We start from the raw sequence: 144,179 nt of genomic DNA on the forward strand, positions 1-144,179 counted from the left end.
AACATTAAGAAGAATAATCACACATTGCCTCTCCATCTATGTGGAATCTGTCCGACTTCGGATGGATGAGAGAGGGTTGCAAAAAGGGACTCTGCAGACGCGCCAGTAACCATAAAGAATCCATCTCGTCTCCAGCATCTAGTTGAGAGAAAAAACTTCACTCCAGCATGAATTATATTGAGTTTGTTGGGGGTAATTTAGGTGGAAATTTATTTCATTACACGTGTAATAATTTACGATGTCAATTGCGGATACTAATCATAAATTTCAGTTTTATTGGCAGTGTGTCTTGGTCATTCTTTGGCGCTGAGGTGAATCCGGTGAAAAAACTCCGCCACTTCAATTTTCTGACGCGACTCACCGCCATGCAACATATCAGTGGACACTTTGGCCACTTCCACTATCTAAATGGAATCTCAGAATGCTGATTATTTATACTTCTCACGAATATGAAGGGCCTAATGAAGATATTAATAAACGGCGTGTTTCCCAAACTCTGCCCAATCGATCAATCTCCCTCTCTCAACTCTGTATAATATTATTAAAATCACATTGAGCTGAAGATTGTTGAAGTCTAACGGTAATAGGAGTTAAAGCGATCAGAATAGTAAAGCTTAAGGGAGTTGTGATTTTATTGGTGGCTCAAAGGTATAAACTGGGCTGCATGTGGAGATTTTTTTTCTCAATTGATGTGAATTTCTCACTTAAATCGCAGATTAAAATGTGATTTATTTTGTTGGCGATCGACTCGATAGAAAGAACTCTGATAAAAGTGAAATTCAAACAGCCAATATATGTTTTGTTGCAATATCTGTGAACTCTTGTATGAGAAACACATCTAAGATCCATCACATTAAGAATAAGAAATGAAGAGAATTTCATAGATATTTGTCCGATTTGTCCACACGAGCTCAAGCAAATCACCAAAATTCACACAAGGTAGGAGTCTCAACGGGCGCCTGCCATTAATTAACTAATTTAAAATGAAAATTTCGTATATTACTTGTGCAATCTCCCTCCCTGCTGGTGGACTTTCTTCGAGCACAGCACGAAGTTGAAGAATACTCGCCCATCGTCATTCCTTATCACCACAAGCCAGATGTATGGGATTGTGTGAATAAATTTCCGCCTGAAAACTATCAAATTCAACCCAATAATCGCCATCACTTTGTTAAAGTCACCCAACAATACGCGTCTGCTGAGGAACCCCTCGCTCTTCTGAACCCACACCACGTGCAATCCGAAGGCACTCTTGGAGGTTTATTTGCCTTCGCAACAAGATTACATTCTTTATTGTGTGTAGAGAAGTATAAAGAAAATCAATTCTCAAGTACTGTCGATTTCCAAGTATAAATCGTGTATATGTATACCTACAGATTACTGTATGACAACGGAGGCGAGATGGAGAGTGAAAAGGTTCAGTAAGAGTGGAAATTGAAGAAAGAGAGAAGGAGAGAGCCACTGAGGAAAAATGCTATGGAAAGCGACAGGAGATAGGAAGAAAAAATGCGGGGGAAATGTATAAAAAGGGAAAAGTGAAGTCGGGGTTTGTGTCTTTGCAGATTGAGATTAACGGGTGGAGATGCAGAAAAAATCCTCCGTCACAAATTATTTTAGCATTTCTTCTTGATTATGCATTTCAACTTTAAGCATTTGTGAAATGAGAGAAAACTTGATGGCCATCGCCTCGTATTTCACTTACTGGAAGAAATGGCGAATTCTTATGCTGACAGTGTCATATAACCTTGAACTCCGGTGTCATCGTGAGGGTTCCCACCCTCGCGTGAAGGGTGGTGAAATTTGTGCGGGTTCAGCACCCAACAAGTGTGTTCAATTTTCTGCAGCAGACGCGAGGAGGATGCCGAAAATGTCTGTGCATAAATCAATTCCTTTATCAGCTCAACAGTGAGTTGCGTCCCGTCGAAAATCCTTGTCGCCTCCATGAAAATGCTCCATCAATGAGGATGACACTATGAGAAAGTGTCTGGAATTTCGAATTTTATTGAGAGATTTAAGGCTCCTCCAGTCTTCATGGGTTTTTCTCTTTTTTCTTCGTGCAAGCTTAAACCTCCACTTTTTACGGTCTATCAAATTTTCCTGCAATTTCTACCGGCAAAATCACTTTTTTTTTCTTTTGAGGGGGAGGAAGAAGATATTTTACGACTTGGTTGGGAGCTTTTCGTCAGGGTGCAGGAGGCAAAAACATGGATATTTGTCTTACGCTCTTCCCTCGTGAAAATACACGAGACACAGAATGGCGACAGGATGAAACAGAGAAAGGGGAAAACAGAGAGACGTCTCAATCAAAATGAAATTACTGGGAAAACTTTAAGTAGGAAATTCATTTTGGACTAATTTGAAATTTCAATTACCGGAAAATTATCTCAAAGCTAACAGCTCGACTAACAAGCCACTGTCGTGACACTGATGGGGATGGGGCGAATGTGTACATAGGGAAAATAGCCGGCTTTTCCCTTTCGGCTTTTTCTTATTTGCACCACAAACATATAACAATGAGATCTATAGCGTGTATAGCCAACCGGCATCCGTATTGTTTCCATCCGAAAAATTTTCCCTCAAGATTCGTGCGCAGCATCCAGAGGAAGGTTCTCCCACGCGTCATCATCATCATTCTCGTTATCATCCCTCACGCCGCTCTCGTACTTGGCACACGAATTCGCCATAGAAAAAATCCTTCATAGCACGATAGCAATATGATAGAATAAATAACAGACGCACCATCTTTTCACGCCGAGAGAAAATGCTCATAAACTCTCTTCTCCGTCGAAAATTTTCCTCTTTTTTTGCATCCATTCGACAAACTGGGTGGAAATTGGTTGAGAAGGAAGAGATATTGCAAGTGTCAGACTCAGAAATATTTGCACAGTCGGCTCGAGTTAAATCCGATATCCGTTTCCTGCTCTTGAACTTTACCTTCGTCAAATCAAATCAATGACACTCTGGCCAGAGATGAAATCAGCCGCCAGCTGAAAAAGCATCTCGCAAATGGACAATAATTAAGTTCCATTGAGTATCACAAGACGATCGAGAGATAATTCTGCGAATTTGGGGATTTTGAAGTTTTCGCTCGTCACGCTGGAATTCCTAGCAATTTTCTGAATCACGTAATTAAAATTGCAGCAATTAATTTTCGTTGAAATATACCACGGGAAATTCAGAGTGACATGTCTCGCAGAATGTCAACTGTATAATTTTTAATGCTAATGCGATCGTAAACTTGAAGTGGGGCAGAAATTTAAATATTGCATTACAATATAATTCAATTTGCACAGATAGTAACTGTAAGAAAAATTGATTTTGCAGGTTATAAAATTAAGCACTGTGTGATTTTATATTGAAAAGCCAATTGAGAGATGATACTTGTCTTCCCACGAACTGGTCAAGTGAGATCAAGAAAGCAAGTGCAAGCAATCCATTGGATGGTGATAAAACGAGATTTCTCAAAAAGAGTCTAATAACCTCATAAAGTTAGTGAATTAAGGAAAAGTCAGTTTGTACCTGAATTCGCCACTGGCAGTGGAGTTTATTTGCCTGTATGTAAGAAGTTGTTGCTTTAAGGGGTTGCTCGATGTGAGGAGAGTAAATTGTGGATACATAAGTCGGCGCAGGATATAGACTCAAGGATAGACATGTGCTGAGAGTATTATGTACAAGATGCTGCCAAGAAATACCGTACATAATACGCCATGCGTCTCAGGAGTTTGAGGGAATCCTTGCGATTCGAACTCTATCCACTGAGAGCACTTTCACTGCCAAGTATGTCTATTGTTTTATAAGTGCAGAAATCGTTTATCTACGGGTGGAATATTGATTCTAGATTATTCTATTTGGAGATTTGGGGTTTTGTGGGTTGGAGAGCTTTGCTACATCCCGAGACGTCTGGATTTTCGAGTGTCTGCTCACGGTTTTCCGCGAGCGCAGGCAATTTAATGTGCAATGACACGGTAGCCACTTAATTCAATTACTCTCCGCCAAATTAATATCACATGGCTTATCTCCGGCTCCCGGAATTTTCACCGCGAGGTCCAAAAGTGGCTGCCAAAAATACCGAGACGAAGACGTGCGCATTATTGCTGATAATTAATATCATTTGATAGGGCGAGAATGTTGAACAAGATAAATGCTCCTGTCCGCGAACAATATGTGCGATCGCGAAATTGCGCGCGAGAGTGGTTGGAATTCGCTACCAAGAGTGGATGAAGAATATTCATCGACTTGGTGCGATTGTGTGAAGAAAAAGAAGATGCAGAGTCCATTCACCGGACAATCTGGACGGATCGCTGCACGCACACCGATCGCTAGGCGTTCGTCTTGATGAGAATGAAATTGGAGTGGACGTAAGTTTGATGATCTCGTGGAGTGTCTGCAATAATGTACCATTGCAAATGATCAGCATCGCGCGAGAGATGACGTTTTTTTTGCCTTTATTATTTTCATCTCCACCAAAGCGTATCGAAGGGAATATTTTTCTTCTTTCGCCGAATATGCTGCCCAACCCAGCTGACGAAGTGAATGTCTTTCAGCGAATTTATGGAAGTTGCTCGCAATGAGACGCTTTTTTAAATATGAAATTGTATGATTATTTCGAATAAGTTTCCACTCCACCCAAGTCATATCAGACAATGCTCTATTTCGCCGCATTTTTTTGTCCAGTTAGTGATTTTCCTCATTCTCTAATCAGGCTGGAGATAAATATTCTGATAACATCCATCTCAGTATCAATCCAAAAGTCGCTTTTACAGTGGACACAAGATTCTCCACTCGTTAGACATCGAGAATCACTTAGAAATTCAGTTTGGAGCCTATTGAGGTGAATTTATAGATTTCAGCAGTGAATTCCGCGAAAATTCAGGGCAATCGAAAACGGTTCCCCGGCAAAATCGCCACATAATAATTTAATTCTCATGTATTAAATTTTCATGAGCGCTCCCATGACAGTCAATATTGAATCGCGCTGGTCGGACAAGTCGGTTGCAAGGTGACGCTGCGTCAGGCGGGAAGTGTGAATTTTCATTTCGCGGCGACCCAGGGAATTCCTCAGTGTCAGCTCGGTGGAAATCGTCCAAGAAGTGGTATGGATTCTAATTGGTGGCGGTGAAGGCTGAAGGCGCGAAATGCCATTAGACCCTCTCATCCGATTCTTATCTCATGTCTCGTTGAAGGTGCAATTTCTGCAGCCACTCTCCCTGGAATGTGCAATTTTTGAGAGTCTATTTTTACACCCGAGCCGGAGGAAAACATTCCCGCCCGGTTGCTACTCCTCGGCCGCGCCAGCAACGAGTTCTTCACCCTCCCCTTGCCGATATTTATTTGAATTCCTTGCCCAATGCGTGCCAAGGTGCATAAGTTCAAGTCGCCGTGCGAAATTTATTGCCAAGTGCAGGTGAGACGATGCTGAGCATCTCCATCCCGGTGTGGCGGCCGGCGAGGAATGGGCCCCGAGTGGATAGACAACTTGGTCATTAGTCCCTTCTGGAGAGACTCCCCCATCGTGGGGACATTAGAGACAATTTATAGCCCCTGCGGAGCCTCCGTCCGCGCCCCGCGACCGGAGGGGAAGCTCGAGCGGCCGCAGCTCCGCATCCGAGCTGTTTTGCAGCCTCTGCAAAACAAGCGAGTTCGCAGCGCTGTTGGGTGTTTCTGCCACAATTTGCTCGCCGCTGCTGTCGATGATGATGATGATGCCAAATGACGATGATGACGACAAAGAAGAGTCTCCGGCCGGTGCGCACTTCGCGGGTCTCCCACCACAATTCCCCTGAGTCCCCACTCCTGCACACCAGACTCTGCCTCATCTGAGGTGCCCCTCGTACAGAGGCTATATAAATACGTGCAGAGATCAGAAATTTTCGAGTCTCTCGCACACACACTACACTTATTGTTAGGCCAGTGGCCCTTCTTCTCACATCCAGGAGTTGCTTCTTCCAGAACACATCTCAGCTCAATTGGCTGGCCCATCTCAATTGCCCGGATCACTTTTGCCATCCGATTTCTGCGCCACTAGCAGAGATTCGCGGGACCGCGAAGGCACCCTCGCGTGTCGCTATCCTTACAAAACGGACACTGTGCTCAAAATTGAACTATTGGACAAGACAAGTGATTTGTGGTGCTTTTGGCAATCTTTGCAAACGACCCCGCCGAAATATTGGTTGAACTGTGCTGAAACTGAGTTTGAATCTTGTTGAGAAGTGACTGATATACATTTTTGTGGTGAAGAGATTAGGTGAGTAAGACTGTTGCAATTTATCAACAATTTGTGCCCTCATGACTGTGTGCTCGCCAGGGATTATGGGATAAAATCCCGGGCGATTCTTGTGGTGAATCTCAGCAAAATTTGGCCAAGTCTCGCGATCAAATTCACACACGAATTCGCAGTGAAGAAGCATTCTTTTAAGGAATTAGTGCGCTCACGAAATGGAATCTCTCGCAAATTCTGATTAATCCCGCGATATAGTGCTTATTGGAAATTGAGGCATTCCAATTGATGATTTCGCATATAAATAATATAAATCGAGAATTTTATTCTCTCTTTCGGCTTATATAGTAGAGTTCCTCAACTTCTGCCCATTCTTACTTCTCTCTCTCGTTCTCTCGTGTTTTTCCACCTCAAACTATGTACAATTTATATTCGCTTATAATGCAATATACATACTTGGCCAGGGAGATTTGTAAGGTTCAGTGGTCATGGTGGTTAGTCTCGGAGCAAATCTCGCGGATTCTGAGAGATCGCCGACCTTGCCACAAAATCACAAATTGATGATTACATTAGGAAGATGACTATGGATTATTAACTCGGCAGTGATGGTCCATTGACTCGATCCAGAGTGGAACGAGAAGTGGATTTTAGTTCTCAACTCTATCGGAAGGGATGGCTCGTAAAAATAAACAAGATCTCGTGCCAAGGAAAGAACGTTGGGATGAAAGGGAGGAAAAATGAGGAAATCTTGGGTAGAATATGCGCTCAATTTACTCTCTAACTTTTATGTGTTGCGCCTCTGGAACGTGCCAGAGTTTCGGCTGTATGCAAAAGTCGCGCGATAAAACTTCTTACATAAAATACTTCTTTTACGAGAGTCAAATGCCATACCACCGAAAAACCTAGCATTGCGGGATGAGGTGTCCCCGTATGGCAATCAATGTCCTCATTTTTCTCCTCAAAACCTCTAAGCCGCTTGCTTATGGAAAGTGTTCACGAGCTGGAAGAAGAATACGACGCGAGTGGATGTCGAAATCCCATGGCTCATCAAATTTCATTTGGTAGGAAAAGAGAGACAGAGAGAGAGAAAGAGAAAAAATTACTTTTATGATCTGAATTAGCACTCATCTCCACCTTGATTCATTACATTCTGCGCGAAGCTCCAGATGTAGTCGAGGCTCAACGCCCAATGCTAACGAAGCCACAGCGGAGGATTTTCGCCACAATTGTACGGATCAATTGGAATCCTCACAGCACTTATAATTAAATTACATCATCTTAATTTCTTCAATAACTCCACTTTTTGTGACCGGTGATGGGCAAAAAGACGGCAGCGGAAAATTATAGTATACTAAGAGATGAGAAGGCTACAGTGTTTAGACATTCCCAACTGTGAATTTCACAGAGAAGAAATTTTTACCAAATTTTTTACCCACCGCCGCACGATGCCCACTCTTCCTGGACGGGCCGTGGTCGGCTTTCGGGAAAGAGCGAAGAAATGGAAACATATTGGATTGTCATATATGGTGGATTGGTTGATGGGGGATTTCGATTATTTACTCTGCGCCTCAGCTGTATAGGTGAGACAAGAGAGGTTCTCCAACACACAAGTCACTTCCCCAAAAGAAGTATCTTGAAGAAGTTCTTCCTTCCAACTATTCTATCCATACTAAATGTTTGTGCAAACACAAATGACTTTATCTCACTCACTCCCCATGCCCATCATGTTTGAAGATGTACGCCAATGTTGAGTACATCCGAGGGGGCGAGGAGACCTTTGTTGACAACCCCAAAAGAATCGTCTCAATGGATGTCGCCCCGGAGGGTGCACGATATCTTGCATGTCGGGGTTACTCAGTGCTAGCGAAAGGACGGAGACTCCTCGGGTCCTCGGCCGGAGGACAGGAGGATGGAGGAAGGTGGAGAAAGAACTGGATTCGAGAGTAAACATTTCAAATTCCATCATCACCATTTGCCGGTGTACTTCAACTTGTTTAAATACCAATAATCTCTGTACATAGTGTGAGAGGTAAAAAATATTTTATATTTACTCCCAAATGACGTGTGGACTTCAACACAGTTTCTTTTTCACTCCATCCAAGTCATCTACCTTGTGTGTGGGTGAAGATGGGCCATCATCATCTGTTCCCGTCTGCTAAATCACTTCGATTGCCTTTCAAGCCATCCACCCCACGCAGAGATTTCGCCTGTGAGGGGTGGATAGAGTCTGGGAAATCCCGACACTTAATAAACCCTCACATTTGAGAATTCACGGAAAAACCACCTCTTTGAGCCGAAGGGATGATTCCATAAATTTGCATATTTCAATTTGGTAACTGTCACGAGAATGCAAATTATCCATTTTAATAGGATCTGCCCCCAGACCTTCTATACCGCAAAATACTTTTATTATGCATTGCATTTGTCATAAGTTGGCAGAGAGTCAGATCCACGAAAATCCACTGGCTGATAGAGAAATCCATGTCGCCTGGATTATTTTCTGTGCATGTGCGTGAATTAGGGTCGACTATCATCTCCATATATATTTTTCTGGGTTCACGATGTACAGCGGAGAATTTCAATTTAAACTAGATTTGCACTTTGTAACAATATGATGACTTGGTTAAGAAGTTGCGGCGTAAGTTTCAATTTTCACGGCAACACCATTACCTACTTTTGGACAGATATTTTTTGGGTGCAGTGACCACGTAGGTTCAGACTGGTTCTTCGCACGTTTTTTTGTCTGCCGCCTCTGGCTTCTTCACTATCACCTCAATTTTTTTTTCTTTCCTATTCGCCCAGGCGATTGGGTGTTTTTTTCCTCTGGTTATCCGCCGAGAAAAGCTTGAGCATCGTCCCAACCACCCAGAATCTCCGATGGCCTCTTTGCCTGGGATGCTGGAGAGAAGATATCCAACACCATAGTCTTCTCATAGTAACGGTATTGTTGGATATTTATGGATGGTGCAAGTAGTTGGCGGTCAATGGTGAATTCTTGAAAGTGTATGATGCCTCTTCTCTCCTCTGCCCATCGTACATTGTACAGAGGAGACCCCCATCAGTACAAATAATATGTGAATGGGTCATATAGCTGTTTCGGGGAATCTTGCAACTTCAATTCCTAATGCATTTTTATGCATTTTTTACCATTCCCCCTTGCCGCCGTCCTCAAATAAAAATGCCAAAGGAATGTGTGTTCTGGTGGATGTCTCACAAGGGCCCCGCGCCCGCCTCTCCGCAAATACTGATGAAGATGCCATTTGATGTGGCCTGGGCGAGACGTCCCCCCGCATGTGGCATCTCCCACTTTGAGACTATGAATGGAGCTCACGCTCTATGGTATATGGTTGCACAAAAGTCATACGTGGTATTTCGCCGGAACCCCAATTTGTATTCTCACTGTGTCTGTATTCTGTACATATGATGCGAGATTTGTGCCTCTTTGCCATACTCCACCAGAGACAATTTAATGTACATAAAATAAAAGTGGGTTTATATTCCAATAATAAGACGTGCCGGGCCCACACGCGCAAGATTCTGCACTATATTCCATGGCTACTGTCGCTGCCAACCGACAGTATTTTCGTGGCTCTCGACCAAGACCACATTCTAGGTGCCACGCTCGCTGTGCTGTATTGTGTGCCTCCCAAAGTGGACAAATTCTCAAAATTCCATTCAACACTTGCAATTATGCACACTCTTCATTGTGCACGATCCCACTTCTTGCGCTAAAATTGCAATCTCGCGGTCGAGAACGCGTGTCAGGAGACAGGTGAAGTGTGTGGCTAAGATTTGAATCAAGAGCGCAAAGCGGAACCAAGGGGTAAGATTGTCCGCGCATCACAATGTAAGCTTAGATTAGGTCACAGCTCTGAAGTCACAAAACCATTTGAGATATACTATTAAAAGTCAAGCGGCTGATAAATATTTAAAAACACTCTTTAACCACACTTCAATTACTCAATTATTTTGCATAATTGAAAACTCTTGGCTTAAGTAATATCACCCGATTTGATGACTTCACTGTACATTACAATACTCGACCGAATCCCCGCGCCTTGACAAATTTCACCTTTCACGGTGTTTCGTAATCAGTGCTCACCCTTGAGTCGATGCAAGAAAAACCGCGGCTTTTTTTGCCAACTCACGGCTATTTTAGTGCATCTCGCGAGATGTAGGTATGTCAAATTTGAAGGTCAACAGTTCTAACTTTCACGCTGATCACAAGGTTCTGTGCTCACTCTCTTCTCGGGCTTCTGGCTTTGGCCAATTATTTAATAACGCTAAGTGGCCTCTTCCAAGAAGTCTCCTCTTCCGAGATATATTTTCTCAAGTGAACAATTACTGGAGATAATTTCTTTCCAAAGTCACATTCTGCAATTTGTGATTCTATTTTCAGTGCCGAGATAAGTTTGCCTCCTCTTGTCTGGCCGATGCCTTTTTATTGCGCCTCCCGATGGTGTTGTCTGCAATTGCTGGGAGAAAACGCGTTTTGTTAATTTGTGATACAGTGAGGTGGAAATTGCAGAAATATAACCCTCGCCGCATCGGAATTCTATCTTGGTGTTGTCTTGCAATAGAACCACTCTCCATGGGCAATTATGTCCGCGATGGAAAATATAGATTCACCCTTGCATCTATTATCACTGATGATGATTATTATGGTCGTCCGTGTTGCCATCCTCTTTGCCATTTTCAACACACGATCGCTGTCCACTTGGGCCTCTTTGTCTTCAACTTGGTCAATACCATCAGTTCCTTCTGTTTGCTCCCCCTCGGCCGCCTCGCCTGGGCGCGTTTTTGCCAACGCCGCGCCGCGCGCGGATAGGAAAACGGGATGAGCCATCTTCAGCACTCAATCATTATTTCGCTGTGCTCACCTTCGGCTCTTTTTTCCACTGTCCACCTCTTGCACCTCTTGGATGCCATGCCCTCGCCATCCATTTGGATTTGCCTCGCCAGGTGAGAGAGGAGTCTATTAATAGCCGTCAGAGATGTGAATATGTCGCGAATGTCTGCGGATACATCCTCCCCGGCGAGATGATTTTATAGGTGCGAGTTGAGTGGCTGCAAGAAGCTGAAAAATGCAAAGATAAATAGTGAAAAATGTGTATAAATGGACACCGCGAGAAAGGCAATCCCTCTCTCTCACAGCTTTATTTATTTCTCCCATCGCGGTAGACACTGTGAAATTTTTCACGCCCGCAGAAAGAATCTCTAGGCGAGATTGGACAATTTAGATGGATTAAACGATTGACCTTCTCCGCACAAATTGCGTTCGCGCGTCCACCCACACTGCCTGTCCCAAATGAGCGGAGGCATATGCTAGTGTACATGATATTCGGTGAATATCATGTCGAGTGCGGCAACTCTTCACGCTATATTGCAGCTGAGTGGCGCGAGAGTGGGATTATTAAGTAAGAAAGTTATGGCATCGATTTCGTGAGTGAAAGTCTTGCTGGATGATGGAAATGTGTGTGGTCGTGACTTACGTACAATCTTGTACAACTTTCAAAGTCAGTGTCACTCGCCAAGTTCGCGCATCATCGAGGCACACATTTTCCACGCCAAGCGATGGGTGAAGAGCACAACTCACTTAATTTATTGCATAATATTTCACATCTCCCATCTTGATACACTAATTTCACTGCCGGTGACATCGCAACTCTCGGGCTGCCAGGCGAAAAAGAAGCCACAAGCACCCCAGACTTGCGATCTCCTAAATCACTCGCAGACTTATCGTCGTACGATGAACCCTGAAAAATTCACGTACATGCTCTCTCGAGTCTGCTAATGTATCGCGGCCCAGAGAGCAGTTACAGCAGAGTTATAGCAGGAACCCGGTTTAATTTTTTCATTAATCTGTTGCAAAATGAGGAAGGCAGAAATTATGGACAGTCAATGAACGTTTAATTTTGAGTGTAACCGTCTTATTAAATCACAAAAATTCTATCGCGTGAACCATACACGAACTCATGTTTATTCACACAATAACTGACATAATCGCACGAGTAATAATAATAGCGGGTGAATATGGGTTAACATTACTCGGCTATTTGTATTCCGATTTATTCAGCCGAACAAATCAACTGTCCAGACTCCAAATAGCTCTTGCTCATAATAAGTTCTTGACACGATTTCAAATCACGGATGCTGCATGCATGTGTGTCTCTCTGAAGATGGTTTTGAAAGTCTTATTAGCAGTGCCCTAAGATCACTGATTATGTATTTCAAGGTTGGAGTCTATTGAGCAGCTTCTATCGATAATCTTGCTAATAGAGATGTTCGGAATTCAAAGAAATATCTTTGCTATCTGAAAGGACATTTTTCGAGTTACTGTACACTGTCATAAATCAGCCTGCGACCTTTAGCACACTGACTCCAGTGCAATTCTCTGCGGAGTTCACGCCCCTTGGCCGCTCAGCGAATCCTCCCAATAGATTCATACTGACGCGAAAAAATTTCGAAATGAATCATCTCTCCTCACCCATTGAGGTTGCTCTGATGCAAGAGCCAGAAAGTGCTTGGCGGAGAAAAAGTTGCAAATAATAACAATACATGCAACACATGGAAATGGATATATGTATATATATATATACATAGTTAAATACTTCTTGGGTAAGACAGGCAGGAGGAGATCTTTGGGAGACATCATGAAGGAAGATGCAGATGAATGAAATGCCTATGATGAAAGAGTGAGATTTCGCTGGGTGGGAAGTCGGCGTGCAGGCTTGCCGATGACGTCTCGAGTCATCCTCACTTGATGCCCTCGCGTGCAGAGATTCGCGAATCGCCATGCCTTTAATCTCCGCATCCCAGGTGGCAGTTTGAGGACATTGCACTTGAGACGAGTCGCTGTTGGGAAGTTTTCACGTCAAAAGTATACAAAGTATATGGTATTAGACATGCCCATTTCTACTTACAGCCCTATCCGTCAATTTCCCTTCAATTGCCCTCACCTTCCGATGCCATGATGAGACGCTGGCTGGCAATCAATGTCCATTTTTCCACGAAAACTATCCTCCGAGGCGGTTTCATTGAATTTTTCTGCATGTGTCTTATTCGCAGCGAACCATCCATCCGGCGATGTTGGGTGTGAAAGAACAAAAATAACTATATATATAACTAATTGAAATTTAATTGAGACACGCACTTCAATCGTCACTCTGAGTGTTGTATTGCTTTACATTAATTGAACAACAAATAATTTACCACAGGAATGTGTTCAATTAATTACTGTAAGTAATTCAGAATGGTATTTATTTCTAAATCTCTAACGGTGTCGTTCATTAGTGCGCTAGTTTTAACACTGAATAACATTGTAAGACTAGCAATAAATTTTCTGGTGTAGAAAATTCACCATCAGAATGGTAAATAAGTGTATCATGGTATAATTTTATCATTTTTTTCATCAAATCTGCAGACACTGATTAAATGGTTTATCTATTTGTTGTGAGTTTCATTAACATTTTTGAGATATTCAAATGTAGAGTGTAAACGCAGAAATTCCCTATCATTTAACAGCACTTCTCGGTGTTGAGGAGGAATTTTCATGATTCACTGATGACGTTTTAATATGGGTATTGCCAGAAAATTGTTGTGATTCGCAATAGCTTGGCGCGCGAGCAATGATTGAAACAGTGGAAATGCGTGGCATTACCCCATGACACAGAATCACAGTGCTTTTTTTACTCTCTATCAGCACATCCCGCAACAATTTGCGGAATAGCATTCCTCCAAAGCAATTACTGTGATCTAGAATAGATCATCACTGGCAGCGATAATCTTGCCACCTCATTTTGTAATTTCCTCATCCGATTTTATGAGGTGCTCTTCATCTCTTCGAGCCACACCACACAAACAATAACACGACAATTCTCCAGGCAGATGGTGGTGACCAAAAAGAAGCACCAAAGGCTCACCATATAATTAAAATGTGTACGTAACAGGAGAGTGCAACGCACTTGCCTCTCTCTGCCCCCTTTTGTGCCCCGTGGACGGTGAAAAAGGGGGGACGGGTGAGAATGGAAAAGCCACGGGGGAACAGGGGCGAAGAAAAGGCGCGAAGGGCAGAGTGAGAGAAGGTCTAGCGCAAGAAAAACCATATTCAGAACCTATTGGATTTCCAATGGCTATATGGTACATGGTGTTCTCGAGAAATTGGCACCGCTCAGCGATAACTCACACACCGCTGAGTTTCACTTGAATAGATCACAGAAGGTGATAATTGCTGCACGAATATTTAAATTTATACTTCCTGGAGAGTCCACATCGCGGCTCAATGGCCTGTAGGGATTTGATAGAAATGTGAAGAAGCAAAGAGGTCATCAAATACTATTTCGTCTTGCACCTTTATGAACAAATTTCTCAAGTAGAATCTTCAGCATCACAAAAGCGCGCTTTTTTTTGCAACACTCAGCAAAATAGGAGAAACATCCATCTCTAGGCAGTGTTGAGTTGAAAGGCACACACTAGCAATTTGGGTGACGAAAGTGGCTAGAAGAGAGAAGAATTTAATGCGATGGGATTGCCTCGTGGAATACATTCTAGCCAATTTATTTTAAAATTCATTTATGGTTCTGCGTGAAGACTGGTTTTTGCCAAAATACTCATAACATCACACTGTCGGAGATTCTTTCTCTAGCTTTCCAATAAGGCGACCGTGTGTTGTTGAGCACTGAGAAGTCAGCCCGGCTGACACAGTGACGAACTCAGGTCAGTAGTGGATTAATGGAACATGTCAGTGGTACAAATGGCTAAACGTCCAAAGAGAAACATCGTGCCTGACGTTAAACAATTTAATTATTGAAAGATAGCATATTTTTCATATTTTATGCAAATCGTGCACATGAAATAAGTGAAAGAAACATGCCAAATGAGTCATTAGGTGATTGTACAATGTTGCTTCCTTGCAATCGTGCGATGGGTGATAAATACTGATCAAATTGCTGACGATACCTCGGCATTTAGAATTTGTAAAATTCATTGCAAAAGTTGCGGAAGCAACCACTAGCCAGACAGCTGTCACAACACGATGTCCAGTGTGTCAGTTGAGAGAGTAGTCGCTGGGGAGTGTCGGCCGGGTTGTTGCCATTCAGATGTATTTTGCTTCTCCATTGAGATCCACACACAGCATCTCGTGAGAATAGAAGAGCAAAAATCTAAAATGTGTGGTTTGTCGGAATGTAGCTCAGTTTTTCTCTGCCACCATCGCACGACTCACAAAACACTGTTTTTGTTGCCCATCTCGCCAATGGCATAAAGAGAATTTGAAACTTTGTATAGCAACAAATTCAAAGACAAATTTGTTATTGCATTGTTTGGTGTGTTCTTTTTCTCTGCGTCTTCCAACCTTTCCCTTCTTTAACCATTTCTCACACAAACCTACCATGTGGTTCTCGCCTCATCAATTCCCCACGGAGAATATTGGGTGTTCGGGATGGAAAATGGTAATTTTATGTACCGCAGGAGAGCACAATTTCATCCACTTGCTGCCCCATTTCATTCCTGCAAGCAGCCCAGGTAAACTATAGTTAAAATGCATATTTAAATAATTACCACGCTGACGCATTTGTGAGTAACGGACTCGGGATTTAGTGCACTCTGCTTGATATTTTAGTATCCCAGCAATTCATTTTGACGCAGCCTAGATGCCAATAACGAGCGCCATGGAAATCTCCCTACAAATTGACCAGGAAGCCTGACCTCTCTCATGCTCACGGATCTCGGGATCGAAGTAAATTGAGTATTGACTCTGTCGGCCAATTAGGGCATCACTTTTAATTCTATATGCAAATTAAATTAGGAGATCCCCGCACTGGTCCAAAGAAATATCATTTCAAATTAATTAACACTGCCACACAAATTTCAATTGCCTTCACTGTCAGCAAATTCTTGACCATGTTTCGAGGATTCTCGCATAAGAAAAGTCGACTAGCGGGAATTTGGTGGTTTTGCTCAGTCAGTGGAAAGATTAGCAGATCATGACAGAGACTTCGGTCCCAGAGGAAGTGGCTCATGTCAGTTGAGTCCACAGAGTGATGGTGTGAATGGGGCATTTGTTGCGCGGGAGGGGAAGCTAATCTCTTCGTGAATGGAGACTCATCTTCCGGCTGTGGATAGATTACAGCTGAATTTCTCAAGATATGCTCGTTTTTTCGGTGAATTTCCCACAATTTGAGCGCCGCGCAGCGTGGCACTGAGATCAGAACGTTCTCAATTGCGCCACTAATCGCCTTGTAATCGCGATGATGATAAGACAGAAAAACAGGAATGCGTCGAGGCAAAAAGATCCGTAAACAGTGGATAATTTCAATAGTGAACAATTAACATTAAACTGCTAATTAATAATTATTTCTCTATGGCTCACGTTGCGCTTCATTAGAGGTGAAATTTTTTCCACCTTGCCGTGTCCACCCAATCTTGGCCGCGGTAATCTTGCGCGCAGTGCAGAATTGGAACAATCAACATTGAACTGCTCATGGGCTAAGTTTAAGGTCAAAATCGTAAAATGGCAATTACTCTTCAAGTACACACGGGCTGTTAAGACAAAGAAAGACGATTGAGGATCTATTTCAAACAGTCTGTGGAGAATTACACAGTATGATTGACCATCATTCTGCGCATATAATTTATAGCTACCTCTTCTGCATTTCACAGCGATGGAACCTATATTCACGAGACGGCTTCATTCACCATCAATCCTGATGCACGCTAAATGGTCATGTGCAAGACATCTCGCGGGGCGTATAAATCACAAAATGACAGCGTCTGGCATTTTCAATTCCCATGTTAAAGCGAATAATTTCGCCATTTTTCGCACTGAGGTGGAATAATTCATGGATCTCCGTCGAATATGCGAATAATTTCAGTTTATTCTAAATTTATTTGCATTATTATTCGCTGGATAAGTCCAATTCATGAATACATGAGAGGAGGAATTTAAGAACTCTATCATTGCATTAACTTTATAATGTTCCCATCGTACTATAAATTTGGAATAATATCGCGGTTGCATTTGAAGCAAATTCAGTTGAATTTTCAACGAACTACAAGAAGTGAGTTCAATCTCGAAGAGGGCGGTCGATGAGCTCATATTATTATTATTTATGGACAGAATTGACATATTCTCTTTGACTTTGCCTCCTCCGATGGCAGTTGTCCACCCCCTGAGATATCTCAGTCCCTCATATGCAAGAACATGGAGGAATAATTAAATACAGCTCGCAAGAATAATAATCGTGTAACAGCAGCAAAACAGCACTTGGTGAAAAATATGCCTCCTTCTGGTGTCGGCGATGGGTTCATTGAGCTTTCTTTTTATTTCCCAAGACATCTCATCATCACGAGACACCTTTTTCCGCCATAAATAGTCGACCACATAGTCTTTTTCATTGGTAAATATGAATGGCAAATGAATTCCCCGCAGAAAGTCAAACATTCCAAGTCTTGTGTCAATGGTCTGACCATCATCATCGGGGAAAAGCTATTGGTGTTGATTTTGGTGAAGAAGAAATTGCATTTACTCAATGGCATATCGCATATGGCTTTTTGCTTTCTTGTGCGGCGCCTCCGAGGAGGCCGAACTGATTCTGAATCCACTGATGGACGCGGCAAAAAAGAGTCCCACGCGCAGACGGAAGACAAACATTGCTTTCAGATCTTTCAGTCCCTCCGATTGACCTCGTGATTCAAAAGTCAGACGTTAATAACCCCTTTTTCGCCATCACGACATGGGTTTTTGTCCGTTTGCCTGAGATATCACTTTTCTTTCTAAGAAGTGACTTCTGGGATGTCGCAGCGAAACCACTTTTCGGCAATTACCCTTTACGCGCTTTTATGCGGAACATTAACTCGCCGTGGCTCTTTTTTGCTTCATCTGCACACAATTATTTTAATAACATTCTCCTATGGGGACATGGGGCTCCCGATGACACACAAGAGAGTCATTTGATGGGCGCGCGAGCAGCGAGATGGAGAATTGAGGAGACTTGCAAATCTGACAAAGATGAGAATTTCTGGGAATCTCACGCAACTGTAATTAACAAACGGTCATTCATTTTAAAGATACTCACTCTTGAGCATCTCCTTTTTCATCATCCACTCCCGCTGCCATCCACATCAGCTCAATCGTGCCACTCTGCGCCAATGAGAGCAACAGCGAGAGATCAGGCACAGAGTAAATTGTTAGAAATTAAAAAGACATGTTCTGCGTTGAATACTTCCTCTCGTGTACAACTCAATTGATCGTCTCCTTGGCGGACGATGGCAAGTGGAGTGCACCGGAGAAGATGATCGTTTAGCAAATTGTTTCATGATTTATTAATAATGCTGGCTGTGTCACAGAATTGGGTCAATCTCGTGCAGCTGAGAGGACAACTCACATGAGATTGCATGATCGGATGAGCTAAATGATCTAGTCGGAGATTCTTCCACCGAATATGGATCTCTGGGTCTCAGCGCAGAATTGGACATAAACAGCTCAATATACGAGCAATGAATGAAGTTCCCATCCATAGCAAATGAAATTCTTTCACTCATTTACTGTAAAACTCGATGCCATTAAGGGTGCAAGAACGGTTCTGTGTGGACTTATTTAGCCAGCAATTGGATGTGGCAATTGTGGGATATCATATCGCATGTCATAAAAATAGTCTATGCAAACTTATGAGATCGCAAGATGGAATGTATGTGTGTAGATGAAAGGCTGCAGATATTCCCAGAAGCTTATTTTCATCTCCTAACTTGGTGGATAATAATCGAACAAGTATTTTTCAATTATCTGGATGAGTGATTTCTCTATTTTATCGGATGTACGAGCGCGAGAAAGTACAACATTTCACGCTGTAATAACGCGTCTTTTAATAAAATCTTTATAGCCGTTTTGGGAGGAATTTCAATCAAGCGTCTGAGTGTCACACGGTGCTCGCCAATTAGTCCCCAAACTATGCTCCCAATTATACCGCAGTGCTCTTGCAGGCGAATGGAGGTGCACAAGAGTTGTGGACTTCCCCATGGTTGGCTGAGCGAGTGGCGGAGAATGAAACTGACCTCACATAAATTTGCCAGTGTGAGGAGATTTCGTGGAAAAATTCATGACTACATTAAGCGCACTCGAGATGCAATTGAAAGGGATTCCCGCGCAAATCAAGAGTCTCAATATTGGAGTGTCTGTGATACCGATATGGGACTGCTGGCGCGGCTCATAACTCCCTTGAATGGCCTGATGATTTATGTTTGAGAAGAGGGAAGGAGTTTCTCAGCAACACCCAACAGCTTATATCCCACAATTGTTGGAGTCGGGAAGATATTGATGTTCCCCTGGACTCCATCCTCGATATATAATTGAAATTCCTCTCACGGCGACCTGCACACAGTTCGGACTCTTTTTCTGGACATTCAGCTGCTCAGATGCTACGGAGCAGTTTGAGATTCAGAGATATTGATTTTTCCCTGTCTAAAAATATGACTTGAACTCTTAAACAACAGTTATAAAATCAAGTTCCATGTTTATCCATATTCCGTATGGAGGTTCTACCACGACATGACTAGGTATACATGTGAGAGATGAGAAGGAATGGCTGATTAAATCGCATCTGTTTGAAGGCTGCGCAAGAACATATAAAATACGCACGCTTTTTCCCCAACTACACATGCGGATGGCTCTCTCCCAATTTTTCGACCATCTCCTGCACCGCAGATACAGTCAGAGTGCCATAATTAATTGCCCACTGAGAGTCCTAACTCTTCACCTGTGCCCACACGGCCAGCCCTCCATGGTGTCGCTTTTTATCTCACCTTCCGACCATCGGTGACCATTTATCACGCCATTGAGATTAAGTCAGAATTGACTCAAAATATTTTTAGTGGATTATTATCACTATAATCACCACTAACTGCACGGTGTGACCATGTAATTATGACGGAGAGCCTCATCAACACTCTGGTAAACACGCATTCCCCCGTTGATGTCTTTCCCGTTATCACGCATTGATCTGTTCCGTGGTTTTCTTCTGCTTTACCAACTTCTCGACCACGCACAGATGACATGCCGAGTGGGGGAAACACAGAGGGTACGTGGAGATGCAGTTTCCGATTCCCCAACACCCACTTTCTCTCTGCCTCGCGAGGCGGGAAAACCCAGTGATCTCACGGGCAGATTAGATTTCCTCAAATTCCACGTGCATCAGAGAATCTAAGAATAACACGCCTAATCAATTCAGATATTTCTGTGAAAGCGCGTAAAGTCCAATCGATCAAGTTGGCGCCCAGCGATAGAGACATTGCCCTGAGGACGCCACCTTTCTCTTGTGGGAGCCCACTGAGTGCCACATAGTTTGGCGTAGCGAAGTAGATCAGCCGATAAAGTGAATATATTCGAAACTGTAAAGCAATTATGTAGGCGCCCGGCTATTTTTAGACCCGTCCCCCCGTCATTTTGATAAAACTGTAAAAGCCCGTTTATCTCATCAATTTCTTTGAGGCTGTCGGGTGTCATGAGCACCGCAAGGCCGTTGAAAATTGAAATTCTCTCCTCCTCGCGATGCCAAGTTCAATGGCTAGTGCGACTAAATTGGGTCAATCTAAACAATTTCAACACACTCGCATGTCGGCAATTAAGTCACTTTAAATACGCATAATTAACAAATCAACTCGACAGATCCACTTGTGACACCTCAGAAGTGGATCATTGATATTTTTCTGCGCTGATCTTCTATGAATGGACTCGCAAGGTGGGTTTTTTCTTGCGTCACAGAGTAACTAGTGATGCCGCTCGATCGGGTTCGTCGTCTGCTGATTGGAATCTTTCGTTCATTGAGAGCCTCTAAGCGACAACTAAGTAAGTCGAATGAGGCTCTGTGGTGTATATTTTTTGCTGAGAGAAGGATCAGATCACTTTAGGCAGTGATCTATTTTGAGACTTTTTCCTCGTCAGGGAGAACTTTTGGCCAGAAGAGAGATGATTTCTTAGTGCCGCGAGGCGAAGATCACTTGGGAAATACCGAAAATAGAGAGATTAAGAGCAAACATAACTCATCGAGATTCTCGCTGACCTAAATGAGACCAATGAGATGACTTGAAGAATTTGACACCTATTCGCACAGTGACTAATCTATGCCCTCTTCTTCTTCTGCTTTCAGGCGAGAGACGTCAACGATGAGGAGACCCCATTCGAGCCCTCTGGGGCTCGAATTGACCACCCTCCTAGTGATGATCACGCTCGTGGGAGTGTGCTTATCAGGTGAGTCGCCAAATGTGCCACGCTGTGGAATTTCACGCAACACCTCAAACCGATTAATCCCAAGAGAGTGCTGCAAATGACCTAAGCACATTTTCTTGTCCATTTAGATTGGGTGAGAGGAGGTCCAGTGTGGGGAAAAAAGTTATCCTAAATTTATTCACCGTTAATCTGTACTCCGCCTTATTTCTTTGGATGTTTGCTCACTCGGAACAAGAAGTGAAACACACTTAGAACAATTATGCATGAAGAAACTCAATGGATTCCAGCAGGTTCTTCATTTAACGTCACATCAGGCATTTCTCTTCGCCTCCTCACATGCGCACTTTTCGGACCCCAATATTTACGATTCACACACGCACGGCGGATGGAAAAAATGCACTTTGTGAATATATCCCATAACATACAATTAAATCACGGGGCGATTAAAAATTATATACCTCGTGCTCGCAGCACTTAAGTTGTGCGCTGCAGAAGTGAAATGAAAAGTTTTTACGGCAAGCTACCCAGGGAGTTCCCGCGGGAGAAATTTTATAGGCTTTTTGCCTCTTCCCGTTCTCTTTCTCTCTCTCTCGGTGCCGAAAATTTCTCGCACGTCGATGGGAAATGATGAAGAAATTACCGATGGAGGCCCGGGCAAAAAGCCCACTTGACTGGACGCACAGGCATAAGACGCGCAAGGTTGGAGGCATAGAGAAGGTTCCGTTCCTCCGTATATACTTAATAATCAAATTTCATCCGATTGAAGTTTATGTCCAAAAAATCAATTTATTCCCGCGGAGGGCATTGCTCTCGGTACGCTGTCGGCCAATCGCTCTGATGGCTCCAATTAGCATTTTTGGATTAAAGCAATTCCTCAAGAGAGCGAGTGAGAAGCGCGAATGCACAAACTCGGGCGATTGCGTGCAGGTGAGAATGTTCAACAAGTGTCTCTTCGTGACTCCACGAAATTGACCCTCTGTATCCTATTAATCTTATCTAAATGACCAAATTGCATTTGCATAAATTTGTCCCCTTCGTCGCCTTATCTCACTCAGATGTCCATCGCGATATATCAAAGGGGAATTGAAATGCCAAATTAATTATCCATACTTAAGAGGTCATCAAACACATTTCTCCTAATGGATGGAACATTATGAGCCACTACTGAAAGCTCTGAATGCAAATTTTATAATAGAAAAGAAATGTCTTGAGAATCGCGACAACCGAGTTGCTTGAAAAACTTCTTTTCACGAGACATTTAATTAAAGAAACAAGTACTAATGTTCTCCCCTAAATTTTACACAAAAGTAGCCCGGAAGCTTGCGATAGAAGCAATCTATTTCCAATCGTAGTGTCGCAGAGTTGGCAGAAAATCGCCTCAAGCCCACCAAAAGTGTTGTTCCTCAGGAATGTGAGACGAACGGAGCGTGATTAAAAGTTCGTTGTTTCAGGCAAAAATGGGGTTTTTGACACCCAAAACACCGCAATAATTATGTAATTTTGCTCAATTGTCGGATCATTTTTGCGCACGAGGCGTACAAAAAAGATGCCCGAAAATCTTTCTCCGCGTGCTTTTTTGCTCTCACCTGCCATGGCACCTTTGCGCGGGGCGGCAAAAGCAATAGCACATTCACTGTCAGCATCACAAGAATATGTGGTGGCCTTTCCAAGTTCATGGCTACGCCAGCGAGTCACATACGATGGAAATCGCACACAAGAAATTACCTCTCTCTCTCTCTCCGCCATGGCATTACTTCACATGCAAAGAAAATGATTTCACAGTGTGAGAATCGCGAGAGGAAGGTGAAAAAATGCGTGCAATTTATGGGAATTAGTGTCTGGTGTATTTGAAATCTCAATACATGACTATGTTGCCGTGCCATGTTCGCCTCTCGCGCCGATACATAAGTATAAAACATTCATAAGCTGCATTATATAAACACATTAAAATTTTCCCTCATATCTCCCTGAGAGTGCTCTCACTCTTATTATAGCTGCAATAGCTAGTGTTTGTTGGGTGGAACAATTTGTATTTGAAGTCACGAAAGCGAAATTCAATCGCGCGCGATTCCTCACCAGTTGCATTGGAGGCTTCTAAGAGTCAGGCTCCTCTGCGGTCGTGACTCGAGATTTAGTTAACAAATCCAAAAGACGACAGATGGTAATTGCTTTACTGTTTGGCTCACTCCTTGGCCACAGAATGCCGTACATATAATTTTATTCATTGAATTTGCACCATTGCCATCACCGTGGCCTCATGTTTGCCATACAAGCCCATCTGAGAGGCATCTTGGCCAGGACATGAGGAAGCCATGAAAGGGGTGGATAAGTCAGACTGGCGGTAGCTGCACGGTATCCACCCAGAGCTCACCTTCGCGGGGCAATTACACTTAAAATGTTAATAGGCGCAGTCCAGTTATGTTCATTGAAAGTTTTTCTTCTCTTTTCACTGAATTACACGTCTGCGAGCATGTACAAGTCATTCAATAGCATTCAAGTGTTTCTCAAGTGATGTTATGACACTGTGTTTATTTTTTAAAATCTTTGTTATGCCATAAACTCACAAGAGACTCATATGAATTAGTAATTTATTGTACTGTAATTTTGAAAGCGCATTCTGCAAAATCGTTACTTTTGAAAATTCAATTTTGCGCGCAGAATGGAAATATTCCTCAGTTTACAGCCCTCTAGCATAGAATATTCTATACTTGAGGAGGAATATTCCGCATATATTTTGTTGTTCTTTTGGAGCGACAACATCCTATTGACTTGTACGACTTTTCGCAAACAATGCGTAATGTTCCAATTTTGGAGTTGATTTTGATCGCCAAGCAGACAAGTGGGCAGTCCTGGGAGAGTTTATCTATCGTGAAAATGTTCAATCTCATGCCATATTATTGTTGCCCTTTTGTCATAATTCAAGTGCAGTGTAATTACCATTTTTCCGTCATTGTCGTCAGTTTTACGACATCATTGTCATTGTCATTATCATGTATTCTCATTGCTGGCCTTCCGTGGCTTCTGGTGAGATCCTCGGTGGCATCGCAATTGCGGATCAATGCTGGGCGGGCGGACGGAGATGGAAAATTGCACAAATTGAAATGCACATGGAAAATAATAAAATTTAATTATTTATTGAAGCTCCCTGTGTTTGTATTCTGCACTCGTGGCTGTATTACTATGAAGATTATGCAATTTGCCATGTCTCGTGAGGAAGTGGCGAGGCAAGAGAAGGGCAGCGGCTCAAATTGATCTGGGAAGAGCTGTCTCTGTGTTGGTGGTGGAGAAGAAAAGACAAATAGGGGGTCACTCAACTTGGCGCAGAGATCCCGCATCTCTGCGCTAAGATCGAGAATAAAAAATCCACCATATACAACAACACGAAATCCGATCGAAACAGGTTCATTTTTCTGCAAAATCACTATAATTCTCTCTTTCACTCCGCCAGCATAGCACCCATGCTCCTATGCTCAATATTGTTCTCCACATCAACTTCAATAATTCCCACGCTTCATGTGTTGCTGCTCTTATACAATAAATTCCCCCGGCAATGATCAAGTGATACAACTTTATTTTCAAAGTCAGTGTCAAAGGTGCCATTGGCACTCTTGGCACGTACCGAAAAAAGAACGATTAAAAATTGCTTTTTAATATATTTATTGCGCAATTCACTGACGTGCACAAAAACCCGCGACACCGACAGTTATACGAATAAATTTTATTTCATACCATTATGATCATTTATAGAGCAGTAAAGAGAACGACAAATTGCCCGTGCATTGATTGCTTATGCGGAGAGACTTTATTAATAGGTTTATTGGGCATAATTTTCTCAACGTACATTCAGAGAAATGAGCGTCTTCCTATTGAGATGTATGGTGAACTATAATAGTCGTCCGGATGGGTGAAAAAGATTGTCTATGCAACTAATATGAAACTCTATTATGGCAAAATTAATATGGACAGTTCCGATAAATTTTGCAGTCCCCGCGTTGAAATATACCAGCGCACACTCCATAAAAGAAGTCATCGTGTGTGAGAAGAATCACCTCGCCACATCTCATTAACATATCCGACACAGAACCGGGATAAAATGGCAATAAATATCCATTATTTGACACTTAACTAGTGCAGAAGTGACTCGCAGAAAATGCGCTCTATAATTTACTCAAGCATTTGCAGAAGAAATAATGAAAGATGTGTCGGCGTGTAAATCGTTGCGTGAAATTTTACGGGAGTCCTTGTAGTTTTTTTCTCCCTGTTCTGCAATGGACGCGCGCGCGAATCCGTGTGTGCAGTGTGTTTCTGTATGAAGGATGCTTCACGGTGATGCCTTCCGTAAATCACTCAGTCACACCGGTCGCCGATGATCATTGACCAGTGGAAGTGTGTGTACAACTCTGAAATAATCGTGAAATTGACACTGATTTTTATTTATGAATGGACAAGAGGGAATCACTTTACGATCAGTCGGCAAATGGAATAAATTATACGAAGGTGTGTCCACAGACGCTGTGAGCAATTTGTTAGTCCTAATAATAACTTTATAGCACTTATTCGCATATAATTACTCTTGTAAAAATACCGGCACGTCGCTCAGATCCTAATCAAAGTGGAAAAAATTCAGATGGGACTACCGTGAAACGTGGTTTAGCAGGTGGATTCAGCCCAAAGAGTGTATCAAATGGTGACACTCGGCATTAGCGACACTTTTATTAAAGTCGTTCTGCCTCAACTGTACCAGACACACATCGATTGCCTTTCCCCTTGAGCAATTCGCCTTTTTTCTCACTCAATATTGCCAAATATTTTGGCAGCAGATGTGACTTCAATTAAACGATAGTCTCTTCCATTCACAGCAGAGGCATATTAATATTTCTCGGGCCCTTTCTTTGCTCTCTGACATCCGTGGCTCTCGATTGAGGCCAGCCTCGCCATTGTCACGGGCACAGCCCAGTGATGAGGAAGAGAAGAGCGTTCAATTGAAAAATTGTGCATCATTTTGTCTACAAGGAGAGGGAAGCCATCAAGACACATTCTTGTTCGCTTTGTTGCTAATCTCATGGCAATGCGATAGATTTATCTAACTCGATGCAGCGTAGATTTTCGCCTCCGTGGTCACGGGCAAAGAGACTCGGGGAGATCCTCTGTGGGTTTTGCAGTTGATTTGCATACGTGATAAATTAGAAGAGGTCACAGTCTCAATTCATCAAGCAGCTGAGTTGCAAAACGCCACGCATTGGCCTTCCTTGTACGGCTTAGAACCATTAAATCCTCTGCTAGTCCCTCGTGATTAAAAGAGATGAAGAGTACCTTCGTGTCTAGACTTTCAATCGCTTACTTTTTACCCACTTACCCGTTGATTGATGAGAAATTGCATGAATGATTGAAGAAATGTCATATGTCACCCACGGATCATGCGTTTCAATTTATCGCTCTTTAATCAGCCTTTCGTGGTTGGAATCGTTCTTGCACAGTTGAGGTTTAAAAGCTGTATACTTTGTACGCGAGACACTTAAATTAATTGGACAATTCCCCTTTCTTTCGCTTCGTTCTCATGATCCAAATCATCATAGAATTCGCAATCAGAAAAAAAGTTGCAACTCATGAAAAACTACTCGTATGACTCACACTTCACTTGTCGATTATGATTGTTGTTGTTAGTTAATGCTGAGGAAACAGGTTGATGCTTATGACAAAAACCCGTTGATGTGTTCGCCCCATTGAAGATGAGCGATGGCTTGATAATCTCTCGGTGAGATTAATTAATCATTCCCATTCTAATCAGACAGCAAACTCTTCCTCAAATCTCATCACCTGCTGATTGTCTCATCATCCCATTGTTTAGCTGCGCCTTCCGATCGGGAAGCTTTTAGGTGATTCTTGAGTGTGTGCTTTCTTCTACTGAGAAACGTGCCAATAAAAATTTCCTCGGCATAAGCAATGACACAGAAAATGAATTAAGCAGAGTCATTTTGTGGATCTGAGAACTCTCAGAAATGCTTTCAAATTACCATTTTTCGCCGATGGACTCTGCATGTTCCCCAACGAGATAGTCTATTTAGGTATTGTGATGTCTTCCCAGTGATATCACATTCCAAAAATTCTCACTCCGGTCAACAAGAGAATCGTATTAAAATTGAATTTGAACGATGACACTAATTGCTCTGTCTAATTTCTCTCTGTCTTTTCAGCTCCCGTGCACGAGAACACGGAACTGGAGACGTATAGTGGTGAGTATGATATTATCCATTCTAACTCCAATATGATCACCGTGAACATGATTACATCGTCACTTGGATGAGCAAGAATGCCTCTCTTTTTTTCTCTCCCTCCGCCACAAATGGCAAAGAATGCAATGGCAAAGTCTCTGGGCAGGGTGGGAAAGAGAATCTTGAGGGATTCCTATTGTTGCATTGTGGCATAAGGTGTGTTTGTTTACTTCATCTATGAAAGTACAGAAATTATTAACGGTTTTCCCTTTTAACAATACACTTAATTATTCCTTCGCGTCTCCGAGACGACCATACCAGGTAATGGGCGATGAGGAATAAATTACTTTATAAATTAATTAAAACTATTTACCGCCAAATTGCTAAGATTCTCCCTTTTTATGTTCTCTCTTTAGTTATTCCACTCGTGAAACCATTCTTGTTTCTTGTCTGTGAAATTCTGAGAGCAAAAAGTACTGATAAGGCATGGGAACTTTACGGACAGTTGGGATTCGCTAGCACACACAAAATTGTTGTATACAATTGTGAATGTTTTTACAGGAAATCATTGACTATAAATTTTTCATATAGTGAATCTTGTTTTATATAATTAGAATATGTTTCAATTTTTCGATAATATCAAAAGTCACACAAGCTCATGCTGTTTGCTTGGTTGTTTGCAATATCTGTGACCACACGAAAAGGAGGCTCACCATTAAATCTCCACTAACAGTGATACATAGAAGAGAAGAATTTAGCTGCCTGATTGCGGAATGATAAAAAGAATGCTTCAACCTTCGGGCTAGTGGTGGCCAAAAAAGCGAGGATACAAAACCGAAAATTACATAATTACCATCGCAACTTACTCATCTCAGTTGATTGCGGAAATAAGTGTGGCGCTTGTGTGACTGTTGTCCAGACGCTGTCCGAGCCACATGTATCCGGGGCTGATGTAATCATTCTCTAATTAATCTGTGTGATCCTCTTTGATCAGCCAAGTGCGCCCGAGAGCCACTGAGTGAGATAAACTGTCTCAAATGGGGTAATAAAATCATCATTCACACTTTGAAGCTGCATCACCATCAAATGAAATGGAACTGATTTTGAGATGGGGCAATTTGTAACCAAGCACGAAGGCGAGAGATTGCCGGTACAAAAGAAAGCATTCACATCGTTTTCAGCTTCAGTATAATTGAGTGTCATTAGGAGCATGCAACAGTCTTCATTGTGGATGAATTAATGGCGAATTGTTTCAAGAATAGAGTATGTGAAAGAAGTCTCCTTACTGACTTCTTCTTCGCCTCCGCACGTCAAGAAGCTTTCTTCTCTTCCGCGCGATGAGCAATTTCACTTGAGAAATTCCCTCTGCAAACTGTACCCAATTCTATGCCATTTATGCTTAAGCATTTGCTCAAATGATGAGAAAGAATCTCCAGCTACTTTTGCTGCGCCTCGAGTCTCCCAATATATCCGAGGAAAATCGTGCAACTCGCCACAGCAATAAATTCCCGGAAATCGGTGCTAAGATGAATAATGTGCATCATGAAAATCACTTTACTCAACGATTTATGAATGCTGCCTTTTGCTGTGATCTTCTATGATTTCTCTGTACCACATACTTATCCCATATATTCTGGCATTGTCCCAATTCTTGCCACAGTTCCCCAGTAATCTGAGAAGAAATTGAGGAGAGATCTTCAATGCGATGATCCTAATTGTTCACGAAGTGATCATATCTCGTTGATTGACTTACTATCAGATAGTGTAATTAATTTATTGATTGATCATTGCAGAATCTGGCTGCTACTACAACTACCATCAGTACTCGGAGGGTGATAGGATAATGACGAACGAGCCATGTCTCAACTGTACTTGCCACAATAGGATGTTGATGTGCTACTTGCGTGTCTGTCCATTCACGAAGCCCATCGGTCAGGATTGCGTGGTGGAGAAACGTGAAGATCAGTGCTGTCCTGTCATTACGTGTCCCGAAGGTAAATCACTATTTCTCACCTGCGATTCATCTTCATCTAATGCTAACATCACCTTCTCTCTCACCCACAGTTCCTGTCGAGCTCGTTGATCATGCCACATCGAGTCCGTCAACAGATGTGGGAGGCCTCGATCGCTTTGGCTGTTCTATTGATAATAGGTTCTACCCAGAAGGTGCTCAAGTGCCATCGAATCCTCGCAAGCCGTGTGAACTTTGCTATTGCATTCGCAACATGACTGCGTGTGTTATGCAAGAATGTACGCTACACGTTGAGGGTTGTCGACCTATCTACAACAAAGGAGTCTGCTGTCCCGTTCGTTACGAATGCGGTAATTCTTTACCCTCAGTTAATGAGACGAATTCCTCAATTTTATTGATTTTTTTTCCGGCAGATCATGAAGCGGAAGATGATACTCTTATGCTGGAAGACAAAACGACAACAACTGAGCGCCCAACGCCAGGATTCATGCTCACTACGACCACACCACCTGGAGTTGAGGCGGATTGTGTTCACGATGGCGAAGTCTTTGCGGATGGGGCTCTCATTTTCACTGACCAGCCATGTGAGCACTGCTACTGTATGCGAGGCGATATTGTATGCGCCGTGCAAGAATGTGGAACACCGCTGGAGAATGAGGGCAAGAACTGTACAGCACGTCCACCGCGTGAGGGTCAATGTTGTCCGGATGTGTATGACTGTGAAGAATCCAAAACGGAGGAACCGGAGAGTGCTACTCGAAAGGAGGAGATGGAAGCTACAACCCTGGGAACAGGACTCGATACTCGTATTGATGAGGATGAAGAGTTTGATACACATGACCAGAAGACCCCCATGCCAGAGGAGAAGGAGCCAATGACCACAATGTCGTCTGACAAAGTGGATGATAAGTTTAATGAAATAATGCCGGAGGAGAAACCTGAAATCGAAGAGGCTCACACCGAGACGGCAACAACGCTGACTCATGAAGCCACAACTGAGCCCATCAAAGAGGCTGAAGAAGATTTGCAACAGCACATCATAGATGAAGATTTGCAATCTCATATTGACAAAGAAGAGGAGGAGGGTCCGGCCACAGTTAAAGAGACAATCTCCACTACAGAGAAACTGAAACCGACAACAATCATTACAGAGAGTGAGTCGTCAGAAAAACCAGAAGAGGGTCACGAAGAAGATGAGGTGATGGCCACTGAAGAACCGTTGAAAGCAACTGAATCACCAGAAGAGGCAAGCATTTCTCCAGAAATGCATGGCGAATTGACAACAATTGCCGGAGAGGGTGTTCCGACGACAGAGAAGGCTGGTGCTCTTGACACAAAATCTGGTGAAATTGAGGAGACTGAAGATGACAATACTGTTGAGCCAGATCAATTCACATCTACACATCACCCACCAGCAGAATATTTGCCGCCACAGAAGCCAGTAGAGCACGACGAAGAGGAATCTAGTGAATCATCTAGTGAATCCACTGAATTAACACCATCTGAAGAAGAGGGACAAGTGCCTATCCGCCCTGAGACGCCAGCCCCAGACCATGAGCCTAGTGAAGAGGAAACGTCTGAAGAGGTGACATCATCCGAGGAGGAGGCTGAGAAACCAAGTCCCGAAACGCCACTTGAAGAGCCATCCTCAACTACTCCTGGTCATGATGATCTTGAACTGCCGGAGAGAGAAATTGTTACAGAATCTCCAGATATGATCAAGATTCCCGAACCGGTGGAGCATGAGCAAGTTACTGAATACAGTATTGATTCTGGCTCTCATACGCTTGAAGAAGTCACTACAAAGGCAGGTCCTGAAGAGAAATTACCTGAAGAGGCCACCGAAAAAGCTACTGAGGCGCCTGAAGAGGAACCCAAACCTACTATCAAGATTGAAGAGGAGAAACCCGAAATTATGCAAGTCACAACAGAGCATAAGGAGCTGGAAGAGAAACCTGGAGTCACTTTCTTACCTGAGGATGAAGAGGAGGAAGAGAAACCACATCTTGAAGGGTCAGGAGAGTTCGACGAGCCCGAGAAAGAAGAGCCTGAAGTGCATACGGAAGGCCCGAAGACTCCCAAACCAGAAGAATCTGAGGAACCTGAACTGGAATCTACAGAACAACCTGAAGAAACTCCCATTGGTCTGCCCGAAGAAGAACACACTGAAGAACCCAAGACTCCAGGTCATGACGAATCCGAGGCACCTGCTACTGTTGCACCTGCTGTTGAGGCACCTTCCACTGAGGCGCCATCCACTGAGGCATCTGAAGAGTCTATTACTGATGAACCCAGCAAGGAAGAATCAGAAGAAGCTGAGAAACCAGAGGAGCCAGAACAACCCGAAAAACCCCTCGCTACCACCATCGCTCCTGAGAAAGAAGAAGAAGAAATCATCACACCAACATCACCCTCAATCAAGGAAAGTGAAGAAAAGGAGCCAGAAGAGGAATCTACTGAAGAAGAGCTGGCTACTCCGACACCAACCGCTGAACTGTTGCCTCCATCAATTCCCGGTGAAGGGAACTGTCTGGTGGATGGTATTAGTTATCCTAACAATGAAATTATTCCTGCCGTCAACAAATGTCAGCTCTTTTGTACCTGCGTCAACAGTGTGGTTCATTGCGAAACTGTGAAGTGTCCACCACCCCCAGAAAACTATGTCGAGTGCCAACCTTTCTATAGAAATTTCGATGAGTGCTGCCCCAACTACAAGTGTCCTCAGGACTTGGAGACATCATCTGAGGAATCTTCTGAAGAGCAACATACCAGGGCTCCTACAACAACTGAGCGTGCTGAAGAAGCTTCAGAGATTCCAGCAATTGTTGAGGAAATCAGTCCTGATGAGGTCCCAGCTGTTATTGAGGAATTCAAACCAGAAGTTACTACAGCAATGGAGGAGGCCGAGGTAACTGAGATTACACTGACACCCATTGAGAAGGAAGAAGAACCTAGTAAACCATCTGAAGAAGAAAAACCTGAGAGTGAAGAGGAGGAGGAGGAAGAAGTAGAAGCAACAACAAGGGCTGCTCCAGATGATGGTGAAGGCGAATTGATAAGTCCAGAAATTCTTCAATCCTACACCGATGAGTATGGACCCGAACCGACTACTCACAGACCTCAAGAAATTGAGCTTCCTAGTCATATTCCTGAGAAACCTGAAGGAGAAGAAACTGAAGCAGAAACGGGTGCACCTGGTACTGAAAGTCAACCTGAAGTTCCAGAGAAATCAAGTGAAGAGGAGGAAGAACGCCCTGAACTTATACATATTTCAACCCTTCAACCTGAAGATTACACAGAGAAGCCAGAAGAGGAAGAAATGAAACCTGAGGAAGAAGCCAAGCCTGAAGAAGAGCTTAAACCTGAAGCAGAAACATCACGCCCAGACACAGTTACTGAAGCTGAAGAGGAAGTCACTGAGAAGGAAGAATTGCCGTCTGAAGCACCAATTGCAATTACTGAAAAGCAAGAAAAGCCCACAGAACGTCCAGAAGAAATTCCTGAACAGAGCGAAGAGGAAGAAGAGCAAACTGAAGGAGGACATGTTGAAATTATAACTCCATCTGCTACAGAATTGCCAAAGGAAACACCAGAACCTTCAATGGAAGAGGAGAAAACAGGCCGCCCTGAAGAAACTGAAATGCCAGAAGGCCCAGCTCCGACTGAAGAATCAGACAAAGGAGAACAAACAACAGCTGCATCATCAACTGAAAAGGCTCCTGAAGAGGATATTGGCATCTTGTTCCCAGAAGAAGAAGAGAAACCCGAGACTGTAACTTTAGATGTTCGCGGAGGAGAAGATGAAGAGACTACAGCAAAGGCTCCGGAAGAAGAAAAGGCTCCGGAAGAAGAAAAGGCTCCAGAAGAAGAAAAGGCTCCTGAGGGCGTCCCTGCTAGCACGCCACATGAGAAGGAAACCGAAGATAAGACAGAATCCCTTCCACCAGTGCCCACAATTCATACCGAAATTGAGGGTGAAATTACCAAGAAACCTGAAGTTGAAGAACAAACCAGTGCTCCCGAAGTTGAAGCAGAGAGCCCAACGGAATCATCACTTGAAAAAGAAACTGCTAAGCCTCATTTGCCAGAAGATGAAGTAATTTATGCCACAGACAAACTGGAAGTAGCAGAGCAAGTGACAGAAAAAGAGCAACCTACTCCAGCTCCCACTCCATCTGAAACTGCTAAACCTGATGCTGCTATTACAGAAAAGGAGGACCTGCCTGAAGAAGAACCCACCAAGCCTTCTATTGTAGCGCAGCCTTCAGATGAAAAGGAAGAAGAAGAGGAATCTAAGCCTCAAACTATGCCGGAAGCAATTCCCACTAAAGAATCTGAGGAGGAATCAGAAGAGGAATCCGAGGAGGAACACACGCCGCGACCTTCCGATGTTACCACGAGTAGGCCTATTGAAGAACAGCCATCTGAACTTCCAGGCGTTAAGGTTGAACATCCCGAGGAGGAAGAGGAGGAGGAAGAAACCCCTGAAATACCTCTAGTAACAACTCCTAGTGAATTGGCCACCAAGGCGCCCGAAGAAGAAGTTTCAACTCCAGCATCGGAACTAGAACCTCCTAAGACATCTGCTCCTGAACAAACAGATGTAGAAGCAACTGGCGCTCCTGCTGTGACAGAAAAAATCACTCATGAGGATGAACAACCACTGAAGCCTGCAGAAGAACCTACCACAGCACACGAGGAATTAGAGCCAAGCAAGGAAGATGAGGCTACTAAACCAGCTGTGACAGAAGAGGCCACTAAACCAAGCGAAGAAGAAGAAATAACGCACGAACCAGAAGAACATAAACCTGAGGCAGAAGATGAAGTTAAGCCGACTCCACAAACTGAAGAAGTATCTGAAGAAGAAGAGGATGAAGTTAAACCTACCCCAGACTCTGAAGAATCATATGAGTCATCAGAATCTCCAGAGAAACCTGAAGAAGAGGATGTCAAGCCAACGCCAGAAAGTGAAGAATCTTCTGAAAAGCCTGAGAAAGAAGAGGAAATCAAGCCTACTCCTGAATCTGTTGAATCTACTGAGTCATCTGAAGAGCCTGAAGAAGAGGAAGCTTCTCAGAAACCTGAGGAGACAGAAGAAGCGAAACCAACTCCTGAAGCTGCTGAGCCATCTGAGAAACCCGAAGAAGCCGAACTTCCAGCCACTGTACAACCCATTGAACATGAGGATGAAATTTCACCGACTACAAAGGAACCAGAATCATTGCCAGCTGAGCCTGAGAGACCAACAGAAGAACTTAAACCTGAAGAAGACGATACAGTCTCACCCACTGCTCTTCCCGAGGAGCAAACTGAATCAGAAGTTGCTGAACCCACTAAACCCAGTGAATTGGAAACTCCAGCTCCGAGTGGAGAGACAGAAGAGGAGAAAGAAGAAGAAGAAGCGCCAACGCCAAGTGGAGAAGAAGCAACGAAACCTAGTATTCTGGAAGAAAAGCCTACCACAGCAGCTGAAGAAGAGGATGGTGGTAAACCTGAAAAACCAGCTGAAGAGGAAGAAGAGGAGGAGGAAGAAGAAGAGGAAGAACCTGGAAAACCCACACCAGCTATTGAAACAACAGAGCAGGAAGAGGAGGCTACTGAATCAATTGAGAAGAAGCCAATTCTTCCTGAGGAGTCACTGCCAACTGAACCGTCCAAGAAAGAGGAACCCGCCACAGAAGAAGAAGAGAAAATTGAAGAAGCCACACCAATTAGTGAAGAACTCCCAACTTCTACAGAAACTCATCCCACATTGAAGCCTCTGGGAGAGAAGGAACCAGAAACCACTGCAGATCTTGATGATGCTATTGATCACACAACGTCTAGTGGTGAAGAAAAGGAAGAAGAGACGCCAAAGCCACTGAGCGAAGAGAAGCCAAGCGAAGAAATGCCAAGTGAAGAGATGCCGACACCCACAGAGAGAGAACCCGAAGCGTCAACTTCGGGTGCAGATGAAGTCACTCCTAGCAAACCTGCAGAAGAAAGTGCCGAAGGCGAAGCTGTTACAGAGACCCCGATGAAACCTGAAGAAGAAAGTGCCGAAGGCGAGGCTGTCACAGAGACCCCAATGAAACCTGCAGAAGAGATGGTGGCTGAAGTTGTCACTGAACCCAGACCAACGTCTGAAACCGAAGAAGATGATGAAGAACCCGCGGAACATAAACCGACAGAAAGGGTACCTGAGAAGGAAGAAGAGCCTGCGACTGAAAGTATTGAACCAGTGACAGAGAAGAAGGAGGAAGAAGCTACAAAACCTGCTGAAGAATTGTCTCAAGCCACAGAAGAGCCACTGAAGGAAGTTGAACCGACAAAACCATCTGAGGAAGAGCAACCTACGCCTGAAACTGAAACAAAACCAACCGAAGACAGTGAAAAGGAGGAAGACATGGAAACACCAAGCAAACCTTCTGAGGATGAGGAGAAGGAAGCAACACCAAGCCCAGTTGAGGGTGAAGTTTCAACACCCGGCAAGGAAGAAGAAGAAGAGACCTCTAAGCCTGAGATTGTAGCACCCGATTCCCAGATTGTTGAGCACGAATATGAGCCAACGAAGCCCAGTGAAGAAGAAGAAGAGCAGAAACCGTCTGATACGACGGAAGAGGGTGTAAAGGAAGGCGAACCTACTGAGAGGCCGGTGACTGAGAGAGCAACAGAAATCCCAGAAGAAGCTGAACCGACAAAGGCTAGTGAGAAGGAGCCCGAACTGGAAGTTTCAACCGTAGCTGCAGAGGTTACTGCTGCCCCGCCAGCCGAAGGCATGCCAGAGGAAGAGGAGAAACCAGAGAAGCCAGAGGAGTCAGAGAAGCCAGAGGAGCCAGAAAGTGTTCAGGAAGTCACAAGTCTGAAACCGCCTCATGGTGAGGAGGGAGAGGAGGAGCATAAGACTGAAGCGAGTGCTACCGAACCTAGCGACAGAACAACGGTGCCTCCAAGTGAGGGTGGTCTCGATGACAGGATAAAGGAGGATGAAGATGAAGAGTCACAGAAGCCCCTGCATCCGGATGATGATCAGAGTCAAGTGCCAATCTCCTTCGAACCCGAAGAAGAGGAAGAGATCATCGAAGAAGAGCCTCATGTGCCAAGTGACGAGAAACCCTCCACTGTTCAAACAATGACCCCTGATCTCAGTCACTACTCGACAAGTGCGCCGCACTACGATACCGGCTATGGCCAGGTTCCTGCTGGACACTATCCAGGACCATCATACCAAGAGGAAGATTATGGTGACGAAGAGGATGCGTCTTCGTTTGGACCCGGAACATGCAGATATGGTGGAAAACTCTACGTGTCCGCCCAACAGATCCCACGAGATGATCCTTGTGACTTCTGCTTCTGCTTCCGAAGCGATATTATCTGTCTGCAGCAGTCCTGCCCACCACCAATTACTGGTTGTCACGAGGAGCCTATCCATGGCTTCTGCTGTCCACGCTACGAGTGCCCCGTGTCGATGGCCACTGTGATGAACGTGACGACCAGCACGACGACAACAACTACAACGCTACCACCGCACTTCCTGCATCACGCCTACAAGGGCCATGCCACCCTGCAAGGGTGCCAGATTGATGGTAAAGCCTACAAAGTGGGCGACATTGTACGTCAATCGAGTGGGCCATGTATGAGTTGCATGTAAGTTTTGTCCTCTTGTATTCTTATCAAAAGACAATTGCTATTAATTCGCAGACATAATATTAAATGCTACTTTATTCTTTGCCTTGCAGATGTGGCGGCGATGGACAAATGAAATGTGATCCTAAGAAATGTTCACCAGAACCTCTTCTTCGACAAATGATTGCGGTGGCAGCCTCGAGAAAGAGATGAACTTCCAGAAATGACCAGTGAACGAACTAAAATGGTTTCTTAACCAGAGATTCAATCAACATGGATAATGCTGAAAAAACAAATTCTTTCTAATATCACGAAGGGTGCCAAACTTTTATTAATAATTAATTAATTTAAAAAGAAAAAAAAATGAGTAAATAATTTAAGAATTCAACGATACGTACTCTTAATAATATTGCATTTTTCTAGAAAACGAGAGATTCAGTCAAATTGAATAATCCAGTGTCGACGCTAAAGAAATTTTCCATCAAATTTATTTTCTTTTCCCATCTTTTTGGATGCTAGAATATTCAATATAGATTTTGAAAACTGTGGTCGACCCTAAAATAAAAGCAAGAAGACGAAGATGAAGTATTAAAACTGAACAGATTTAAAGAAAGAATACAACTTAATGCAGAAAAATCAATTAAATTGAGACAACTTTTTGCGCCCAATTTCACTTCTAGTCTCCCATTTATTTAATCAAAAAAACGTTGATTTTGAGAAAAAAAAAGTTATTGTAATTTTATTAAATTAAAAGGTTCGCGAAAATGGCCGATGTCTTGTCGACTGAATGACTTTATGTGGAAAATATGAGAATTTTCGAAAACGATTTGAGATTGAAAATTTGATAAATCATAAGATTTATCTAGATTTTTTGACATAGACATTATATGTAATTTTAAAAGAATTAACTGCAACGTGACCATTTGTCTCAGATACAAATTTTACACAAACTTGCAGCAAGTTTTGTCACACTTTTGTCGTAAACTATGTAGAGAAAGCAAATCCATCAGTTTTTTTTTCTTATTTCAATTTACGAAATGAAAATAGAAAAGGGATGCTGAGGAGCACGAGCAATACATGCGCACAAACTAGATTCTTATTGATAAATGTTTTAAAATACATAAACGATAATTATTGGGACCTCAAAACCTACCAATTAAATAAAACAATAAAAATAGACTAACACCACACTTTACATGTAACGTAACAACTTAGTAATGCAATAGAATTGAAGAAGTGTTTAGTTATGATAGGTATTCTTAGAGAATGGCCAGTGTCCAGTTGTTTGATTGACTGAAAGTGACATATTCTATGCTAACATAACATCGAGTGATTCTTCGACACGTCAACTAACAAGCACAGAAGTAATTTATTTAAGGCAGCCTAGGTCTTTCTCCTACCTGTAAGATGAGATGACGATATAGATAAAGGGTAAGATCGTTTTCAGTCACTTGAACATCTGGACGTGAGGAAGCATAGAACATATTCGAATTTTGATATGGAAGAAATCGTCATAGTGGAAGAAATTAAAGACAATTGAGATGAAACATTGCCATAAAAGGTTTGGTTACATAAAAGAATATTCCATTTTATATCATTATTATTGTAATAAAGATTTATAGAGAAGGAACAAAACAACTCATGAGAAGAGAACTAGCGAGCAAAAAAATGATAAGAAGCAATTATCAATAAATATATAAATTACATTTAAGAATTCTACATTATGCATTAGTGACAGTTCTTTATAAATAGGAGAAAAAAAATACAAGGCATAATTTTATATCATTTTAAGAATAATTTTATGATTTTTTTGAACATTTTCTCGAACCAGTGTGACCATGTGTTATGAAATATTCATCGATCAATTTTGTCAATGTATCAAAATGTTTCATTGAAGAGCAACTCCCGGAAACTGGTTACTTTTAATTGTGAAGAAAAATATTGCATTTAAGGCGAAGAGACTCTGTAACTTAAAAAATAATTACGAAATACTGTCCATGTGTCCGAATATGAAGTATTAGTTCAAGTTGATCGATGAACATTGTACTACCTTGCACAGGCCCGAGAGAAAAGCCCAGGATATATGTAAGTGTCCTTTTATACGAATAAATTTTTATGTAAAGTAAACCGTGTGTGTTTGATATCTCCTCATCACCATTCTGGATTACAACAATTACGTACAATCACGTGTGTTATCACTGCACATAATGGATTAAAACTGCGAAACACTCTCTTGTAAGTAGACAATCTCAAGGCATTTTTATTAGATAACGTGTACATTGATAACAGCAATAAACACAATTAAATGTTGACGAAGTTATCGGATAATTTATATCATTATCAAGGTTTTCTCAAGTGTTCCAGATAAAAGTTCAATATGTCTAAAAGCGCTTCGCAAATATTTTGCATGAAAAAACTTTAAAATAATTAATTCGTTGATCTTTTCAAACTGAGAAGCCTTTCAACATCAGAATGGAGAACATAGATTTGCCAGAAAGCAGGCAAATTGAATTTCTCAGCTCATTGCAGATGAAATATAAATAATAACGTGCAAAGAAGAGAACTTTTTCGCTACTAATTTTAGTAATCTTTACAAAAAGTGCGATTATCTCTCCACTTCATTCTCATATCTGGAAAGGTTGATGTAGCATTCGTTTGTTTTATGAATAGCTCGTGATACTATTGTATCAAGATATGACGAGTTGAGACACAAGAAATCACAATAATTCATTCATCCAGAGGTTTTGAATCAAGTTTTAATCAGTTTCACTCATTTGTGCGACAATTATGAGCAATTAGTCAATTTTCTGCCAGCTTAAGCGAAGTATTCCGGCGGGAAATCGCAGACAAATTGTGCGAAGGTGTGAGGTGTGGAGTTAAAGCCACGAGATTGGGAGATAACACCTCAGTTGCGTCTCGTCCGTCAATGAGAGCGGTTGGTCAGTGTCTCAACAGGCAATTTCGTGGGATGCTTTAGAAAAGTGGTTCGATAGTGACAAAAATCTCGGCAAACTTTTCAAATAGTGAGTGAATTTGTGCAGACAAATCGAAACATGTCTGAACTACCGCCTTTAAAGGAATTTCCGCGCAAAGGGCGTCGCGGAAGGAGAGCCTCGGCGGCCGCTGTTTTAAATCACACTTCCTCAACGGATCCTTGGTCACCCGATACTGTGCGCAATCTGAGGATTGATGGGACATCCGGGAGGAGATTCTCCATTGCGAAGATCCCTGAGCTGCCGCATGAAGAGCACAAGAGCAGCCTCGAGGAGCTTCACTTGCTGCCTGAGAAGAAGATGGACTACAGCCTCTACCCAGCAATGCCGACTGAGGAGGATGAGGAGGAGGTGCCGAAGAAGCCGAAGAAGAGCAGCTTTTCCGAGGGCGGTGAAGGCCCAAAACTCGGAAAGCGAATGAGTTTGGTGGCCGCTCTAATGAGCAGCACCTTTAGCAATAAAGATACCAAAAATAGCCCAATGGTGGCCCCCATTCGCAGTCACACGGATACTCCCTGCAGTCATCTCGTGAGCATCCACGAGGAAGATGATGAGGAGCAGAATCACCCGGAACCGCCGTCAGCTTCAGAGATCTGGCAGCACATGCGACAATACATCCCGTGGATTTTGGCTGTGACGAGTGTCCTCCAGGTAATTATCACCATAGATAGAGTCTCTGTATCGCCCCAAAATAGCCCCCCAATTGAGATAATTCACAGCGAAATAGACTGATCTATTTCCAAAATGTCGTGACATTCTTATTTCACACTGCGAGCACACGCGTTTTCCTCCGCGGAATTTTCCAGTCATGCACAATAGAAGATATTCTTCTAATGCCAACCATCAATGAAATTAATTTCAACCCCCCATGTTGAGTGCGAAAATATTTTAAATGAGACGTTATAAATAGAACTCCACACTCCGCATGGTCCGCATGTGTTTCCGCAACATTAACTGAGAAAAAATCAATAATTACCTCTTCACGCCGCCAGATTTGTTGCCTTTATCACGCATCTCACCTCTCGTTTTCGCAGATTTGGCTCTTCATTATGGACAGAGATGAATTTTTCCGCCTCCTAGTTTTCTCTCCGCAGCGCATTGAGGAAATCTGGAGGCTCTTCTCCTACGCACTCCTTCATCAGAATGCAGTCCATCTGGGACTCAACGTGGTGATTCAGGTAAACAGATAACTTCTTAATTGATTTTCCGCGGAAGACGGTTCCAAATTATCAACAAAGCGCAGATAATGATAGAAGGTTGTAAATGATTCGGTTGATGAAGAGAAAAATGGGTTGAAGGCTTCAGCATAAATAGTGTATGTAAAATTTTGAGGCCTTTAAAATATAATATGTTTATGACATGAAGCAACAGCATTAAAATTGATGTTTTCAATCAATGAGCTGAAATATTCTTTCCCGACAGCAAAGAATCTTTGTTATTATGGTTATTTTATATTTATTGACTGTCGAAACGACTTAAAACTATAATTTTGCCATTTTATCTTCCAATATGTATCATATCTATGTATTTAAATAATTGCCAAATTTGGAATGAACTCTAGCTCTAGCATAAAAAATCAAACTCTGTCCATTTGATTAATTTTGCTATTAAACTATCTCAGTTACTTTCTTTCATCCCACATGGACTTTTTATCTATGGCTCATATGAAAGTCGAAAGTCAGATTTATTTCGTTATTTATCGTTTTTCAGACCTTGCAAATTTCCCAATCGCGCGCGGTAGAAAAAGAATCATCAATGACCAAAAACGTCGTATTCAAATTAGTATGGGAGAACAAACAACTTTACATGTTTGACGTGATACCTCATCGTAATACATATTTCAGATCGAATGTCTTCTATAAAGTCTATAAATAAATTCTTTGTGTGACAGAATTCCTTTGCGGTGAAATTAGAGCAATTTGCGATATTTTCAAAATCAGTTTGTTATTCGAGAAGACCAAAGAAAAGTCCATTTGCGTCAACTCATTGGCAAAATAGAGTGATAAGTGATTTATTCTCACCAGATTTTCCTGGGAATTCCTTTGGAGTATGAACAAGGCCACTGGAGAGTCTTCCTCGTGTACTTTGGCGGAGCCATTGCGGGTGCTCTTGGGACGTCCGTCTTCGAGCCAAACATCCTGCTTATCGGCGCATCGGCGGGAATTTACAGTGTCCTCATGAGCCACATTCCGCACACCGTTATAAACTTCAAGAGCCTGTCCTACAGAGTGTATCGTATCATCTCTGTGATTATTCTCTGCACCAGTGATATCATCTACACCCTCATACACGTGGCTTACGGCGATCTGCCCAAGATTGGCATTTCTGCCCATTTTCTGGGCGCAATTTCCGGTCTCGTCCTCGGCACAGCTCTCTTCCGGTCAGCCACTGATAGAGGACACAACTTCAAACGACTCAGATACGCCGCCGGTGCCTGTTATCTCATCTGGATAGTCAGCAGTTTCATCGATAGTCTCGTGATGTCGCACGCGAGTCGCGTGTGATTACAAAGAAGCCGACGCAATCCATTGAAATACTGAGAGATATTTTGACTGCCATCGCAGCAGATTTATTACAATTCTAAGTTTATGTTTAAGGAAAATAATCTGAAGTCTTACAATAAAATTATGTACTGTTAGAAGAAGAGTTATAGTTCCGATACCACGAATTTTCTCCTGCATTCAACAATCTTCAGATCCCGCTCTTGAGGAGGAGTGGTTTGTAAAAAAAATTTGATCATAATTTTTAATCCGCGACACAAAATGAATTAATGTTTCATACATTTTCTTTTTTTTCATCAATTCTTTTCAATTGAAGTTTATCTGTCGCGGATTAGGCTTGTTTTTGAAGTTTTCTTATCGGGCGTACAGCTTATAGTGTGCAGACGACATACAAGCTTAATTGCTCATGTCGGGAAATCCTATCATCCTATCATCCTTGAAAAGTGATGAAACATTCCCAGATATTTGCTCTCTCCCCAATTTGAGCTTTATTTAGAACAGCCTGCACGAGACATTTGATCCTGAAACCCAATTTCAATCTGCCGATGGAATTATTTTCAAATCAGTGCTTCTCACATCATCAAAAGTTATCTTCTGTTGTGACGGTTTTGACCTCCAAAATGTAGGTCAGTCTCTTGATAACGCGATAAGAGATGCCGTTAATCGACTCACGTGAAATTCGGCAGAGCAATAAACTGCCTTGTAGAATTTAGATCAAATTTCCTAGAAACCACCCGAGGTGTTAGTTGGGAAGTTCTTAAAGCTTAAAGGGAACCCTTAGCAATCAAGTGGGGTGCAATGAACGCCGACTTCTGTGCACTTACACTCCAAGCACGGCGACGACAGCTCCGAAATTATTCTCCCCACGCGATACATCCGTCCGTAGATGTTGCAGCCGGCGAGCTTTAGGATTCCCGCGGGATCCTGGGAGCTGCTGATGATGGGCTTCGTGAAGATCTGAGTGTCTGTTTGATGCTGATCCAGCTGTGCCTCATCCACGGGATTTACCACGTAGGACTCCGTGTTGGATATGCTGGAATCCTCGGGAAGGATTTGGTAACTGTCTGGGTTGTTGTTCAGTTGTGGCAGGTCCAAGTCTGATCGAATGGGATTGAAGATCGGGGGCGTCAAGTAGGGCACACTGAGGCGATTGTGTGTCTTTGTGGGAACTGGAGAAGTCGTTGGAATCCTCTCAGTTTTATTGAACGCAACAGCATCATCGAGAAGATCAATAAGAATGTCTCGAATGACTGTAACATTTTCATTCTGAGGCTTTTCTTTAACTTCAGTGGTGGTGTTGTTCAGTAGAATTGATGGGATTTCCATTTCTTTTGAGAGATTCTTAAATTCTGGCACCTTCATGGAGTCAAAGTCGATTTCTGGCAGTTGGAAGTGACTTGTACTTTTGGGTGTTGTCACATCCTCTACCTCGGGTGGGTCATCTTTGAAGAGGAAGCCAAAGATTCCATCGAAAAATCCACCGGGCGCGGCTGTTGTAGACATTTTAACACTTCCTTCCGTCACATTTTCCAGCGTCTTCTCCTCAACAATCTTCTCTGTAACATTTCTCTTCTCATCTGCTGCATCGTCATCCGTTACAGCATCGGTGGTAATTGAGATAATTTCCCGGTCAAAGTCATTCTGAACTGTGCCATTGATAATAACTCGGTTGAGCAGCAGCTTCTCTTTGTCCTCAATCAGGGAATGCAAATCTGGTGGCGGTTCTGTTCTGATGACATTCTTAAATGGATCCGGAGGCAGAATGTTGTTGGGCTTTGGCGGGGGAACTTCCGTTGTAAGATCCACCACAAAATTAGTCGTTCGGAAACCGTCATAGTAGAAATTTTCCTTACTAGGTTCCTTCGGGAGGAAACCACCTGCGAAAAGGGAGAGAGATTTGGGTGAATATCGATGGTGTGATAAGATTAGTTTAAATTCGACTTACCCTCAGTCTCCTTTGGGGGAGAGAATCCCTTTATCTGCTCATAATTGAAGACTGGAGTTTCTGCTTCAAACTCTCCAGCGGCTGAGTTCTTGTATACAGGAACAACTCCTGCATAATTCCCATAGCCGACTATTGAGTGTTTCTCTCCATCGGAATAGTCATAATTGATCCCTTCGTATGATTCAGTGATGGAGGGATAAGCTGTTGGATCATAGTTGAAGTTTTCCTGCGTAAACGTGGGCGCATAGTCGATTCTCTTCTCCCCAACAGCAATGGGCGGATAGAGAGTGGGATCGTGTTTTGGGAAGTACTCATAGGCTGGGACAACTTTCTTCCTGTTATTCTTCACAGCGTCCGCCGGTAGGAACGGAATTATTTTGAGATTTGGAAGACTCGGAGGCAAAGTGGGCTCGCTGTAGTCATAATGATAGTCCGTCTCCAAGATGGAAGGATTGGAGTCAATCATCACTGGTGGCGAATCAGGCTTGGGAGTCAGTGAAGGCGGCGTGGGTGTTGTGGATGAGTTGTCTATCGAGGCCACAGTTGTGAAATTTGCAGTGGTTTTCGTCTTATTGGCGTCTTTGTCGAGGATGCTCGCCAGGCCATTGATGAAAGCCGATAGAATATTCTCAGTGGTGGTTGATGGGGATGAAGTGGTGTCTGGCAGCAGAGATTCGTCGTCATTTTTCAGATCAGCCTTTTCCAGTTCCACGGTAGAAGTGATTTCGGAATCAGTGGTCGTCTCACCATCTCCACTCTCTGTACTCAATTCTGAAGCTATCGTGGATGTTTCTGTAATTCCATCAATTCTCTCAGTGGCGTCCGTGACCTGCGGAGGTCCATTAGTGGTGGAATTGATACCCACTTGAGAATCTTCCACACTAATAGTAGTCGTGATGATTTGCTCAAGTTCTGTGGTTTGCACCTCAATATCTGTCGTATCAGATATCATCGTACTTGTGGGAGATTCAATATCTCCCATCGTGCTGGATTCCTCACTAATCGTCGACGTTTCTCTACTCTCAGCTAAATCACTAACAGTCGTCGAAACCACTCTGCTAATCTCACTTTTATTATCAACAGTCGTCGTTGCAACTGTTGTGGTTTCACTCGGTCGTGCAGTGCTGGACGAGCTGCTATTTTTCACACTCACCTCCTCATCCACTTCATAGTCATAGTAAGTATCGGATTCCGGATGAATATCCAGCATCTCAAACACGGGATTTGTGCCATTTACCTTACTCTTGGTCTGATTGGTGTTCAATAGAACACTGACTTTCTCCTCATGCGCATCCACAAAATCGAGTCCTTCGCGCAGAACGTCAAAGAAGCTCTTCTCACTCGTGGATGCTCCAATTCCTGGCATTTCTGTAGTCACAATGACTTCACCAGCTGCCACTTCAGTCGCATTCACATCATCCTCACCGAAGAGGATTGAGAAGAGGTCAAATTGCCTTCCCTTCTCTCCGGGTCTGTCGCAATTGAAACTTGATGGACAGCACTGGCCCTTCGGGATCATCGGAATGCAGTTCCTGATCTCAGGAGTACACTTTTGAGGAGTGCATTTCCGCTTGCCACGAATACAGTAGCACACTTCACAGGGACTCTCGGGGTCTTTGGGCAGCCGATGACCTTCAGTGTAAAGAATTCCATTTACGAAACATCCTGACCCTCTGGCCATCATTGTCACGTTTCGCATGTAGTGCTTGTTGGTGATCTTCTTCATAGGCGGCTGTTCTGTCTTCAGGGATTTCCTCTCGGAGCAGTCGTAGCGCACTGGGCAGCAGTTGGACTCGATGTACACAGGCGTGCAGTCGGCGAGGGCTGGAAGAAGGCACTTGGGCTTCACGCATCTCTGCTTCCCTCCAATGCAGTAGCAGTAGGAGCAGAGACTGGAGGACGTCATGGCGGAGCCTGACATGTAAATTGTCCCATTCTGGATACAAACTGGAAGTGAGAGCATTGAACTTTTAATTAAATGCCCGAGAGCATTCCAATGCATACATAAAAATTCGAGTTATGCTCTGTTTGAGGATAGAAAAAAAGGCATGCATTGCTTCTCTTCTGATTACTTTCTCCCAAATTTACAGTTCCTTCAGCATGAATGTTACACACAATGTTACTCTCAACGTCACTCTCACTATCGCAATCATTTCTATGCCACAAGATTAATGATCAAAATTGTGGTAGCATACATATTAGGGAATATTGGGTATGGCTTCTGTTATATAAGACAAGGTAAACCAACAACACGCTCATATGCAAAGCAACATAAAGCATTGAACTCACTATTATCATTCTCATCTTCTGTGCTTTCCGATCGCCTCAAGGCGTTGGAGTTTCCGTCTGGGATGTCTCCGTACTTCTCCAGGATGATCTTCTGCTCGCTCTCGTAATCGTTGAGGAAGTTGATCACTCGCCTGTCACTCTCCGTGAGGGGCTTGCTGTTCAGCCTGCGACAGGACATGTGGGGACAGCAGCTCTTCTTCGGCTGCACCAGGACGCATCCTCTGGGCGGCGGAATGGGCTGCTCGGGGCAGACCTTGAGAGCGCAGGTGAGAATGCGGTTGGAGCACTTGCAGCTGAGGCAGGGTTCCAGTGTGGGCACCATCGAGCCCTCTCCGTATCGCGTGCCATTGTGATAGCAGCCTGGCACTGGAAGGCAGAGGTGAAAGAGCCCGTTATTGCGATGGCCAAACGAGGAAGCGCACCGGGTGAGCGAAGAGATCGCCCACGGGGGCAGAAGAGTGACACAAATAGAGGTAAATAGCACATGCACGGCGGTAAATCTCGGCTGTGCAAACGCCTCCGAGTGTATAATCTAAAATTGGCGCGCGCGTTATTAAAAGAATTCTCAATGAAATTCCCATGGCGAATGGACATGAAACGAGTTTCTCTGATATCTCTTACACTTCTTTTTCATCGCTCCCGCAATGGTGTTGAAATTGAAATAAGACAACCAAATATTTGAGATTCCCCGCCTATTATAAACAGAGAAGCCATATCCATTGTGCCCCTTTCCCATCACCTCATGTCAGACCTTCTTGGACGACATGTGAATTGCGTAAATAGCACGGCTCGAGATTATTCTATCAGGGACGAGGGAACATGATCAGAATATGATTAAGAAGGGTACTGATGAAGGAATTCTCTTTAACAGTTAAACGAGACTGTGATAAATGGAAGAAAGTGTCGGATGAGTCTTCATATTTGTATAGACAGAGTACGTCTTCACGAAGCGTTTGTTATTCCTCAACACTCAGCAAAATTCACCAAGAAGAGTAAACAGTTTTTTTCTCCACTTGTTTGAATAAATAATCCGAATTAAGTATTCCGTGTATCCAAGCAGTGATAATTGATATTGATAATAAAAGCTCTTTGCAGTTAATAACTATTAAGAGAGTAGAGAAGTCATATAAATTATCGTTAACAGAAATGTGATCTTTCTTATGAGAGAATTCTTAGAGTGAAGGAAGATGAAAATCCTCTACAAATTGCCTTTCATAAGTAAATGTTTTGCGATTCTACGCAGTTTTTCTTAATTTAAAATGAACAATAAAGGTAACCACAGTGAAATATGAATGAAAACAACTTCTTTAACTTGCGAGTGAAGCAAAGAAGAGGAGAAATACAGGGTGTGGTGTATAACGGAGATAATTATTAATTGCAAAAAGATGTCAATATTCATTCCATAAGAGATTTGACCTCAGGTACTTTGAAATAGGAAACAGGAAAACAAATAGACGATAATTCAAGAATGCCCTGTATTTCCTTCGCTTATAAAAGTAGTTATTTTCAAGTAAATTTGCTAGTGTGTTTCGTGAGAATTAATCTCTCCCGTTGGACTTCTAATCACTTCTCTAAATGTATGTATTTTATACTCTCGGAAATACAGTGAAGATTCTTAAAATTTCTCTCTCCTACTTTGAAATTCTATTTGCCAAATTATTTGATAGATCAATTAATGTGTGAACAACTCTTTCAAGATAATTGCAGGAATTATCTCAAGCTCGCGAGGTGTTATTAATCTCTGGTTGTGCTTCTTTCCCAATTCCCAAATTCGTCTTGCCCAATTTCATTGCCATCAAGAACCACGAAATTGTTTTTGCGCATCGAATAAAAAAAAATTCACGTGATAAATGAATCCAATCTGGAAAATATTCGTGTTTTGATGCTCATTCGCCATTGTTTGAATTTTCTTTGAGATTCTTGACGGTTCTTCTGAAATTGTTTAATTCTCGCCGGTGAGAAAAATGGATGTATTCTACCCGGTCACACCATATCTCCATTCATTCTTTTCCAGCTTTGGCGAAGACGAGAAATTACCGTGATACATTGCAATCTGGAGGAGGTCTTCTCACGTCATCTGGAATGAATTTTATTTCGGGAGAGAGAGAAATCATACAATTCAAACGCGAAACGGGTCTTTGTGGGCTCCGCACTTGCTGTTTTTGTGTGCAAATTGAGCAATTAATGCGGATGATTTTGGTCCTTTCTGCAGTCTTTCTCTAATCCTATTATCTCGCGATCGCGCGCTTGAGAAGTTTCTCAGAACTGAACGCAGAAGATCGTGGCGAACATGGCACAATCTCAGGTGAATTATCAGTTGGGTAAGTATAACTGTAAAATCACGACAATACCATCCATTATATTTTGCAGAGGAGAATGAGCAATTTATGCGGAGGGTAAATTAGCGAGTTCATTGATCAGTTTGCTGGCTTAATGAATTAGTTTGAGGCAATTACTCGTTGTGCTTTTTTTCTTCTATACTCACATGATTCCCGACTCAGAACTCTGTAGCCGTGTATGGGTGTGACGACGAGGAAGGCAATTAAGATGAGGAAGAGCTGCAGAGGAAACGACGAATGTGAAGACAGTGTTTTTGCCATCTTCACCATCATCTTTTGCCACCAATTTTGCGTCTTGTCACCGCTCTCGTTGCACAAGCACATATTGTCGAAATGATCGCGACCACTTTTCGACTCCCTTCTTTGCACACTCAACTGATGGGGAAGTAAAATTTGACGATATGTGATATCCAAAAGAGATCACTCGCAAGACAACATCATCACTTCTTGCAGACAAGATCACCGATCACATTCGCCAAAGATATGAATATCATTGAGTTGCTGCTCTTCCGATTGTACATCAATATAAACAGCATTAAAGTAACGGTGAACACACTTTTATTCTTTCGCAGCTTTGAATACAACACGATGCGCGAGGCACAATCATTGATTAAACTGTGAGTTCTTCACCTTTATCCAACTTCTCTCGCTCTCTCTCTCTCTTTCTTCCGAACTTCGGGCCACGGCACAGAATCGAGAACTTTGTGCCAAAGATCGCGATCGATTTAGAAGTCACACACAATTCTGCATTTCATCACAATCCCGCAGATCATTTTCAGCAGTGGCTGTTGATTCTTCCACTTAGAAGAGCAGAAAATTCCACAGGTCAGTATGTGGCATTTTTCACAAAGTCGAAGACACGATAGCACTTATCCATGATTTACTCTCTTAGCACAATATCGAAGGGACTCGTTTTCTGCACCCCTCACGCAATTCTTACACAATGTACTGTTAAAGACTTTCAGCCTGGGAATGGAACGCCCAGAAAAAATGTCTGCCACTGCGTAAACAAACCGCTGCGAGAAGAGGAGACAATGTGAGTCGACGAGTCTTCTGCAAGAACTGAATTGGTATCCAAAGATGGGCGAGCTTTTAAAGAAAGTTATATAATGTGCATGCTCGTGCGCGAGTGTGTGCGTGGAAGAGAAGAATAAGGAATATCCGATGTACATAACGTGAAATTGTACGGAGTGCCATGCTGAGAGGCACTGCAATCGCACATAATGTGTACTGTTGCTGTTAGAAGAGCAGCAAGACTCTATGGCTCATGATTTTTGGACTTAAAATAGCCACTCTGGGTGTGAATGTGTTTTTTCGTAACTCTTCAGGAGTCCATCGCAACTATTTATTCAATAGATCGTGGGTGTTGATATTTTATACAATATCATCTCTTTTGGCAAGATTAGACACACGATTTGCTGTCGATATATTAGCATATTTAGTGCCTCAATTGGCGCAATGATCACCCCTCAGAGATTAAACATTAGAGTCTTTTGCTGTACATAAAACATCATGAGTTTGTCGTCTGGGGCACTTCATATTCCGTCGACGCAACTTGAGTGCGCACGGAAAGATCCTCAGGGAACAAAGTAGGAATTGAGTTTATTGGTTCAATATGTTGATGATGAGTAATTCCAACTTGCTATAAATGATTTTCTCATTGAACCGTCGGTGATCGCCTTAATTACACACCACGGCACTGTGCCATCGCGAAGGGAGGAAAAGCATCTCGCGACTGATTGTTGACCTGCACTCCGCAAGATTCACCGCAACGATGAAGGCGCTGAGACTGCGTGGCTCGCTGACCGCGGAGGGCAATTGTGTATGCTCTGGCCGTGAAGGAATGAACTTGGCCCGTGGAAGCCGCATACATTGTTGCGTAAGAGAGCAAATGCAAACCTAGTCCGCCGATCCAATGGGCAATTCAGTGCCGCGCGGAGATGGAGAGAGTAATACCATCATGAACTTGATCTTCTTTGATCTGGTGTGCAACGAACCGATGCAATCATCGCATCTTTCTCATTCCCTTTTACACTTTTCCTCCTATGCCTCTCGTTCAATAATTCATGGATGTGGATGTGCATTGAATAGGAGAATCATGTCCAAAAAATTCCCCTCCGGAGCAGCACTCTTTCTCCCTTTGACCATTCCCATCGTGAGATCAACCATAAAAGTAATTTAGGTGGACAATAATCTCATCTTTCTATCGCAAAGAGCTTTTTCCTTACCTCACCACTGCGACGCGATGCGGAGGTCTCTGACTCCATAATTTTGCATGCTTCACTCTTTGTCATCGTCCGCGCAGACCATTGTAAATGACGCCACAAATTGGCAAAGACTTTTTCCCAAATTAGACGAAAGGCCATTCTTCTCTTGCCTCCGTGGAGATGTGCATTAAATCCAGCGACTATGAAAGTCTAGAGTGGAAATTATCAAGTTTCACAACAAAACTTCTGTTCAGTCCAATGTGATCAAGATTCGAGCTGGAATTTCTTCATCCACCTCTGGATGTTCTCAACTCTTTCCACTTGAGAATAATAAGGAAATTTATGTGACTCAAGATGAAATTGTGCAAATCACGGTAGAAGTTAATGTGAGAATTTCGAGAAGGTGTCTTCGCAGTGGAATTGCCTCATGTTCTAACCCATAGTCTTGTGTGGATGAAATGGGAATTTCGTGGTAATCATCCAGCATTTGCCATCTCTCCTGCAAAATGTGAATACTCATGCATGAGTGCCACCTAATTGAGCGTGGAAAACATATCAATTGATACTGGACACGATGGCAACATGCCATTTTCACGCATCATCGTTCACGCTTAATTAACATGTTTACGTTGACAGGGATATGCCTGATAATCCATCGATAAATCACTCCATTCCAGCCATGGATAGTCAATTAAAGTGCAAATGCAAAGGTGGAGGCAGCAGGAATGCAAGAACTTCGTGTGATGGACTTCGTGACGAAACTAACCGTTGCAATGAAAAGATGACTTTACTTTTCCACCTACAGTTTATTCATTTTTTTTTTAGAATTTTCACAATGGTTTTTTAACTTTTTTTGTATTTTTCAGCGGGATCCATGGCATTAGCAAGTGGTCTCATCACTAAATGTTAGCAATAAGCCACATAAATCAATCAATCAATAATTTAACAAATAAAAAAAATCTCCAATGCCTGAGAAAGCATAACATTCGTGATGTTTATGCATTCTGGAACAATTGGAGAACTTCTTTACGTGCTAAAATGGCACGTTTAAATAAATATAAACATAAAAAATACTAATAACCACAATACAGAGAGGATTCACAAGATCAAAGATACTACATATCGAAATTACTGTTCAAATTGTCCACAATCAAGATTAATTCGTCAATGCAGTTATCCAGTCACTACTTTTATTTCTTTTTTACTGCCATAAAACCTACACTCGTTTGTTTTTTTCCTTCTAATATAGAGCATACAAAAAGAAATACATTTAGCCACTGAATTCAGTGACAGGATGAGGCCACTCTTGTCAATCACACAATAGATCGGTGTGTTTTCGCTCTGGCTCTTTCCCACAAATAAAATCCTTCGCGAAAACACAACACAAAACCATGTGCTGATGGAAAAATTAGCAATTAAACTTCTGCACAACTTCTCTCTCTCTCTCTTCCTCACAGTTTTTCATTGGCGATAAAGTGAAAATTGGTGGAATTTTTACCAAATCGCAAACTGTTGCGGAAACTGAGCGAGGAATTGCAAGGATTGAACTTTCAATTTGTATTAAAAAATCGTTATTCATTCCATCAGTGACACAGGGAATTGCAGCAGGCTGTGATCAATGAGATGATAGTTGAGATCACACTTGATATTTCCTACTGTGACCTATCATGCGATCTAGCATCATGTTTAGGATCCCGAACACTTATTAATTCCATTAGTTACAATAGAAGTACAATATTCTGTAATAGTTTTCTCTCTTCCTTCTTCCTAATGCATTAATTTTTTTCTTGTATCTGTAGTTATGATTCTGTATCTGCTGAAAGAAACTAGCAACAGGTTTTATCTTGGATAAAAATTCCGTTTTTAAAACATCCTTTTCTACATTAAAAATCATTAAAATATGAATTTAAACATTTCTCAATAAAACTCTTCCTTTGCTCTCACTATACATAAGTTAGTACTTAAAACGAAGACGGAGAGTGAATGAGGCTAAAAAATTATTACCATATTTTCTACTTTTGCTGTTCTTTCTTTTAGAAGTGTGGCGAAATAAAATATTGAGACAAGTAATCATTCTACTCAATTGAAGAATCTAGTCAATAAAAACTAACCGCAACTTTCCTTCCTAACCTCAAACATTTTGATAAAACACAGTGTATAAAAAAACCTTTGACTAAAATAAAAGGTGTCTAAAACGTTACATATCAAAAGTGATATTGAAAAATATAGATAAAAAATGTGTTTCAAAGGGTGCACTTAACGTAACTTAAATCTTTTGGGCTCCGACCCGAAATCCTCGAGCAATCAGTTGATCTTCAGCTCCTTAGCCTGTTCCCATGGGAATCCATCACGGCCAAAGTGTCCATAGCAGCTTGTCTTCTGATAGATTGGGTTTCGGAGATTGAGGTCACTGTGACAAAGAAGATATAATTATTGTGGCGCCTCAGCATTGCACAAACAATATCTTAAGATTTTGTCACTTAAGCAAAAAATATCGAGTAATTTAACTTTGCTGAATAAGGAAATAATTGCTTGTCTTGAAAAAAACAAAGTGGAGTTTTCAAATCAACAAACATTTCATCACACTTATCATTTGAGCATAAATACTCACGTGACAATCTTGCCGGGCCTCAAGTCAAAGTTCTTATTCACGATGTCAACGAGCTCATCTTGGGACCACTTGGACGTGCCATAGTCAAAGACGGTGATTGAGAGAGGCTCAGCCACGCCAATGGCATAAGACACCTGCACGAGGCATCTCTTGCAGATGCCGGCCTTCACCAAGGACTTGGCCACCCATCTGGCGGCATACGCTGCCGAGCGATCCACCTTGGTGAAGTCCTTGCCGGAGAAGGCGCCACCGCCGTGAGCGCCCCAGCCGCCATACGTGTCCACAATGATCTTTCGGCCCGTGAGTCCAGCATCGCCCATCGGTCCGCCAATGTTGAACACGCCGCAGGAATTGATGTGCACCACAGTGTTGGCGTCAAAGTACTTCTCGGGAATCACATTCTTGATCACCTTGTTCATCACCTCCTCGCGCAGCTCACTCAGTTCAATCTTCTCCGAGTGCTGCACAGACACAACCACCGTGTGAACACGCTGCGGAATCGCCGATCCCTCATTGAACACATATTCGCATGTGACCTGCAATGACAGATATTTCAGTTATCACCATTCACGGGGTCAAACATTCAGCGCTCTTATCTAACCTGTGTCTTTGAATCAGGGCGAGCCCACCAGAATTGTCCCGATCGTCGCAGTTCGGCAATTTTCTGGTTCAGACGATGAGCCAAAACCACCGTCAACGGCATGCATTCCTCAGTCTCATCCGTGGCGTAACCAAACATAAGACCCTGGATATTGCAAATAAAGTTCAACAATGAGAAAACAACATCATCTGAAACTGACTGATAACAACTTTGTCATTCTCTCCACCAAAAGCATTTCCGCAATCTCTCTCTCTATAACATTCCAAATCCACATTATTGATCAGAGGACTTGCATTTCAATTAATGTTTCTCTCATCTTCACATATCAAATGAGATATAGAAGGAATGAAATGGGTGTTTATGTTGAGAAATAGTATGATAATGCAGTTTCTCAGAAGAAACACTATAATCCACACATTGTGATAAACTTCGCGGGCGGCTTAACATCAAACAACTTCTGGCTATTTAAATCACATTTCTCCAATACAGTGAAATACATAAATATATAATTTCAAGAGCGCAAATATAAGCAATTGTGTGGTAATATTTCTTCCTGAGTCACTGCGTCTACTGTGAGCACCAAAATGAGTTTTCTGACCTGATCACCAGCTCCGACTTCTTCATCTGGCCGATTTTCATGCACCCCAGCCGCAATATTTGGTGACTGTTGATCCAATGCAAGCAGGACGTTGCACAATTTATAATCGAACCCTTCAAAAATATGCAATCATGAATTCAAGTGCACATCACAGTGGGTTAATAAAGGGAAGGACAGTAAGAAAGGTTGGGTAAGTTCTGTATGTGTATGTCTGGTTTGTATCCTCTAGATTTACAATCCTCATCCTGCAGAACATTTTCTACATATTTACCCATATCTCTCTTTGAACTAAAGCATGTATAAAATGTTTTGGCAATGCCGGACGATTACTCATCATAAACATTTAGTAAATGCAAGTTTGTCTTCTATAATTATCATGCAGATTTTAAGAGAACATTCACAAGTCTTCCCATCATCATATTTCTCGCTCGCACGATTATTAATTCCCCGCCTCAACTTGCACAGTAGTTCTGATTTGATTGTTTGATGAGTATCTACCTGATCACCAGCACCAACGTCATCTTCCATTCGATTAACATGGACACCGCCGGCAATATCCGCAGATTGTTCTTCAATTGCCACTAACAGATTCAGGGTATTCCAATCGAATCCTAATCATTTTACATTACAATCATTAGCCTTCGAAAACAACCAAAAACGCTTCTTTTGCATCCTTTCTTCTAAACTCGCAAAGACGCGCTGTACAAATTTAGTCTTTTAGGAGTACAATTTATTATGCAGTGAATAAATTCAAATACCTTTTGAGCTATCGTCATAGCCTATATGTTTCACTGTATCGCGCACAACTCTCTGATAATCAACAACGGCTGTCGATGAAATTTCGCCGCACAGTAAAATCATGCCAGTCTTGGCGACAGTTTCTGGAAGAGATAACAAACACACAATTAATCTACAAATCGACTCTCTAGCTCTCTCTCTCTCTCTAGCATGTTTTGATTTATATAATGCCGAAGAAACTGCGCAAAGACGAAATTGTACTGTTTAATTTTACTCATTCTCTTTCTCTCATCTCCTTCTTCTCTGATTATCTTAATAACCGTGTTCAACAATACGAGGCGTCATGGCAACTTAATATTATTCTTGCTAACACAATCAACAAAAGCCACTCGAGTATTCTTCTTTCTCTCTCTCATTTACTGCATTATGCCACGTGCTGAGGCTTCAGTTTTCTGTAATATAACCCCAGATGTTGATAACAAGGCGCGGGTTCACGTCATTTGTCTAGCATTGCACCACCAACACGAGATACCCCGCGATTCGACACAGCAAAAGTGCAGACTAAGGTCTGTGTGTGCCATCAATAGAATATCTAATAACGCAAAAGCGTCACAAATATATCACTTGACCACCTCTTCACCCCTTTACATTGTGACACAGCGCAAACATTACAAATTCAAATATCGCGTGAAATACACGCCACGGGCATCTTTTCATGTTACAGGAAATTCATCACGCGTCCCAGATGATCTTTCGGCAAATGAGGTCAGAGATCTCTCCCTTAGTGACAGAAATAGATCAAACATACTGCACGATTTTTGCTTACGACCCGAAAAAATTCAATTGCCAACCACAATCTCAGGCCTAATTCGTAAACACCCAACCCAAAAAGCGCGTAGTACGGACTCTCAGTCCCTCTGATAGGCGCAATCAGTGCGCAAAAAAGTATAAAATGCAGTGTCATCACTTCAATTGAACCATTAATCTTTTATCTTCCTTCCATTTCCCCTCAAACTGACTGAGTTGCTCAAGAATACCGAGTGTGTAATCAAAGACTGTGATTTATTCTGTGAATTATGTGATCTCCGCATGAAAGCCACATTTCTCCGCCACCTTGAGCGAAAGTTTAATTGATAATAGCCTTATCAGCTTTAAATGAGTGAAGATAGTGACAAGAATTCTGACAAAGTGCCATAATAAAGGCAAAATTATAATCTAATATTCTCTACTTTCCCCTCACGAATCGAAACGCGACACCGATAATAATCACATTTTTTCTCAAAATGCGTAATTTAATTATCAATTTAACCCTTCAGTCCGTAATCTTGAAGTGAATAAACTCCAGAATCATCATAATTAGTTCAAAAAATTCAGCGAACGCAAATGGCTTTAAAACAGAACGATTTTCAACCGAATTATTTTTAATGAATTAAGCTGCAATTTATTTTTATGTCCGTTCATATCATAATAAAATGAACAAAATAGCCTGATTAACACAAAGGAAATAAAAAAAACCCCAATTATCAATTTCACCCACGAAAAAACGCCGTAATTTCCTTGATAATTATTCACATCTAAGAACCAAGAAAAATCTTATCATCTGCTTTTTCTATAATTACGACATAAAGTTCTTCTTTCGCCTGTCTTACGCAATTTCTCGTCACTTTCCGTAATTCTCCATCGGGTTTTCCCCTTTTGCAGTTTCCTCTTTTTTTTGCCTTTTTTCACCAGAATCACACTTACCGCAGGCCACCTTGGCATTGGGATCCTGAGACAAGTGAGCATCGAGGATGGCGTCACTAATTTGATCGCACATTTTGTCTGGAAGGAGAAAAAGAAACGCATGAGGCCTTGTGCTTGGCGACTGAAAAACAAAAACATATGCTCAGCAAACCACGTGGTACCCGAGCGTCAATGCGGAGGGGAAATTTGAGCACCCGAAACCCAAAACCACTACACGCTCATGTGTTTTTTTGCCCCTCGTGGGCGCCGCAAAGGCCCCGCCGGGGGCCATTAGTGGGCCCCTCGAGGCCCCCTCTGTCGCCGTGCCGAGCCGGAGAGCCGAGCCGAGGATTCTGCACGAGGAAAAGGGTTCGCAGGTGAATGAAACTTTGACAGAAGAGTGCGTGAAGGGGATTTTGGCCGACACGCGGGACCGCCATCTTGGCGCACTTCAATAGCAAATTTTCCGAGAAACTATTTCTCACTATTGCCCAATGCCTTGACTCACAAATTGCATCCCATATCAGTGGTTACATCACGACTTTCCGGCAGGGCAGGAGGAAAAGCTTAAAACTCGCGCCACTCACGGACTTTGCCCCCCACACAAGCCAACTGCGTCTCTGTCAGACGGGCAGTTCTTCCCTGGAAATCACCGCCAAACCCGTGCAAACACTCACCAGGATGGCCCTCGCCGACGGACTCCGAGGAGAAGAGGAATCTCTGTCCGTCCTGCATGTCGTGCACGGAGTGCCCGTTGGTGTATCCATTGGCGACGCTCATTTGGGGCATTTTGAATGATTTTCTTAACTTTTTACTTCGCGCACTGTGAATGAAGCTATGAATTATGTTGTGAAATTCACTTTATTTAACACCTTATTTTTCAGACACTCGCCGCCTTCGTTTCTACACCTTCTCCTGACAACTCTCTATGTGGAAAAGAGACCGAGTATTGCACTGCGCCGCCTTTTATAGATTCGGCCGACAATGTGTAATTCCCGTCCCAGCCACGCAGCTGCTGTTGCCGCCAAAGGGGTAAATCCTCTTCAGCAACAGCAGCGCCTAGCTGTGAGTAGAGAAACAAGAATTATGGCGGAAAATATGAAATGAGGAAGCAACCGAATTAGTGCCCAACAGAGTGAAATCCCATGAAAAACCATGCAAAAATACATAAAATTTGTGTAAAATAGAGGCAGAAGAGTCTCTGAAAAGTGTGCTGAAATATCTGAAAAGTAAATGAATTAGACAACGAAGAATTACAATCAATTTATTTCACTCTAAGAATTCTCCGTTCTAAGAACTTGGAAAGTAACTGGTTGGAAAGCACTTGAGAGTCACGTCTGCACTGCTAGGAGTTCCTTGGCCGAATGATTCAATCTCGTGCGCGGAGAAATAAGAAATCCGCTGAAAATGCGCGAAAAGTCCGTTTATCAACAGAAGTGGTGAGATGAGCAGAGGAATAATATAAAAAATGCTGATAGTAAAATGACTTGACAAAATTGAGATGTGAATAGAGAGAAAGGAAATCATGTGTTAAATGACTGAATATGTGTAATAAATAAAAACATGGGTCGAATGTGAAGAAAAAATTTATCAGTGCTGTAAATTCGTCTAAATATTGATGCTTTCGAGCCCATTTAGCATCGAAACAGCTGAAGAGAAGGTTAGAGGTTGGGTGAAAATACACTAATAGATTGTGTCGTAGTGAATTCATGGGTAAATAGAATCTCGTGATAACCCCAATGACGATTTTTCACAAAAACACCCAACTAGTGCAATTATGGCACAGTTCAAACGTTTTCTCCGTTCAAACTGCATTCTTAAGGTCATTCAGCGCTGCGGCAACATATGAAACTACAATAGACGTCAAATCATTGATGGCGTTTCTGCGCAAGTGAAGTGTTGTGAGCGGAAAAGTGTGATGAAATTCCGCAATTTTGTGTGATTCAGTGTGGAAAGGAATGATTTTTGTACGTCAAGAGTAGCTCAATCCCTTTCTCAATCTCTCCCTGTTGTCTATAAGTGTGAAGAGTGCGTTTTTTCACCATGAAAGTGTCCAAGGCCACTTGTTTTGTAATTTGCCTTATCGTGGGAGCTGCAATTGCCAGCGAGAATGTCTCCTCGTCGACTGCAGCACCATCGTCTACTGTGCGCGCCAACGCAACATCAGCGGAGATCGTGGATCCACCAGAGGAGGCGAACATCACGAACGCGGACAGTGAGCATGCCGGGGCCGTGAGTCCTGCGAGTCCTGTGCCGAACAACAGCACGGATTCACATGACTTGCCCGACACTGGAGCCGTCGAGAGGGAGCACAACAGCTCCCTGAACATGTAAATACTTTGGCAGGACATTTCCTCAGACTGTTATTCTTATTTGTATTCTATTTGCGTGCGCAGATTCTTCGTGCTGTGCGTGATCGCTTTGGGAATCCTGTTGATTCACATGATGCTGCACACTGGCTTCCAGTACCTGCCAGAAAGTATCGTCGTGGTGTTCCTGGGCGCGCTCATTGGACTGCTGATAAATGCTCTGTCGGAAGGCAACATTGCCAACTGGAAGCGCGAAGAGGTGTTCTCGCCAACAGCCTTCTTCCTCGTCCTCCTGCCGCCCATCATCTTCGAGTCTGGCTACAATTTGCACAAGGGAAACTTCTTCCAAAACATCGGCTCCATCCTGGTTTTCGCCATCATTGGGACCACGATCTCAGCTCTGGTTATCGGTGCTGGAGTGTACATTCTGGGCCTGGCAGATGTGGCTTATCACCTTAACTTCGTGGAGTCCTTCGCCTTCGGTTCGCTCATCTCGGCTGTGGATCCTGTGGCCACTGTTGCCATCTTCCACGCCTTGGACGTGGATCCAGTGCTCAACATGTTGGTCTTTGGAGAGAGCATTCTCAACGATGCCATCTCCATCGTCCTGACAACGACTGTCATGGAATCCGCCAAGTCATCGGTCGGCGAGGCCGCCGTGAGCACTGGCGAGGGACTCCTCTCGGCCTTCTACACCTTCTGCATGATGTTCTTTGCCTCCGCGGGCATCGGAGTGGTCTTCGCCCTCATCAGTGCCCTCCTGCTGAAGCACATCGACCTGAGAAAGCACCCCTCGCTGGAGTTTGGCATGATGCTGGTCTTCACGTACGCTCCGTACGTCCTGGCAGAGGGCATCCACTTGTCCGGCATCATGGCGATCCTCTTCACGGGCGTCGTCATGTCGCACTATACGCACTTCAATCTCTCAACCGTCACGCAAATCACCATGCAGCAGACGATGCGGACGCTCTCCTTCATCGCCGAGACGTGCGTGTTTGCCTACTTGGGACTGGCCATCTTCTCCTTTCAGCACCGCTTCGAGGTGGCTTTGGTGATCTGGTCGTTGATCCTGTGTCTGCTCGGCAGGGCGTGCAACATCTTTCCGCTGGCGTGGCTGGTGAACAAGTTCCGGGAACATAAAATCACCAGCTCAATGCAATTCATCATGTGGTTCTCTGGTCTCCGCGGAGCGATTTCCTACGCCCTTTCACTGCATCTGGACTTATCGAGTGACGATTCTCGGCATGTGATCATCACCACCACGCTCATCATTGTCCTGTTTACCACGCTGGTGTTTGGCGGATCGACAATGCCTCTGCTGAAGTATCTGCGCGCTGGAAAAAAGCCGAAATCCACGAGATCTCTGCGCAGGAACAGTCGTCGACGCCGAGATGTGCCCATTTCGCTCTCCAAGACACGTGAATGGGGTCAGGCGATCGATTCTGAGCACCTTTCTGAACTCACTGAGGAGGAGGAGGTGGCCTTCTCGAAGACACGTCTGGGTGGCTTCGCCCGTATGGACAGGAAGTACTTAACGCCATTCTTCACGCGACGCTTCACGACGCAGGAACTGCACGACTGCAAGAGTCAGATGGCTGATCTCACCAACAAGTGGTATCAGGCCATTAGAGTCTCTCCCGAGCACACGGACGATGAGGAGGACATGATCTCGCGCCAAACGGATCTCGGATCATCTCAGTCAACCCTTCCAGTGGGAACGCCAAGTAAGATTTAAAGTAGGTTATCCGGGGATTTCGCTGGGGATCGCAGGAATCTGTGCAGTTTGCACGCTATTCTCATCCAACTAGTCTTGATGTGCGGTTTCCAAAGACAAATTTTGGACGTTATTCAGCCATCATGCTTGCAAAATTTGTTCTATGGGAATTCGCTTTGTTTTGACTCGATTCCAAATTCAATATATGAGATATGTGGCGTTCAATTTACCTAATGCGTACTTGAGTGCGAAAAATTAGCATTTTCAATTAATTTCCCACAATTATACTAACAAATGAGAGTGAAACTAGGAAAGAACATAACTCTTGCTATGTCTGTGCTGACATTCCTAGGAATTCCGCGTGCTCGCGGGTCACTGATAACAATAAATAGTTCAATCTATAAAATAAACGCCACTTACCGTTATACATTACAATCATTAAGTCACTTTTCCATTGAAGAATTCTGTGCCACGAAGAGGAGTGGTGCGAATGGCGGGCAATGCGCTGTGCGATCCCTTTTGCGAATCTCACTCTGTTGGTATTCCTTTTTGACTATTTAGAAAGATTTTTGAAATGGCTTTAAATGACGAGAAAAAGTGGAACTTTTTTGTGATACGAATGAATTTGTTGGAAGAGCTTTTATTTAAGTGCTTTCTAAAGTTTATTTGAAGTTATATACTTTAGTTATGTATTTCAAGTCAGTGAAGAAAACCACCATAATTTAATTGTACTACAAGTCAACAGTATGAATAAAGCAAGAAAGTATAATTATAATGTGTTTGTTCATCACTTTTGGGCTGACGTTTTGTTGTGGTTTTGGTATGGAGAGAAGGAAAGAGATGATTTTACTGTAGGAATTTAATTTATTTCCAATTTCTTACCTAAAAGCTTATATCAACAATATTTCCGCTAACGTCTGATGGTTTGTTTACACAGAAGTGGGTAATTTCCATTTGCTTTTCACTTTTATTCACTTTATATATTTGTTTTCTCCAAAAGAAAAGAACTCTACATAACCATGTAAATAGTTTTTCACAGCGTCTACAGCTTTGTATGAGTTTAATTTGAATTAATTTAATTTGAAAAGAATCTACCACTCAATCAAGTGTCTACTAAACACGATGAAAGGACAATGTTAGTCCTAAATCACTAAAATAATTACTAATCTTGCTAGGTTTTGTAACAAATAAAATATTTACAGGGGAGATACTCGCAAAAAATGTAACAATTTTTAATCTTTGTCTCTCTTAACACGCCTACAAACTAGGAAATGCACTTTTGATTTATTTGTACGACATTGCCTCAAATTTTCTCAATTGATGACGATCACAATATGTTTTGCAGATCATCACACTTAGCAATTTGATAACAAAGGGGGAGTTTTTTTTCTTGCTAAAGAGTAAATAAGGTATTTTTTTACAATTTCTTTCTGTTCCATAGATTCCTTCGTGCTCTTGTTTTTTCTTCATCTTATTCACAGCTTGTTTTCTCTTAACACAAAAATATATTTATATATATGTACTCCAAATTCCTTTTGGAAAGAAAAAGTAAAAGTAAACTGAAAGAAATAATCTAATACACACCTGAATACACACTAAAAAAGATGTAATAAATAGTTAAATGGTACCGTAAAGCAATTGTGAAAAATAATTGCTTATCTTATATTGGAAGTGTTGTATTTTTAGGAAGCTTTCGACAATGATTTGCTATAGTAACGAAGTCACTCTTTTTGGCAATTTCTATCAAGTGGGAAGGAGATAGTGTGGGTTCTTGATTTTGGGGTCTTATCAATCGACCACGAGTGCCCATGGATGATCGAGCTTGCCATACTGGATATCTGTCATTGTGGTCCTGAGTTGATCAAACACGGGCTTCTCCTGCTCAAGGGTGGGTATCAGGAGCTCCTCACCAAGGTAGCTAATACTCTGGACGGGACACACAACGCAGGCCGTTCCGGCTCCGAACATCTCCAAGAGCTGTGGAGAAAGCAACCACGGTTAGACATTGAATTTGCTGCTTGCGGTGCAGAAAACACTCACCCTCTCCTCTTTGATCAGCTGCTGCACCCACTTCATGGTGATCTTCCCCTCGCGCACCTGATACTGACCCCAGGATCTGCTCAACTCCAGAATGGAGTCCCGCGTGACTCCGGGCAGAATTAATCCATTCAACGGCGGCGTTATCAGTTCTTTCTCTGCAATGAACACCATTCAAGTTATCGGGAGCTCATGATTGTGCAAAGTCTCGGGTGTTTTATGGGCGGCTTGATAAGCTGCGCCTTACCTCCATTGTCGTTGATGTACACCATAAAGACATTCATCACTCCCACTTCGGTCAACTGGTGATCTTCGCCGTACAGCCACAGGACCTGCTGGAGGCCCTGCTTGGCCGCCGCTTGCTGGACGTAGATTGTGGGCGCGTAGTTGGAGCCGAGCTTCCGATCGCCGGCCCCTCCGGGCCAGGCGCGCACGTATTGCGGATCGGCGAGGAGGGACACGCCGCCGGTGGACTTGGGCCCGAAGTAGCTGCCCACGGGACTGAGGATGGTGTAGAGGAGGGCCGAGTCTGAGGAGGCGACGCCGAGTGTGGGCTCGATCCCGATCAGCGTGGGCCGAATGTACAGGCTGGCGCACTCCGTGTGCGGCACCCACTCTTGGTCGATCGAGACGAGGCGCGCCAGGCACTTGACCAGCTCCAGGCCCTCGAAGGTGGGCAGACCGCAGCGACGGGCTGTCAGGTTCATCCGCTTCATGTTCATGTCCGGACGAAACAGGCGGATCTTGCCGTCGACGCCACGGTAAGCCTTCATGCCCTCGAAGAGCTGCAAGAGAAGATTGAAAGTCTCGCTTGAATTCGTCCACTAAACTTTGTTGCCAAGATGAGGAATGACTATTTCAGTAGCTGGTAATAAAACCTTTATCTACTATCAACATGTTTACAGAGGCTGCGAAAAAATAACTATTCTTGGCTATTCATGAAATGTTTACAAAGCCAAGATCTTATCACTATCATTCGTGTGAGTACAAAGGAACATGTGAGCTTGGAATCAGATTCTAGGCTACCTAATCAGGAGTCGCCTGGAGCCTGCAATCTCAAGTAGCCGCTGAGCTTTTTGCCAAAAACCATATCTTGGCAATTACCAATGGAAAGGCGACACTGTGAGACCCTGAAGGGGAGGTGCTCTAGCGGTCATGTGGAGTCGAACATGGTGTCATGCGATAGCAGAGAATGAATGTCCCCCAGTAATCTCTGCAAAGTGTGTGTTTTTGCCCAAAAGTGGCGGGCAAAAGGAGCAGCAAAAAATCCGCCTGATAACCTATTTGGCCTTACCGATTTGCGCGCATCGGGAGGGGGGACAAAAAAATTTGTAGGAAAAATTCTCGATTAAATTTACAATTTTATCAGTGGTGATTAGTGTTGCTGACTATTGTGCGATACATTCTCCCCACGGTTATCAGTCAAGCGATTTTTTCTTTGCTGTCGCTCGCAAATCTTGCTGAGGAACATAGCGAAAGAGCGCTTTTTGCGAAAGCCATTGTGATTAGGCACAAGTTTCTTCTGTTATCACGTGCGGAATCAGAGTGTGGCAACCGTACTTGGTTTTCCCTCCTCGGCCACACCTCCGATTAATCAATGAAACACCCCCAAGCTAGTGTGGATTGACCAAAGGTATCAACAACTATAAAATGTGTGCTTGTGCTCTTGAAAATTTATTCATTCACACTCCGCACTGGCGAGTCTTATCACTGCGGGATTTCCTGGCCACCAAATTAGGCTTTCCTTTGTGTCTTTTTCGTGAAATATTTGAGAAGGGAATAAATGGGCAAATGTCTCACCTCAACAGCATAGTGGAAGACTTTAGCAGCAGGATGCATCACGAGGTTCTCAAGAGGCGTAATCTCGGGCTTCTGCCAGCCGCCCAGGCTCTGGTGGTGGAAGATCTTCAGCATGTGATCCGTGAAGATCTTCCCAAAGCCCATATCGTCCACGTCAGGCTTTGTTTGGAGTTCATGTGGAGCCGCTAATCGCACGCTCATGTCTGAATACTGCAAATAAATGGCAAAGGATACGCTCAAGAAAGATCTATCTCAAGAGTTGACAAGTCAATGGAAGATTTTTGCAATTTTTTTTATTTGCAAAAATAGCACAGACAAATATCCGAAGAATTTCACCAACGTAAACAATTTTTTTTTTCATACATAAGTAAAACCATGAAATTGTAATTAGACTGACATTTTTCTCTCAACATCTAAACAAAAAAAAATTAAAGGATCTCGGATGACTGATGACCTGAGATCGTATAAAAAAAAATCGCTGTTAATCTGCCTTGAACTACATTCCAATTTACATTGAGTTCTAATTCCTAATAGCAATGTTTTGGTGTTTATAAAGTTTTATAAATAGAAGAAAAAGTGCTATCTTCGAAGGAGGAAGAAAGCTTTGCCAAAATCTCATCACTCTTTTGGCTTTTGCATCAGGAAATTCGACAACAACAAAATTATGTTTACCACGAAAGCAAATTTTTCAGGCGATAAAATCAACACGACAACTGTAAAAATTCCGTATTGCTTGAATTTTTCACCGAGTGCAATTGAAATTTCCTGCAAACTCACTTGAAATTGCTGTCCGACATTCGGGGCGTGCTCGATGGGCTCCAGAAGCGACGTGGCTGTGGATTTGAAGTGCTTCGTGATCTTGATGTTGGACTCTTCATCCTGATTGGCAAAGGCCGCAGCGGGTCGTGCGGCATTTGAGGAACAGAGTCGCAACTGTTGTTGCAGAAATTGGCACAATTTGTGTTGATTCTCAAGTACCCGGCGACACAAGTGCTGTGAATAGATCATTAGCGAATAGTTAATGGGCGAGACCTAACACCAAGAAATGCACGCGCGGCAGCTGATCGGAGACAACCAATTTGTTTATATGCCCGCAAATAGTTTTGTTTATCGCCTTTATGCACAGGGGAGGCGACACTATCACGTCAATTGCTGTGTGGAGCAGGAAAGTGCTACTGTTGTATCACTGAAAGGAGTTTGCATCAGAGCGCGCGCAAGGTTATAGGAAAAAATCAATTTGAGCGAATAACAAGAGTGGCTGCAGCAAGACAGATGCGAGGCATGTGCAATTGCCTGATAATCACGTCAACTATTTATCACAGATCGCACTTGTTGACGACCTTCAATACCTATCATAACATGTTACTCGGCGACTAAGGGATTTTTTTCTTCCTTTGACGCACTTGGAAGATTGACGAATTCCGTTGGTTTTTTTTATTGCTGCAAAATGATCTTGCTGGAGAATATTCTCGATCACTCTCGCGAAGTTTCTAGCTCTTGAGGTCTTTTACTGACAATTTTCTGATGAAACGTCCAGAGAACTTTACATTTGTGGAGTTTGACTGAAAATCAGTGATCTTAGACCATTTCAGATAGTCTTCGTGGGTAAAAGAAATGGCTGGTCAATGGCGATCGAAAGGAAAATGAGGGGAAATGGGCCATGATCTTGAAAAGGTCTCACCAAGAAGCCACAAATAGTCCATGTAGGTATATTTTGAGACCGAGTGTCTCCGTCCAAATAAAGTTGTTGCCATTTCTTTGCCAACAATGTGCGTACATTACATGTAAGTCACGAGAGTGTGTAAAAATAGTCTCGGGTGGTTGTAATGCGATTGAAAATAGGTGCGCAAAAATTGATTGTGTCGCACTTTGAGGGTACAGGAAAATCGCGAAATAATTGATTGGGTCGTATTTGAAATGGTGATTTCTGAACGTAGTCTAGCAGCTCATTAAGAATTCCCTACTTGTTCAATTAAATGGCATATTTGCATGTCTTGACGCGCTCGATATTAGTATTTTCTCCAGAAGTTAATTTCGCACTTTTGCCGCGTGGCCATTGACTGATCGCACGTGGAATGTTATGCAAGTATTTGGGCAATATCTCACCTTGCTTCTAATGACCATCTTTAGAGGCGTTTTCTGGTATATACTTTGCACTAAAATTGTTGTCTTGAGAGACACAGATTATCACAGAACTTGGTTTTTGGGCTTAGATATGAAATCACAGTCTCTGTTCTGAATCTACTCAACTTCTTCGTGTTTCTTCGTGAATAAGATCTCTCTCTCTCTCAAATATATTGCCTAGAGTCTCTCACTCTCCACACTCTGAGGCACTAGCGGTAACTGGGGAGAAGTGTGCTTTTCCTGTCTCTTCTGCCACAGTTTTATTTAATGTCTTGCGCGCAGAAATGTCTCTGTGTCACGATGTGTGATAAATTGAAGAGTTTTCAGAATTGATATATTCTCTCCTGTAGCTTGATCAGAAATAACTTTTCGCGTTTAGGAGATCCTACTCGGAGCACAAACTTCTGCAGACTGAAATGTAGGAGCGACTGCGAGTGATTTTAACTCAGAGTCAGTGGCTGACCACACTTTGAGCCTCAACACGTTAATATGTGGGCACTTCATTCGACACTTTGCCTGTCGTTACGCCGGGCTTGTGTCTGTATTTTGCAATTTATTGCTATCTCAAGCGACGAGGCGAATTCAAATGATAGGCGATAGTGCTAATGGTCGGACAAATACACGGAAACATCACACGAAAATTCCTCCACAGACATCATCTGGGAATTGATGCAGATGAGGGTGTGAGACACACCGAAAAAAGAAGGAAAGAGAGCCAAGTCTCGCCCAGAGGATGATCAAGAGAATGAAAAAGAGTTCAATCTGTACAGCCCAGTCCGTTAATAAATCCTTCTATTATGCTCAATTGTATTGGAATTTTTCCATTTAGTCATATTGCGAGAAGTATGCAGATTAGATGGTTCCGAAAATAAAATCTCTTTCGTTCGCACATGACCTTGTCCGTTTGCTTTTTTGGATTTCACATGGAAGATTTTTTTGCTCTCATCGCGACCCAAGAGAGCATATTTATAGATAGTGAGAGCTTTTACCCGGCGCCTCCATCGCGCACGAGATCGCGAATCTCGCGAGTCATCAAGAGGCAATTAACTAAGTTTAGCGAGTGAAGAAGTCCATCTTCTCTAAAAACTTCTTCATCGCTCTTGCCACTGAAGGCGGGAAAAGTCTTATTGGAAAATCACAGAATATCTTGACTGGAATCTCTAAAGAAATCAGTTGACTGAGAGAAGCATTTAAATATGAGACACACAACGCAGCAAAGTGCACATAGGATGTAATGAGACTGAAGAAGTGGTCATTCAGAGGTTTACAATGTGCGTGGGATTGAGTCTATCAGGTGTTTCTCCGAAAAGCTGCTCCAGGCTCAATTATTAACAAGATTCCTAACATATTGCTCTACATATTATTCAGACAATACTAATCTTGAAACTTTTTACGCTGAACTCAGCAATTTGAAACTGTACAAACAACGACAATTGCAGTCTTTAATGATTTTCTGTCTATTTTGCAGAAAATTGACCCAAAAGATTTGAATTGCTGCTGAACTTCAGCCGACAAAAAAACAATTCTTTGCAATCTACATTTGCATAAACATGAAAATTTAAAATCTATTCCTGAAGTAGTAAAAAAAATCCCCATTTTATCAAAAAAACTTTCAGTGCTTTCGCATTTCACAATTGTCTAACAGAGCGATAAGACTGTTTTGCACTGCAGTAGTGCTGTGCCCCCCCTTTGAGGCGCTATGAATTTCCTGCGCGTCATAGGAAAGATTGAAAATATCTAGCGTGAAAGACTTAGTGATCTCACATGACTTGAAAAGTGTGATTTTAATCCTTTCATAATTACCTCCATTTATCTCCCTGATAGTACCCATGAGGAATTCTTTGTTCTCACTCACTTTTGGCTTCGCGAGTGTCGAAGAAATCAATGACACGTTTTCCGTCTCTTTTCCGTTGTGAGTACAACGATGCGATCGGTATGCGCGTCTTCGCATTTCCCTCATTAGTCGAATCGCGCAGAAATTTCTCATCAAGGGTCACATGTCGTCACAATTGGATGTTTGCTGCTCGAGGCGATTCTGGCGAAAAATAAAATACGAGGATGAACGTGGCAGAATCGTACGATTTTGTTGATATGATAGTGGCTAAATCGCAGCGCAGTGAAAAGAACGTAAATAAAACACTTAAACTCTCTCACTCTCGCGAGCAGATTTAGTCCAAGTATAGTAAATGCGTACATGTTGGAGGAAAAATGTGATCAATATTTTTTCGCCATGTACTTGAGGCTGAACCTTGGCGGGGGCTCTTGCAGATATTTGGCCAAACAACGTCACAGCGGGAGTGATATGAAATTCAGAGGCTCGTCAATTGGGATAAGAACGCACGCGTTTCCGCTCAACGCAGCTTTTGTGCGAAGGTTGAGCTGAAATTTTCCTAGTCACCCAATTGAATTAATATTTGAGCTTGTGGAGATCTCATTTCTCTGATGCCTTGTCTCTCACTCTCACCCAAACACCGGCACGGCAAATTGAATTAGCGTTCTGGTAGATGATGAATTGTGCCTTCGCGACGAGCCCAAAATTCTCCACCAATCGCCATGTGAGGCTGAAGCTGCTCTTGTGAAAAACAAAACAATCAGCACAGATAATTATACGTTGGGAGACGCAGTTGGATAAAAATAAATATGCCAACACTGCAGGATCGACGCACTACAACTATCGTTGATAGTGAGTCAATGGTGCTGAAGGTTTAGGCGAATTGAACGAATTATTTCAAGTAGAGATTCTAGAGAAGCAACGCGAAAGTCAATAAAAGTATTAAGAGATGAAGCCCAACAGGAAGATTAAGTCACGTTTTGTAAGTTAAAACCAGCGGAAAATTTCACTCAACTTGATTATGTCAATCAAGAAACGCATAGTTTTTTCAGGGACGTTTTTGCTTTCTAGACTTTTATCAATTTGAGAATAATATTTTCAATACTTTTGTGATCACTACTTTCAATCGGAGTGCCTTGAATGAATATTTGTTCATTTAATGGGGAATCAGTGTCGATCTTACGTAAGATCAATTCATTAGCGACCGGCCTGGGTGATGATCTTGTTATTTCCGATCTTTCAGTTTAGAGTTTGACGAAAATGCACTAAAAGGAATAAAATAACCAGAAGCTGCGCCATGCCAAAGGTCAGAAGTACACGTTCTTCCAGAAATCTGCAATCCAGCATTTTCGCCAGCAGATAAGCGAGTGTTAACATTTCTTTTTCATCTAATCTTGCATTTGACTAATCTATTGATAAAAAATCCATATTGCGACTTTCTTTGTATTCTCCACCATACAGACAAAATTGAGCAGACTCTTTGAGACAAATTCCTGGCCAAGAATCAGAAAGAAAGAACTTTGTTTTGTTGTCAATTACGTGAGGAGTGACCGAAAATATACTTTCTCAACATTTTTAGGGGGTAAAAAACATATTTACTGCTCTAATTTCTCTATCTAACGGCGATGGATCGCCAGTCATATCTCAAAATAGGAATTCCAACGCTACGCTTTCGTGAAAAATGTCACACGTAAAGCACGTAAATATTTTTTGACCGACAATTGACGTCAATTGGGAAGTCTTGTAGGAGGATGGCCAGAAAAGAACGATCAGCAAATAATCAATTTGCGCTTCACAATTGCCAATGCAGAAAATATCGCTTGAATTTGATTGTTTTTCTATGCATTCATTCACTCAATTACATGCCAGACGATGATGCAATGATATAATTAGATTTCCGATTAATTGACACTGCGTCTGTGATGGAGGTTTTTCCCAGTTTGGGTGGAAAATGTCTGAGGACGTCGAGCTGTGATTTGTGCGATAAAACGCAATACTATCTCCTTACGCAATTTCATGTAGGAGTTGCAGATTCAGTGTTTGCCCTACAAATTGTCTAATCAACCAAAATGTACACGAAGTGCGAGCATGATACAAGATCATTAACTCATTATTTGGTTTGCATATCATCGAAGTAATGTTGATATTGAGGCAGGAATCAATAAATGATGGGAATGGCCTTTAGATTACCTTCGATGTATTTTGGCAAGAGTCCCAAAAGATAATAAACACTGCGGTGTTAATTTGATAACTTTTGCTTTACTATAATGCATCCAATGATTCTGTAGACACTGAAATTACAATTTTTTTTACACGATTTTTCTTCACTTTCTCTCTGTAAAATGTCCTGTTAAAATGTCCGAAGAGTGGGGAAAACTTAAATGTGATACATGATGTTCATTACGACTATCTACAAACTAAAAAAGAATGACATAAATGTAAACTTTAAATAGCGTACGAGTTATCCTCAATAAATTGTGTCATTAGAGCTTTCCTTCATTCTTTCAGTACATTAGTCCGAAAAAGAGTGCTTCTCTTCACTTCTAAAAAAGTTAATAATTTATACTTTCTCTTTTAAATTCAATCACATTTGAAATTTTTCACTTCGCCACCGCTAATCGCCTGAAATCCTTCCAACGCGCCACAATCGCACTCTATGGCACTGAGACAGAGTCCAGCTTTACAGCTTCTTCTCCCACACGACGATGTGAGCATCGCTGGAATTGGGCACACGCGGGATGGAGTTGATGGACCCGGACCTCTGCTGCTTCTCGCTGGTGTTGTACCACACATGCCGCCAGTTGATGTAGCCGCGACCGCCGGTCAGCGTGATGATCGTGCGCTTCCCAGCGATCTCCGGAAGCTGCTGAGTCTGCTTCCCGTTCTTCTTGGGTCTCTGCATAGTGGCGGGGATTGCGGGGTGGATTTGGTTGTTTGTCTGAGCTTCCACAGGAGCGACAATTGTGTGAGTTGGCTGATGAATCTCATGATGATCGTGATTCTCCACCGGAATCGGAGTCTCCGTGGCATTTATCTTGCGACTGGCGTTGCTGCTGTTGCGTGAGACACTCTGCAGGCGAACTCCCATGCTCTCCTCACTACCCGATGAGGTGTACATGCTGGAGGAACGAGAGTCCACAGACCAGTTCGAGAGATCCAGTGATCGTGGCCGAGAGACTTTCATGCGCATCCGACGATCGAGGGTGCTGACTTTGATTGGAATTAGCTCAGGATCACTCCTACGCAAGCATTCATAGGATGGATCCATCAGATTTCCCTGACCTTCCTCAGCCTCATAGTCTTCCTTGACGAAAATCAAGCCGCCATACAGTCCGTAAACATCGCAACATCCATGCTCTGATCCATGCAGTGAAGATACATTCGAGTGGGAAGATTGGGAAAAGAATCCGCCTGATCCAAGACCTCTGGGCAGAGTTTGAGACATTCTCATGGACTCACTGGCTTCCTTGAAGCGCTGACGCCTCAACACCACCGGACTATTGGTCAGATGGGCCTTCAATTTGGCTGGGATGACAGAAACTGGAGACTCCGTGGAGAGTTGCTTCTCGATCTTCCGACGTGCCAGCATCACTGGTTGGTGATCAGAATTGTTAGAAGGTGACTCTCGAGATCCACTCTCATTCTCCTGACCCTTGGAAGAGCCACCTTTTCCTGGAGTTCCTTTCAAAGCACTGCCTTTTGGAGCCGGAGGAGTCATCTTCGGAATAAGCGGCAGCAGGAAGGTAATGGGTCCAAAGTGAGCGTGATAAGATATACTGACGCCACCACTGATGATGGGAACACCTTCCAGTCGAGGCAGAGGAATCGTCAGAGCGATCCCCACATTGGTTCCCACCCACAGAAGTCCCTTTGTGGCCATCAGCGCTGTCACAAAGACAGAAGACGAGCTTGATGGCGACTCCTTCTGTGACGAAGTGAGTTTCAGCACATTCGAGGCAATGTTGAGGTCCTGAAGATGCTTGAATGATTCCGTGTGATAGAGACAAATTATGCTAGAATGCTTCAGTGAGATCCACAGTCCAATTCCGCTATGAGCCATAAGATTGACTGATAAACTCCCAGGATGTTGACTATTCTTCACCTCGAAAGTTTTAGTGATTTCTCCCGAATCACTGGATAAGACCCACACTTTCTTTCCACACGCCGCGTAAATGCTCGCATTGATGGGGAGGACACTGGTCACAGGTTCAGACGAGGCCAGAGACACCACTTGAGGTTCAGCCAAATTCCATGATCCTCCGGGGCGTTTCCTGAATATGAGAACGCAGCCACTACTCAATGATACTGCCACGTAGTCTGAATGATGGAGGATCTGGGAAACATTCCCTGGCACTGGACAAGTGGCCACTTGTTCCTCCTGCTCGGGATTGCAGGCGGCGTACACGAGGATCTTCTTGTTATCCGTGCCAATCCACACTGAATCTCCATCCACGATTCCATCACACGACGCGTCCATTTCTCCAGCTCCCAAAGTTCCACGGACAAACTCCATCGCCGTGGCCACAGTGTCCGGGAGATCAAATGCACTCACATCCTTAAGGAGACCCGTCTGCTGAGGATGCTGCACGAGGATGGCAATTCTACTACTCGTGCCGTCTGTCGTGCAGATCCACAGGTAGTTTTGCACCCTGGTTTTCCGCCGTGCCGTCAAGCGAGAGCTCGTGATCGAATAGTAGCATCCGCAGCGCACCTAAAAGGCAAGACAAGTGATAATTAGAATGTGGGAGTATTTTTTTTATTCAGTTCAAGACCACCCCAGCTTTAACCTTTTCGTGTGTGGTTCTGTTTGAATTAGTGGATTGATTTTCGCTGACCCCATTTCGGTTTCCCCTTTTTTGAAGCTTCTTTACGTAACAATTTCGCATGTCATGTTGATTGATCGTAATGATATAATCATAAAATTCATTCGAAAACACTTTTGCAATCATCATGATCTCTTTAGGATCAAGTGGGATCACACGAGATGATCATTTTGGTAAACAATTTAAATATAGACCATGCGGCACTCACTTCGGTTTGATGCTGCGTCTTGTTTATCGACTGAGCCTTGACGAACAGGGGCATTTTCGTTAGGGGTCTCCTCTCGTGGTCAGGCACTTCCCACGAGGGTGAATTGTTGGGATCAAGAGCCAGCTGAGCTAGTCGAAGTTCAGTGATCCACTCTTTCTTCACGGATGGATTCTCCGTCTGGAATGTGAAGGTTTCTTCCTTGCCGGACTTGGATTTCGCCACCAATTGCAGACAACATGAATCCATCCAGGCCATTTCTTCGTCCTTCTTCTGCAAAATCACCAAACAGATGAGAAATGATCAAAAGTGAGGAGTTAATCCCACTTACCTGAATGGATCCCTGGATGTTCTGCATGATCTTTCGTGTGATGTCTGTGCTGATTTCAGAGTAGGAACCTTTGAGAGAGCCAACGAGATCATTGATCCTCGACACAATTTCATAGTCATGCATGAGATTGCTCATTTCGTTGCACAAATTATCTGCGCCATTCGTCGCGGCAGAGCCATCAGGGCCACTCGATTGGCTGGCATTGGATTTGAGACTCCCACCGCGATTCAATCCCGCCGTGAGGATTCTCGACAATGTGGCCGATGTGCTGTTGTCCACGATCTCCACGTCCGCCACAGGAAACATCCACTTGAAGGAGAGCTTCTCAGTGGCCCCAAAGTCCGAACTCTGCTTCGGCGCCACGGATACACAGATCACTTTGTCGTTCAGCAGAAGGAGACGCCTCTGTTTGCTCTTCACGATGAAGCCACACTGGTTGAACTCCAGCTGGGTCACGTTGTCCTCACGCAAGAGACATCGATTCCGGCTGTTGCCATCCGTGGAGAGAGATCGCGTATTGAATGTGCCACTGATGTGGCCCAGCATCTCCTTGAAGGCCTGATATTGCTCCGCCTCGCGCTTCCTTTCATTCAACATCTCAGCCAAGGATTCGAGTTGTGTGAGCGCCAATTGAAGTGCCATTCGGTCTTGATGTCCTTGTGGAGTGTACTTCAACAAGTCCTGAAAGAGAATTCAGTACTTCAGATCTTCCAATGCCATTGAAATCCAAATAAAGCTAGCAATATCTATGAAATGAATGAGTGGAATATTAACACCTCTCTTCATTAAAATAAAACATCTCACGTTGTTTATGCGAGTTCACCTTTGTCAGACCGGCTGTATATAGAACTTGTGGAAAACACAAAGAATATACCTTTGCACCGTGTTCTCGTGGTCTTTTTGCGCTGTTCGCAGACAATTTAGAGAAGCCAAGAAGTGGTCTTTTTGCACTCATAGTGAATTTCCTTATAAGCAAATGGTCGAATGCGGTGATTTGGAAAATTTTTAATACGTCTTACTTGCAGACAAAGAAATCAAAACACCGAAATCTATTAATAGAAACTAGGCGATCAATATAATCGACTTGTTTTGGTGGGTGGAAACTTCAATATGACTCTCAAGTGATGACTTTATACAATAAAAGTTATTGCGATCGCCCAAGGTGATATTTACCTGAAGAAAAAGGATAAATTGGGGAAATCTCTGCACTGGCTTCACCATCAGACCGAAAAAGGATAGTCTGTCGTGAGCGCTGATCTGCTTGACTTTGAAGAAGTCCGCCAGGGCGGACTTCCTCTTCGCCTCCATCTTGGCCAACTCCATGGCGGCCGAGAAGTTGTTGATGAAGCCACTGTAGATGTCCAGAACGATGGGCTTGCTGAAGGCAGCAATGAAGACGTCGCCAATTTTCTCGTCACGATCCCAGTTTCTCACACACTCGGCCATGGCGATCCGGAAAAGGGTATGGCATTGAAGAATTTCAGGTAAACGATAGAAGAGCGTCGATATCTTTGAGCTGCTGAGAATTGGTGGCGAACTCTCATCCAATGGCTTCTTATAATCCTGCAAAGACGCCCCAGAATAAGCTCATTAGACCGTCGGATCTCTGCTCACGCAAGCACAGGTGATTCACAACATCTCTTGCCATATGGTTAAATGGTAAGTTTCTTACATTATCACCAGGTTAATTGGATTAGTAATGCGAATGCAGGGTGGGGTGAGAAATGTTATGCTGATGCTTATGACAGTGAAGGGGAGGTGTTAAATGTGATGCTGCCAGTGAGAGAGAGAGAGAGCAAAATGACTTCAAATTAACAAAATGATAAAGTAAAGGCATATTCACGTCACATCTACAGTGTGCAATAATAAAAGAAAATAAATTAAAATCTCACATTGACTAGACGTTGAAGTGTTCCGATATAAGAATTCTCACTGTGACAGATTGAGGCGACAATTAGTCGCCGTTTAAGTTGTTCCTGAGACAAACCTGCGGGCGCTGGGGGTAAAGTTGGTGGCAACTGCCTGCCCACAATCCCACTACGAGTGGTGAGGGAGAGGAGGGAGCCGTTGCTCCGGCTGCCCATTAAGTTGCTCAAGCCGAAAGGCGAGTCTTCCTCACTCTGCAAAGAAGCGCAAATTTAATTTCAGTATCTCAATTGTGTGAGACATTTTTCAGATTGCAAGGAATGCTTAGTCTGTAAATTGATTTTGCACAATAATTGGGTTATCCAAAGAGAAATCCTTTTAACCCAAATTGAAATCGATTCACAAGTAATGCAATCAATTAAGGTCAAATTCATGCGCTTATTACAGACAAAATGGAAACCAACTTCGGACAATTGGGGCATCTTCCCAGTGGTCGAGGGCGTGCGACTGGCACTGGATTGGGTGGGTGTTTGCTGGGCAGAGTTATCGGTCGAGTCACCGCCGGAATCCTTCCCGCTGATGTCGTACTGATGTGATGATCCGCGCCGGATGGAGAACCAGCGCGACAAGCGTCCTCCGGGACTCTCGCCGGGGGTCGTGGACTCGGGCTGCGGCGCTGTGGGCATGGAGGCGCTGCTGCTGGAGCGCCATTTGTCGAAGGACAGATGGTGGCGCGCCTTGTTGAACGTGGACCTCAGCTGACTGTTGCGAGGAGTGACGCTGGACGTGGCACTCCGATCACTCTCGTCCTCGTCATCCGAGGAGAGACATCGCTCTGATCCCGCTCCCTCGGAGCACCAGCTCTCCTCACTGGACACTGTCCGCGCTGATGGGGTGTGCGAGAGATTCCTCTGGTCGTGGGCGGGAGCAAGGGTCGCACCTGGAGGCGATGCCACGCTTCCGCTGTGTCGTGCTGTGGCCATGGCAGCCTTGTTGGCCACGGACAAGGGCAGGGTGTCCTCCCAAGATCCTGAGTTCAGGTTGGGTTCATCTGCAAGAGGAAGAAAACAGGAAAACCATTAGCAATCAATCAATATCACAAGGAATAGAAGGAAATCAATATCAGAGTCTGCAATCAATCTAAAGCATTTTTGTTCCTCCATCGCTCTTGTCGCACAAATTCTAGGGTAAAGTGGAAAATAATGACGAGACCCATTTAAAATGTCATGCCCATTAAAAAGGAATCGAGGGTGGATCGATTAATTGGGGAAAATCAATTAAATTGCCATCTCCATGCGTCTTCGGTAAATAAAATATCACCGTGAAGAAAATACACCTCATTCCTCGAAATTGATCCCATTATATAAACATCCTCCAAAAATTCAATTAATTTCCTACACGCAATTTCTTCTCCCGAAACTCTTTCTCCATCATCAGAAAAAATAATCATGGCAGCATCCGTAGAGAGACTATTTTTACTCCGCACTTTGATTGTGGAAAATTCGCTGAATGCCCCCGAACTCGGCACAAGAGGAAAATAGTCTCTGTGGGGCATTTCTGCAGTAAATCATCCCAACATTACTCCACCCAGTCATATTCTGAGAGATTTCCTTCACTGTGAAATGCATTAAAATATATATATGATGGGAAATGCAATGGATCAAGTGGAGGCGCCTAGTGAGGGATATTTTGCGCTGCAGCATGAAAATTGTTGAATTAATTCACATGAGAAACGCAAATGAATGGCATATATAGGGTTGTAAATTTAATTGTTTTATGGTTTTAAATTATATTTCCTCTATTAAATATTTCCTCACGAATTTACGGCTTTCCAGACATTGCCATCATTTTATAGGGTTTCAATTTTAGACCGCATATGTTGTGAAGCAATTAAGCGTTGTAAGAAGTAAAATATAATATGTAAGCCTGAAAATTTTGGAAAAAACAAACTTTGTAAAGGTCAACTTGGGTTCTCAAACTCCTAAATTGTGAGATATCTAAAGTAGAGGATTGTGCTCATAAAATACCCACAGAATATTCATCAATGTCTAATGTTTTCCTCATATTCACAGTAATGTTTTATGGCGCGATAACTGGTCTTGCACGCGCCTGTTAAAGGCATTACACTAAATTTTAAAAGCTCCCATGAAAAAAGTGCATGGTAATCTGGATGAACCAATTATAGGCAAAGTGCCTGTAAAATTCAAAAAGGAAAATTTATGTATATATCGAAAAGGTCACCCAAAATGCGGGATATTTATAGAAAAACAGACACAGAAAGAAAGGGAAGATGATTTCCTGCCTGAAAAAACCTCTCCCTAATTTCAAAATTTATGTCTCAGACCACTTCACAAAACCCAGTTCCGGATCGCTTAACTCAGAGAAATTATCACTTTCCTCCAAATCTTCTCTTTATCTCCGGCGATCGCACCTCTTCGACTGTCAGACACTGGCAGTCGAAGAATAAAATATCGGATACTCAAGGTCAATCACATTTCAACACTTGTATTTATGGCTTGTGGGCAAAAATCAATGCGCGATGTCGGAAGGTGTGGATGGAGAGACTGGCGAGCATATATACAAGTGAAATTCTGCCGATCGCGAGCTTCTTCGCGCGTTGTGTTGTTGCTTTCGTTGAGAACAGTGCGCGCGGATTTGTTGGGTGGCAAAGAAAGAGAATTCCACACGGTGTGTGTACCGAAGGAATTATGACTAATGCATTTCGCGAGTCGCCATGCAGTGCAGTTGAAACTGGCTCTGGCCATGTGTGGTGTTACCTCAAAGATATTGAGGGCGTCTCACGAATAAACAGGTTTTTCACATCCAAAATGAAAATAAAGCATGAGGAATATTTTTAGTTCAAGTTCTCACTCCTTCGCCTCACCCATCTTGTCTTGTCTTGTTGAACATGGAAGTGTTGTCAGCTGTTGGTATCATCTTCCCTCAAGATCATACTATACATCCACTACACCCATCACAGACCTTGTACATCGCTCACAATCTATCGGCATTCGAGGGAATACACACTCTCGCTTCATGAATACAAATGATCTTTCTTCTCGACTCCTCTCTCTATCCACACTTTGGCGACTCTGCGGGCTTCTCTTCCCGTCATCTTCCTTCTCCTCTTGCTTTTCGGGATGCACACACACACACACAGTCAGTCGAGGGGCCCATTTCATTGGGCTTTTTTGTCACGATAAGAAGCTGCAGCGCCGAGACAAAGAACACACAATTCCGACTTCTCAGACCAATTTCCTGTCTCGCATTTGTACACACAAAATGCAAATGACAGAGCGATAATTTCCCATTAGCCAGACAATGGTCATCCGTGAATTTGTGGGTGAACTCCGTGGCTCACAAAGTTTATCTTATGGCCCCGCCGATCAAATAAATATTCATCAACTGATCCCTTGTCTTATCCCTCTCTCTTCTTTCTCACTAATTGTGGCGACCAGATGGAGAGGGAATTGAAGTGAATCAAATCTAAATTAGTGTCAATTGCTCAACACTCTGGTGGCCAGAGAAGGGCGTTCACCAGCCAGTTGTTCTCCCCGGGTAGAATTCCACTCTGACTCTGTCACTGTACCTGATATCAGTGGTCGACCAAAAATCTTGGTCCGCACCGTGAGCACAATATCCGTGAAAGAAGTCGTCGCGACGGGTCACTGTTCAATGACGACGAACCAGGAAAGCCACCACTTGGCACACAGTCAAGCACACCTCGAGAAAAGTGGGCAAGAATTTCAAAATCACTCCACGAGACACTTTTCCGTCCACCCAGAAGAAGAAGTAAAATAAAAACTAACACAGAACGATCCCACGAGAAACACCCAGTCGAATTACAGGAGAGCCAGAGCCAGTGTGGCATGTGAATGGTAGCTGGTTCACTGAGCGACTAAGAGGAGTGCTTGTGAATGAAAATAATTGTACACAGTATATCGTTTACGCACTGCAAACCCAACTGACTGTAAAATAATATCCCCAACGCAGATTTGGTGAGCGACAGCACGAGATGGCTATACTGCCATCTGCGCACATCTCACTCCCACCAATGCTAAGTGCCTGCCCACGAGTATTATTAAAGCTGGAGGACACCATGGCTGTTTTCTCGTCTGTCGCAAATTGAATTCTAATTATTCCTCACGAGCTCTGCCAACAGTGCAAATTGATGGAGGGACTTTTTATCTTTGGCCAAATGAATTTTAGTGTGCATACAAACCATCGCAATTTCGCAACGACGAGCAAAAAGGTGTACCGAAAGTTAAACAGATGCCACGCGGTGCCATGTTTGCATTTTGAATTACACTCCAATAAAATCCACTTAACTGACCATTTAATGACCACGATCGCTGGCTAATTGCAGCGAAAACAAGAGAATCATCTTGAGAATATTTCCATCGCGAGATAATAAAGATAGTGCTGATTTAGCGAAATGAGAAGGAGAATTGCAAATGAAGAAATATATCCGTGGGATGACTCCAAATGCCAAGGGGTTAGTCGCGTGCTGAGTCACACAGAAGCAATGCACTGATGAATTGCTAATGTCAAATCGCTCAAGAAATACAATATCAATAAAACATGACAGGCTTGATGTCTCTCTGCATTATATTAGAAAAATGCCTGCGATGGCATTGTGTTTACTCATTGAGCATTAAGAGGAAAGGAATGCATTGAAAATATTCATATTGAAACCTCAAAAGGACATTGATGAGTTAGTATTTCGATATTCTAATTCCACAGCTTAAAGCTTGAAGCTCAGTATTCTCTTTCCTCTGGATTGGAATTGGCCGCAAAAGAGTTGTTGACCCCTCGGATGCATGTGTCCAGTGGTTTGAGCACAGAAACGTAACATGTCTTCTGCAATAAAAGAAACTGTCCACGAAAGTGAGTGCGGATATTGAGAAACTTTTCACTTCGATTCACGCGTGAAAAAACCGGAGCTTCAAATCTGATCTATGGCAGATTTTCTGCCAATATGTATATCAAACAGAAAGTCCAACGCAAAAGGGGAGAAGAGATGTGCGGAGTGGACATTGAGTTGCGGAAAAGTTGCCCACGAGTCACTTGAGAGGTTTCTCGAGTTTAATTTTCATGAAAAGCTATTTTATTACATGGCGTCTTACTTTCAAATCCTGTCCATATTGCATGTAATGCAAGGCAACATTAAAGGGGAAATTGATCATATATGCAAGAAAACATTCAAATTCAATCATCTTGCATTAATCGTCAGTGCGATGTTTGAACAAATTGGCGGTATTTCGTTGTGAATAAATCTATTTAGTTTTATTGATTCAACATGGGAAATATATGGAGAAATTGCCTTTTTGTCTGGCACTGAATCTGTTTTCTTGAATTAATTGAAAGCTACGCCATCGAGTGTGGCAACCACACAGAAGGAATTCACACATTTTATGGTGAATTTTGCCACAATTCATCTCACTATGTGGCCTCATACTCTCTGTCTCCATGTGCCATGTTACGTTGAATTTATAAATATCATTTTTCTTCCCAGTTGCCGCGGTGACTGGAAGAAGGGCAGTGTCCTATTAATTGTTTATACACATCATTTTTTCAAGTCATAAAAGGCGCACACACATGATCAAAACCAGAACCGCGCTTCTCTCGTTGGGAGCCGAGAGAGCACCACCAACTTAGGTGCAGAGAGTACATCAATGAAGAATAAACGTGGTTTATGTAAGAGATATGCGCTCATGTTTTCGGAGATAAACTGCCTATACGAGTCGCTCAGATACACTCGAGGGCATTATTATTGATGCAAGAAGTATCGCCAAGTCGCGTGAGATTCACTTTTCAGCACGTTGGAAGTCGCATGAAACCCACTTTCCTTTCCTACCGCGATTCTGTATAATTTGCCGCGCTGTTCCTGTTGGATGACTTTTTCCTTTTTCACTGCCGTATTCCTATAGGAAGAGATCGGATTAGAAGACTTCAGATCGTGCAGTCATCGCGCTTGACTCATTCAATCTTCTGCTTGAATTCTACATCATTAAGTTTCGATCTGCCAGACTTAATTCTTCTTACGTGAGTCATAACTTCCGTAACCGACAATTTATCAAATTTGCCAAGAGTTCTTGTGGTCTGCCGAGCCTCTATCGGGATTTTCCAGAATAATTGCGTCTGTAACTCTCCATTTAAGCAGAATGCTGAGATATAAGCGAATGACTTTCATCGCTTCGTGAGCTAAATTGATAATTTGTCATTTTACAAAAATTTCACCAACTCTTTTTCATCTCTCAGGCCAAAAAATATTTATTTGGCAAACTTTCGCAAAATTCACTGAACGTGCAAAGTATGTGAAAACTTCCTCGAAAATGAAGTTGTAATGTTGAGACTTCATTAAGAACACAAAAGCCACATAATCAGCCACAACAATAACAATTTACAGAAGTGGGCCTCAAATTGTTTCCTGCACTGTACACTATGCAATAAATTTCTCCTCCCCACTCACGATATGGTGATTCTGTGACGCGGCATTTTCTCGTGTGAGTGTTCTTCCAGTGCACTTTGGGGCCAGAATGGGCGAGAAATTAGAAACATCCTAATCTTTATTGACTCTCCAGAGAGCATGAAGAATGGGCGACGGCTGAAAGAATGGGCCGGCTGTCTTCAGGCCTCTTTTCGGTCCTGATTCTCAAAATTGATTGGAAGCAGATGCATTTGAGTGGACCTGCGCCAGCTGTTGTGGTCCATGGGCCTCTTTTTTTCCTCTACATTATACACACTGGAGAGCATGTCTGCTCAGTGGAACTTCCGTGGCCAAACACAACGCAAATTTCACCATCATTTCGCCTCTAAGCATACTTCCATCACAAAAGGTGAACAACACAGGGAAAAATGTCTTGGTGGAGGAATAAAAGGTGGAAGAGAAGCAGAGAATGAAATGGAAAAAAATAAAAATGCAATTTAGAGCCGACCTAAACCTGTTTTCCTCACCATTCTCTCCTTTGAGGGTTTCACTCCTCTTAAGGCACCTTTTCATTTCAAACTCACGATCTAACCACTCTCCTAAGAATAGTTCTTCTCCATCATGATGGCGAAGCAGCCGTTTTTGTACCCTCACTCTCTCTCTCTCTCTCTCTATCTCTCTCGCCAGCAACACATCGACAAGCGGCGATGCCTTTTCCGGTGGGGTTTGGGCCTTATATCGAGAAAACAACCTCCAAATTAATTCAGACACCCAGCTGTTAATGGACGCTACGAACTTAAGCGAAACATTTAACTGATGGACGAGGAGGAACATTTGCGAAATTAATATTGTTCAATCTGAATAGGTTCATGGGAATTTTCTCAAGTTATACTTTTCGCGGTCTTTCAGTACAACTCGCTGTTTACACCATATCTCAGTTGGTCACTTCATGGAACTCTTCTGTTCGTGGTGTATTTTTAGGGATAGAGGCCGAATGGGACTGAAAGACATTTAAGTGATTTTTATTTCAAAATCACCCGTCAAGCATAATCAACACCCGTATGTACATAATTGATATGCTTTATTGACTCTACACTGAAGCAATAATATACAACATTCAATGCCTGTGCATTTTCACTATATCTCATAGATAGAATACATCCTTGAGCATAACATCGCGTACACACAATTCTTTGTTTGTTTTCCAATAAATGGAAAATAACGAGAGCAACTGGCAGAAATTTGTAGACGCACAAAAATTCCTCTCGAAATCATACAATCTTGATCCAGTGCAGATTAATAAAAACAGTGCGACTTCCTCAATGAAATATCCTACCCAGAAATACCACGAAACCAGAAACACACGCGGTTAATTTATTAACCCCAATTTTTGTGCGTGAAAAAGTTCCTCAATATGTTGAGTAAAAATTGGGGACAATGAGTTATTTGGGAAATGATCTGCTGTCCATGTGCTTTCATCTTTTGGCTTTTCACAAAAATTCATATACAACACCAAACTCTCCAGATATGAATTTCCAGTCATATACAAATACATATTTATGAACGCGACAGTGGGAAAAGAGGCGAGTCTCGCGAAGACAACTTTTATTGGAGAGAGAGTGAGTCTTGTAAAATTTCACATGTTCTACAACCTTGATTCGCCTGATTGTCAATATGGTTGCATCATTACACCTACGGTGTGTTTATGACTAAAAAAAATTTGAATGTGATTCATTGCCCCTCAGTGGCACAAGAACTCACCAAAAAGCCAGTCTTCCAATACTATTTATAAATTCAAACAAACTCTTTTCGCATTCAGATGATCTTAAGCGTATTGCTTACTCAATTCATCGATGATTCATTTCAGCGCTTCAACGTGCTTCATATGATAGTTAAAGGGTAAAATTGTCGATCATACACATCAGCCAATGTTAACTGATGTGTCTGCATTGTGGTGTTAACAACTGCGTACTGATGAAAATGAGTGTGTTTAGTCAGTGCAACATGTGTACAAATTGTCTTAAAAATCACATTAATAGACGAGCAATTACAAGTCATATAATTCAATTGCTGAACACACTGATTGATTTTTTCCCACATGTATAAACTCTCTGCGGAATTTTGCAGTGCAAACAGATTAATTTTGTACTATAGCGAGGCATTTTCATGAGACCTCGCATTTTAGAGATAATAAACACAGTAATTGTACATAGTCTCTGGCTTTTGAGGTAGTGAACCATATGCTGTGAAATAACTGGGCAATGGCCAAAATTTCCATTTGCAATATTGACCGATGATGTGTGAAAAAAGCCCAGAGAATGTTTCGAAATGTTTACACCAACTGGGATTCCAAAGAGGACAAACTACATATAAGCATTTCACCGAGGAAATTCTAATTAACCTGCGAACTGACTCAAACCTAAGCCCGATTAACAAGATTATCTCCTTATCACATTGATTAAATCTCAGTGCACAAAAACTGTGCGAAAATCCCATTGTCTGTGAGCTCTTGGCGGGATTTGCAGAATGTTGTGCCGTCTAAAAGAAGACTCTTGTACACAAATAATGCTTACAGATGATTTTCGCTTTAAGATCAGCTCAGTGCTCATGTTCAATTTCTTCTTCCATTCATACCACAATCACAAATACAAATTTCATCAGGGAAACACTTGAGCATCATTTGTGCTTCATTGGCACACGATCAACAATTTTCTTATTTTCTCTAGCCATACATGTTAACCCACCGAGTTCACCGTATGGCTTCTCTTTATACTGATTTCTTTCCCTATTTCATACGCTGCGTCTTCGACCGTCAGAGAAATCAATTTCGAGAGATGTTGAAAAAAAGAGTGAGTAATTAATCTGAGAAAGTTACGCTAAATTCCTTCTGCGGCTCCACATCGATATTTAGTGCTCATTCTGCGTCCAATTGATCATATTTCACCCATTTGGGCACAATGAACTCCGCGGATTAAGTCTTTGGGGTATAAAATTGCACTCGATAGTATTTCTGGAACGCTTGTCGTAAATCATTGCAAACACGTTAAGTGCGCAAAAAATGGTAATTTCGAAAAGTAAATATTTGCAGCAAATATGATGGGAAGTTTGCTAATATGAGTCTCTATTTGATTTGTCTTGTGAAAGAAATTATGACCCTGCCTTTCTCACCACTTCCTTCAAAAACATTTTTTGTTTTGATCAATGAGGCAACAATTTATTAATCACACATGTAGATTTATCAATGAAGTGGGGAATGTTTCATTCATTTGCAGCATGAACATCATCTCTGAGAAACTTCACACACAAGCGCTGAGGTATTCTCAGAATTTATTACATCTCATTAAGCTAGGCTTCTTTCAGGCATTCATTTGGGAAATTGGGCTAAAAAATGAGCATCTCCGTTGAGGAATGAAATGAGACATTAAGCATAATGAGTTCACAACAGTGCGCTGCTCAGTAGATCAACAGTAGCCAAATATAGTGTTAATATTTGTTGAAATTAACTTGCAACCTACGGCACGATTTTAATTAAAGGCCCCATGAACTAGCTTAATCGATGGAATAATTGATTTCTAAATTCTCGCTGCCAAATTGGAAAGGTCACTTTGTCTGACAGTTGCTAAAGGAGCAGAGCTTTGTGTGCAAACGGTAAAAAAGTATTATCGATTTTTTCCCCGTGACATTATCAGTTTTTCAGAATCAAAAAATTCGCCAAAAGTGATTTAATAAACCACAATTAACCGATAAAATTTATCTGTTATATTTCCAAGTGCGCCTCTCCGGCAATACCTCTTGCATTTATTAAAGTATAAACACATCAATTACACGGAGAGCACATTCCACCGTGCACATAAAATTAGCCACAATAAATTCATTTATATACATTTACCCAAAAATTTTCAGAGTATAAATATTTTACTTGGCAATTCGGACAATGCAGAGGGACGGACTGGGCAGGAAGTGGGAGCTGATGCTCTCTAGAACGCCAGCTGGTCTGTTATGTTGAGCTGGACAAAACAATGATGATATCAAGCATTTTGATGCATATTTATTAGACGCGCTCAATATTCCGCTGCTCACTGTGGACAGTTCAGAAGTTTTTCTTTATTTGCTCGTCAAACTCAAAATCAACTAACAGCGTGTTTGCACAGCTCAAGAGAGTCATGAATTGATATAATGAAATAATCATCTTTTTTTATCGTGCACTACGTCCTGTGGAATTAAAAATGACTGTGACATGAGACTAATTTGCTGCCTTCACGACTGTCTTTAGACTTTGAGAAGTACGTTCAGGTATTCTGTGAGCTGATCTTCAGCGCTGGAAAGGATCGCCTTTGGGAGTTTGCGCGCAGGTAAGACTGCGTTGTGGAGTGGAGCGTGCGTGAACTTACATTTAACGAGTATCACCCCATTCGGGGAGCCATCCATTGATGATTTCATCATAGTTAACTATCCAACTTTGCATATTCACGAGCAAACTGAGAGTTTTCACAGGCACTTCTCTTGCTGAGACGAAAGGCACATTGTTGGTGAATTCACAATGAAATGAGCGTTTTGTCGACTAAATGCACACCACATTCACACACATTTATATCAAAAATTCCACTAATTCCTCCCAGAAAGGCTGTTTCTCAGAAATAGTCACTGATCGATAGCGCACACTTCTCAAGGGCTTCGCCGCAGCTCTCTTTGTTCACTTCTTGGGAAATGCAACTCCTGTCGGTGGCTCCGGAGGCGCAAGAGTGCCAGCCGAGGGGCGAGGAAGTGGTCGAGAAAATTGGACAGAACACTGAGAAAATTTTGATGGATGAATCCGTGGTTGGATAAAAAATAAAACGCGCCACTCTTTGGGATGTGTGCAGCCGGAAAGAGGTATTGTGAAACTTGTGATTTGTGAGCGCTTCGATCGAGCTCGACGTCGTTGGAGTCACACTGAGCGAGAGCCGCAATCGGGGCCAGACAGTGTGAAGGAGTGAGATGGACTTACCACGAACCAACACGACCCACACACCATGTTGGACGGCAGCCGAGAGAGAGGATTCCCATGTACTTTTGCTCAACTGAGCACTAGTTTCCAAGTTCTTTTTCTATGCTTTTCACCACACACACTTCACACAGTTCACACTGTCGTGTGATTTTGGGAGAAGGAGTCAGGGCGCGCTATCTCGCTCGCTCGCATGGCGGCCGCAAGTGGTTGCATCGGTGTGAGTGTGTGGGATCGGCAGCGCCACACATTCGCACACTATCTGCACTCTGCGATGTTATTCGACGTTACACTCCCATTTCTAGCAGTGCAACTACAGCTGATTAGCAGTGTGGATTGAGACTTAGCTAGAATAGGAATTTCTCCTACAATATTCGACGACTGTTCGATGTTTTATCCCACGAATGGGTATCCTCGCTAAAATGAAAATATGAGCCAAAGCGACACCTACACCAGGAGAGATGAATCGGAAATTTCATGCATAAACGGTATAAGTTTATGAATTAAATACTAGTTTTCTGAATTCTGGAAGAAATTGTGACTTCAGCATATAATAATATTCCAAAAAATGACATAGAAATTGTATATAAATCGTAAAGTATTGACATTCTCTATAATTAAATTACGCAACTTAAAACTGAAACAACTATGGAAAACTACTTTGCTCATGCTGACAATTCTAATTCTGCTCTCTGAATTAAAAGTTATGACAATAGCATGGATTTTGCATTAGAATTTATAGTTGAACATCATAGAAAATTATTTGACTCTACTGTGAAAGCTTATTTTGCGGGTAAATGGGAGAATGTGTTTATCGAGTATATTTTCATCCAATTTAGATCTTTATAGGCGAAAATCTTGAATTTTCCACTCAACAGTGGCGCTTAAGTGACTTTCGCATTATGTGTAATTTATTCGCAAATAGCAGCGAGGGAAATGCGAAATGCACCCCAAACGAGAGCCACTGAAACTATACGATCCCCGTCACTTGAATGGATACGCCACCCTCGGTCTCTCCCTCTGTTGAGGGATCGATTTTCAATTTACCACTTAGCTGCGAACGGGAAGGAAGGCTCCCACCCGATGGAGAGGAACCCCGTGGGTGGCGTCAGTCAAGCTACATGCGAATATGCAGTATTGTACGAATCATTAAATTTGTGACAAATTAATTTCCACATCCCACCAGCATCTTTTCACAGGAGCGAAGGCGCCCTGCACTCGCCTCGAGCATATGAATAACCAGAGAGACTGTTTGGAGCACAAAAGGCTCCGGATTCACGTGAAGTGTCGTGTGGGTGGAAAAGGGTGGGCTTTGACTCTAGAAAATGCTTCGCTTGAACCCAATAATTTTCGACTTTTCCTCTCGTAATAAGCAAACGGTAAAAATTTTATGTCGTGAAACCAAATGAAACAACATATGTTCTCAGATTTTTGCCATAATTTTATTACGATTTCTCTTCAATGTTATATATAAATTTCATTATACGTTTTCCTTTCTTTCACACTCAGTTTTACATCCTTTGCAATGGTGTATTCAAGATTTCGAATAAGTTAATCAAATCTCTAATCAACTTCGTCACTTTAAGTTAAATAAACTATTTCTCATTAAAATACTATATCAATCAAGTGTATATAATTTTGAAATGAATGTACATAATGCAATTTACACTTTTTTTTTATACATAAGTTCATTCTTTTCTCAAAATTTTCCTCGTCTCCAATTTCTCTTGTCTAATTCTTTGTCTGAATCATATACGTGTAAATTCTTTCAAGATTGTGATTCAATTATCAAGTCTCGCACTTCCTTCAACTTCTCAACCCGGCGTCAACGTGGAGAGCTTGATGCCAGAGTGCGGAGGAAATGGGTACAATAAATTGATGTATCGCTGAAAGGTGCTCTCTACATTGAATTCGAATTGTATGCAAGTGGTATGTCTCTCTCATTTTCTCCAACTCGAAAATCACACGTACAGAAAGATGCAAATTAGCTTATTACTCCTTATGCGGTACGGTATGTATGTAACTATGAGATAAAAATGCCACATTGTTGCACATTTTGCCATTGGGGCTGGAGGTGAACGGACGTAGAAATTGATTTTGCAATGGTGCCTCGTGTGTGATGCCGATGTGGGTTGATTTGAGCTTTAAGCACGCCGTCTTATCGGGCCACCCAGGGACACTATCACCCATCCAAATCCTTCAACATCCGCACACCACACCGTCTGCAATCACCATTTTCTTCGGAGGAGTGTCTGTGTGTGTTGTGGAGGTACAATGGAGCACAGAATGATTAGAATTCAGGGGGTTCGGAAGGGTGCGAAGGTGCCCTCCTCATCTACGACGATGGATGGCGGCCAAAACAAAGCGCTAGAATGTCAAAAAATAAAGATTTTATCAATTCCTCTTGCTCTCTTTGTGTGTCAAAATCTTATCAAGGATGGCAAGGAAAAAAAAACAGATTTTGTTGTTGTTGTTAATTGCAGGAATAAATGGTGTGGTGTGCGTGCGAAAGAGGAAGATTGGACGTATTTACAAAAAAGTGCTGTGCATTTCTTTTCACCTCTGTTTTTTTCACGGTAATTATGTGATAAACACGCTTTGCCCAAAGAAACTTGAAGTTACACTTCCTTAGAAAGTGTGAAGCTGAAGAGTGTTAAGAAAATGTGTTTTTTTTTGCTTTCCTTCTATGGCAATACCAAAAACCAGTCAAGAACTTTAAAGAGTTTTCGTTGCAAGTCTTTTTTGTTAATAAAAATTTGAAATACTGCCTTGGGTTAGTTTGGTATTAAACGATTACAACTTAATATTAGGCCTATCTATCGTACCATAATTTTCATACATATTTAAGCCTTGCTGATAACATCTGAGCCCTCGTATAGTTATGAGATTTTCATTGGAGCTCACACAGGCGAGGTGAGGGTAATTTGAATTAAAGCACACTTGTGGGTGCCAAAAATGAGTCTAAAATCAGGAAGAGGTGCAATGTATGTAAATGAGCATGATTGAAAGTCCTGTTTACCACTAAAACCGGGGCCAAAATTCAATATCTTCATATGAATACCGCTTTTATGACTCACACCAGCTGGCTATGAAAGAAGCTTAAAGCCATGTCGATAGAGAGAATATGTTGAGCATTAAATTTCCCGCCATGGTGAAATAATTTATTGATTTTGTTTATCTTGTCCAACATGATAGTTGGGCATAGCATTGAACTTGAAACAAGGGACTGTCGGCAAAATCGGGTGCCTGACTCCCCGGCAGCATCATCAATTATTGAGTAGAGAATAAATTTCATTTTCATCCAACACACACGAAGCAATACACTGCGCCACGATCCTTTTAATTAAATTCCCAACTCCACGTCTCGGTAATTCCACATGGCGTCATCTTCACTAGCTGGTGGGAGTTGTGGGGGTGGCAACATCCCTTTTTAAGGGCGCACACACTTTATGTGCTTTCTTTTCTCCACCCCGGAGCGGGTCAATCTACGTTTTATGTGGCTCAAGACAAATTCCCAACCCTGCACTCCCCATTGATGACTGATCACTGATTGAGAGTCTGATAAAATTATCATTCATCCTTTTATCGGGCATTTCCCTCCGCCAAATCTCTCCAATTATACCCCAGAAACAGAAGAAATTGCTCTCAGAGAAACTTTGGGATTTTGCCACATCTTCATTTGTACAGCACAAGATTCCAACGGCATCGATAAGACGTCCCATAAGACGAGAGAAATTTCAAAGTGAACTCCCGAGAAAGATACTCTGACGGCCAGTGAGACTGAGGATTCACTATGGGGGAGATCAACTAACGAAAACCCGCCCTCATTTAATATTTAGCAAACCTTCTGGTAAGCTAAATCAGCTCAGCACAAATAGGAGCCAATCTAATTTCGGGATTTGTTTGTTAAAAGTACATTCCCCATTTCCACTGGAACCCTGTTACGCGATTTATCAGCCCCTGTAGGGACAGAGGACTATATTGACCGACAAATAAAACGTCGTCGGTTGAGTATCAAGTTGTGCGCTCCACCTTACAAAGGAACCGAAGCAAAATGGTCAACTTGTAGCATTGATACTGATCTCGAAGTTGTACAATTTCAATTCATTCTTTCGCCTTATCAATATTTTGCGATGGCAATTCATTTAAAACTTCTCATCCGACTGGCAGTGCGGATGATTTCGGCGAAAGGTGCAGATACAGAGGATGCGAAGTGAAAAATCGTTTTCCAATTCTCATTTCATCAAAACCTACCATGTAATTCTCACTTCCTTAAGGAATTTTCTGCATGTGTGTGTTTTGGAATTTATTGGAAATCAATTGTATTGGGAAAGAGGAAGTGGGAGGACATTTCACTTGAAAATTCAATCATCTGTGTTTAGTTTAATTCCTCCCGGACAAGAGAGGAACTTTCCGATTGGGAGTGAATACCGGAATGACAAAAGTGTATAGTGAAAGTAGAATGAATGTCTTCATAATTCACCTGCTCTTTTTCCTCTCCCGCTGGATTCTCTCCTCCCGAAAAACCGACATCAATTAGAATGAATCTGTGAAAAGGGAATTTCTGTGAATCTCATTGAAAATTCAGGGGAAAATTCAACAATGGGGAGAACGAGCGTCGGGCTATTCATGAGTTCCTTCATTCTAACCGTCCCCCCATCCACCTTTTCGCCCCCTTTACATAACGATGTGTCTCCATTTTCATGTCAATCATTCCTGAAATTTTTCCTTTGCCTCTCCGACAGCATCCGCAAGATCATCACTTTGCCTCCCCCGAGCCACATTTGAAATGTTAAGTTTCACACACTGTTTAGAATCACTCACGACATAAAAGAATTGAATGACAACGTGTGTATGACAACAAAAGTTTAATTCTATAAATCATTCCACGGATAGAGCCAGAAGATACCACTTCATCTTCCGTGGGGACCAGATTGAGCTTTTGTATAGGTGAGTTTTTATTAAGTGAGGAAAAGAATCACGAATTTCTTCATAACTCATGTATTACAATGTCTGTCAATTGTTCGTGGAACAACACCGATTCTCGATGGGTGTATTTTATAGAGTTTTACAATTTTTATATAATGAATTTCATTCTGATCTCTGGATGCCTTATAGTTTTACTCCGGGATTATTTTTCAGGCCAACAAGCTCTTTATGAGAGATTCCTATCTCTAATATTTACCATCTAATAGCCGCATTGAATTATGCCAGGATTATTCTGTGCTCAATGTGGTGAAAAGTCTGGAAAATTGCCAAGAAAATCGTGGTATTTGCACCCCTAAGTTGCTTGCGTCGTAACTCAAGAATCGAGACGAGCGAACATTGTATTTTTTTCTACCCATAAATGTTTCATTGTGTACTTTTGGGTGAATTTTTCATCGGAATCGAAAGTGAATGATGAAGTATGACTGGTGGGTTGGGCTCTGTGTGAAATGATATGGAAGCAATCCATTCGCGATGGAGCCGAGCGGATGTCCCATGGCAGATGGAGTGGCCAATGTTTGTGCGATGAATTTGCATAAGGAGGCGAAAGGCGCAGTGTCATTTCCGAGCTGAACGCGATCCTGCAAGAGGCCACCAATTCAGCAGCACAATGCCATTACGGCATGTAATGAACCATTTAATTGTGAAATTCATGACCATTGTCCGTGCAGCGACAACTATCATCATGTTGGTGTTCGGCACAGAGAATTGCCGGACAGTCGCCGCCACCGCGGAAAGTGCACTTCATGCATTTCATACATACATACATTATTGTGGATCTCTGCCGTTCTCTCACGTGTGATACACTTGATTGGTTAAATACATAGCCACATACTTTGTCGAGGGCGAAACTGCAGAGAAATGAGGACTCTCAGCAGAGGTTATTCAGGAAATTTAATCATGAACTGCGGCCAACAAATCATAGCAAAAACCAAAATGCAAAAAAATGTCACATCAAAACTTGCTAACTGAATTTATTTATGATTTGTGGAAAGAGAGTTGCCATTTTTCCGGGTTTCCATCACACACATTTGAACTGGAATGATGGCATGGATGGGAATTGATTAATTTTCACACATACCTACATATATTGCGACCTAGAGCAATTTTTCAATTTCACTTTATACATGTTGTTTATGTAAACATATTATTTTTCAATAAAGTGAATTGCGTTTGCACTTCCTGGTGGTGCAATGGTGTGGATATTTTTAATAAACTTCATTAAATAGACGTTCTTACGACTGCATTATTAGTCGGATTGAAATTTGATCTGCAGATTCTATACAGAATGACAACGTTCTCAGTGTGGATTTATTATTATTGCTGCCACTGTATACGAATTTCGCATTATATTGCGGGGACGAAAGGGCGGCGAGGTGGATACGAGAGTGAGGCATAATATGATCCTGAGTTGTTGTGGATTTGTGTGCATCCATCGAAAGTGAAAGATTTACGATTGTTTGTTTCAAATACAAAATCCCGCAACGACATCACGCGAACTGAATGCGAAATTAAATTCCAATCCATCGATTAAATCGAAATAAATTGAATAAAAGGCAGAAGAAGAAGCGACAGAGGGAATATCATGGGTCGAGGAGAACGAGTTGTGATTGCCAGGGAAATACCACATGAGAGTTCATGATATAAAACTCGCCCTAGTCGCTCATGATCGATCTGTCTTCACTCGGACCAGGATGCTGATGGATGGATGGTGAAGAGTCTTGCCTGACTTTTTTCTCCCCTCCTCTCTCACGGACCTCAACTGCTTCACATGTATGAGCGCACTTCACTTGTAGAGGGAGAAAAAGACAACTGTCCGAGATAAAAATGACTCCAATTGCAGAAGATTTTCACCCTAATTAGGCTGAGATTTTGTCCCCCTCTGCGCGAGTGTCCACATTCGGTGGAGAGCCAAAAATATTATTGGAATATTCATTAGCGGACTCTCAGACCTTTAATATCGATTTAATGTAAGGAATTGCTGAGCATTTTGCTCCGTCTCGCTGTCCGGCAATCCAGTCTCCAATGAGGTTGAGCCGAAGAGCAAAAGAAGGCAATTTTATCGCAAAGTGGATCACCACATGCACTAAATATCGCTTGAGAATGTTTTAAACTCTCTTTCTATATTTTATACGTTAAGCTGTATATGAAATATAAAAACAGGCAGATGATATCGCGGAATGATTGAAGCTGAATTTTTACCTTTTTCTTGCCCATAATATATGTTCTTGCAGGCATCTTTTCCTTTTATATATTTCTTTCATTACACCCCTCTCCTGTGCATGGTGCTTTAGATATGAAAACACATTCACTTCGAATGGAGTTTCGAGAAAAAGGATTAAAAACCCGACTGTCGTGGGGAAATAGAGAGGATAAAAACAGCTCATTCCTTTGTCATTCACCTACAGTCTTGTGTGCGGCATGCTGGCGCAGTGGTTCACATGTGATTCCTCTTCGATAGCAAGCTCGTGTTCCATCCTTTTGGCCGCATCAGCATTTTTGATATTGCACTGTTGCGCTTCTCCTCGATGGTGGATTAAACAACATTTCCACAGCACGACGATAATTTCTGAGACATGATTGAAAATTTTTACCACGAGACATCCCCATCAAGTAAATCGAGCTTCTGACAGTTTCTCCCACAGAGTGAGTGGCAAAAGACATGAGATTTTTGTCATGTTTCACTAATTGCAAACGAGCAAAAAGGTGTAATTCTCTAATGATGCCTCAGCGATAGGAAGCGCCACGTGAGAAATGTTTCAATGTCTCATAAATAAACTCATCTCAGGAAGACTCTGTGCAATTGTACATGGGATTGGTGAAGAGGAAAACTGATGGTATTTGCCAGCGTAGAATCATCCATGGAGTTGAGAGAAAAGGGACACTGGAAATGGGATATTTGTATGGGTAATAAATATCAATTGTATTGGAAATTGAAAGCAAATAAATACGTCGAGGAGATTACCACTGAAAATCCATTAAAGTTGAACCCTGAAGAATATACAATCGTGTAGGAAATGTCTGTAGTTATTAAAATAATTGGATTTTTCTATCCCATCCTGGCGCCCTTCGTACCTCCCTCTCCTCTTTTTTTCGCCCCCTTTCCAACCCAAACCTCCCGTGATATTGCGAAGGTGTACACTGGAAAAGTACCGAAGAGCTTCAATTTCTCAGAAAATGTTTAGCTATAAATTGGATTGGCAGTTCACAGGAGAGAAATATCGCCGATATTGGAGTGATATGGGAAAGTTTTATTCACTGCCTTTATCCGCACCGAATGAATTAAATGAAGCTGAAGAGGAGAACACTTTCTACTAAATAATGCTAATTGATTTATTGAGTTGATGGAGAAACTTTTCACATTTTTTCCCCGGGCTTCATGGGAATCCTCAGTGAATAATTTTCTGACTTCCGCTTAGGATTAAATGCACATCACACACTCAAGTCTCAGCCTGTGACATATTAGGAGAACCATTCGCGCAACCAGTCAAGCAAATTCACCAGCATTTGCGAAGGGGTTATCAATTATTTATATCACTGCACTTTACTTAATTAATTGAATTGGGTATGTCGAATTTTTAGGGTGGTTAAAGAAGCGAAAATGTCCTCGGCATAAATTGTTGCCCTTTTCTGCGGATTGAGCATTGAATAATTGCTCATTTTCCGGGAAGTGACGTGGAAAACGTGAGGGGAAAGCGGAGCAATTTCGAATTTCCCGCTCTTCTCTTTGATGAGAAGCAGCTGAAGGACATGGAAATGGAGAGAAACTATTCCTTTTCCACCAACAGGAGAAAATTCATAATTATATAAATGGCAAAGGGCGCGCAATGGAAGTAAATAAGGCATGAATGTGGATTCATTATTTCAGCAAATAAAAATTTCACCCCCGGCAGTGGCCCATCATCCGGCACAAGTGTTTTTCCTGAAATTTCCATACACACATTCTCAAGTTGAGTGAAGCCGGTGGAACTACTCACATGGGGCATACACTCTGCTTACATATTTGATACGCTTGAGGACTTTCTGACACCCACCCCGAGGCTCTCGCCACATCCACTTGAGGCATCCACCCCAGCCAATCCAATAAAAGTGGCATACATATTAACAATTGGCAGTGCTACATATTTCCACACCCACACCCATCTCGGACGATGAGGGCGAAGCTGAAGTGAGCTCGAACGCATCTGGCGCTCTTGCTAAGGCCCTGTTTTCCCGTGGTTGCAGAATATTATGTCTGGGTGTAGCTGCAAATGTTTGCTCTTTCCATTTTGACGGGTACTCCCGGAAACTCATATATAGTAAAATTTCATTTGTTGTACCCACACTAAGAGTGACACAACACAGTCTTTGCATATGCGACCAAATGGGAGATGCGCTCCTGAGTCTGCACAGCTTCCGATCTTCGCAAATTCATCCCGAGCGCCTGTCCTGGAAGCCCTCCCCGGAGCTTTTTTAGCGGTTCCTCGTCGACACAGTCAAACATCCGCGCTATACATGGGAATTTTGTCAATATTTAATGAGTTGGAAGAGCGCGCATCTCATGGCGAGAGCAAATTGCAAAATTTCCCGGATTTGGCGGAAAAGTTTCGCCAAGGGAAACTTCATGGATTAAGATTGTGCCATTATTAGTTTTCCATCATCTGCAAATATTTACTTAATTTTCGAAGGCATTTTCGCAAAAATAACAAATTTCAGAAGGGAGGGGAAAGACAGCTTGAAATCCGTCAAATTTCGCTGAAAATCCATATAAATTTTCATTCACTTTCATAAATTTCATCGAGCATGGCTGTGCCTTTTTCCCCAGAGAACACCAGTGTGGCACAGAGTCCCCCATACAGTTTTGTCTTGGATGGTAAAGTACAACATTTGGTCGGGTGCTTTTCGCTCCAAGAGATGCTTTGTAACTTCCTAAACAAAGCTCCAAGATAATGCACTTTTTTTTCCAACCACCACTCCACGGCATCTCCTTGTCTCCCTGTTTTAATTTTATAAACTCGAAAATGCACCTCCTCAATGGCTGGAGGTGCGGTGCAAAAAAGACTTGGTGATTCAGAAAGCAAAATGTTTAGTTAAGACTCGTTATCGTGTGTCGTTAAATTTACAGCGAAAAAGGCAAAAGTTTTTTGAAACACAACATTAACTTTTACTCCTCATCTTTGTCTCTGCGCTAAATTCCGCGGTGAGTTCTTGTGGGGGTGCTTCACCCTCGGAGCTGGAGAAAAGAGAGGACGCTCAAGCTGAAACTATACTTGTCGTGACCCGAGGGGGAATTTCTGACAAATGACAGAGGAAATGTTGAGTTTATATTCCTCCCACTAAAATTTAATACCGTCTGAATAACAATAGTTTCAATTATGTGATTTATACGGTCACATGGAGAATGCATTCACAATATCGAGCTCATATTGTGCATGTCCCAGAAGCATTTTGCTGGCTCGGCCACCCAGTCAACCCCCCACGGACAAATCTCTCAGGCAAGAGAGAGAAAATGATTTAAATTTTTGTAAACACAAAAGAAAGTCAAATTGAAAATTCTTCTCTTTATGAGATTTTTTCACCCTTCGCAGAATGTATTCATTCCAGTTTGAGGGCGGGGACAAGATACGGCGATACACACAATAATACAACATACTAAGAGGGTGATGATAGAGAGTCTCTTGTATTGCTATTGTCAGCACTTCTTTTTGCCACACTCGTCCTGTGTCTCCACTTTTCACCCACCGAAAAGACAGGCGACACAGGGATACTTGAGAGCATTCAGCGGCAAAATTCTCCCCAGTCATCGGCAAACGATGGTAAGATTCCATACAAGTGCAACGAAAATGTTTCAATATCGGAATGGTGGAGTATTAAATTTGCATGCAATGGCTAAGAGATAGGGGACACCCTTACAAATTTATGGCAGTTAGATTATAAATATTTGCCTTCAATGGCTTTCAAGAAAGGTTAGTACACCAAATATGTACGTTACATTGTACAATATTAAGATTCCGGATAGATTTACACAGTTATAGTAAGCGGTGGATTCAGAATTAGACTACTAACTCAACTGTGAACTCACCATTTGTAGCACCGGCTTTATTGACACTGGTTGTACTGGAAAATCCGGGAAACTTCCGCCACCCTTTGCGACTCCAGAAGCTACTTTTGCTGGGCTTGGGCGTCTCTGAGCAGTTGCTGCTGGGCCCTGGATCCTCGGCCGGACGCTGGTGCGTCTTGGCGCTGCTGTAGGATGAGCAGGAGCGCGTGGAGAAGGACGATATGCCGGGATCCTCGTGTGATCGTTGCGACGATCTGCAGCTGCCGCCGTAGATTGATCCTCCGCCTCCGGCACTGGGTGTCGAGGATCGCGTGGGGAAGGTGGACATGGCCGAATTCGTCCTGTGATATCGTAAACTCCCAACATAACTAGCACCACTACTGCTCCCACTGAAGCCACTGTCGAGATCACCTCCACCGCCGATCGCCTGAGAACTCACGGGCGACAGCAGCTCATCCGTTGGTCCCACCGAGTTGAGGAGCTCGGCTAAGTTCTCAGGCTCCCGCGGCGGCTCCTCCTCCGTCGGGCTGTCCGTTGGGGAGGCTGACGGCATAATCATGGCCTCCACCGAGAGATTAAGCTCACCCAGAACGCGCCTGTGGCGATTCTGCACCCTTCGAAGCTCCTCCTCCACCATGCTCTGATTCAGACTGATCATTGACTGACCCGACGACAAGATCCTTATCCGGCCATCGCCTCCGATCTCTTCGTAGATGTTCTCCTGCGTGCCGTATCGCGTGGTGTACGTGTGCCTGTCGCCGGGCGTTGTGGAGTTGGCCGAGTTGCGGCAGGACTTGGACAGGAGAGCCCTTATCGAATTCGGCGGTGGCGGCCGCGATGGGCCGGCGGCGATCTGCGTGGATGTCCCCGGAATGCCAGGGACTGGCACGTTGGAATGGCGCATGGCCGCACCGGGCTCGTAGTACGCATACGAGTAGTCTTGATGGTACATCGAGTGGTTGTGCAGGGCTGGACCGTAAGAACTAGTCGATGGCTCGTATCGTTCCATCGTGGCAGCTATATTATTCCTGGACCATTTTATCTGTAAAAAAAAGAGAAAATATGAAAGAGAATTAAAGAGCCCGAGAATTGGCTTTCATGGGAAATGAAATGCTTTCATTTGGCGACAAAAACGCTCAACTTCGTCTCGTGTGGTGTTACTAAGTTACTAAGCGGATTTAACTGCTGGAAAAATGTTTGACTCTTCCTGTGCAATTATTGCTCTAGTGGCCTAAATCTGTTGGTGAATTCACACGAAACGTCTTCCACAGCTGCACACTCATATCACACAAGGTTATTTAATATTGATGCTTCACTGTTGAGCTTTAGGTGGTCTAATTTGCAATCAAAAGTGCTGCTGAACTTACTAATTGGGAAAGAGTTAAATGTAGCATATCATGTCTGTGATTCCCATGCGTCAATAATATTATTTTTCAATTAATTGCTCAGAGCGAGGCTCAGAGAATTATTTTCATAGCGTCGTTCGTGGTTTTCTGCTGGTGTTCGAAACCACGCACGAATATCAAAATTTCATTAAAAATTTGTGGTTTATTTTCAACGACCAATGTGATAAATTGAATAAAAATATGTGCTAAAAATTAAATAAAGCCTGCAAACTACCATAAGATAATTATTTGCTCAATTAATGGGTAACTTGTTATCAGTTGCCATTTAAACTGTGCCATCAACACGATCATTTGAGATGAAAGTCAATGGAATAGTGGAAAATTCTATTCTGCACTGAAGTCTATTATTTAAATTTGACAAAATCCATCCATAAATTATTTGCCCTGATAACAACACTTCTAATGGAGAACGGCCAAGCTGTTTTTGTCTGTCGCTTCGACACAACAAAGACCCCATAAAATATTTCTTTGGGGCGCCAGGAAGTGCATGCCCGGCGAGAGTGTGCAAATGAATGCGGTGGCGAGAGTGGAAATCGATGGGGATGGCCGGTGGGTAACAAATGACCAACCTGTGGCTCACTGCTGACGGCGGCCGCCGAGCTGCCGGCGATGCCGTTCAGCGCGCCGCCCTTGTATGCCTTAGTGGGCGCGGGCGGCTCCTCCAGGCACAGTTCTATGCTGTCCGGATCGTCTGGGTAGCAGTGATTCTTCCGCGGGGCCTTGGCGGCACCGGTGGGCGAGGTGCCGTTGTGGGGCGGCGGTGGGCAGTCAGGCGGCGGCGGGAAGAGCGGGAAGGGCGGGTGAGTGGGTGAGCAGAGGTTGGAGTACCGGCCTCCAGGGTACTTGATGGCGATGTCGTCTTTGGGGTAGCGATGGTGTTGCTTCTGGTGGTGGTGCTCGTGGTGGTGCATTGTCGTAGGCGCCTGATGCAACTGCGGATGCTGAAACTTTCCCCGGCGCCCACCACCCACTGTTGTCGTGTTTGACTCCATCGTGCATTGCTCACACGGGGAGGCCAATATGTCGATTCGGGTGACTGAACTCTGTCGCCACTCTGCCAGGGGAGAGAGAGAGAGAGCAGGAAGAGAAAAAGCGGATATTATTGCACTGTTTTCCTCTGATACGAACGCCCTTCCGGGACGTGAGAAAATTGACGGTATATTGGGGCAAAAAGCGACGGAACTGGAGCGTGGGTTGGGACACTGAGAGTGCCACCGGGTAAGCGATGTGCAAGATTCAATCGCAATTTCGTCCTCCAGAAATCTGCAATTGACTTTTCCATGCAGACGCTTGCAGAAAAAAAACTACGATACATGAAACATCAGATATGCTGTTTATAACTTTACTACTATCCAATATGCTATCATCCGGATGCTGTTGTGCTTTATCTTTGACCCTTTGGGCAGTTTGAGAGTCTGACGGTATAGTGAAAACTGTTCAAATTCAAAGACAATCAGTTCAGTTTAGATCCGTTCCACCATTTATGTTGCAATTAAATTATTTCAAATCTGAATAATTCAGAAGAATTTCTAATGCGACTAATATTTTATGCTTTCTACATAGTAAATTTACCCAAAAAGTTACGATCCATAGCGAATGATTGAGGAGCTTCATGAATATTTTGCGACAGATTTTGGGTGGTCTTTTGTGTCATATTCAATATTTTCACATTTAAATGTCATTGAAAAAAAATATAAATTCCTCGCCCACTCTTCGCCAAAGAATTTCTCTGCGCTCTTTGACATTTTCTTTAGAAAAAGACTGACTCACAACCGCGCGGAAGTGTTTCATGTGGATACAAAACGATCTGCTTAGTATGAAAATCCTTCAGTCATCAATTCAATAATCTCAGCAAGAGATGAAGAATAGAGTCTCTAATTTGAGCCCCATTGATTTGATATTCAGTCGACTGGCTTCGCCTTTGGTGACGATGTGCTAAGAAATGCTTAACTAATTACATATGTGCACTATTGGATGTGACAAATGGATTGACCGGCAATCTTGTGCCTCGCCTCTGGGAGTGCTGTGAAAATCCATGCTACAAGATGCCAGCAATCTCTAATTTCTTCCACAGCCTTTTCTCTATTCAATTTACCAAACACTCTCAGTCCATTCATGAATTACAACCCGAGGCATCGAATGGAGAGATAATTGTACGGCCAACGAGAGAGTGACGTATTATTCCACTTCGTAGCAGGACAGAGAATCCTTGGCACAGACTACTTTTCTTATGGAAACAGTCTCTTTAAGGTTGAAAAATTAATATTATTTACGCCTCGCAACGTGAAGATTGGCTACAGAGTTTTACACCTAGTAATGCCGAGGGATATCATATGAAAGAAGAGAAGAACAATTTATCACAATTTAATATGTAATTGACAGCTACCAGTGCAGAAAAAATACCCAGTCAGACCCGATTCTCATTTAACACGCAGCATTTAAGAGAAAATATGAATGAATTATTAATGCTTGCTGATGCTTGGGTCTCATAATAACCACGAAATGTTGATAAACATGCATATTCTTAGACCTTTTCTGATTCTCTACGGAAGACAATCCCTGAAATTTCAGAGACAAGATAGACTGAGAGATTTCATGGGGAGCTGAGATTGTCTGCAAATCCTCTGCATCTCAGCTATATGGTTTTCAGATGACATTCCATAAACCATGACATATGCAGCAAATGCAACATCTTAATAAAGTCTGTGCTACATAACATATCTCGAGACTCAAATCCGACCTTTCACTTTGGTCAAATTGAATCAAATCTTGTCTGGCGCTATAGAAATTTCCCACTTGCACAACGCTTCACACAATGTATAGCGAAGCGAGATTGAGCAATATTAAACATTAATGTGTTCACAAGTACTTAGTGATATGTCACCGCGGTGATTGCTAATATCTCCTCTGTTTCAGTTCCTTTGCTCATAAATTAACACGAAATACGGTGTATTTCGCAAGATTTGATACCATAAATAACATTTTAATCATCCACGAAATGCATTAAAACGAGTATCTCCAGCCAAAGGAGCTTTATTCTCCAGTCGAAGTTTTATTAAAAATTAATTGCATCATAATTATCTCGAAGGTTGATGTGAGAATCCCTGTGAAAAAAAACTTTCCCGTCTCATGGCTGTGTTGATGCGGGGAAACCGAGAAGAAAAGAAGAGCGTGAAGAAGTTTTCTGGCGAGTCAAGAAATGCCCATTCTTGAGCGATGATATAAAAGAAATAATTTTTCGTGGTTTCAAATCGGATTTAAATTATCATAAAATGTTTGTGGTGTAGTGAAGTCGAGACTTTTAGAGTGTATTTAAGTGATAAACGATTAGCATTCTCAATTTATGAATCTTGTTTGACTGGCTCAGATGGAATAAAGGAGGAATGTCTTGAGGTATGAGGCACTTCTTTCATCTCCCAAACACTCTGGGGCCTGTAATCTCTGGCTGGTGGTTTCTGTGTTGAGACTTGCCATTCATAAGTAAATGATTTCAAATAATACCTCACAATGGCTATAGTGTGTGGTTCTTTCGGCCAAAAAGTTAAAAATAGGGGCTTTCTGTGGAGGCAATAGAGGCTCAAAGTGGAGGTTTTCTCTCAAATCCTCCATGCACCCATCTTCTTCTCATGTTAGGAAATTCAAAACCTGCGAGAGATTATCGGACGATGAGTGGAAAAATGTCTTAAATCTGTCGACATGGGTATATTTTTGCACGTCGTCGCCACTCAAAAATTCTCAGTGGTGCGCCACCAAAATCACATTTCTGGCCTTTCAGCCTATCAAATTTCATTAACCCGCCACGAAATTCTGGACGGTGGATTTCTGCAATCCGCAGATCGTCCTGTGTGTAAAATATCTCAAATTTATGCACTTTGTCCGTCGTTATGTTGGATATTTTCGAAGGGGGGAAGTCTTGAATTTATTGCACACGAATAAACATGTCGTTTTGCGTCCTTCTCACCCATCTCTGAAACTTTTCCCTCAATGAAGTCGTGCACACGAGATGGGGATTAAAATAGAATCGTATTTTTGGCTTTAACTCTTCTGCAATCATCTCTTTTTTGCGCCCTGTCAGTGGAGCAATTGAACAAGACTGTGAAATCCAACCGACATCCCTCGAGATCGATTGGAATGCCGTGGAAAATTCTCAGTGGCTTTTCCAGAGGGAATGGGGAAGCAAAAGAATGAAGTCCTATTTGATACAGTGTTGCCACTGCGGGAAGCACTCTCTCGAGACAATCATTCATCAATTGCGATGCTCATGTGGAGGAATTCCACAAATATTTCCCTACAAATCCGTGCACACGCTTCTGGGAATATATTGGTCCACACGAGAGATTGAGTGACCCTTCCCAAAACAAGCATTTCGTAGGCTTTCCCTGTCTAAATTGCATACCTACTTTGATTTTAACAACTCTCACTCAGAGTGATCGACTGATCGTGCTGAGCAATTTAGCTTCCGTGAATGCAACCAAGACCCGAAGATGTTGTCAGTCTCGTAAGATCATTACCATTTCCTCTTGAGCATCATTTAATGTTCTGAGAAATATTTGTGGCAAAAGCTGCGATGAACATCAACCGCCCATGCATAGACAAACTGTGCCCAAACCATTTTTATTGTTGCACTTTTTCCGCTCATCAATCTCTTCTGGAATTTTATTCAATTGCGAATTGTCACCCAGTTGAACGTCGGACCCGTGACACTTGGCAATTTTCCGCTCTGGAACACACCAAACAAATACAGGATTTTTTCCCCTATGGCCTTCATTTGAAGCAGGAGAGTTTCACGTTTGCACTCCCCATTGCTCGTTAATTTGAAGTTGAAACGAATCTGTTTCATTTAGCGCCAGTTGATAGACCCTCTCCCCCTCCCCCCCCCCCCCCCACTACACCGCAGACCTTGTAAAAAAGTGTCTGTGTGCGTATGTGTGCAGGATTGTCAGAGGAAATTATAGTTTCCTCCAAAAAGTCCACCACCAATTTACAATCAACAAAATTTTTCCGTCTATTTATTTTCTTGTCAAGCTCCAAGCGGAATTCCCAATATTCTCACGGATCTCTCAACCCATTTAGTGGCTCTCTTCCTTGTGTATCTTTCACAACTTTGAAATACACAAGAAAATACAAGTACCGCGGCTTTCGGGAATTCTGGCGATGGTATGTCGTCATGTCGATGGTATGGCAAGTGAAAATATTCTTACAAAAATGTGTTTATCTTATTTTCGTAAATTATCTCCAGTATTTATTTAAAGCTCATGTTGATATTCGAAAAGAAAAATGAGTGAAAACAGTTGAGTCTCGTCGCGAGGGATTTCCCCATACAATCCCGAGATTCCGTGTTGCGAGAAAAGACAAAATGCGGTCGAGAGAGAGGGACTTTTGGAAATTTTCTCATGAAATTCTCGAGCATTTATCTTCCTCGGGCCCAGCATAAAAAATGGGAGACAGAGCATTTAAAACCTATAAGCATAAATAACAGGAAAATACTGCACCTGAAGAATCTCAGATCTTTTTTTCCCTTCGTTAGCAGAAACGATCTATAAATTACACCACAATTTACCATCGACACTCGGAAAATTACTAAGTAACTACACAGTGTCATGTTAAATTAGGGAATGAGACGATCTCGTTTTTTTTTTCAATTCCGCCACAGCGCAGAGTTGCCCGAAAACATTTTTTATGGGTGATTTTGTGTTACGAGTAGCTATATATGTTCTGTCTTTAGAAATTTATTGCCCGCATAATTTTCAATTAGTTGGTGTCATTTTTCACAAGAGAGCCTCTCCACGAGCAACTTGGCTCGCAGATGATGATTATTGTGGGGTATTTTGGGCCAGTTTTACATTCATCCTCGGCTGCCACTATGCTGAACGCATGAAATTGAAGAAAATGCCACAAATCGTCACAACAGCCTTTAAATGTATAATTTAATTGCTGTCACTGATTCAATCACAACGACTGGACCACCAACAGACACCAAACACTGTAAGAATGCAATAAAATTAAAGCTTTATTCGAAATCAATTTCATGCACTGAGAGAAATGCAGTGCATTTCTTGATTTTCCAATGAATTATCCGATTGAGTATTAAGACTTTCATCAAGAGCTCTTTGGGAGTCAATTGGTAATCTTGTTTGCTTAGCAGAGCTACAAAAAAAATTCGCATCGAAGCTCACTAAACACCGCAGACTCTCAAGATACTTTCTTTCAGTGCATCACAGGCGACAAAAACACTTTAAAGACTCTTTTATTAACCCCTTCTGTGGTATCGCATGGTGAATATTGTGTGATATTTCAAATGTGCCCCTTTTCGATATAATTTACACAGTCTGGCACCAGACTGTGCATGAAAATTTCAATAGGAGCTGTATGGAGAGAGAAAAAAGAGCGGCAGAAGCATCCGTGGGTTGGAATTGAGTTTGGGGACATTCTCCGAAATATACAAGCCAGTGAAATCCCATTAAGTGCCATATCCCAATGAAAGTACACGGCACACATTGAATTTTGCATCTAATTGCTCCGAGGGTGCTTGGCAAAATGACACACGCAATTGAAACATTTAATGGACTCTAATGATTTTAGTGGCATCGAGTGCTATATTGTCAGGAAGTAAATATACAGTTGCCATTCAATATATTCAATTAACACTCGAAAAAGTCCACCCGCCGCCCCCACTGCGGACTTATCGTGCGGAAAGTGCAATAAACGCATCATAAATTACATTTAATTTCTCACCTCGTCCCCTCAGTGCTCCAATGTGTTTGTTTTTGAGTTGATGTAGGAAATGGGCAAAAAAGCGCCGTCGCGTCCACTTGCAATGGTTCGGACATAAAAATTGGAGTTGACTGCGAAGACTGGTCCCAATAAATATTCACAGTTTATAGGCATGCTAATGAGCAGATTACTGCTCTAATCAATGCTCAAGTCTCACCCAATATAATTATCATAGTATACCAATGTGTGAATTAGCAATTGCAATAAAGTAAATGAAGCAATTAGTTATAATTGCGCATATTTGTCCAAGTATTACCACACTGGGAACACTGATCTTCTAATTTATATGCATGATAAAATACATGGAGGAATTATATCAATTTCACTCAGTCTGGAGTCGTGGTCATCTCACAGTCATGCGACATTTGATATGCTTTTAAAAGATGAGATAGAGGAAATGGTAGTAAATCTGTTTAATGACTGATTTACAGTTGATCATCTTCTTAATTTACGCTTAGATTTCCGAGAACGAAGGAGCTTCGGTTAAGATGAATGCAATTTTTTTCTTTATTCTCCAGAGAATCTGAAATCCAATATTCTCCACCCAACACAGATTTTCCGAAGGAATGACTTCAATCTGAATTATGGGGACGTTGACTTACTATTGAATAATTGCATCTCGAAATTTGAATAATATAATTTTGAAGAAATGCGGGATGTTCTCTCAAATTAGCCATCTCACTGTGTGATTCTGGAGAAAATTCCTGCATGCGGGTATGATTTTCTGTGAAATAATTTCGCTGCCAAATGAAAATGATACAGCGCGGCGGATAACGTCAATGCAGCTGTAGGAAAAGGGGACTTTCATGTTCAAGTTAATTTAATTTGCACTTTCGTGATGAAATTCTGACGAATAAATTTCAGTGATAATTGAAATTGAATGCCTTCTGTTCCCACAATCCACTCAACTCCCACCAGCTGATCTCTTACACGATCATCTGAGAGAGTGCAGTGAAAGGGATCACATTGTAAATCAATCATCAAGCTAAAATTAAAATCGCCGGCCATATTTCTAGTCACATAGCGATTAAATGATTCGAATCGAGATACTGTGAATAATGAGGAATCATATGGGTTCATAGAAGGATTTACTCCGTAATTCTCCGAATGACTTTCCCCTCTTGAGATGGTAGGATCATTGCCAATGTTTCCGCTTCTTATAATCTTGGGCACTTTATTCCGTCGCGAAGAGACATTCTCCAGACGCTGACGAGCTCTCTCCCTCTGAGGAGGGGGGAAAAGAGGGCCAGAATTGCCTCGATAAATATAGTGTCAGAGCATTGAAAGTACAATTTGGCCTAATAATAGATTTTATAGCAAAAGGAAATATGTTGTGGAATTTTTCTATGTGATTATTGTATGTCATTTTACGTGTTTACATGCCATTAATGAGAGACGATTTTTTCTCTCATTCTCTCGCACACACAAGTATTTTGGAAAATAAATTTCCATGGCATGGCCATCATATACGATATTCTGTCGTCAAGTCCCTCCGCATGGTATTATGTTCTCTCTCTCTTCGCCCAAATGCCATTCGTAGGGGACACACGGAATCCATAAAGTGGAATAAAATATTTTAGTGGAAATTAATACTATATATTAGAGAATTTCTTAGGACATTTTATTGCCTCCCAAAACAGAGGACAGAGATATGAAATTGCATGAAATATTACACAGAGAGTCCATCATTCTTCTATTTCTATTCTTTTGATTCTCGTTAAATGTGATTCTTATGCAGGAATTCATGACTATTTTGGGGGATATAATCGTGAAACTTTTGACCATGTATTTGTAACAATACTTAACCCGTAAAGAAGCATCGATTATATCAAGTTTTCAACTTATGCATTACTCAAGTGACGAGTAGAACCAATCGTCATTAGATCTATGGGATAAATAAAAATTGGTTTTTCCCCATCATGGGAAATGCAGGATAAGTATAAAATTCGAATTTATACTGTGCAAAACGTGAGCTGACAGAGACGATTTATAACTTCAAGAAGCTGAAAGCTTCATTTACCACCTCAGCGTGAAAGCTCTCAATTTGAAATTGGCATTTTCCATTTCAACACTGTAAGGAATCTCTATCTCGAGTCTCTTTCCGTTGTGTCACACATAATTAATAGGTGTGTTTTACTATTTCGCTAAAAGTTGAGAAATGCGGCGTCGAGGAGCGAGAAGGAGTCGAGAGGAAACATTATACGAGAGGGAGTTCAAAAACGGATGTTTCACTCGTTTAGGTGAATGTATGTATAAATTAAATCGTGAAAAGGTGTTGAATATCAAGTGGAATATGCTGAGGGTTGGGGTCTTGCTGGGGTGGTGAAACTTAACAAGAAGCGCTTTGATTGAACGAAAGCAGTATAGTTGGGGTGTCATGGCGATGAAAATGGGTGAGCTCTTTGTCAATTTAAATGCAAATTTCTGCATTAAATAAGAAGCGCGTTTGGATTTTTTCCACACCCGCACCCGTTCACCTCGGCTCCTGCACCGCCCGATTGTATTTGAATTTATACCCAAACTACGCGCCATAGTATCCAAATGAAGCGTGCAGATCCTTGAGCGAGGCTCACCCCCAAGCGTCGTGTTCAGGAAGTGCAGATAAAGCATCTGTATAAAGTTTTTGGTTTCCCTCTTCAATAGTGTTTTTCCACCATCTCCAGCTCATTTCTTTCTACGCCCCAGCAAATTGAGGACAGTGGAAATCTGCTCCTGGCTTGATAAACACCGTCATTTTATAACTAACATCGAGTGGAGTAATTCCAACTTAATCCCAGATAGTTAATACAAGTCTTGAGCTTCTGAGACAACTTCTCGGGGGTACTCGTCCCATGAAGCCAACAAGATAACCTCATGCCAGGGAAATATTTTGCCAGGGATAAAACGTCTGAGGATTTTACGTACGTACATAAGTAATTGGTTCAATTATCGAGCAGACTATCCTTGCACTGCAATTTCTCTTGGAATGCTCACATTTTAACGATGGTTTGATTGTTGATGAATACTGAGAAATGTGTAAAAAAAAGTATGAACGCGAATTTACATAACAAATTCTCAATAATTGTAAAATCTTCTCGAGCAAAGTATAGTTTTACGACTATTTTGATAGTAAATATCAATTAGATATTTTCAATTATGCTCTCAGCGAGAGACCTTTCGCGAGAAAGTAACAAATAAATTGTTCCTGTCTCTCTCTCCTCGTCATTACTGCTGAAGCAATTTGAAACACTAAATTTTCCTACAATCTCTTTATGATCGCCCATCATTTTGTCGCTTTTCGCGGCGTGAGGGAAAATTTTACGACGTGTGTATCGAAATGAGTCGCCATGGCCGTAAATACAGGCCAGAATATAAGTTTTTGCGAGGCAAGAGAGGCGAGATTGTGTAGATCAGTGGCATTCGCATCCATAAATATTGCCTAATCCAGTTTTAATGCCGCGGAAGACGGAATTAATCCGCGATTTATAGCCACATATAGAAACACAGAGTCGCATCCGCCAAAGAGTGGTTTTACATCCAATAACTTCACCATGACATAACATTAGCTGTGCCTCAAAATGTGATACAATGGGTGAGAAAGGAGGCGTCATGGAATGCCTCGAATATGCGGAGAGCGTGTGTTACCATATTTATATTCATGCACTCCACAAATCTGTGTACAATTTGTTTATTAGCCATAGTTTGTGTAGTCGCTATGAAAATTCCCAAACTTTGTTACACATTTCGACTTTTCAGTGTTAAATTCCCAACAGATTATATTCGTTTCCAAATTGGTCACAGCACAAAACAAATCTATTGCGTTTTCTTAAGAAATCCATGTAACACCAATGCTATAAATAGGCCCGTTTAGTGTCATTTCTATCGCGAGCTTAACTTGTACAAAACAAGGCAAATTGCACACTTTTTTAAAACTTTAAAGTGTCATCGAAGTGCAAATAGCAATTTGTTCATTTGTCAAGTATAGCAAACAGAATGTGTAAATTCTAGCTGGAGCTATTTTTAAACTCACTAGTTGGTAGCATAAAAAAATCACAAATCAAATTGCAAACAGAAACCGAGGATGGACATGGCGAGCCAGCACGAGGGATGAAATTTAAAGACACACAGACGGCAATTTGTCATTGTCACTAATTAGTGCTGTGGCAGTCTCGGAAAGCCCGGGGACTCTCACGCTCAATGAGGAATGAAAATTTTCCAGGAAACTTGTTAAAAACGCATCACTTGGCTCGCAATGGTGCGTCCTCGGGACACAATAGGCTGCCTATAGGAATGTGCTTCCCTTGCGTATCAGGGCTGACACATGAGGGCTATCATGTCAGCACGTGACACACATTTCCTCCTGATTTTTTCCGCCCCCTCTCCACAGCTGTACAAATTGGTACATAGTGTTTTTCCTCCTTCATTTCGTCACGATCTTCAACTGTGAACAATGTATGGCGTTGTTTTCTTTTCGACAAGAAATTCCGTGTGTCGGCGGAAAACAGATTTAACAGCATCACGGAGAAGACAGCCCGAAATCAGTCTCCTCATGTTCAAAGAGACACCAAATCTCCCATGTAATATTTCCCCTGATGAGCCCCCCGCCCCCAGACCCTCGCGCCCAATATCTAATTCGTCTGAGGGAAATGTATCATTGTTTTTCTTCCCTCTCGAAGATGCCGCGCCAAGATACACTCCCTCGAGGAGGCACACCGAGGAAAATGTGCGTAAATAAAAAGGATCAAATAGTGATCTATTATAGGGAATTTGTGTTGTTTTCTGCATTCGCCTCAGCTCCCTCTCATGGTGCCTTCGCATACATCTGATAAGAGAAATCGCCTCCCACTGCAGAGAAGAGGAAGAAAAATTCTCTCCAAAGGCTTAAAACCCAGAACTTGATGTCTCTCTTTCCCCCTTTCCCCGTCATTATCAAGATGGGTTAAAGTGTATGGAAATTTATCAATCTTTTTCATCATCCTTAAGGCTCCCAATGGAATGCAAGATTCGCAAGACTTTAGGGAGAGGATATTCTTTCGCATTTTTTTCTGGTCGCATACTTGGCAAATTAGAAATGAATAAATTAGATATACTTGAAAAGATTTTCTAAGATTTACTCTAGTAATTTACTATTCTCACAGCGTAAAGTTACAAATTGAAAAAGACAATAAAATTCACATAAATCTTTCTTTATGATAGAAGAGGAAGCACTTTCCTAGAATTCAACAAAAATTCAAGATTTATAGTGTCGTGCTTGTTGCCATGATGCTTGCCATAGATTGTTAGCCATGCACTACCATTGGAGACCAAACACTGAGCAGATGGACGCGCTTCTCCACTCAAAGGTTTAATTGCAGAGACAAAACAGTCATCGCCAGAGAGCAAATCTCACACCTCTTGAATGTGAATAATTATGAGAGGATGTCTCGTTGTGAAATTTCCATTTGTAGAGGAAAAGTGTGAATAATTGACGATGATATCAATCTCCCAGTTACAACAGAAAACACGGAATACATGATGAAGAGAAATTGTGGCAGTGAGAGAAGGGCACTGGCGAAAGTGGGAATGGGTGGCAAGAAAAAGTGTATTTCAGAGAGACGGGAAAATTTATTCTAACGAGTGGAATAATGCCCCTCGTGGGGGTTCATCACCACCTCCCGTCGTCAACAGAGTGCCAGTGGACGCACAAATAATCGGAAAAGTGTCACAATAACGTGTGGCAATGATAAATTGAGCCGGATTTCTTTAACTCAGGCCGTCCGTTGCGTGATGAGAAGATATCGGAATGCCCGTCTGATGTGACTCATTTCCCTTTCTTGAGGCCACTGGAAGAAAAAAAACCGCCCCGACGAGTCTCCGTGGACGGGAAAAAGTGTGGATGGCAATTTTTTTCTTCACTCCCTTGAATTGATTCCAATGTGTCTGACATTGAGTCGTCGCTGTGGATTGTGCCAGTGAGGAAAGTTTTGCTTGCTCTTCACCATGCAAGTCTCATAGTGAGAGGATATCGAGAAGATCGAACTTGCCATTTGAGATTGTAAAATTCAGCATGGCAAGTGGGAGGAAAAATTCAATAAAATTATGTGAGCGGCGTTTGGAATATTTGCAATTCTATCGCATCATTTCCCGTTCACCGAATCACAAAAATACATAAAATGCTCCAACCATTCAACGCGGGTAAGAAGATCAACTTTTCCTGTGCGCCACCATCCCCGGCTTTTCACGAGACATCGCACTTTTACAACTTTCTTCCTCATCCGTTGCATGTGAATTGGAGTAAATTTTTCATCTAAAACGACAGAAGCCCTCAAGTTTGCTATATTTGATTGTATTTTGCATTTAGTCGTGCGCCATCAAATAAGACAAATTCCCATTTCTTCTGGATGACTTCGTGCCCATGTCAAGATGTTTCTCTATTCATTTTTCTGTCATCCGACAGATATATGATAAATTCTCTTCCCCCACCCTCCATGCCTCACACTATTCTCCACAAGACAGTTCGGCAAACTATTCATGGCAGACAGAGTGTTTATCATTTCCTCTTTGAGCATCGGCGGAAGATCATCGGTAGCAAGTATGCAAATTTCTGAGACATTTTTCACAAAGTTTCTTGTGTAAAGTTTCGCGGAAGAAAGATATTCTACAGAAGACGAAAGATTTCCTAAGAGAATTATCCCATTATAAATAGGCTGATAAATTTAAATATGTTTTCTGGATTCTCATGCGGTGTTCTATAATTGCAAAACTTGCCATAACCTTATCCATCATGTGAAAATTCAATGCTTTTTTTCCTTCCTAAAAAGCAAAAGCATATTCAACACTCTCTGCAGGGGGTCTAAAAATAGGGTGAAATTGTATTTGGCTCTATTGACGTGTGTCAATTTCTCATGCAGAGACGTCCATTCCATGCCTGCACGGGAGTTGATGTAAATGCGCCTAAAGTGTGAATTATTTTGATAGTCGAGAGTGTGATGCGAGGATAAAGCACTCACTCTCACTTCACATGGTGATTAATCTAAATTGCTGAGGAATTAATTCTTTCGGATATCCCATCTCTCACTTACCAGATGAAAATGGGCAAAAAGAAATGAAGAAAATGAGCATTGCTCATTTAGTCAAAAGCACAAATTCACACCCATTGACTTTTCGGGGTGGGAGGGGAAGAGAAGGCGAGGCAAATGCGGGGAGCAGCGACCAGAAAATGGCTCATTTATCATCACGTAGAGAGCACTCTTCCCCCCATCTCACTATGAGCCTATGTTGCCCCGACAGTGCATACAATCATTATTCCTCCGCACTTGGGATTCAATTTGCTTGATAAAAAGTCACTTCACATTTACATTTTCATCAATCCACAAGTCCCTCCAACACCCAGTGTTAATCTGGCAAAAATCAAATTTATTCCACTAACCCGGCACACAAGTAGCACGATTATGTTCATTTTCTCTCCTCTGTATGGAGCATAAATTAAAGTGCGTGGAAGACTTTGGCTCTGGACCGCTTCCAGCATCGCTTCTGCGACTGTCACTATCACAGATAGGGACTTCTGTTTACTCTCCCAAAATACTATCTGCGATTCACCTATCCGCCCACCGACATCCCACGAGTGACATTTTCTGTGAGACACCGTGTGATTTCTGCCACAATCCATGGAGTCATGACTCCATAAATCTCGCACAACAACCATTAATGTGTGTTAAAGAGCGCCTAATCACCTGGGAGAGGCAATTGAATTTCTTCACCTCCAGCTCGCGCCAATTTCCTCATTAGCCAATTTCGGTATGCAAACGTCTCTCCACCATTTTCACACCACTCATAAATTCTTAGTCATCCAAATTCACACGCCAAATTATGGCCAACACAGAACCGGAGGCTCCCGAAAGGCCCACAGAGTAATTGAATGATGTTGAGCGCGGTTGATGATAATTACAATATTGAATTCCCCGGCACTATCATCCTGAAATATTTCCTCGCGGTTCATCGTCATTCAGCGGGCACATTGGCGGATGAGCGAGGGCTTAATTTATAAATGAGTGGAGGTTTTCAGTTGATTGGTGCTGTGATTCAATTGATGATGAGCCATGTCTTCGGAATCATCGAAAATTGCACGCCTTTCAATCAAATTCCACCCTTATTTCACATTCAAAACGATAATTGATTGATTCGTGGCTGACTGATGGTGAATATTGGTCACATAGCGAATGTTTTATTCCAAATCCGTTCCGATTTGGTTACACCACAGAAAATATAACTCTTTTCAATCACCATTTGACCACTTAATTCGATTACTGTAATTTCACCTGGCAATGGAGTGCCAAGACTGTGAAGTGATTAACACAGAGAATGCCAAATTATCCGTGAAATTTCTCGCGGATTTCTGCAAAAATCTATTGGGTCATTAGTGCAGACTTTGAGATGAAATCTGGTGCGCGGAAGAAGTGTATTGAATGAGAAATTTTGCGCAAGAGAAGTGTTTCAAAGGCCCCCCGCCGCCGCCCCGTCAAATGATGCAGTGAATTTGCGGGAAGCACGAAAAAGTAATATTGGGGCTTTGCGTGCTAAAATATCCAACTTGAAACTGCATATCAGCAGGAAGAGTAATAAGAAAATTACACGTGCTCCACTCTGAGTCCGATACACCTCAATATTTCAATTTAGTATAAATCACCGTCCCTATTGAGGAAATTTCTCATGTAACAACACTGATACTTGATGTCATAAAATAAATTATTAGCCATTTTAGGTGGGGACTCCACAGACCCATTGAGCTCCTGCTTGATGCTACCTTGCCGTGTATTTGGTAGGGGAAAGCAGGTCTAAATTCATGTCACTGGGCAATTGGGGAGGAATTTGTGGTTGTCTATTATTCGTCGTTGTTCGATGGGAATCTCCATGGAATAATTTGAGAGATCTTTTCATGGGGATTTTGTGGGATATTTCAGTCACTGGCACCGAGAGAAGATGATATTGAACTGCAAGGTGAGAACATCACTGAATTGGCGTGAACGAGATGAATATTTCGTGTGCAAAGATATTCTATATTCTCATTTCTTACCACCACGCCGTCTGGCTATCAGATGGAGGTGGCTGTGAGGCAAGGAGTGCGACAACAATTGAATATTGTAATATCCATGATGTCTGAATGAGATGCTTCGCGCACGATATCGGGGGAGGGTGTGAGGAATAGAGAGAATTTACCTGAAGAGTCGCCCAATATTTTGTGCTCGCGTGTTACATGTTCATAAGAAGGCACAAAAGGAGAAGAGGAAATGATTTAATGGAATTGTTTCTAAACCGTTTTTCAGTTACTTAATACTAAGTATGCCTCTATGGAAGTATGCCATATCACTTCTCGGAATGTTCTTCAGGGAGCGCGGCAAAGTGTAATTAAGCAAAAAGTCTACAGAGAACTCCTCTCAGTTAATGTTTGTACAGCAAAGTGCAAGAAATGTCAGAGCACTCGAGACAAGATTAATCTGCGAAATTCGTGATTTTTTCCCCCCCATCTTGAACCATAATTTGCAACAGAGTTCGCACAACTAAATCTGCGGATGCGAAACATTGTTTCAACAGTGTTGCTTTTTATGTGCCAATATTTCTTGAGCGGCACTGTACGTGGCAAAAAGCACCTCTATATTGTAATTGCGTCTGCTATGGAAGTATAAATTGGAGGCTTGAGCTTGGGAGGATGAGGGCTGTGGTCTGGGAGAGCAACATGTTGGAAGTGGAGTGCAGTGGTAAAAATGATTGACGGAATCCCAGCAAAGGTCTGATGCATGAAATCAATTAACGAGAACTCACATTTACAATCGCCAACTCAAATAGCAGATTGGACTATGCTGCATTTTCCTTGGTTGCCTCTCATCCAACTGTAATTATACAATAAAACGGGAAAAAGTTTTTGATTAATTTTCATTCATCCACAAAATTCATTCACATGGCTTGCAAAATTCCCCTGCAGAGTCATTCACTGGTTCTCTGACATTTTTCATAGTGTAGAAGAGATAAATTTAATATATGGAATTTCGTTGAAAATTCTTCCGTTCATAAATAATGACATAACATTGAAAATAGAACTAAAATGCGGTAATATATCATACAAATGAATTGCAAAACCAAATATACAGTGGCTTACTTCTAATTTAGCCCACCAACTATTGTGACTGCGTTGGAACAGAGACTGAACACCATAGTTCAACCCCAAATCTTCCATATCCACATTTCCGGACACACTATTTCGTCCACCCTCCACAGACGGTGTGAGCATGTAGAGAACAGAGTGAGAAAAACACACACACTCTTCCCATCCCGAGAGTCAATTCCTTCCACTATATTGTACGTCGGAAATTCAGACGCTGGAAGTCAGTCGCCCAAAATGTATTCAGTCTTTTCTCTCCATAAATTAGATTGAATGGGAAATTTATTGGAAGCAATTATACTACGTAAACACACATTCAAGTGTAATTTGTTGCCTATTTTTTCACTGATTTCTTCTGCCCATTGTTAGCCAGACGACTCGGCTCAATACATCCACCCCCACAAGTGGCTGCGTGGTGTGAGGGTGCTCACATTTGTCTGCTGCAGGATATTAAATTGATTCAGCTTTGCAACTTTTTCCCACATAATAAGGAATATGAGACCAGAGAAGAAGGGTACTTGGAGCTCAATCGAATAGAATGATCAATTCCATTTGGGAAATTAGAATGTGGTTTGCGGATGTTCATTGATTGTGCTCAACTAAAGGCTTTATTGAGACTCCCTCGTCAAAAGGCATGAGATAAATTATTTAGGAAAGATTTCAGCATGAGGGTTTCAGGAAGTCAAGATTGTCTGGCTCTGCCTTGAGTCAAATGTGAAAAAAATAAGGGTTCTCTCTCACAGTGAATCAATTCAGTACAAAAAGAGTTTAATTAGTGTGAAAAATTCCATGAATATCAAATCGAAAATGAAGTTCAAACATAAGAAAGTTTCGTAAATATCGATAGAGAGTTGTCGGGAATCAATTACTCTGCAGTAATTTCAATTAAATATCGTTCTTTCACATGTACTTTTCCATTAGCCACAATTCCACTCGCCTCTGTACCGAAGTGAATACTGACGAGGGTAGTTTCGTCTGGGTGGAAATTGCAGTCATCATAATTCGTCAGTCGCGAGTCTGTGGCTGGCTTACCAAACACGTGTCACTCGCTAATGGAACGGGGGTTGTACAACTGTAATTCAATCAACCCCTTTAGCGCAGCGCTGATCTGCAACAATGGTGGTGGAGACGCCTCAAAGAAACCAGACACAACAGCCCGACCACCCTGAGACTTCTCCCTTAGTCGTGGAGATAATAAATGGTACGTCATCGTGCAGTGGAGCCGGAGCACTCATTTTTCAATTGGCCCGTCATCATTTTTCAGGCAACAAACAATTGTGTGGATTGCATTGTACCCCCTTTGTTCACCCAGAAGACAGCGTCGTCATCCACGCTGTGCTGTCTCTGTCACCACAAATTCTAACCCTTCTGTGAAGTGTTCTTGGACGCAAAATGGCATCGAGGGTGCTCTTCACTGCTGCACTCAACACCAGCTGATACTTGTTTATAAACTCCCAAAAATTCTCAAGCACGTTCCTAAATTTACATAACTTTTGTTGGAAATGAAAAAGATCAAGCTTATTCAGCAGCTTTCACAGAAAAAGTCAGAAGAAAAAGAAAATTAATCAGCAAATTCATCAAAATTTCAGGCAAAATGGTGAGTTCTCGTCGGTTTTAGAGAGTGTTTCGGCTCATTTAACGCCACTCACCATGCAATTTAACAGTCATTTAAGGTAATGTCCTAAGCTCTTGTCTCACGAGCGTTCCACATATGAACTGAAGGACAGGTGTTCCTCGCTTTCTGCCATTCATTTAGCATGAGTTAATAATTAATCTGGCCAAGCACAAATATCTCTCAAGTTACACGCTCTCTAGTATTCAGCACTGAAAATAGGAACAGCTTCAATTATGCTCTTCAACAGTTCCACCTTAATCTGATGCCTCTTTCGCTCTAAAGCATCTCCATTTGCGAATCCTTTTGACCCACACCCACCCAAGATCACCACATGTGTTGAGTAGAGACGATGAAATCCTTTTAGTATCGATCCCATTCCAATTGATTGACCTGGAAAAAATTATCGAGGCTTTTCCGAAAGGGATTCTATTTATATATCAAATATCTCACTGAATAAATCATCTGTATACTGTTTCTTCCCGGTGTGGAATGGAAGCTTATCGTGGTTGGAGAAGGCAAAAAAGTGGCGAGAGCTTTTCTCTTCATCCCCCGAAAAAACTTCACACACGAGCTCGCCAGAGTTGAATTTTTCCTCCTCTGAAAACTTTTCTTCGATACATGGAAAGAACTTGGAGATTAAACTTATTTGTATTTGTCTCTCCTGCGCTAGTTCGACCCCAAAATATATTACCCTTCTGAGAGTGAAGTATTTACCACTCTTCGTACCAAAATGCCAAACATCTCGGGCTTTTGAGCCTCGTGGGCACACAAAGAGGTCTCCCAAGGAGAGTCACACACAAACACACACACACATATGAGACATCACACAGCATAAATACCATATTTATATGCACTCGATGGAAGTTTGCTCAAGAGTTTTGCTGTGCGACCAAGTGAAAAATAGTGTTTCTTGCATAGACTCCTTATTGGATTATTTATGAAAATTGGTGAAAAATTTATTAGAGAACTTTGTAAGCTTAAAAGCAGCTGCACACTGTCTGTACTGCACTTTTTCAGGTCAGTTGGTTCACTAAAAATTAACCCCTTTCACCACTACACTCTCCATTCAACCCTCTTCCGCCACAGCGAGGAGGCCATAAAGTTGCAAAGTGATGGTATTGATATAATTAGATGTATTTCATGACGGGGAGCTTTGTGTGTACTTTAGAAGTTAACTCAGGATATTTGCGTACACATTATTTCTCTAATTAGAGTAAAAATGGCATATTCCGTTTGCCTAGCCATTCATTCTTATCATGCATTATTCCAATTCACTTTATTCCCCAGTGAATCTCATTAAAAAGGAAAATACTATGATATCGAAGCATTGTGCTGACCGCCGAATCATGAGTTTCTTTGTTGAAATTGAAATTTTAAAAATATTCAAATAGTGTGCATGAACACATGAAACGGGATTTCACACAACATAAAATTCTCAAATGGCCAAGGAATTGAATTACGGGCACCGTGAAGTGAACTTTGACATCGACTCTCCGACAAGTCTCGTCCAGTGGACATTCAGTGGAACATTCCATCTCGGCGAAATGAACCATTTTCCAAAAGCCATGCAAATGCACATGACGTGACTATGAGCCATAAGGTAAAATTTAATTGTTGAATATTTGTTCTCTGTGTGTGGATTATAAGTGCCCAGTGTGCATATGTGTGTGGAGTTAATGTGTAATTACAGTCTGAGTGTTTTTATACCATCCACTTGAACACACAGGATTTTATCCTCAGCCCTCACTGACCATCGTTAACACTCAGTGCTTTCGGACTGCAGAAAATCATTTTACATAAACTTCATCATTTTTTCGCTTCCTGCCACTAGCATGTGAAACAGAATGGTTTTTTTTCTACAGTGCCACCCTTAAAAAATTCATAGCATATTTGCATGTTCAATGAAGTTCTAAGTCAGTTGAAAACATGTAATCAACTTAAATACATCGTGCGAAAAAGGGTGAGAAAAGGCGGGGAATTTACGGCCAGTGAAAGGCACAAAGTTAATTTCTCTGATCGATATTAATCACCCCATTTAGGATCCCTTTGACTGCATATGCTTCACTATGCGTACTTCAGTCAATATGCTGAATCGAGACAGTATTACTACATTAAAGCATCAACTATGCCAGCATCAATTATTAGAAATTGCAATAACGCAGTTTTATGATGAAAGTGAGACATTTTGCCATCGATTGCGCCTGGAGTCCTTCAAAAGCACCATCAATTGCGTGCTTTTACGCAAACATTGCACGCTGAATTGCACGGGAAAAAGCAAATACAATATGTATAGTGTGGAAAATAAAAAAGAACTTATTGTATCAAAATGGAATTTTATGCACAACTTAACACATAACACCCACCCATAAAGAACACAATGAAATGCGAATCCCCACGCAAATCCTCTTTCATTCGCACATTCGTATATGCTACAGATTTTATTGGGGATTGAAATCACTGGCGGGATGCAATAAAAGCTTTATTAACACTTTTCACTAATTAAATGGGAATTTATGATGCCAGAGGCGGGGTGAAATTATGAAAGTTGCCAGCGAGAGAGATAAAAAGTTGAGAATTTAGTGATACGAGCCTTTGAAGTGATGTATTTAGATTAGTTGTTTCAATTTGTGTATTCAAACTCAAACTGTGTATTGGAAGTGTGATGCTGAAATGAGATATAGGCAAATTAGCTGAATTCCTGAGAGCTCCTGAATAGCCTCCAGTCCCAATAGTGATACATTGTTAGGGTCAGAGCTTATGTGGGCAGAGTGTTGGGCGTTTGGAGACCCAACTTGACCCCGATTTCACCTTAGCAACAAGATAGAGGTGTTCACCCGAGCGACGATGGCCTCTTGGTGGACTTTTACCCCCGCCGAGGGACTCCTTATGAATATTTGGTTATAAGTTATGTGACATGTTTATTGTTCAAGAGGCCGAGGATGACCAAAACGGGAAGGAGAGTAAAAAAAAAACTTAGAAAAGCTTCATGGCCAATATTTATATCGCCCTCTCGACATTCATTTCAATCGAGTCCCCGCGCCATCCTCCTTGTTATATCCTTTTGGCGACTTTTACGACGCCTCGGCAAACTACCGAAAGAGATCGCAGTATATTTTCATGTTGGCGACCTAATGTGTATTTATATGATGAGTCCGATTGTGAGGTGGGAAAAAGCAGTGGTCTTCGGCAGTAAATCATACCCGAAGGAGCTGCCTTGCGTCTTCAAAAAAGCCCTACCATAACGACTCAATTGATGTCAATCGTCAAGGAGGAGGGCTCGCAAGAAGCCAATCCAACCATCCGCAGCTACACTTTAATTGACAGTGTGACAGTAGAATTTACGACAATATTTAGAAATAAATTATGTTACACTGAGTATGTGTCACATTTTTATTGGGCAAAAACGATGATTGACCGATCACACTCTCTGTCTCGCAACCATCCATAATTGTCAGATCTCGTGGATGTTGGGGCGCGCTCTTAAAACTAGTTTGTATTTCTAAATTATCTGACAGAGAGTGTGGAACTGTGCGACGTGTTAAAGTGATTGATTGTACAATTCATGCGGCAAATAATATTTACCACTTAAGTTGTTCGGCAAAATGTCGCACATTTATGCTTAATTAATGCAGTGAAAATTAAAGCGCTGACCAATCGATACATCAGGCGGACGCGAGTCGGCCCAAGAGCTCCAGCAAACTGATATAAAACCATTAGTGAGAGCCTAAATAAATATTTTCACGCTAAATGAGTGCCGGAGAAAATGTGTATGGCGCAGATATTTCCTGCGAAGGGACGAAGTTATTTTCACTCCAGAGTTTTCCGGCCCTGCTGAAAAAGTATCCCAGAGTGATGAATAGCTTTTCGCCACTCTGCACTGTTTTTAAAATAAATATCGTAAATCCTACTGGAAAAGGAGTTCTCCTCATCGATGATCAGTGAGTTGTGGCGGGAGAGGAATTTTATAATTATACCCAGACAAAAATATTCAATATCTTCAGTCCGCTGGTCAGATTCGGGAAGGATCACCCGAAAGGATTTCATAGAAAAGCATTGAGCAGAAGTTCAAAGTTAACTTTTCACAGATCTCATCATGAATATCAATAGAAAATGCAAAACATTTGACAAAATATCCAATTCCACGGAAATACTTTGGAAAAATCAGCAAGGATGGATGGCTTCTCCAACAGTGTAACCCTATATCAAACCACATCAACCCTTTTTTCCCTAGCTTCCGTCCCATATTCAAAATTCCACACCCTCTCTAAATCAATATCAATTCATCCCTTCGTCACTTTCTCGGCACGGAGGAAAAAGAGACCGTCCGGCCCCAAAAGCACAACAAAAAGCCTCCCTCAACTTTCTGACGATAGCCGCCCAGGACTTGTGCGGTAAACATTTCAACTTGAAGAAATCAAAAACTTTTGCGCCAAATAAATATTTCATACAATTTACGACGAAAGTTTAATTTCATTGCAAAAAGTGATAGCAGTTAAATATTTTATATCCCACTTTCCAATGAACTTAGGAATGACGGAGCAAATTGTGGCACGACGCGAAGGCATGTTCTAAGCGCATTTTATCTGACGAGCGAGATAGACAAAACTAATACAGCCAACTGGCAATGATTATGCTAAAAATACATCGTATTATTTAACCTTTAAAGGTCCTGGGGTAATTTCACAAATAAGACCAATGTCATGAAATGTGGAATGCCTCCGAGTGAAATGGGGAGATTCGTGTAAAAAATAAATGAGATTTGCCTCCCGAGATGGATGAAAAAGCGCAGAGATTGACTATAAAATGAGCAAAATCTCTTCAGGATACTTAATAGCGTGGCCCCATTGAAATGCCATTTGAAATTTCGTCAGTCACCGTAATTATCTCACTCAATAGCCCAATGAAGGCGAAATAGCAGATTATAGTGAGCCACCCACAATGAGAGAGAGACGCGAAAAGATATGAAATTATCGTATTTTCAATTCTGATCGTCAAACAGCACGACACACAATGTGGAAAGTTGACAAAAGATAAACTTATAGAAACTTTTCAAATATTGATACTTCATGTTTCTCCACTGATGATGGCATTTTCCACTTTTCCCTCTTGAGTCCTTTTTTGCCTTTTAAATGGCTTTTATCCCCGATTGGTGATACTCCTACCGAAAATATACACTTCCCCTCTTCGCAGTATTTCTAAGGAGAGCGAGAGATAAAAAAACAACCCTTAAGTGAGTTCAATGGCTTGATGTGTATTTTGACAATAAATATAGAGTGAAAAGTCAATAGAAATGGCCATTTTTCTTCAATTTCACAGGACTCACAATCGAGGAGGGTGAGCGAGTGATAAAATACACATTACGATCAACATTTCATATTTCAAGCGTTCAATGGGAATTTTGTGGGACATTTTGGGTGTATTGAAATGGATGGTGATATACGAATTGTGCCATCATCACCACTTTAGGCGCTATATAAATGGCCTTACGATCAATTGAAGTTGTGGAAATGATTATATGGCGAGTAAATTATTGAAGGAAATCAGAGAAATAGCAATTGCAGCAATTGCTGAACACTTTAGACTGGATGCGAAGTGATGGTTTTCCTTTTCACACAGATCATTATGTGATTTCGCGCAGCAATTCAGAGCAACTGCAGCTGCACTCTGACCCACAAATTCACAGTAATTAGTAATTTATTTGACTTAAATCAGCCAAATTGTGCAAGAAGTCGAGCCAGAAGTTTGTACTTGAGCTATGAAAACAGCCAATTCGTGAATAAGCAAACAACTTGAGAACAAATTCAAACGGATTATGAAACAGCATAAATTGTAGGACACTGTGTGAGATATGCAGAATTAATAGGTATTATCCGCTTATCGTCACGCCATAAATTAGATCACCTTATTGAAATGCATTATGCATCTGATAAAGAAATTGTCATGATCCTTCAGAGTTGACTTTTGAAAAGTATATATGTTCTCTCTCCCTCCCTCTCAAATTCCCACCCAAAAACCAGTTGCATTTTAATTGATTTCACCGCAGAATGAAAAACACATAAATTGGAGAAAAGAATTTGCTAAGTTGAGGAAGTTCTGCTGACCATTAGTAGTATCCTTTGCAATGTAGCTTTGCCACTATCGTCCAGTGTAAATCCTCTGGCAAAACTCTCTTTCTCATTAACAACCGACCTACTTACACTGTTTACTAAGCAGAGTAAATCATCTGAATTATTGCTAAGTAGGGAGATGGTATTTTTAATAAGGTCTTTCACGAGGCATTACGCCATCGACGAGCGCATATAGACGATGAAGGGTGCTCGAGAGTTATTCCTCAATCCCGGTGAAAGGATACAATTTTGCCGGGTGGAACGAGCGAACAGGAGATGAGGAATTTGATTCAATTTGAAATAAATTTGTGTTATTTTCGGATTTCAACTATTACGTGGTATTTGATGCGATTACATGGTCAGAGGGAGATAGGGCTGGAAGTACAAGAAAATCTCCATGTTACCACAATTTCAGCCATGTTAAACCACAAAACCAATCTCGTGGGTGGGAATCTCAAGGATATAAGGGTTCGATAAGGTAGACAGGGTGGACCGGATATTGGTATTTATTGGGAGGAAATTATTGTTCACCGATAAATAAATACCCATAGAATCTCTCAGCTGCAATTTATCGTGCGGTTTGCGCCTCTCAACATCGCACAGCAAGTCCCTGTCCACTCTAAACACTTAAAAATTGCCCCAAAATCTCCCCAAAGATGTTTTGCGAGGCCCTCCTGGAAAATTAGAGCGGAGAAAATTCTAATGTAGAACGCGTCTAGCCTCCGTGAGAAGACCTCTTTCGCCATTACCTGTCGTGGCGTGACAGAAAGGGTCTCCAACACTTGCCGCATTAAATATCAATGCTGGCTGAAGCGAGTACAGAGAGCGAGTTATGAAAGTCGAGTTACATTATATTTCTTTGAGATTAAAAATAGAGATATCGCTCGCGAAGTGAACTCTGAAGAATCTCTTGGTTGCTTGAGAGTCTCTCCTTGTGCAGAAGTGCTAAAGTATTTCACAAAATATGTATGTACATAGGGAAGCGTGAAAGACCTCTTTTATATAGCAATTTCAACTCCTCGCAACAATACGAAAGCTGATGCGTCTTATTTAGGAGCGAGAGCCTCACTTTCTGCGCATAGCATTCATGAAATATGTGGCAAGTTGTGCGGAAAAGTTATAATTGAAATCAAACGGTTTCACGTGGTGAAGAGAGCTGATTGCAAACGTGGAAGTACTACTAAAATATTACATGCCGACCGCCGCCCTTCGGGTGACCCAGAAAAAAATAAACTTTCGCATTAGATTTTCGTAAAAATAATTATTTTCTCTATAACAGCGATGAAATTTCATTCGGCCGCACATACGAAGGACGTTCTTGTAATATTCTCTCCTCCAGACATTCTGATTAAAACACAAGGAAGTTTTGCAAGAAAACTTTTCCTAATTATACATATTTTCCCAATTGGAAATTATTAGAAAAGAGAGAAATGGGAATTTTTCCCACATCTCCAACCCAAAAACCCAATGGCACGCACGAGATTCTTGGATTTATTAATTTTCTTGTTTTATCAAAACTCTTTAGCATAATTTACAACTTTCTTCATTCCCAGACTTGGAGTGTTTCTAACTTCCTTTGCAGTATTATTGAAAGATAGGTATGTAAATATGTACTCAATAAGTTTGAAAAGATATTTGATACCATCGTACAAACTTTTTAGTGCAACTTCGCCGTGACTTTTTGTGAAATTTTTTTCCAGGATCTTTTATGAATTTAGAGAGTTATAGAAAGTATACTTGAAGCTCTATTTAACTGGGAGGAAGAAAAAACAGAACTATCAGAGAATGAAAGTTTATGTTCGTTTGAAAGGGGCAAATGCAATTAAAGCACTAAAATTTAAAATTTATTGACCATATTAATATTTTTCGCTTAAAATACGCTAAAATAGGAGATAATAATATAAATTATAGAGCATTTATAATACAATTTAATAGAAATAAGTGTTTGCAAAACAGCCAGACTCGATGGCAAAGCATATACTTATCATCTTAAATACGTAATGAATTGCAGAAGGTGGAAATTCCTTATGAAATATGAAATGCTCCTCATTCGACTGTATCGCGTAAAGTCAAATGAAATGCAAGTGCCACCCAAGAGGAGACATTATAGAGTTAAAAGAAGTATGCAGAGAATAAAAACGTGCACATTTGAAATAATATTTAAGGAGAATATGTAAATGTTTATGAAGCGACAAGAGTGCAATTTCACTTTGCCATTCTGCACGGGCGCGCGTACACAAAATATCACCATCTTTTCTCCTTCGCGCAACCCATATTTATTAAATTCACTGAGTACACCCGCCCGCACATTTCAATGCAAATAGTTTCCGGTTGTTTGCAAAACAAAACATTGCCGGTTATGGAAGAAGTGGAGCCAGCAGGATAATTGAAGCTATACAGAAATGTACTGCAAGAGTAGAAATCGGGCACGGAAAACGCGACCGGAATTTGTTTTGTGTTTTTGGGGAAGAATTTACAAAATCCAGTTGCTACTTTCCGCACGTGTAACGCTGTCTAATGACGGATTAACACAATTTGCCCTTAGTGATAAATTTGCACTTTATATGCTTTTAAAGTGGCTCAAGATAGAATTGTTTTCTCAGACACTGTAGTTTATCTATTCATTAAATCAGAAAAGTATAGTTTTAAATTTGAAAATAAAATGCATTTTTGAAAATGATTATCACCAAAATATTCACAAGCGTCACACATTTGCAAAGGAGCACATTTTTTGCGTTTGCTATTTGACTCAATCAGAGTAGAGACAAACTTCATATTTGCCACTTAGACTAAATATGAAGCTATGGCAAAAGTACAATTTGAATATTAATAAAAGTTCACCCGATATGTGCGGTGGAAAAAGTTTTCACCTTTTCTCTAAGTAGAAGTTTTCATCACTTGAAACTTTCCCCACATTCAGATGATGTATGAATTCGTATTGTGGCGCATTTGAAGAGATGTTTGATCGTTTCAAGTTGACGATGGAAAAGTTTTGCCAAACGGAAATGAGTAAGTACGGTATAAATGTGGAAAAATTAAAGTTGTAGGATTAGTTGAAAGTGGACACATGGTTTGCTGGAAAAATCAGGAGGGCGTTAGTTGGATTGCATATATGTATAAATCGCAGGTAATCTGCATATGCGAACATGATGGGGCGCTTTGATGTGCGAGGATGCAGCAACATAGAGGAATTAGGGAGCAAATTGGGAGGAATATCTCGTTGAAATGCTACTCTTTTTTCTGGGTAAAACAGCATTAATCACTTAGATGAAAGGCCACGGTGAAGAGTAAACGCTGAGGATTAGAGGATGGCATTGGATGAAAAAAAAACATAGCAGAAAACAGGAGGTATTTGAACCTTTGTATCCTCATGGAGGTGGCTTTCGATTTAGTGTTATTAATGAAATGGTCAGGGTGAAAAGTCAACGATAATTGTATACATTGGGACACATATAATGACTCCTCAATTCAGGGGCGATTGGAAATTAATCATTGTGTGTCAGCTTATGGCGATTGGGGATGACAGCTTAATTTCTTTACAACCCTCCCACTCGGTTGCATGGCAAATCAAAGAAGTATGAACAAGTGCCTCTCTTACCCTCCCAACATAAGATATTTACCGAGAAACTTACTCCCTTGCCCAGGAACTAACCGCACATCCTTCATTAAACATTAGACTGAAGGAGATGATGTGTACAGTAGTTTAACAATGTGGCTTCGGATCTTAACACAATAACGAGACTTTGATAAGCTGTCCTCGTGCCTTTTACCCTCAACCATTTATGGTTATACTGTACATATATCATAAAATAACCAGCTCCTTTTGTGATACATTGAATATATGCGTAGAGCATAATAAACCTAATAAAGTTGGCTTGATTGAAATTACATTATATTGCTATGTGCCTCAGACGCCAACTCACCCCATTTGAATGGATTTGCACCAGACAAAGTTGGATTCGAATCCAATTTCCGGTCTACTGACACCGTAAGTGGGCACATATTTCTGCATAACATCGACCTGAGGGGACTGACGAGGGTCAGCCCGGAAAGGATTCCCTACAACTTCCTAACAGTCAATACTCCCATTATTCACTAATTAGCATATTTCAGTTGAAAAGGCTGCAAAGCGCTTCATCCGCTGCAAAAATTTTCCCCAAAACGAAAAATCCATTGCGGAGCAACTCTGTGGCACTTGTTGGCTTTCCAGCGGCGGCGAAACCGCAAAATAAAGTCTTTGGCAAGATTTTCGGGGATGTGCAAAATTCACCAGCCAAGCACGAAACGTATTGTTCTCCAGTCTATTTTCATTCTTGCATCAACTTGACTGCTTGAGGCTGTACAAGTTGACTAATTATAATGGAGGCGTAGCGAATATGAATTAGGGTGGATAAAAAATACATGACTCTTGTCAACTTGAATGTTTATGAAGAGGCCTCGGGAGAGTGGCACGGGAGAAAGGTGGAACACTGGAACGTGATGTGTGCGAATCCACAGAGATAATCTAACCAACGAGTACTTAAGCTTTTTAAATCTCATCCCAACATAATCTCGCATCCTCTCCACTCTGTGATTCTCCTGAAAGCACGCTGGGCTGTATAGTCTGCTCCACCATGGAGAAGAACTCCAAATATGAAATATCAGCAGTGGAAAAAATCACGAGGAGACACAATGGCCTCCAATGAGGCTACTTACGGCGGAAAAAAATGTTCTCGCTGTCGAGTGAGAGATCCTTCAGCTTCTTAGAAATCTAATTAGAAAAAGCTGACTGTGCGTGGGGAATTTCATATCAATCCCGTGAGTTTTCCATCATTATGTACATTTTGCATGATTTCCCGGCTCGGATTGCGAGGCACTCTCAGCTGCACTGAGCTCTTGCAGTTTGACTCTGAAAGCTCTCTTTAACCTCTGGAGCACGCACAAATCATTAGGAATTTTCTCCCTGTCAAGAGGACGTGCAAGAATATGAGAATTCTTCAATGGACTGCAGAGGGCTATTTAGCTCAAGATGCCATTTTCTGCACAATAGAGCGAGCGAGAGAAAGAGAGAGTCAAAGACCTTGATTTCAGCAAAGAGAATAGATGTTTTAAATCGCAAAGTGCTCGCTTGGGATCATTTCAGAAGGCACTAAACCCGCAAATGTCTCATTCTCAGTCACAAATAAGAAAAATTATGTGGCTTCTCGCGCATTGGGTTTGGTGTTGGCAAGAGGCAGAGTTCGATTTTTATCGACATTTGCCCCATGGTGATGTCTATGGAAACACCGTTGAGTCAGCCTACGAAAATCCCATAAAAATAGTCATATTTCCATCACTGGAGAAAATATGAATGAAGGTGCACCATAAAATCGCACTTCTTTTACGATCGCTCAATATCATTTCGGTGAACGTCTAAAGAGGTGTATGTTTATTCAAAAGGCAGGGGGCGACAAGCTACTATACTTACTTTAATTGACAATAAAACGTATCGAGCCCAGAAGTCAGGAGCAGGAGTTCCTCAGCAGTGAATAAATTCACTCTCGAGAGCACCTGAAGAGAAAGAGAAATTACGAAATTGTAATTTATGTTTTGCAGCACAGTGTACTCTTTGATTTTAATTGCATTGAATTTAAAAGCACTTTTTCCATTCATCGCGAGAGCGCATATTTGGAGACGGCAACTTAATTCTATTATGCGGCGACCGATGCAATTGTTGTAACTCAATATTTGCAAAAGACATTTTTATGGAAACCATATTTGCGATGGAATATACCACGCTCTCTCGTCGAAATTGCATTGTCACACTGACAATAGACAATAAGAATATATTCACATAAATTGCTCTTTAACACACAAGGATTTCACATAAATCCGAATATGTCTCTTGTTCTGTATTGCGAGGAACTACACATGCAAATATACTTTTTCCATGATACATATGAATAACAAATAAAACCGTTGATATGTCACAGAACAATCGGAAAGAAGAGGAGACTTTTTATTTAAAAGTACACATATAAGAAAATTTTATTGCATGCTACACACTGAACAAAATCCATTTAGAATTAGAATCCATAGGGAGTTGGAGGAGGAGTTCGCACACAAATGTAGTGCAATTGAAACATTTTTAAAATAAACATCACATTTGAGGTGGAATGCACAAGAAATGGCATTACATGCACGATAGAAAAGACGATGGGATTTCCTTTGAAAGACTATCTCAAAGGAATACAATTGTGCACTCTGTGAAAAATTTAGTAAGGAGAGGTTTTAGGGACTTCATCACTGAACTCCACACAGTGTTGCATAAAAGGATAATCTGTTTTTCAAATGTGAAAATACGTTCTATGTGTAGCTGAATCAACACTCAAAGTAAATTCTCCCGATCGCACTTTTTCTTCTGAGTGTACAGAGCGTTTGCAAAAAGTGTATGGATATATGGGACAATGGGAGGTTGGGTAAAAATCAAAATAATGTGGGTGGCTCCTATTATTTCCCATTTTGCTGGAAATACATCCACGTGACGATATGCATCGAGTTACTCGATATACGAGGTCATATCGTGTCTCTGTCACATTATCCTATCGTTAATCCATCTGAAGGGAGCAACACATCAATTGTCTGGCGTGCAATATAAATATATAAATACTTTGATTTATTCCTTTTTGCATGAGATACCCATATTCAATGCTCCCACATAGCCTCGACTTGAGCGCCGTCCGCCCGCCGCCCCGGCTAATGATAATTGCCCTGTCATTTAACACACTGAAGAGTAATTTCCTGGAAAACTTTCAAAGTCGCCCTCCCAATTCAAAGTGGTCCCATGAACAAAATATTTCTGAGGAGCTAATTGGTGGCGTGGAGGCACAATCATCTCTGATTAATAAGCAACACCCGATGAAGTGATATCGTGCAGACTCCATTTATTGTCGAAAAAGTCGTTAATATTGTTTTCCAAGAGGAGGTGAAATGTTAGGGTTTTCTTCTCAATACTTCAGACACTCAATTAAGGCTTGATATGTCACTTTAATTAAAATGCTCCAAAGCTATATCAGAAATGTCTCTCCTATTCAGCACCAAAAATTTTATCATGATTTGCTTTAAATGATACAATCATAGCCCCAAAATCTTGGTAGAACATCAGATTGCGTTATGGACCTATTTTATTTCAACAGAATTTTGACAAAATCATTTTCTATACTCAACATAAAAAACGGAGAAACTCCATGTGGAAAATTGATATGAATGGAATTAATTCCATTAGAACTATGTGCAGAAAAGCCATAAAATGTTATTTCACTGTACAGTGTATTTTCTAATCTAAATATTAATCACATAAAAAGGCAGAGAAAACTCTTCAGATTTAACATTTTTACTAAATAGACACCCATTCATATATATGGTACAAAAACAACGAGTACAAACTTTCAACCCAACATGTCTCATTTTTCCCAACTGTAATATTGATTGAATACTTGGATGTGTGTTACAAATTAAGTGTAATATAAGTACGAGCGTCGTCAGAGGCAAAACATCTCCTATTTCATTCCGCGATACTTCAATCAACACTAATTACAAATCTCCGAAAAGAGAGTGAGACATGAATCTGAACAGCGCGCATATCACTCGTACATTATCCAATGGTTGCATTTGCAATTGCCGCACACTTGCCTATACCAATGGCAAATTGATATTCAACTTTAATTGGAAAATTATGCAATTATACAGCGTAATCAGAAATATGCTGTGACTGGCTTGTTATATAGCTCACATGCAACTAATGCGAAAGGAAGTATCATACAGCTTGACTCGTGTAAAGTGATGTGATGATGATAGTGCTGAAAGTGGTGGAATTATTGCATATAGGAGTAAAACACTTGAAGATTTTATCGATTGCCTTCACATACAGCACATTGCTATATTTAGAGCCGACGCGCGATGGGAATAAAAAGGCGAGGCGGCGGTGAATTTAAAAATTTGCAAGAAATGTATCGCCTGTGGTGCTCCCGAGGGAGTAATATGTGAACTTACAGATGGTTCCGCCGCGTGTGAAATGTACTTGGCATTCGCAACAAATTTGTCGGTATAGCAGGGGGCGAGCAACTGAAGGGTAAACACCCACTTCATCGACACAAATATCAGGTGACAACAAACATATTCCCTTCAATTTCATAAAGAAATTTATTTACTTTCACATACCTCCCGAAGATATAAATGCCACATAATGAAATTACAATAAAAGGGGTGATAAATAACTCCCATATGGGTTTCCTGTGGAAAGTGAGGAGAGGCTCATGTTGAAATGTGAGGGTGAAACATTCGTTTGAAAGGTGGAAAAGTGATGAAACATTGAGTTATTTTCAAGAAATTATGCTGTGAAGAGTCCACTTTGCCCAGAGAAAATGCAGAAACATTGAAGAAATCATCACTCTGCTTATCTCATATCTATAATTTCCAATATGTTTCATTGTCCCTAAAGGAACGTGATTGCTGAGAAAGCGTTTCATGATATGAAAGCAATATGTTTCTTTGAGAATATCACCTTTCAAACAGCAAGAAACTCCCCTTTGAGATGCACTAAGATAATTGTGACGGAGAAATTCTTGTGAAAATCTCAGGAGTGTGCAATGAATATTTCGAAGCCTGGGTGAGATTCCTCGAGGGTAACAGGGAGGTTTTCTGGGAGATTAGTTTATGGAGCTGTGTGAGCATTATGGCAACGGGGAGACATATGATACATTCGGATTTAAATATTACGGGGTGAATTGCAGTGACTAAGCATTTCACATGAAGGGTTTCCCTCCTGGATCATTGGTGTCACTTACATGTGCTGTGAACTTGATGTTTTACACGGCTGAGAGGGAGTCACCTTGGCAGTAACCTCAACACTTTCCCCAAAGATTATATGAATTGCGCGAACAGAGTGAGTTTGTGAGTTGAATTTTTGGGACACAAAAGACTCATTTAATTCACCCCTGCAGTTTCCTTGTTCAGGTAACTTTTCACATTGCATCGTGTATCGTTAATTTTAATTTCCTCTTTCTCAACTCAATTTACCAACTTTGAAATTGCATTCGGCAAGGTGCATTTCCAAAAGAGCCACCGTGTGACACGGCACAGAGTCTAACAATAAAATTCATAACGTGATTTCCATGTACAATTGCTGGAGATTAGAGTGCATCTGAGAAAATGTCGACAAACACCCCCATTTGCAACATCTGTTGACTCTTATCGGGCGGTGAGAATTCCGCCAGACTGGAATTGTATAAACAAAGCCCAAATTATTTTGGCATTAGAAACCTCTGGACTGGAATCAAAAACCACCAGTCATGATTAATTTCGAATTTCAGCATCATATTCTAATCCAACTGCAAAATAATTCCAGTCATAGCGTCTCCCGCTCCAATGCTTTATTATAAGCCAATATCGATTAAACAGGGTGAAAGGAATCTTGTCACACTTTTCCCCAGTGAAACTTGTCTAATAAAATCATCTCAATATTCAGATTTAGCCACAATGCCAAATGCGATGCTGCACGAAATGCTATAAATCCGGGGCCATAAAATCTGGAGATACAAACCATAATTTGAGTGTATTTGCAAGCTATAAAATCGCTCTAAAACCGCAACAAACAACACCCCAAAAGTATTAGCAAATTACAGAAATTTGCAGCACGTGTTTAATGACTTTCCAATTGCTATTTTCAGCCGGTTAACTTGACATTGGACCCTCATCAAATTAACTCATTAGGCATATTTTCAGCTTTAGAATTTTTGGCAAATTTTTAACAAAAAATAGACGCGTCAATCGGTGTGTGAAGACTTTACGTCTAACCTCTTAGCGTATCATATATATATATATATATATATATATATAATCCTCTGAGACATCACGGTAATAAAGTTATTTTTTACACTGCTATTACATGTAATTAAATCCGTATTTTATGGTACAATGTAACGTTGCCTTACAATACTAATGTTGCATGCTTTTCGTCCCCACAACTGAGAATGGCGTCATAAATTTAATATGCATCATTTAAATTACCATTTTTGTTATACTCCCCCACAGAAGCATTTTTATGAAAATTTCAACCACTTTTCATTTTCTTGCCACTCTCATTAAACTGAGTCTGCTCAATTTTTCTAATGCTGCGCTCATTGTAATTAAATATTTCCCTCTCACATAATAGATCCCAGTGGGCTTGTATTAAAAAGAGCGCCACATTCTGGATATAGGGTTCAATCAAATAAAACCTTTTTGCACAAGTGACTTCAATAACTGGCACTAGTGTGAGTTTCAAAAGGAGAAAAAATGTATGAATGTTGTCAAAAGAATACAAAGCGACGAATGAGAGGAAAAGACTTCAAAGAATTTGTAGGATTTTGTTGGAGCTTTTCGCATCATTTTTTTTATACCCAGAGCCGTCTCACACTCGGAAATACAACATTTTCAGAGACGAACGTGAATTTTTGCGACGAGCATCCACTCGCCATAAAGCCATAAATGCAAGAAAATTGATTCGCCAAACAGGATCAGGGCGACAGAGAGACCGCCATTGAAAAAGTCTTTTGATAGCACTTTTCATGAACTAACAATTATCTCTAATTGCAGTGAATTCTCAACTCAAAGTGTGTCTTCGTGGTGATTGAGGAAAGACAGGAATGAGACTCGCCATTTTTCAATTACCCCCCTTTTAATGGTGTGCAATAAAAGAATGCGAGTAAAAATTTTATACTACACTCACTGGCCAGAGCAAATAAGATGTGAGTGAATGAAAAAACGAGCATTAATGTGGCGTAACGTGGCAAAAAGGGAAAATATACAGTGTGAATATGTAAGATTATTATTTAGAGAGGCCACCCAAAAAAGCCCAGCAAAAGAATTAAGAACTAAGCCATCACTGACCATTAGAACTGGGTACAGACACAAATCACCTTAATTGCATTTTAACAACAATAATTAAAGTAATTTGTTCCATATCGAAAGCAAAATCTCCTCTGCGCTGGCTATTAAAATTAATTAACAGACACTTGCTCATTTTTTTCTACGGCTCTTTGTCCGTCATTTTGACCCGGTGTGCGATGTAAAAAAGAATTTGCGCCATGTACCCACGGCAGAGGTGTCCCTGAATGAGGGGTGTTGTCTGAAATTTCATATTACTTCACTCAATACACACTATTTGTCATTAAAAACTGTATAAAGGTTCATTTTACGATCCCCCTGGATTCCATCGCTCTTAATGCTGCGCTGTTTACCAACATGCTCTATGGCTGAGAAGTTGAACACCACGAAAATTTTGTGAGAATTATTGACCTTAATCTTGCTGAATGCTCGGAGGTATTTCACCCAGAGACACTCATTCTGTGGGAAGATCTAATGGAATTTCAAGTGCAAAAGGCACTTCAAGAAACAGGTCTCTTGTGGCTGGATAAAATTTACAAACTATTTAGTTTAATTGCCACATTTTATGGAAGAAGGGTTGGTCATTTCAAGACTGAAGATCTTCCTCTCTATTTATTTTTATTTTCTCTTTATTTACAAACATGCCACGATAGCAAGACATATCACTGAAAACACAGGAAAACCATAAACAATTTTTTATCAAAAGTATGATAGCCATTTAGTAGCAATTACATATAATCCACTTAAGTGCCCTCAAAGGGGTAAAAAGGACAGATTATACCTATTTACAAGATTACAGATACGAAATTCACAACAAACCAAAGAATGTTTGCTACACCTTTAGTCATTCCTTAAATTTCATTCCAGCCCCTCTTTTGGGGTGGGGGTCGAATTCGAAGAGTTTCCTGTGTAACCTTACCCATTGAGAAGCTCTGTGAGCATCTTATTCCGTGATGCGAGAAAACAATACATTTTCAGCGGTGACAAAAGATGAAAGACCCCAAATTCTCCCCAGAATTTCCCCAACAATAAATCCCTTTGATCTCCATATGTCACATTGTTAATTGTCAAATGAAATTACATCCGTTCTACTCGTGAAATTAAATACAATCAATATTCACGACACGCATCGTCAAATTACCCCGCAATTAAGTAATTTCTCAACACCCACAACATTAAGCGACGAATAACCAATTTCCCATAGCATTTTTGCATCCACCACTTTGCCCACTCGTCCCGCCGACATTCTATTATCATAGTTTTGAGTTGAAAATGTGTTATATATTGTTTAAAAGTTTGCCTCCCACCCCGAACAATTTGTCTCCATTTCGCCACTAAATAGTCCAGCAAGTTACTTTCCACATACTCTCTCTCTCTCTCTCTCAATTGATTGCAAAGCGAGATTGTATGGGAAGAGTGGTGCAGCATTAGTACATAGTGTAATGAATTAATAAACATTAATTGTGTGGGTTGAAACATTCTGCGTGTTTCACACATTAAAACTCCCAAAACATATTTCATTACATGGAAACCAATTAGTTCGCTAAAATTCTCTTCTCACTCAGCGATGCGATGCTTTTGGATAAAATTGCAACCTAATAAACACATTGTGGAGCTCATACTACAAATATGCTTTTGATCCAATTTTCAGTAAAATGTATAGGAATTGTCGGTGAAACTGAGAAGAGCGCAGTAGAAGTGCTTCTTGCAAGCGTTTCTTTTTCCATCATCGATAATATAATTACATAAAACTATATGTTGTACATGAAAATTGTAATGCATTTTCCTTTCACCGCAAATTGCGGTGGAAGTAATTTATTACGCTGTTGATGAGAAAATTATATTATAAAAAATATAAACGAAAAAGATCTTATTTTCGAGTCAGTGTTGCCCACAAAAAATGAACTTGCTGTGCATCGATTAGCGCTCACTTGAAGTTTCTTGCTGATTTTGACCAATATGTAGATCTTCTGGCACATGCCAAAGCCAAGAAGGCAGTCGAAGGAAGCTCTCTGTGGTAGTTTTCCCCTACAACTTCTACCAAAGGATTATCCGAGAAATAGCATGCAGTGTCTTGCAAGAGAACCGTAATCCGATTAAGAAATGGATTCGTTGCGTATGGGAAAATTAAATTTATTGTCGTCATATTGAGTACAGTGGAGGGGTGAGTTTAAGCCAAGTGGATGAAAATTTGAAAATCTTAAGAAATGCAGACAACGCACGTTCAATTGTCGAAAGGAAAACAGTGGGTGTTGGCATGTCGGGTGAGATTATGTCATTCGCCATGGATGATATAATTTCTTATGTGCGTTCCAAGTGAAGGGTGGCATTTTGAATATCACCCTCGAGCCTCTGTCTACCCTCTTCGACTCAGCCTTGTACCCCGCTTAATCCCAGCCATCGCACGAGGATTCTGTTATTAGTCATTAGCCCGGGACTCTCGGGCGGAAGGAGTGCACTGGATGCACCGAGAACAATCGAGTCATGGTGAAAAATCAACCATGTCGCCTCCGTCAAGCATCGTCGTGTATGTATGCGGATTTACGGACCTATGTATATTTCATAATTTCACCACCATCATCGCGGATGAGCGGCGCAGGAAGGGGGCAAAAAGGGTGCCAATGTGTGGAGAGGAGAAAAATATGCAAGGCAATTTCTGCAGCAATTGTACTCATGAACACCAAGGGTGGAAGCTACTCTGTACTCCTTTGAAAAAGGGGCCTCCCATGTACAAAGGAACTGCATGTCACCATCGGTTTAGTCGACTTCTTGAAAAAAAGGAGAAGTGCACATGAGCTCACAATATGCCACGGCGCGTCGCTTATTTACTGACGCGACAGCGAACAAAGGTTCTAGAAATTGAAATATTTTTTCAACACATAAAAATAAATTGCCAGTGGAAATAAAATTCCCAGCCATTGTTGAAATATTGAGGGGTCTTGCAGCACAAATGAAATGTAAAACACAGCCGACCTGTGTGAGCTGAAAACGTGCCGCCTAATTGAAATTTTTCGCGCAAATCCCACAAGGACCTCTCCGATGACTTCCTGGAAATTTGCCACATTTGAGAAATGGTGCATTTATCGGAACAATCCCCTTTGGCGCGGCAAAGTAGCCGCCATGGTGTTGGCATAGGTGCAAAATCGCTCTTCACGGCTATTTCTTTTCGCGCTTGATGGCAGCGCACAAAAAAATAGTTCGTAATGTCTAAACAATGTGCAGGCATCAGGAAATGTGCATTATATACAATAAATAATGCAGCCTACCCTTCAAATTGCCATAATCCCTGTGATGAATGAAGCTATTCAACTTGCACTTCTCAATTGTGCCCCTGTGGAGTTTTATACTGTCTCCCCTTCACTATGGGGGTAATTTCACTGGCAGAGGGTGATATTCCATTGAAGAACTCACGCTCTAAAGATTGCTACTTTGCTTCGCTTGTTTTCCACTGCAATGCTCTTTGCAAATGCATTCTATGCCACTGAGGAAATCGACAAGCAAGATGGGGTATGTGCGATTGCACCACTGCAATGCCAGATATGATGGATTTTTGAGTGGCCGTAATTGAAATATTTTCAGGGATTTCTCGCAAAAGTGCTCGGAATGCATTATTGATGCTGTTCTCAAAGTGATTGACTACTTTGGTATGAAAAGCGACAAATTAGGGTTCCCCAGGAGAAGTCAAAAGACCCAAGGATAAAACCCCTTTTGATCAGATGGCTGTTTTAGTAATAACCTTTCTCAATAACTGAAACGTAATGGACAATTGAAAGGGTTCATGTCAAACAAAGAACGCTTTAAGGCTAATCAACAATCTCGAGAAGGATTTTAGGCAGAATTGCTAGATGTGGAATGAATAAGCCCAGTGTCATATGAAAAGGAGTACTGGAAGTAATTGCAAATTTTGCTTCATGATCCCGGAGTATAGCTTTGCTTAATAAAGTACTAATGCTGTTAATGCAAAATACAGAAAATCGTAAAATTCGCTGTCTGAGAAAACTAGCAAAATGGGCATAAATCCTTATTTAGGTAATTGTGCAATATCCAGACGTTTCTCTGTAAATAAAGAGTTTAGCGGAGGCGAGAGAGAGCCATAAAGTAAATTTTCAGCAGCCCTGGCTGCAAAAACTTATATCATAGTAAATATTACGGCCATAAATGATGCGGTCATAGCTCATTATTAATTTACTGGTCGGTCGTAATAAATTGCCCACTTCTTGTCATTTTTCAATTGACCCTTCAGGGGTGCTCCGGAGTCGTAGAGCCTCCTTGGCCACGGTGTGTGCTGAGTCGGGGTGCAACAGGTGTCGATAGAGGGACTGTAAAGTTGATATCGTATAATGAGTGATTTTCTATTAAAACCTCCGAGACTGAGAGTGTTTAAAGTTGTGACCAAATCACGTACTCGACCATGCACCCAATTATTGCACGCGAATTTCAGCTCCGCAGCTAAAATCACCTGGGCCGCTGAGGTGAATGGGGTAAAAAAGGGGTCACCACTTAAGTGCCATGAAATGGTCATCCGCTTTGTTGCCGCCACCCCTTGAGCCCGGTCAAACGCCAGGCACTCCAACTGGAGGCGCTCTATTTACCGACCATGTACTTCAGCCCAACATAATGTGACCATTTGTCGGAGGAATGGTATAAAAACAGCAACAAGCTTTCCTCTCGGCCAACCGGACAGCAGAATTATGGGGTGGGATTTTGTTTGATTTGGTGAATCACTTCACCAACTACCCTTTCACCCCATCCTCAGCCCAGCCATCGTCACACCGAGTCGACCGGACGATGTCACAAGTGTGCGTTCAATTGGTAATGGGTATAATTTCAATCGATAATTAATTGTGCGGCATAACTTAATTACACAGGCGATATGGAGAAGGGAAGTCAAATTTATAGCACACCTTTTATTGCTCCCCCTGGACTTTTTCCACCCCCCGCACACACTTCGAGCATTTTATCGTGAATCTCGGCCTCGGAGCGCTCCCGCAATCTCGTAAAATTTTTGGGGTTAGTCCTTCACGATTGCGGTACAACCAAAAATCCCATCGCAATTAGAATTGATAATTGGCTGGAAAATTGGCGGCACGGACTCACAAGCCTAAAGTTTCACCGTAAATTAATGCTATCATTGCTGAGGATTTTCAATCCACGCACCCTCAAATGTCGTATTTCTTTTATCAGTGTTTGCTAATTGTGCTACTCTCGCCATTTCGCACAGAAATCCCAAATTGATGCTCAGCACGGGATCATTTTCTCACACCCACATTATGTTTCTCTAACCTTTCACTGCAACAAGGGCGTCTCAATAACCCCGGGCGTGTGCTTTTCGTGGAAGCTTCCATTTTTACTCGTTAGAAAGGTAATATCATTCTTAGGGATTACTTCGGATGAACCTGAGACTTTGAAATGCGGGTGAGCATTTCTTCACGGTTTTCTTTCTTCTAAGGAAATGTAATGTCAACACATGCCTCTTTCTAAATCCCTCCCAGAGGCGAGCTTGACCATAAAGCTGCAATCTGAATGGCAATATCCACTACTCACTTTTTCCAATACTCTGGAATCAATCACTGTACGATCCGTCTTTGGGTACTGGAAAACAACAGGGATAAGCATGAATTCATAATTTCAACCCCACCCATCTTCACCGAGGACCACCCGGTGGAAGGGGAGAGAAAAATCTTGGAAAATAAATTGAAAACTTGGCAAGAGCAACAGGAAAGTTGAAATTCGTTAATTCAATTCACCACCATCATATTTAGGAGGTGGTGAGCGAGAATAAAAGTTGCCTGGGTGGTGAGGGGAGGTGATATTGTGGGTAAATGGGCGAAAAGGATTGAAAATTTTTTACTCCTCCAGACAATGGGATAAGGAGAAGTCTCTCACGTTGCTAACTTATATTCCAGACCATCAATTCCCACACCAATTCTATCGTCATCCTTCGGTGCCAGAGTACTCTCAATTTATCCTCGTCTATCCATCCTCTATCTTGTACTCCAGGAGCTCTTGTATGGCCGTGACAAGGGTGTGAGCGGAGCTTCTGGGAGAGACAAAAAATACCCCGAGTTTTGTATTTAAATATGAAAAGATATACAAGAGAAGGGAGGCAACTTCTTGTTTACTGATGCATCGGTTGCGATGGTGCATCAACTTCAACTTTTGGTGTCCCAGTTGCGGGAAGTCGACAGAGCTCGGCAGCCCAGGGATGCACAGCGCTCTGCGAATGTCGCATCCCGAAAAAAGAGCCACCCTCAGTGTCTCTCCGGGGGTCTGGCGAAAGGTGGCAGTGGCGCAACTTATGCTTGCAGACCTCCCAGTTAGCGACAAACCGTCAACAATGGACCCCACGACCCACACCCCAGCCGCCCCGATTCCTTTCTCGCATTCAATGGCAGAAGCTTCAATGTATTGTAGGAAACGCTGCAAACAACAATAACGAAAAAATATATACACGACGACGAGTACACAGAAAAAGTTACGTAGAAACCGTTTTACATCGAAACTTGGAAAGTTGATTAAAAGTTGGTTTCTTTGCGAAGCTTTCATGTTCCCTCACTTTCCGCTTCCCATCATTTTTCAACTTATTCTATGATTTACGAGATATTGTGTTGGGACTTTTAGACATTCACCGCGGGAGCCAGATGGGAGAAGAATCCCACCCGAAGACGACACCCAACCACTCCTCGCCCAACTCAAGCGATAATGTTACTTAATCTAATTAAACATGTACCTGCAGCACAATAGGCATTACGCATGCAAATTCGCCCGGCCTCAATAATCTCTCAACCTGCTAATCGATTTCGTAAAGGCACTCAATTGGAGATTCCTACAGATATGGTTAAATTGTTGTGCAATAGTTAATACAGAGCATAATGCCCTACCACTTTGGGTTACGTGAAAATTTCACAGTCAGCATATCACGCATATTCAACTCAAGTGGCACAAGTTCTGATTGCAATTAAAGTGATTCCGAGGATATCAATTGTTACAGGAATTTCTTCTCATACCGCTTGGGCTGCATATGCCAAAGAATTTTGCTTGGCTTTTCCACACATTGACAATTTTCCTGCAATTCAATCGATCGCCATTCGAAACACTTGGCGAGGGGATAAGCTTATTAATTAAAGTTTTCCTCGCCACCTCTTGAAATTATGCAAGTGTGCCAGTTTCATGCGAGAACAGCGAATGGCAAATCATATATTTGGGTGCAGGAGCGGCATTCAATATATCTAACACGTCATCAACATACCCCGGTGTCGCCTCATGCAATATTCGCAATTGGCAGTTTGCAATAACTCTTGGCTTAATCCCCACAGACTCTGGCCTGGCTGTGCTTTAATTCAGTCCACGTGCATTGAGAATCCTGTCAGACAGAATACATCAATGACATCAATTAATTAATTACCACGACGTATAATCTATAATATAATTCGATAATTACATTTTCCCATATTCATGTGCTGAAGCATAGGTTGCACAGCATCACAGGGTCAAACTAGGAGATTGTTTAATCTTTGCAATTTGATCATTAAAATTGCGGAAATATGTATATAAAAAGCACTCATGCATGGTGAAAAAAAACATGGAAAAACCACCATTCACAATCTGATTGGAATGAATGTTGCAAACGGAAGGACATTTGATGGTAAATCCAGATCTACTATAAGCGCATTTCACATTTTGAATGAGTCTTTCATTTAAATGAATAAATAAGGGTGTCAATAAATGTGTTTTCGTTCAATTCCAATGTCAATGCATATTCTATTGCAAATATATGATATTTATGAAAATATAATGTTTGTTAGCATACATATATTCATAAATCTAAATACCCAAAATGATAGCCACAGCGTGCAAATAGTGTTGATTTTGGCCAAAACAATCACCCACATAAATTATTCTCCGAGGTATTTAGCGCTCCACCAACTTCATGTTGTCATTATATAGCGCAAGAGACACAATAAAATACCCAGTTTACATGGTGGAAAAAATAATAAAGCTAATACAACATTGCTTATTCATTGTTATC

The 144,179-nt window shown here is 41.8% G+C and overlaps 7 protein-coding genes across 11 annotated transcripts in view; 3 read left to right on the forward strand and 4 right to left on the reverse strand.

Moving 5' to 3' along the window:
• The first annotated feature begins 21,366 nt into the window (after positions 1-21,366).
• Positions 21,367-39,308, forward strand: LOC132259283 (titin). Its single transcript, XM_059756847.1, has 6 exons — positions 21,367-21,458; positions 27,632-27,670; positions 29,443-29,643; positions 29,714-29,971; positions 30,035-37,247; positions 37,340-39,308. The coding sequence occupies exons 1-6, from the start codon at positions 21,374-21,376 to the stop codon at positions 37,437-37,439; spliced, it is 7,896 nt and encodes a 2,631-aa protein (XP_059612830.1). The 5' UTR covers positions 21,367-21,373; the 3' UTR covers positions 37,440-39,308.
• An 873-nt stretch (positions 39,309-40,181) lies between these two features.
• On the forward strand, positions 40,182-43,144 carry LOC132259634 (protein rhomboid-like). The gene is made up of 3 exons (XM_059757345.1): positions 40,182-40,870; positions 41,254-41,397; positions 42,244-43,144. The coding sequence occupies exons 1-3, from the start codon at positions 40,280-40,282 to the stop codon at positions 42,721-42,723; spliced, it is 1,215 nt and encodes a 404-aa protein (XP_059613328.1). The 5' UTR covers positions 40,182-40,279; the 3' UTR covers positions 42,724-43,144.
• A 6-nt stretch (positions 43,145-43,150) lies between these two features.
• LOC132259284 (uncharacterized) lies at positions 43,151-49,617 on the reverse strand. The gene is made up of 4 exons (XM_059756848.1): positions 49,440-49,617; positions 46,955-47,320; positions 44,666-46,612; positions 43,151-44,597 (listed from the first exon to the last, which is right to left on the reverse strand). Exons 1-4 carry the CDS (start codon positions 49,615-49,617, stop codon positions 43,498-43,500), a joined length of 3,591 nt encoding a protein of 1,196 aa, XP_059612831.1. The 3' UTR covers positions 43,151-43,497.
• Positions 49,618-52,673: 3,056 nt separating this feature from the next.
• On the reverse strand, positions 52,674-59,313 carry LOC132261275 (S-adenosylmethionine synthase). 4 transcript variants are annotated; one of them, XM_059760005.1, is made up of 8 exons: positions 59,028-59,307; positions 58,448-58,605; positions 57,792-57,869; positions 56,069-56,191; positions 55,311-55,423; positions 54,713-54,856; positions 54,112-54,647; positions 52,674-53,910 (listed from the first exon to the last, which is right to left on the reverse strand). In XM_059760005.1, exons 2-8 carry the CDS (start codon positions 58,557-58,559, stop codon positions 53,805-53,807), a joined length of 1,212 nt encoding a protein of 403 aa, XP_059615988.1. In that variant the 5' UTR covers positions 58,560-58,605; positions 59,028-59,307; the 3' UTR covers positions 52,674-53,804. The 4 variants fall into 4 exon arrangements, with proteins under 4 accessions (XP_059615988.1, XP_059615987.1, XP_059615986.1 ...); XM_059760004.1 differs by having other exon boundaries at positions 58,448-58,593; positions 59,028-59,306; XM_059760003.1 differs by lacking the exon at positions 55,311-55,423 and adding an exon at positions 55,809-55,921 and having other exon boundaries at positions 58,448-59,313.
• A 318-nt stretch (positions 59,314-59,631) lies between these two features.
• On the forward strand, positions 59,632-62,568 carry LOC132259708 (sodium/hydrogen exchanger 8). Its single transcript, XM_059757439.1, has 2 exons — positions 59,632-60,100; positions 60,167-62,568. Exons 1-2 carry the CDS (start codon positions 59,814-59,816, stop codon positions 61,812-61,814), a joined length of 1,935 nt encoding a protein of 644 aa, XP_059613422.1. The 5' UTR covers positions 59,632-59,813; the 3' UTR covers positions 61,815-62,568.
• Positions 62,569-62,637: 69 nt separating this feature from the next.
• On the reverse strand, positions 62,638-68,225 carry LOC132259709 (branched-chain-amino-acid aminotransferase, cytosolic). Its single transcript, XM_059757441.1, has 6 exons — positions 67,737-68,225; positions 66,408-66,623; positions 65,631-65,840; positions 64,078-64,615; positions 63,834-63,988; positions 62,638-63,770 (listed from the first exon to the last, which is right to left on the reverse strand). Exons 1-6 carry the CDS (start codon positions 67,752-67,754, stop codon positions 63,582-63,584), a joined length of 1,326 nt encoding a protein of 441 aa, XP_059613424.1. The 5' UTR covers positions 67,755-68,225; the 3' UTR covers positions 62,638-63,581.
• A 3,614-nt stretch (positions 68,226-71,839) lies between these two features.
• LOC132259326 (uncharacterized) overlaps positions 71,840-144,179 on the reverse strand; it is a 120,687-nt gene continuing 48,347 nt past the window's right edge. Inside the window, exons 3-12 of one of the 2 annotated variants that reach the window (XM_059756898.1) lie at positions 130,713-130,795; positions 117,208-117,275; positions 101,226-101,710; positions 99,272-100,292; positions 77,275-77,861; positions 76,837-77,064; positions 76,118-76,507; positions 74,945-75,625; positions 74,617-74,886; positions 71,840-74,296 (exon numbers count right to left, since the gene is read on the reverse strand). In XM_059756898.1, the coding sequence (XP_059612881.1) occupies positions 72,266-74,296; positions 74,617-74,886; positions 74,945-75,625; positions 76,118-76,507; positions 76,837-77,064; positions 77,275-77,861; positions 99,272-100,292; positions 101,226-101,648 (5,631 nt within the window). In that variant the 5' untranslated portion in view covers positions 101,649-101,710; positions 117,208-117,275; positions 130,713-130,795 and the 3' untranslated portion in view covers positions 71,840-72,265. The remainder of the gene's footprint in view (positions 74,297-74,616; positions 74,887-74,944; positions 75,626-76,117; positions 76,508-76,836; positions 77,065-77,274; positions 77,862-99,271; positions 100,293-101,225; positions 101,711-117,207; positions 117,276-130,712; positions 130,796-144,179) is intronic. The other variant, XM_059756899.1, reaches the window with a different exon arrangement.

The sequence above is a fragment of the Phlebotomus argentipes genome, unplaced genomic scaffold (assembly GCF_947086385.1).
Source record: "Phlebotomus argentipes unplaced genomic scaffold, Phlebotomus argentipes genome assembly scaffold_18, whole genome shotgun sequence".
In the NCBI taxonomy this organism is placed as follows: Eukaryota; Metazoa; Arthropoda; class Insecta; order Diptera; family Psychodidae; genus Phlebotomus; species Phlebotomus argentipes.

Excerpts from the sequence above, each read along its gene's own strand:
- LOC132259283 (XM_059756847.1), top strand. The coding sequence starts at position 21,374 with ATGAGGAGACCCCATTCGAGCCCTCTGGGGCTCGAATTGACCACCCTC. Across the intron at positions 21,459-27,631 it reads CGTGGGAGTGTGCTTATCAG|CTCCCGTGCACGAGAACACG; the intron begins GTGAGTCGCCAA and ends CTGTCTTTTCAG. Across the intron at positions 29,972-30,034 it reads TCCCGTTCGTTACGAATGCG|ATCATGAAGCGGAAGATGAT; the intron begins GTAATTCTTTAC and ends TTTTTCCGGCAG.
- LOC132259634 (XM_059757345.1), top strand. The coding sequence starts at position 40,280 with ATGTCTGAACTACCGCCTTTAAAGGAATTTCCGCGCAAAGGGCGTCGC. Across the intron at positions 40,871-41,253 it reads CTGTGACGAGTGTCCTCCAG|ATTTGGCTCTTCATTATGGA; the intron begins GTAATTATCACC and ends TCGTTTTCGCAG. Across the intron at positions 41,398-42,243 it reads GACTCAACGTGGTGATTCAG|ATTTTCCTGGGAATTCCTTT; the intron begins GTAAACAGATAA and ends TATTCTCACCAG.
- LOC132259284 (XM_059756848.1), bottom strand. The coding sequence starts at position 49,617 with ATGTGCTTGTGCAACGAGAGCGGTGACAAGACGCAAAATTGGTGGCAA. Across the intron at positions 47,321-49,439 it reads AGTTCTGAGTCGGGAATCAT|TGCCAGGCTGCTATCACAAT; the intron begins GTGAGTATAGAA and ends TCTGCCTTCCAG. Across the intron at positions 46,613-46,954 it reads AGAAGATGAGAATGATAATA|TTTGTATCCAGAATGGGACA; the intron begins GTGAGTTCAATG and ends TCTCACTTCCAG.
- LOC132261275 (XM_059760003.1), bottom strand. The coding sequence starts at position 58,559 with ATGCCCCAAATGAGCGTCGCCAATGGATACACCAACGGGCACTCCGTG. Across the intron at positions 54,857-55,808 it reads ACGTTGGTGCTGGTGATCAG|GGTCTTATGTTTGGTTACGC; the intron begins GTAGATACTCAT and ends TGCAATATCCAG. Across the intron at positions 53,911-54,111 it reads AGGCCCGGCAAGATTGTCAC|TGACCTCAATCTCCGAAACC; the intron begins GTGAGTATTTAT and ends TCTTTGTCACAG.
- LOC132259708 (XM_059757439.1), top strand. The coding sequence starts at position 59,814 with ATGAAAGTGTCCAAGGCCACTTGTTTTGTAATTTGCCTTATCGTGGGA. Across the intron at positions 60,101-60,166 it reads CACAACAGCTCCCTGAACAT|ATTCTTCGTGCTGTGCGTGA; the intron begins GTAAATACTTTG and ends TTGCGTGCGCAG.
- LOC132259709 (XM_059757441.1), bottom strand. Across the intron at positions 65,841-66,407 it reads ATGTCGGACAGCAATTTCAA|TATTCAGACATGAGCGTGCG; the intron begins GTGAGTTTGCAG and ends ATTTATTTGCAG. Across the intron at positions 64,616-65,630 it reads TCTTCCACTATGCTGTTGAG|CTCTTCGAGGGCATGAAGGC; the intron begins GTGAGACATTTG and ends CTTCTCTTGCAG.